The sequence below is a fragment of the Gopherus flavomarginatus genome, chromosome 5 (genome assembly GCF_025201925.1).
Source record: "Gopherus flavomarginatus isolate rGopFla2 chromosome 5, rGopFla2.mat.asm, whole genome shotgun sequence".
In the NCBI taxonomy this organism is placed as follows: domain Eukaryota; kingdom Metazoa; phylum Chordata; order Testudines; family Testudinidae; genus Gopherus; species Gopherus flavomarginatus.
The window spans coordinates 129,478,479-129,586,141 of record NC_066621.1 but is presented as its reverse complement, the minus strand read 5'-3'; the positions used below and the strand labels follow the sequence as shown (position 1 = coordinate 129,586,141).

Sequence of the window (107,663 nt, the reverse complement as noted above, 5' to 3'; positions counted from 1 at the left end):
GACCTGCTTGCTACAATATTGACCTCCCATGGTTCAGCAAATTTTCTGGTTTGGCTCTGGTCAGGTCCCGAGGGTACCAGGATAGAGAGGTTCAACCTGTTTAAATTAGTCAAGTTTGTTGTATTTGGCTATTAAAGGGCAGACACAAGAACAGACTTACCTAATTAGTGTTCTTACATCCAGTGGTTGGATGTGCTTGCTGTGTGATGCCCTGCATGTTACTGCAGCTTGCAGCATAATCCTGTCTGCACTATCCAAGTCTCAAGGTTATTGTTCTGAGCACTAAATGCACTCTTAAAACTGAAAAAATAAAACCTTTTGTGGGTGAGTAACTACCAGTAGTGGGTGAATAAATGTTCCTTCAAGATTCATAGCTAAAGTTCATTCTTCTTGAGAATCCTCACAAGTTTCTGGCATTTTGTTACTTTTATCTATTCAATAAAATCTAATATGTGGTTCACCTGTTTCTCCAGAAGGACTTGATCACTTTCACTTTAAATCTTGAGTATTGGAGCTTGAATATAATTTAGAGTGCAATATAAAATTAGGTGGGTTCATGGAGCCAGTAGAAGAAAAGCTGGATGCAACAACATAATTTAAAAAATAGGGAGAGAGAAAGAAGGCTGGGATTAGAACTAGCTGGGAATTTTTTAACAAAACATTTTTCATAGGAAAATCCAATCTGTCAAAACAAAAAACTTTTTGAGGAAACATATTCATTTCAACAAAACATTTGTCAAGAATAGAATTTCAATCGAGAGAGGCATGCACACATTCCACCTCCATAATATCCAATTGTTCAGTGATTAGGGGACACAGTTGGATTGTGCGAGATCTACGTTCAAGTTCCTGCTCTGCCTAATTCAGGGCGGGGACTTGGGCTGGGATCTCCCACACACTTGTTGAGTATCCTGATCACTGGGTTATAGTGACAATGTTCTCTCTTGCATGAATGCTCTCTCTCCCATTCCCTGCCCACTCTTTGTATTATTAATACAAAGTGGAACAACTCCAGTTGGTGAGAGATCAAGGCTATAACCCGGTGATTAGGGCACACTCTTGGGATGGTTATTGGATATTCTGGGATTGGTATCACCCCAGGTATGGTTATTGGCTCACCTGGCAAAAGACAACTCATCTGGAATAGTTATCAGCTATTCTGGGGTCTGTCATAGTTTTTTGTGAAATTTTTTTGAAAGGTCTCATTTTCATTCTGATGTGGAACAAACACAAATGTTGAAATCTTGAATTTTTTTTACAAAATGGAATTCTTTTTTACAAAATGGAATTTCCAGTCAGCCCTAGTTGGGATATGCACCACAAGGAAGTGGGAGATAAGAAAAGGGAACTAGAAGGAGCTGGTATGACAATACATGAAAGCGTTTAGAAGAGGGGAGAAGATAGTATATTTGGAGGTAATGAGGGAGGTCAGGGCATGTTAGGTTACAGTAGAGGTTTGGTTGAGGAGAGATTTCCTTAAATTAACCTAAAAGAAGACCATCAGTACTCAATATGTTAGCCTGTTGAGTTAGCTGGAGAATGACACAATGTGCTTCCTTGCTCAAAGAGCTGAGTGTAATGCTTAATATTATGGAAGTTCCATATATATATATATATATATATATATGGTAAATGATTTTACTTGGCAGGTTTCATATGTTTATCCAATTTTGGAAAAAAGTAAACCATGGGTCTGAAACAATCTTGCATGCTTTCCTCAAAGATTTTCCAAGTACTGTAGGCCAGTGCTGCACCTGGGTATGGTCAGAGGGACCAAAACAAGTTTGCGGCACACCAGAAAGAAGCCACGGAATGGCTCTTAACAGTTTTGGAGCACCAAGTGGACATGCTCTAAGAGATACTAGCTCTTCAACTGAGTAGCCTCACTCCCACCCTCTCATGCAGCAGCTGTAGCAATACCCTTTCCCACATGTTCCCTCCACACCACCAACACACTCTTATCAATCTCCTGGCTCCATTCTCTACCCACAGCATTCCACTCCTCCCTCCTCACCAGAGGTGGCTCTAGGTATTTTGCCACCCCAAGCATGGCAGGCAGGCTGCCTTCAGCGACTTGCCTGTGAGAGATCCCCGGTCCTGCAGATTTGGCGGCAGCCTGCAGGAGGTCCACTGAAGCCGCGGGACCAGCAGATCCTCTGCAGGCACACTGCCAAAGGCAACCTGCCTGCCGTCCTCGCAGCGACCAGCAGAGCAACCCCCTCCCCGTGGCTTGCCACCCCAGGCACACACTTGGCATGCTGGTGCCTGGAGCTGCTCCTGCTCCTCACAGTCCCGCAGTGCGGAATCCCACTACCCACTGCATTCAACACCCATCCCTCTGCTGCTTGGCCCTGCTGAAGTACAGCACCCACTGCATCATACTCCAAAGGAGAAGGCTGGGTATGATCCCTGGACATACACAAATTTGTACCTGTGCTGGGACCCCTCCTTCTCTTGAGACCTTCCATTCCCCCATTCCTTCTAGTTTCCCCCACACCCCTATGGCCCTCCCTGCTGATGAATTTTTTCATTTGACTCTCCTCTGGTTGTTATCTTCAGGGCCACTGAGAGTGGGCTCGGGCCCAGTGAAAAAAAATTTTCAGGCCCCCCCAGCAAGGGCAGACTGGCTAAACAGGGCCGACAAAGCTGGGCCCCGGGCCCCCTTCCGGACTGCCATGCCCTGGTAATTTGTACCGGCTTTCCCCACCTCTCGTCAGCCCTTATTCTTTCAATAAAATAATTGTGTTTATTTGAAAGCAATTTTTATTCTATTAAATGAAAGCAAAAAGAGCACTGCAAAGCAACATACATGCAGCTATGTTAAGGCCCCTTCTTGCATCGTGTGCACCAATCACCTCCTAGCATTACAAGCACTGCAATCCCAAGCACAGCAACAAATATTAGTGGCTTTCAGCTTCAAATTGCTGCGTCAAAGCCAGGGACGGATCCAGGGTTTTTGCCACCCCAAGCAGCGGGAAAAAAAAAAAAGCCACAAACACAATCAGCAGCACTTCAGCGACAGCTCCACCGTGCCGCTTTCTTCTTCGACGGCAGGTCCTTCCCTCTGAGAGGGACCGAGGGACCTGCCACCAGATTGCCACCGAAGAGCTGTGCATGCCGCCACTTCCTCTTGGCCACCCAAAGCACCTGCTTGCTGCGCTGGTGCCTGGATCTGGCCCTGTTCAAAGCATCCCTGATCCTTATGGTCCCGTGCTGTGCCCCTCTAATAGCCCTGGTCTTTGCCTGTTCAAACTTAGTCTCCAGGCTCTGAACTGCTGCAGTCCAGCCCTGAGTGAACCTTTCACCCTTCCCTTCACAAATATTATGGAGTGCACAGCACACATAGGAAGCATAAGCATAGGAACATTATCATCGGCAATGTTCCCATACAGGCATCACCAGTGGGCTTTTAAATGGCCAAATGCACACTCCACAATCATTTTGCACTTGCTCAGCCTGTTGTTGACCACTCCCTGCTGCTGTCAAGTTGCCCCGTGTATGACTTCATGACCTATGGCATTAAGGGGTAGGCAGGGTCTCCCAGAATCACAATGGACATTTCTATTTTCCCCCATTGTGATCTTCTGGTCCGGGAAGAAAGTCCTTGCTTGCAGCTTCTTGAATAAGCCAGAGTTTCTAAAGATGCATGTGTCATGCACCTTTCCAGACCAGCCTGCATTAATGGCTGTGAAAGGCCCATGGTGATCCGCAAGTTCCTGGAGAACCATTGAGAAATACCACTTGCAATTAATGTACTTGATGGCTAGGTGGTCTGGTGCCAGAATTGGAATGTGCGTGCCATCTATCGCCCCTCTACAGTTAGGGAAGCCCATTTGTGCAAAGCCATCTACAATCTCACGCACGTTGCCCAAAATCACGGTCTTTTGGCACAGGATACAATTAATGGCCCTGCACACTTGCATCAACACGAATCAAACGGTCAACTTTCCCACTCCGAACTGGTTAGCAACCGATCGGTAGCAGTCTAGAGTAGCCCGCTTCCACAGTGCAATCACCACGTGCTTCTCCAACGGCAGGGCAGCTCTCATTCTCTTGTCCTTGCGCTGTTGGGCTGGTGTGAGCTCATCACACAGTCCCATGAATGTGGCTTTCCTCATGCAAAAGTTCTGCAGCCACTGCTTGTCCCCACAGATGTGCATCACAATGTGATCCCACCACTCAGTGCTTGTTTCCCAAGCCCAAAAGTGGTATTCCACAATGGTCAGCACCTCCATGAATGTCACAAGAAATCTCATGTCATAGCTACTACGCATGGCAAGATCAATGTCGTACTCCTCTTGCCTTTGTAATTTAAGGAATAACTCTACTGCCACTCATGACACGTTGGTCAGTGCGAACAGCATTCTTGTCAACAGCTTGGGATCCATATTTGCAGCCAGAAAGAGGCAGGGCAGAGCATGCAGTACACAAACCATTGAAAGATAGCACTAAATGCAGATGGAAGCACAGGGATTGCTGGGATATGAAGAAATGTGTCATGGGGTATTGGGACAGGAACCAGGATGCCCCATGACCCCTTCCACCTTCTAACAAGTCTTAGCAGCAAAAGAGAAAGAGGTACTCTGTGGGATAGCTGCCCAGAGTGCACCACTCCGAATAGCGCTGCAAGTATGAACACGCTATTGCGCTGGCAGCTATCAGTGTGAACACACAACAGCGATGTTCCTTTGGCGCTCTCTGAGAGGTGCTGTAACTGACGGCACTGTAACTTTGTCGGTGTAGACGTCCTGACTTGCTGCGTGACCTTGAGCATGTCAAATAACCTATCTCTTCCTCAGTTTCCCCTGTAGCTTTTAAAATAGTGATAATTACCTACCAACCTCACAGGCTGTTTTGAGGCATAAATAGTTAATGTTTTATAGCATTTTGAGTGTGTAAATTGTGATGGGAACAAATTTAGGCCAACGCTGAGTGCTTCTAAAAGTTCTACTCCAAATTCAAAAATGAGACATTGTGAATGTGTATTTGCATAAAAGCATGGACTAACCTATCAAATAAGCGACTATACTATAAGAAAAAGTTAATCACTCATGGAAAGTTAGGCATTTTCAAATGTAGCTGCAACATTCCAAGACAATATAAATAAGTGATTCAAAGTTCTGTAAACAGAACTCATATGTGTAGTAACATTTTGAAAAAGTTTTATTTCTGAGAAAGATTTAACATTCTAATAAGCTTTTATTTTCATGATCCATGTAACCTCATTTACTAGCAATTTTCTAATATTTACATATTAACTTGACTTAAATGAATAGTATAAATAGTGAAACAATAATGGAGTTCTGTTAAAATCCATAAGGAACATCCATGTCAATCCCTGAAGTTACCAAAGAGCCAAATTCATCCCTTGTGTTCAAATGTCATGTGGGGACCCAGTTTGGAGAAGCAATGAATGTTTCTTGGAACAGCTAGTTCTGGAGCATACAAATAGTCTATTCTCTTGTTGTAGGGTAATTGACTGCCCAGGTGGCTGATTAGTAAATAAGCACCTGGATCTAATAATGGTTACCCAAGCTCATTTAGAGAAACTCCACAGGGAGACAAGAGGCTCCCATAGAGGGGAGCCCTCAAGAGGAACCTGAGCCAGAGGGCTGAATACCTAGAAGGTGAACTCTCTGGGGAACCTGTCAGGCTGGGGAGCCTGTAAGAGTAGCTCCTGGAGAGGGGAGCCTCTGAGGCAGAAGGCTTTACCATTCATGCCTCCAAGCTCAGCCTGGCAAGGATCACCTGCTGTCCCTGGAGAAGCATTGCAGTGGATAGACCTCCCTGGAACCCAGATTCCAGAGAAGAACATTACTCTAGTAGGGGCAAGAGACCTAACACCACAGGTAGAGTTTGGAACCAGGGAGGAAGAGCATGGGTAGAGGTGAATGTAACTCAGGTGAGGAACATGGACTAAAAATGACCTAGTCACCCCACTGGGATATTGGGGTGAAAGTTTTGTTTATGTTCTGCATTGTCTTTTTCACTAATAAATTAGACCCTCCACAACAAGGGCCTCTTTAGCACTTATCTGGCTGTTTGGACTTATTGATACCCTGACCAAGGGGAAAAATCAAGTAAGGGCTTGTCTGCAACATTGTGCCTGCAGGCAAGGGGCTGAGCTGAGTCAGACTGGAATGGTGACAAGTAGGTTTGCAAACACCAATGCTGGACAAAAAGGAAAGGTTTATGATGCCAGGGTTCTCAAGAGAGTGGAATTGTACTTGAGAAGGGAAGAAGAGACTTAATTCCCCAGAAACCACATAATTCTCTAAGGTATTTCTGTACCAGCAGTTAATTTGGGGAACCCTGTATACCAACTTCTAACTCGGCTAATGTAACAAAACCCCAACATCCCTGATCCAACAAAAAAGGAATTTGGTTACAGACTGAGTAGCTGTAGAATGGTCATAGAGTGTGCATTTGGGCAGCTGAAAACTCATTGACAACATCTGCATACCTGTCTGGATGCCATTGTGGCCAACACCCTTTGCATAATCGTGACATACTGTACCCCTCACAACATACATGAAGGGAAAGAGAAATAATTCAGGATGGAGTGGGCACAGGACCAGAAGTGCCAAAAGGGCCATGGCTTCCCCCTCCGCCCCACCTTTTCTGGCCATAAGGGTGAGCAATAGGGGGAGGCTGTGGAGAGAAGTGAGTGGTGGCTAAGGAAGAAGGGGTGGGGCAGGGCCTTCAGGGTCATGGCCATCATTCAGGTGCCTATGGTCCCCTCACTTTCAGGGTGCTTCCGCCATGCCATACCTGCACAGGACAGAACTAGTTTGCAAAGCTTATACTAACAACTAAATTCCATCCATGTGAACACTAGTCTTGGTTCCTGTTGGGCAAGTGAAATCCAGGATGCAATATATTCTCACATCCTGAAACAGCAGGAAGGGAGATAGTGTCCTCAGCAGAGGCAGAAGTCGCTATCTCCGGGAGCCACTTTTAAAGCACTAGAGAACACTTGCATAGAGTTGCAAGTCAATATACATTTTTTAGGTTTTGATCTCCTACAGCCAACATTCTGTACCTATTGACCATAGGCAATATTGTGAAGGCACCTCCTCAAGGTTAACACCTTTAGCCATGTGTTTGTGTGGTGGAGAGTGCTGACACAGTTCTATTAACAATACAAAACATTACACAATTATGGCAACACCTCTGTTAAGCAGTTCCTTATCAAGAGCAGTCAATTAGTTGTAAACTACTTTAAAAACAGTTCTGGAAGTGGTTGTGAGTGGCTTCAGAATATTTCTTTTCACCATTCACTGATAGCCTTGCCCATAACATTTGTTGGCTGTTATGCCTGACTACGCCCAATGTTTAAAGTGGTCAAGGTTTGTTGGAGCTTGGGGGAGGGAAGGGCCATTTAAGCATTGTTTAGTGTCTGATGTCTTTACTGTTAGTTTGTTTCCTTTTTCTGTATACTAAATTAATATATTAACCAAGCCACAAAGATATGTATGTAAACTTTTCCCATGTGTTTAATTCTGCTGCTAGTGAAAGTATCCAGTGCATTCTGATCACACTTTACTTTTTGTATTCTGACAGTGGGCTTTTTTAAATTATGATATTTAGGGCCCATGGAGTGGGCATGGAGGAGAAAGGGAATTCTTTGCAATGTTATGGCTGCAGTGGTTTATGGAAGTCGGTCACGTGCTGTGTATTTTTGGGGCAGATGCCAAATCTGGAGAAAATAGCCCACTGATCACACTAGAAAGGAGGGCCAATGCACAAGTCAAGGGAACAGTAACATTACAAGTGACAGATGGAACATAAAAGGCTGGGGTGGGGATCTTGACAGAACTGCAAATCCAAAAACAATGGATCAGGCTCCCTGAGCAACGTGCACACATTATTGTCGGTGAACCTGCCTCCTTGTCTTTTCCCTCCCCCTCCCCCTCCCCCTGGAAATGGCAGTGGAAAATTGTCCAGGCAGGGACATCTCCTGTGTGGAGTTAGAGGGGCAGACACAAGTTGGGTTTCAGGGAGTGCTACAGGCTCATTGTTCCCCTTCTGCATGGTCAGGGTGGTTCCCCTGTAAGGGTTTTCAGGTGCTGGTAGAGGTTGTTGTGCCAGGAGTCCTGAAGGATCCTTCCTGTCAGTCAGGAGGTTGTATCCTCCACCTCCACAGAGCCCTGGGGAACAGCTAAAGGAGAAGGAGTAGCAGGAGAAGGAGATGGCGCCAGCTCCCAGAGGGGCACAGTGGCCCTGGCTGATGGGGTCCCAAATTCATTTGGCTACCAGCTGAATGAGTGACTACATCAGGACTTGATCCCATTCCTTGAGGCATGCATCCTGCTTCAGGAACTGGTTCATCAGTGCCTTCTCCTGCTGAAGAGTCTCATACTCCTAAGCCTTGAGGAACTCAAACTGTTCCTGATTTCTCCTGTCCGTGCCACTGAGAAGGACCTCCAGGGTCCTCCTTCATCTGCCTCTGATGTCTCTGGGGTGCTGCTCCTGCCCTCCTTGCAAAAATGGTTTTCATTTGGCAATGGAAATTCCTGCCAGTTCAAAGGCAAGGGTAGCATTACATTTTTATGTCCTTTGAGGGAAGCTAATAAATCCTCCCCCGCAACATAGCTGTGTTGCCAAAGGCCTCAATATTGATACTTTTCAGCAGTTCAGGAATGTGACTGTTACACTCTCCTTCAGTCTCAGACTTCTGCAGTCCCCTAGGAAGGAGCAGAGGTTAATAATAGTAAGATACCTGTAGTAATGTGTAAGCAGGGTCTGAATGAGCTCTCCCATGCTGGAATCAGGGGCCCATGCCCTGCCCCCTGCCCCTTCACCACTTTTTAATAAAATAATCACATGCACTGTGGGGAAAAAACATGATCATACTGCTAAAGGCCAAGATGCATGTTGTACTCCTGGGAGAATTCAGCGCAACTGCGCAAGTGCAGAATTCATGCCCCTGCAGATTTACACACACTCAGAGAATAATAGATTCTGTTGGGGAGGCCCTGCAATTACATCTTTTGCTTACCCAGGGCTGCTGTGGCACCAGAAGAGAGGGCAATTGGCTCACCACTGGAGCAGCCAGCTGTGGAGAGAGAGACACAGAGAGGATGCTTTGGGCATGGCCCCTCCCCTTCCACTTCTACAAAGGTTCTGGCACCTTTGGCTCTCCCCTGAAATCTACGGATGAGCTGAAGGAAAAGATTTCAGGAACTCAGGTTGTTTGCATAGACACACCTACTCTGCCTAGGTGCACAGCATGATGGAGCTGTTTTGACCAAATGATCGCTTTTGGCTGTTGTTGGATTGCAAGTCACTTTGGCGCTGGGTGCAATGAAAGGTGGTTGTCCTTGTTGTGTGAGTGTGGGATGGCAGAACTGTGCTTAGCCTGCCCAGGTTGAGAGGGTTACCCTCAATTGAACTGCATTCACTAAGGAAGGGGTAGGGATGCTAAATCCCAGTGAAAAGGAAAATGGGTGGGGACAGATAAGTGTACCTGGTGGTGTGGTTTTTAGCTAAAGAGTCCTGGATACCATTTGACACTTTCCCTCTTCTGTGTTGAATGACAGAACTGATGAGACTCAATAGGAAGTCATTTGTTTTGTTACAGAATGTTAGAGCTGAAATCAGTGATAACCAGATCTAAGTGCTAGGCTTACGTCTTCTGTGGGCCAGCCTACTAGTGAGGCTTTTCCCCCCATCACTACCTCCCCAGTTGAAATCACTGTGTTAAGTGGTGAGACCTTGAGACACTGCAGAGGTTGGCAGTAGAACGATGCAGTGGTGAAATGAATGAGGATGTGGCAGCAGACATCAATGCAGACTGCACAGCACAGCAGCAGCAGCAGCAGTTGAGGCATGGCTTGACACCTCCCACACACACACTTCAGGGTGGAAGTTGAATGCACCTCTGGATCTTTGCTGACCAAGGACAAAAACTGTATGTGGGGTGCAGTGGAGGGAGCGAGGAGTGACATGTAAAAGGAATGTTTGTTTGACTTTCACATTGTAGGGTGAGAACCTGAGGCAAAAGTCACTGCCCAACATACTCTGGGGTGAGTGTTTTGCTCATGGTCATATGCTTCCAAGTCATGCTTGTGGCATTTTCCCAAACTAATGCCAGGTTCTATTCCACTTTTAATAAAAAGTTTTCTTTTCTATACTCAGACTCAGTGCTTGCAAGACAAGAAGTATTGTGTCTTGGAGGAACCCAAGGGTGGAATGTAATTTTCCCAGGTTACTGGGTCAGGGCTTGAGACAGTTCTGTGTTAGGCTGTAAAAGGAACCCCTAAATACTGAACCAGGCCATGTCACTGCCAACTACACCTGGCAGAAGGGTTACAATTTTTTTTTAAACTTAGTGTATCAAAGAGGGGAGGAGGTCAGTTCCTTCCAGGGACTGTTACCAGTTACCTATTTCTTCTTTAAAAGCTGGTCATCATTTGGAGAACATAGCAGTTTTCAAGGTATCAGAATGGAACAGTGAGGTGACTTTCCAGTCCTGTGGAAGAGATCCAGCCATCTACACAGTGAGATGTTTCTGCTACTGATCACCTCTCCACACATTGCTCAATGGAGGGTTTGGTCAGTTATGAAGGTGGACCAAACACATTTGCCACTAACCCTAAGAACGAGATGAAATTTCTGCTTCACCAGAAATTTGCTGATTTTGTTTTATAGGACTGGGAGGCAATTTGAGAGAAAATCGACTATATTCTAAGACTAGCAGATGGAGTGTCTATGGAAGCGAGGAAGCAAACCACTGAGAATGCCCAGCCACTCTCAACTGGCATTACCAGAAAATCTGGACCCTGTGTCCAGCAAACATCTTTGAAAGGGACAGGGAAAGAGATGCACTATAATTTTATTTGTTCCCTGAACTTTCTGATCAACACTGCAAGACACTAGCATCTCCACTGCTAAAAGATACCACATTGTATTTGTTCAGCCATCAGAGTGGATCAGCCCCCGTTTCTCCCAGCTTCTGCAGCGTGGGGTAGAGTGGGGAAAGGCCACACACCAGGTATGAGGAATGGTGAAAACATCTGTAATGGTCACAGAGAGAAAGGACTGCTGCGATTTTCCTTGGACAACCAAAGTTTCCTTCCCAGACTTAAATGACTCTGCACCTAACCCAGCCCCACCTCCTTCAATGCAGCTACCATTTGTAAGGGGACTGGAGGACCAGAGGGAAGTGGAGGAGTGGTTTTGTGCCTTTGGATAGCCATAAGTTTTCTACTACTGTCCTATCCCTGACTGGTCCCTTTCCAAACCTGTCTCCTCCCTCCCTTTCCTCCACTCTGCGTGGGGTTCTTACTTAGGGTGTCGCGAGCTGTCAGCCTCCACCCCAAACCTTGCTTTGCCTCCAGCATTTATAGTGGTGTTAAATATATAAAAAGTGTTTTTAATTTATAAGGGGGGGTCACACTCAGAGGCTTTCTATGTGAAAGGAGTCACCAGTACAAAAGTTTGAGAATCACTGCCCTAAACTATTGTACCTATTGTGCTGGCCTAGAAATGCACAGACATAGGGCACAATGACAGTTCATTAATAATTTGTTTTATAGCATTTGCTGAATGCATGATGTGGCCGATGGGAATTCAGTGAAATTCTTGATTTATAGCCATGTCTTGCTCAGGGACCGTTTTGGGGTGGAGCAGGGACTGGGGTTCAAGCATGAAGCACCAGGAGAAGATGGGATATGGGTGGGAGCCCATTGCAGCTTAGCAGCCTCAGGTTCTGGTTCCTGCTGCAGCTCATTGCTGGCAGGAGAGGAGAGCTCCATTGGGTAGAGATACAGAATGAAATGTTTCTTTTCCTCTGGGGCTTCCAGGGCTTCCTCCATGGTCCATCCTACCTCCACACCCTAGCCCCTACTGGCATCACATTGTATGATTAGGCAGTGGGGTTGAGGAAGTGGTCATGAGATACTGCAGGATACTCTGGGAGCTCTGGAGAACACCAGGTCTAGGTCATCGTAGTATGGGCCATGTATGAGAGTTCCTTTTGGAACGATTGTTGGAGTCCTCTACCCTCCAGTATTGGAGTCTCAGGTGTTTCTTTCATTCCTGCCATTGGACTGGAGTGCTGTGAATTCCTGCCTCCTCCAGCCTCCTTGAAATCTCCCAGCTCAGGTGAATGTTCCTGCTGCTCTGGGAGAAGTCCTGGAGGATGGTATAGTCTAACCGCACATTTCGATCTGGCCCAGGTATGCTTGGCAGACAATGCAGCTGCAATCAGAACATGATCCATGTTCACCAGAACAGTTTTCTGCTGCACTCTTTTGATGAGTACAGAAGTGGTCAGCCCAGTTTGCTACTACCACTGGCAACAGAGTTATGAGGCTTTTATATAGATGTGGTAAGGGTCAAGCAGAAAAGGGTTCACTGCATTGTGGGAATGGGTTTGGAGCAATACTGAAACTTGGGATCTGGTACATGCCTCTTGCCCTGTCCGCACACTAAATTCTACCATGGGTACAGGTCCATGCTATAGTGGAGGCACGTACATACCCATGCCCTCAGGCATGCTAGCTTCCTCGTCCTGTACTCGCCTCCAGACTCAGGCTTCAGGGATTTAGGGGTGCGTGTGTGTGTGTGTGAGAGCTATAGCACAACAACACACATGGAGACATGTACATTCACTGGTATTGTAGCCTAAGAGACACTGTTTTCCAGGATACAGTCCCCCATTCTGTTGGTATGACCTGCATTCTTTGTCCTAAATGTATGATGCTGCACTTGGCTGTAAAAAAAAATGCATTTTATTTATATGGTCCCAGATAAACAAGTGATCCACATTACTCTGTATAACTGCTCTGGCCTCGTCATTATTTACCATGCTGCCAATCTTTGTGACTGCCACAAATTTTATACACCAGGAGTTTACATTTACCTCCAGATCATTGATAAAAATGTTGAATAGCATTAGGCTTAGTAATGATCCCTGCAGAACCCCCCTAGAAACACCACATTTGATAATGATTCCCTATTGATAACTACTATTTGATATCTGTCAGTTAGCCAGTTCTTACCCCATTTGAGATTGCTCTGAGATTTGATGCCCTGGCAATGAGAGTAACCTGTCTCCTGGTCAAAACTAAAAACTTGGCATGCCTCTCTGACATCTCCTTGTGGATGTCTGACCATTAACTTAAAGCTCAGCAGAGCTAATATAGAGCTCTTAAATCTTTCCCTCAAAGCCTTCCTTCCACCTCTTTTCTTGATCACTCTGGACAACATCATCATCCTGTCTGTCACTCAGGCCTGTAACCTGGGCATTATCTTTGACTTGGACCTCTCTCTAGGTCCTTACATCCAGGCTATTTCTAAATCTTGCCAATTCTTTTGACATAACATCTCAACAATATTTCCTTTCCTATCTATTCACACAGCTAAAACTCTCATCCAAGTTTTCATAATCATGTATCTTGATCTCTGGCCTTGATGAATGCTCATGTTTATTCTGCGGAGATGAGTCTCTAGCTCATCTCTTTGACCATGTCACTCTTTCCCTCAAATCCTTCCACTGGCTCCCTCTTCTCTATTGCATTAAATGTAAGTAGCTTGTCTTCACTTTCAAGACCCACAACAGTCATTCTCCATGCTATCTATCATCTCTCACTGGCTATTGAGATGTCAATTCCTGCCTCCAATCATTTCATGATGCCAGCCTCCATTACCCATTTGTTAAATTTTCAAACAAGCACCTTTCTACTTTCTTTTAGGACCCCCTGATACTTCGGAGGATCTCCCTGTAAATATCCACAAAACTAACTCATTATCACCTTCAAATCCCTACTTAAACTCTCCTTTGGTGTGATGCCTACAAAAAATTTGACAATGGCTAGGCCATTGTTATGCTGAGCCCACTGCCTGTCATACTTGACCAACATTGCTCTGTTGTTTCCTTGTGCTCCCTCATCTGCATATCTGTATCTATCTAGTGTCTCTTGTCTTCTACTTAGATTGTAAACTCTCTCTAGAGTATTGACTGTCTTTGTCCTGTGTTTGTACAGGGCCAAGCACAATGGGGTCCTGGTCCATGACTGGGGCTCCTAGGTGCTATAGTAACACAAATAATAGCAACCTGCACCTTGTCCAAGTTAATTTTCTCACATCTTCTGCTACTTCCTTTTCTTCAAAACACCCTGCCTCTATGCTGTCTTTCCTAGTATCCAGCACCCCAGTCTCAGGAAATGGGGTAAACCTTTGGCTTATTTTCCTATCCTGCTCTGCTCCCTGGTTTAGTTGCACATTTCCACAGAGTATATCAGTTCCTATTTGTATGTTTGCTCTCCCAGATCTGAAATGGTCCAGTCCTACATAGCAATTGCCAATGCTGTCAGATACATTGCATATATGTCAACAGTGTAATGCTGTTGCCAAAAAAGCGAACATCATTCTGGGATGTATTAGCAGAGGTGTTGTAAGCAAGACATGAGAAGTAAATCTTCTGCTCTACTCCATGCTGATTAGGCCTCAACTGGAATATTGTGTGCAGTTCTGGGTGCTACATTTCAGGAAGGATGTGGACAAATTGGAGAAAGTCCAGAGAAGTGCAACAAAAATGATTAAAGGTCTAGAAAACATGACCTATGAGGGAAGATTGGGAAAAAATGGGTTTGTTTAGTTTGGGAAAGAGAAGACTGAGGGGGGACATAACAGTTTTCAAGTATGTAAAAGGTTGTTATAACAAGGAGGGAGGAAATTATTGCTCTTAATCTCTGAAGATAAGACAAGAAGCAATAGGCCTAAATTGCAGCAAGGGATATTTAAGTTGGACATTAGGACAAATTTCCTAACTGTTCAGAGTAGTTGAGCACTGGAACAAATTGCCTAGGGAGCTTGTGGAATCTCTATTATTGGAGATTTTTAAGGGCAGGTTAGACAAACACCTGTCAGGAATGGTTGATAATACTTAGTCCTGCCATGAGGCAAGGGAATGGACTAGAAGACCTCTCAAAGACCCTTCCAGTCCTATGATTCTATATGCCTTGCCTCTGGGCATGGCATGAGGGTGATCGTGTTTGGGAAGATCATGCCTATTACTCTGTGGTTTCTTTGTCTGTTGTGTCATTTGTTCTCACCTTATATGTACTTCTCAGTGTTCTGTATATTGCCTTACTATCTTTTTTTTTTCCTTCCTCCCTTCAAGCATCCTATATTAGGAGATGTAGTATGGGCTCATCTCTGCCAGGGGGACAGGCCACTGGTTCCTTCTATGGTGTCCAGCCAGTTTTCTCCATCCTGCCTCTCTACCTAGTTCCAGTGGAGCCACTTGTGAAGACAGGGGATGACTACCAGATGACCAAAAACTATAGGAAGGTAAATGTCCTTCCTCAAGGCTGTTTCAGATGGAACCTGGAGAAAGAGCCCACACTATGCTCTTTCATTGATGTACTAATTATAACTTATGTATATCAGCATGCTAGATGGCTTAAAGTGCTCCTCCAGAGATGCCTGAACATCCCACATACACCAGTTTCAGATATGTATCTTTTGGGGTGCGCGGTGGTTGTGCAGCATCCAGGGCCGGCGCTACCATTTAGGCAGCCTAGGCAATCGCCTAGGGCGCCAGAAAAATTGGTGGGTGCCGTTTTGCCGGAGGGGGCGGCAGGCGGCTCCGGTGGAGCTGCTGCAGTGGTGCCTGCGGAGGGTCCGCTGGTCCGCGGCTCCGGTGGACCGCCCGCAGGCATGACCGAGGGACCAGCGTGCGGGGTGGCGAAATTGCCGTGCTCCTAGGGCGCTCAAACCCCTAGCGCCGGTCCTGGCAGCATCCCATATCTGTCTATATTTTAACTTATATAATTAATCATCTTGGTTGAATTAGTTGTTTTTCAGACTGAACCACAGGAAACTGTTTTCTTTCCTTCTTTCTAACACAAAACAAAGTTTTAGTTTTGTATCAGCTCTGTGTCTTTACTTTACTTTACTTTACTATGGCACCAGTATTGCCAACCCCAAGCATTCAAAAATCATGAGACAGTACCCAAAATCATGAGATTGACCTAAACATCATGAGATACTTTGGGTGCTTTTTGGAACCTAAGAATGGCCATACTGGGTCAGACCAATGGTCCATCTAGCCCAGTATCCTGTCTTCTGACAGTGATCAATACTAGATGCTTCAGATGGAATGAAAAAACAGGTGATGGATCATGCAATAATTCCCCTGTTGTCCAGTCCCAGCATCTAGCAGTCTGAGACATAGGGACACCCAGAGCATGAGGTTGCATCCCTGAACATCTTGGATAATGGCCTTTGATGGACTTAACCACCATTAACTTATCTAATTCTTTTTTGAACCCAGTTATATTTTTGGTCTTCACACCATCCCCTGGCAATGAGTTCCACGGATTGACTGCATTGTGCGAAGAAGTACTTCCTTTGTTTGTTTTAAACCTGCTGCCTATTCATTTAATTTGGTGACCCCTGGTTCTCATGTTATGTGAAGAGGTAAATAACACTTTCTTCACACCATTCATGACTTTACAGATCTCTGTCATATCACTTCTTAGTCATCTCTTTTCTAAGATGAACAGGCCCAGTCTTTTTAATCTCTCCTCATATGGAAGCTGTTCCATACCCTTAATCATTTTTGTTGCCCTCCTCTGTATCTTTTCTATTTCTAATATAACTTTTTTGAGATGGGGCGACCAGAATTGCACACAGTATTCAAAGTGTGAACATCGGATTTATATAGGGGCATTATGATATTTTCTGTCTTATTATCTTTCCCTTTCCTAATGGTTCCTAACAGTTAGCTTTTTTGACTTCTGCTGCACATTGAGCAGATGTTTTCAGAGAACTACCACAATGAGTCCACAATCTCTTTGTTGAGTGCTAACACCTAATTTAGACCATATCATTTTGTAGGTACAATTGAGATTATTTTCCAGTGTGCATTGCTTTGCATTTATCAACATTAAATTTCATCTGCCATTGTGTTGCCCAGTCACCTAGTTTTGTTAGATCCCTTTGAAACTCTTAGTTAAGTCCAAAGTAGACTGCAATCTTGAGTAATTTTGTGTTGTCTGCAAATTTTGCCACCTCATTGTTTAACCCTATTTCAAGATCATTTATCTGAAAGTCTAAGTACACTATATCCACTGGATCACCCTGGCCCACATATTTGTTGACCCCCCTCAAAGAACTCTGATTGGTGAGGCATGATTTCCCTTTACAATAGCTGTGTTGACTAAACTCCAACGTACTGTGTTCATCTATGTGTCTGATCATTCTCTTCTTTACTATATTTCAACCAATTTGTCTGGTACTGAAGTTTGGTTTAGTGGCTTGTAATTGCCAGGATTGCCTCTGGAGCCTTTTAAAAAAAATGGCATCACATTAGCTAATCTCCAGTCATCTGGTACAGAAGCTGATTTAAGCTATATGTTACACACCATAGTTATGCAACTTCATATTTCAGTTCCTTCAGAATTATTGAGAGCACACTATCTGGTCCTGGAGACTTATTACTGTTTAATTTATCAAATTGTTCCAAAACCTCCTCAACTGACACCTCAGTCTGGTACAGTTTCTTAGATGTTTCACCTAAAAAAAAAGGAATGGCTCATGGGTAGGAATCCCCCTCACATCCTCTGCAGTGAAAACAGATGCAAAGAATTTGTTTAGCTTCTCCACAATGTCCTTATCTTCCTTGAGTGCTCCTTTAGCATCTCAGTTGTATAATGGCCCCACTAATCGTTTGGCAGGCTTCCTGCTTCTGATGCCCTTAAATTTTTTGCTGTTTAGGTTATGTGTCTTTTGCTAGTTGCTCTTCACATTCTTCTTTGGCCTGCCTAATTACAGTTTTACACTTGACTTGCCAGAAGTTCATGCTCCTTTCTATTTTCTACAGTAGGATTTTACTTCCAATTTTTAAAGGATACCTTTTTGGCTTTAATCACCTCGTTTATTCTGTGTTTAGCTATGGTGACTTTTAAATTTGGGTTAGACATTATATTTGAGCCTCTATTATGATGTATTTAAATAGTTTCCATGCAGCTTGCAGGCATTTCAATTTTGTTAGTTTCCATTTAACTAGCTTCCTCATTTTTGTGTAGTTCCCCTTTCTGAAGTTAAATGCTGGTGTGGTGGTGGTCTTTGGTATTCACACCCCATCAAGGATGTTAAATTTAACTACATTATGGTTGTCATTAGTGAACAGCTCAGCTACATTCACCTCTTATACCACATCCTGTGCTCCACTTAGAACTATATAGAGAATTGCCTCTCCCCTTGTAGGTTCCAGGACTAGTTGCTCCAAGAAGTAATCAATACAGATTTCTGGAAATCTGTAATTTCTGCATCCCATCCTGAGGTGACACATACCCAGTCAATATGGGGATAGTTGAAATCCCCCATTATCATAAGCATCAACTTCCCCTCTTTCCTATGGGTGCTCAACCCCCCTGTCCCTACCCTCACTCCCACTCCACCCCTTCCATGATGCCCCGCCTCTTCCCACCCCCATTCAAACTCCTTCCCCAAATCCCCATCCCGGCCCCACCTTCTCCCCTGAGTGTGCCACATTTCCACTCCTCCCCGCCCTTCCAGAGTGTGCTAATACTGCCAAACAGCTGTTTGGTGGCGGCCGGGCGGCAAACACTAGGCGGTAGGTGGAGGAGAAGGGACGTGGAGTGATCAGGAGAAGGGGAGGGGAAGGAGGCGAGGGAGAGGGGGAGGGGAGCTTGGCTGCCAGTGTGTGCAGAGCACCCACTAATTTTTTCCCATGGGTGCTCCAGCCCCAGAGCACCCACGAAGTCAGCGCCTATGCCATTATTATTGAGTTTTCTACTTTTATAGCCTCTCTAATCTCCCTGAGCATTTCACAATCGCCATCCTGGCCACATGGTTGGTAGTATATTCTTACTGCTATCTCATTATTTAAATGTGGAATTTCTATCCGGTGGTACAGTTTGATTCTTTGAAGATTTTTCCAATATCTGACTTTATGCTTGCTTTCACATATAATGCCACTCCCTCACCAGCATGACCTACTCTGTGATTGCTATGTATTTTGTACCCTGGTATTACTGTGTCCCACTGATTATCATCATTCCACCAAGTTTCTGTGGTGCCCACTATATCAATACTCTCATTTAATATCAAGCACTCAAGTTATTATTCAGTTAGTACTTAGACTTCTAGCATTTGTATACAAGCACTTATCAAATTTGTCAATATTTATTTGTCTGCCTTCATGTGATATAACTGAATGGGACTCTTTTTTTCATTTGATTTTCTTTTCAGTTCCTACCTGTACTTTATCAACTTCTATCCTCTCCTCTTTTCTAGGATATAGAAAATCCTCATTAATAGATCCTCCCCTAAGGGATGTCTCAAACTGTGTGCTCCTCCACACCTGTAGGCTTTCCCCCAGCCCTTAGTTTAAAAATTCTTCTATGATCTTTTTAATTTTACATGCCAGCAATCTGGCTCTATTTTGGTTTAGGTGGAGCCCATCCTTCCCGTACAGGCTCCTGCTTTCCCAAAAGATTCCCCTGGTTCCTAACCTAAACCCCCCCTCCCTACAGTTAGACTCTGCAATTCTGCCTGTCTAACTGGTCCTGTGCATTGAACTGGAAGCATTTCAGAGAATACTACCATGGAGGTCCTGGTCTTTAATTTCTTACCAAGATTTATATTTAGCCCGCAGGACCCCTCTCTTTAAATATCTTTCCCTATATCATTGGTATCTATATGTACCATGTCTATCAGCTCCTCCCCAGCACTGCACATAAGTTTGTCTAAATTACTCAAGAGTTCCACAACCTTTGCGCCCAGCAAGCAATTTACCATCTGGTTCTCCCAGTCATCACTAACCCAACTATCTGTATCTCTGATGATCAAATCCCCCATTACTATTACTGGTCTCTTCCTAATAACTGGGGTTCCCTCCCCTGGAGAGGTATCCTCAGCATGAGAGGATACCATGGCATCATTTGGTAGGAGGGTGCTAACTACGTGATCATTTCTCTCCACTCTAGCTTGATGTTCTCCTTCCCAAAGACTTTCATCCTCCTCAACAGCACAGAGGCTGTCAGACTACAGATGGGACCATTTCACTGTGTCCCAGAAAGTCTTGTCTATGTACCTCTCTGTTTCCCTTAGCTCCTCCACTTCAGTCACTCTGGTCTCAAGAGCCCATACTTCGTTCCTGAGGTCCATGAGCTGCTTGCACTGAGTGCACTCATACGCCACCTGTCCACAAGGCAGGTAATCATGCATGCTGTGTTCAGTGCAATAAGCTAGATAGCCCAGCGCTGGGCTTCTACTTGCATTATTTTTACTCCTGAAGCTTTTATTGGAGGAGGGTTTGTTTTGGTTTTTTTTTCTCAAGAGGGGTGAATATTGGCCCAAGTTTAAAGAACATCAGGTATAGCTGGCTCTCATGCTCCTTCTCTATACTCTTTCACAAAAATCCTGTTTGCTGCTTTTGTTCACTAGCTCCTTTGGTCACGTAGGAGCTAGCATTTTAACCCCCTGTTTTTCCTGAGTAGCCCCACTCCCTGGTTAACAGATCCTAAAGGGATTACAGATCAAAGCCTCATTAAGTAATTCTCAGCTTTGCCTAACAAGCCACTAGGCTCAGCCACGCCCTCCCCCCAAACAGACCACACTGTAGGCTTCAGGCAAGCAGCAAGAACTCAAACAACAAACTAAGAGACAACAAACTCACCCCAAGGATCAAGTAGTTGCTTCTCCTTCACCTGGAGAACTCCCCTTGCAAAACTCCCGTTTGTTAGCTCCTCTGCTGGTCTCCTTGCCTTCTGGTCTCTGAGCCTTTAGTCACATTTTTGAGCTTTTCTCTGCTATCATGAGGGCTAGAAACTTACTTATAAAATTGAGATTCTCATGTAATCATATGAATCTGGGAGCTGAGGCATCACAAAAAAACAAATATGAGAGTAGGTAATGCAGTGACACTGAGACTTAAGAAGGGTGATTTTTAAAAAAACCCAACAGAGTCTGCTATAAAGAAACTTAAGTCAAAGTTAAGAAAGTGAAGGTTATAGACTCCACATGGAGCCTGCTTGAGCATACCATTCTGTAATTGCCAAAAACTGAAAGAAACCACAATAAAAGAAACCAGGGTCCACATTTATTCCCATGTCCGCAAATGGGTGCAAATTGCAAATAACCACTGCTTTCCCTCAGATTTTCCATTGGCGGAAAGCGACTTCAGATTCCAGCCATGACTCTGTACAGAAGCCCTGTTGACAGAGGGTGCTTGGGACAGGTAATGAAGTAGCACATCTTTGGTTAGATTGGCCCCAGTGCCTCCCAGACCATCCCTGTATACTTGTGGCATTGTGTGGGCTTCAAACCTTCTATCAAAGTGGAGGTTATAGAACGTGGGTAGTCTGGGTGTAATTAAGGAAGCCCTGCCCTGCCCTGGGGATTGGCTATTTAAACAGGAAGCAGTAGGTGGTGATTTGTGTTTCAGGAGACTAGTCTGACCAGATTCTAATACTTCGTGTGAGAGCTCTGAACCAGGGTGAGGATGTTATGTATTGTTTCATGTAATTGTGCCTGTCCTGAAACCTTATTAAAAGGGGATATACTATTTTGTTAGTTTGTGTTGGCTTTTCCTTGCCCAGATCTTATTGATGCCTAATCAGGGAAAGTAAGGTGGAACTCACCTCCAGTGCCAGGCCTGGCTACACGAGTGCCTTCAGGGATGACCTCTGCATTTACAGGTAGTGTGCATTTCTGTGCACCTGCTCCAGGACTTCCCCTGGGCACAGATCCACAACATGTGGTTTTCAAAACACCAATAACATTTTATATTCTCTAGTCAAGAGAACTATGGTACAACTGTGTCTCTGGTACAGTTTCAGCCATAGTATAGATGCTTTTTTAACATTCTTGTCTTCATAGTGTAGACAGAGATATTGTCGCAGCCAGCTTTAATCCACAATTGGATCCCTGCTGAAACCTAGAGGTGGGCCCCAACTAAATGTCCACAACTGGACTTCAGAAGAGTTCACATATGGATATAAATTTTGTGGTTAGCTATAAAGGGCCAAACAAAAATGTATGACAGGGATGTGGAAATAGTGGATACCTCTTCCTGAGTAACTGTTAATTGGGGAGATAACCTGTTAGTCTGTGATTGTGGCACATTAGACCCAGCAAAATGCATTTTATTAATAAATACAAACATCCATTTAATAAAAAAAGTAAAATGCAATGAGCTCCCATATGTAGCTAGAATGTGTCTTGCAATAGACTCTCCCAGTACAGTGATGGGCCTAAAGGTCCCCACAGCGCTAGTGTTTTTGCATTTTTTTTTTCAATTTTGATGCAGCCTTCAAAAAAAAATCTGTCAGACATATGCTCTGATGTTGACAGCAGCAGAGAATCAACAGCGTCTGTTTGTTACTGCACTTGTTGGATTGCATCTCTGTCTGGTGAATCCAATAGCCGTTCTACCAGAAGCTTTTTAACTTTTTGTACCATTCAGGGAGCCTGCTGAAAAGATGCCTTTGCAGCAGGATCAGTCCAGCTTTGCTGGACAAAATGTAAGCAAACAGATGAGGAGAATGTGGGACTCCAGATCAGGGGAAAAAGAGAGGTTAGAAACTTCCTGGAACTCTCACTTCCTGTTCAACCAAAGACATCTGATCACCAGTTGTCAAGGTAGAATAAAGCCTGGCTTCATGCTGGGCTCCTCCCCACTGCTCCTGGACATGCATGTTGGGGCAAGGAATGATTTTCACTATCTTTGAATGGCCAGAAGACTCTGGATCTTGCCAGTGTGATGTATTTGTCACCTCTGGGTTAGACTTCATATTTGATATCCCTAAGGAAGCCAACAGCTACTGAACATATCATAAGCTGCAGCTCTTATACCATACAGCAGCCTGCTGTGAGACCAACAAAGGTGGGCAGGAGCTCATCACACCAGCACTCTCTCACCATTGTTGATCACTTCAGAATGAATTTAAGTCTTAAGGCTCAATGTGTTGTTACTCCTGAATCTGGACCCAAACAAAGGTAGTGAAACAAAGGTGACTTTACATCACTTTGGTAGTTCCTCTAATATAGGGCCAGACTGGGGGAGGGTAAAGTATTTCCCAGCACTATACTATTACAGTGTCATTATACACACTGAGCTTTGGGTTAATGGATGCCTCCTGCCCTGTGATGCCAGAAATGAAACACTGCAATATAAGTTAAATATTATTTGTTATGGTTATTTGGCCCTCCTGCATAGCCACTGTTATGTGGAGTGCTGCATGGGTGCCACCATTTGGCTCAAAGATAGGGTGCTGTGGGTAGGGCTACTGCTCTCACACCCCATGTTGAAATGAACTGTGAAGGGTGGAGGTGGTGCCCTAGTACTCAGGAGGGCTGCACCATAAAGAGTGGCGGTGGTGTGCAATGATATGTGGTGGTGCTGGGCAATGGGCTTCTGCCTTTTCAGCCTGAGGTGCTGTGGGGTACTGTTCTTTTACACCCTTAGGTGCTGTGTGGTGATCAGTGGGGTGCTGCACTGTAGGGCTGGGCCCTGGCATCCCAGGGTGCTGTGATTAGTGGGGGTGCTGTGTGGGTGAGGTGCTCCACGGGGGTTGATTTGTGGGTGGGGTGCCACAGTGATCGGGGAGTGGTGCATGGTCAGGGGTGCTACCCTTGCCCCTCAGGCTATGGCCTGCTGATGAGTGGGCTGCTGTGTGGTTCAAGGTAGGGTGCTACCTGGGGGGTGCACACAGCTGGTGACACAGGCAGGCGCTGCTCTCCCCCATAACAACCCCTTCCGCTCCCTGAGCCCATGGCTGCTGCTGGCCCTTTAAATGCTGGCGGGCGGCCCGTGCCGCCGCTGGCTGGGAGACCCCGCGCCTCCAGTGAGAGGTGAAACCAAGATGGCGGTCGCACAGTGACTGAGGCGGAGACAGAGGCAGTGGGAGACGGACGGGCCTCGCCGCGCCTTAGCCAGCCAGCCCGGCCGGGGAGGGGCTTTGCCTGCCGGGCGCCCGGAGCGGAGCCGGCCGGACTAGCGGAGCGGGCCGAGGAGCCGGGGCTGAGCCGCAGCAGTAGCGGGAGGAGGAGGAAGAAGAATATGGCGGCGGAGCCGGGCTGGGAGTGAATCTGCCGCGAGCCCATGGGGAAGACGGGGCGCTGAGCCCGGCCGCCTTCGCACCCCGCCCGGGACAGGCAGCGCCCGCTGGCCGCCCTCGAGCCGCGCCTCCTCTACCCCCCGCACTGACGAACTGCGAGCGAGGGGGCGTCGGGCCTGGGCAGCGCCCGCACAATAGAGCCGAGCGCTGGGCAGGGGGTGAACTGACCCCGCTCCCTCCCCCTTGCCGCCGATCTGCCAGCACCCCTTGTCCCCTCTGCTAATCTAGCTGCTCCCTGTCCCCTTCCCCGGCCAGCACACTGTCCTCCCGGCTCACCCCTCTCCTGGCACCCCTGCTCTGCAAGCCCCATCCCCTGCCACCTTTTCCCCCCACCCACTTCTAGCCTCCATAGCCATCTTTCCTCTCCTTCACTATCCCTCCTCTAATACCTCTGCTCCCTTCCCACGCTGCCCCTTCGGCCTGTCCCTTTACCCCTGGCAGCCCAACTGCTCTCTAGGCTTTCCCTCCCGACTAGCACCTCCCTGGTCCTCTAGCCCTCCTCCTAAATAGCTTTCCACCAACCACCCCTTCCCCAGCACTCTGCTGTGTCTCCAAATATTGGGGATGAGGAGGAGACTGCCCCAGCAGTGAAGGATAAGGAGAGATCTGAGGGTGTCTGTGTGGGACTGCTACCCTCTTTCCTGCTCCCCTCTGAGGGGGGCCTAGCCCCCCACCAACCTCCTGTTCCTTCAGGTGTCATAGGCCAGGGTGGTGGCTGTGGTGTGGCAGGCGGCAGGATGACAGACACCCGGCGGAGGGTGAAAGTTTACACGCTGAATGAAGACCGCCAGTGGGATGATCGGGGCACCGGACATGTGTCCTCTGGCTACGTGGAGAGGCTGAAGGGCATGTCCCTGCTTGTCAGGGCAGAGAGCGATGGTAAGTGTGTGAAAGCATGCAAAGTATTGGTAGTCGTCTCTTCCTAATCCACCTAAAAAAGAAAGCGGGGAACTGGTTTTGTATATCTGTTCCATGACACTATCGGCATACTTTGTATGCAACTCTGAAATGGGGGGTGGCAGCAACTACGGTTAACTCTTGTTAGGCCAAGGGCCAGGGTTGGACAATTAGGACAGAACTCTCCTACCCATCAGGTACACACTGTGCATATTGGACACACAGATGTAATAGTGCATACCAATACACGTAGTCCACATTGAACACACTGTATTGCACACCACTATCCTGCTTCTTGGCCCCTCAAAATTATCTTTGTCACAAATACTACTTGGGATCTCTTCTTCAAATAAATGATAATCCTCAGTTTAAGGAAACTACTCACAGTTTGGATTACATTTGTTGAACATAAAATATATTTTAAAATTCTTTCAATGTAGTGTCTACCCTATTCAGCTCTCAGTAGCTGGGTTTCAAATATCTTTTTCACTTTTTAAAAGTTTTAAAGGATGTTTAATACTAATATATATATATATCCACACTTTATAACATTGTTGCTTTCAAGACAGTACAAAGAACAAAACAATATTGTCAGGATATATTTTAAGCAGCTAGAGTATTCTGCACTCATGCTAAAACTGCTTTAGAATTACCCCTTAAATAATAAATTAAAACAAAGCGCATCACTTGTTTTCCTCACATTGCAAGCATGTTTCTCTACAGATCACTACATTATGGTAGGTTTTTTGTAAGAACTATACATTATTATTTGATCAGTTAGTTAATGGTTTATGTAGTTACTGTGGATTAAACTTTGAAGTATATCTGGCTTTATTTAACACGAGTAGTATGAATGAAATCTGTCGTATCTCATTTAACCTTATAGTTGCATATTTGGTGATGTTTTTCTGATGTTGGCTATTTCCAGGCTTTTTATCTTGCATCTGGTTAGGGTGGATTATTCTTGCAGATTGCTGTCTACAATTGACTGTAATCTCCCCTCTCCCTTATGTTATTTGGCTTTCCCTTTGCTGATACTGAATGATAGAAAACTTCATTGAGGTCACTTACTTAGTGGAATCGTTGTTGGAGAAATTTCTGAGAACGTGCGGTATAAGGAAATCCTCAATTGATATAGTAGGAATCGAATTTAGAAAATTGATTATCATAAACATGTTTAAATGCTAATTACATTTTTGAGTCTTTTAAATTGCCAGATTATTAATAAATTATGAAAACCAAATATGTAATTTTTCAGAAAGAAAATACCAAGACTGTTCTCCCCATTCTTTATGGCATGTTTTATTTCTTATGTAAGATGAACAACTCGAGATGGCAATGGACCTCTGCTATTGAATTTAAGGGTGAAAGGGAGCACAGTGCAGGGGGAGGGGAGAAGGGAGCGAATCACCTTTTGTAAACTTCCTTATTTTACAATGGTATAATTATAGCACTGACCATCACCAGGACAGCTTTCAAGAGCTGAACAAATGAGTAAAGTACAACTGAAACATCAAATGAAAGAGTGATATTAAAAAAACAAATGTGCCTAGAATTTTTGAGTATAAAATGCTGCAGGTTGTAATCAGGCTACACAGACTTCCACTGGTTTCAGTGGGATTTACATATGCAGATTGATTTTGGTAATTTATTCGCTGTAAATGAGCTTGTTTAAATCTATAAAAGAAAGTAGAAGTATGAAGTATTGTAAATGTTGCTTTAAGGTTTAGGAGTTATTGAATTTTAAAGATTAATTATCCATATTTTGAAAAATATTCAGCAAACTAATATTTTTAAAAATTAAATAACTGAAATTAACATAATTTATTTAGCATGTACAGTTTATAAGATTTAGATAATACTCTTCAGAAACTTACTTTTTCTGTCACTGAGGCTAATATATCAATCTTTTTAGGCAAACATGCCCTCTAGTAATTGTTTGTTGTCTTATTCTTGTCACTTTACCATATTAAATTAATATTCAGTTTTCTCTCTGTCAGAAGTGAGTGGCCAGGAAAGCTTTGAAGGCAAATTTGTATGCAATGAAATTAAAAATATCCTTCGTTCCTCCTCTTTTCAGTCACCCTTCAGCTTTTCTGTTAATTTTGATCCTTACATTTAACAAAGCAATTCAACAAGTACTGGACACCCTACTAGTGTTCCACATATCTTCGCATCCCTATATAGTTCTTTCATCTTCTTTCCTTGACAGTTCCTCCCCTTTCCATCAAGGTGTCTTCTTCCTTCCTCCCTTTGAACTGTTTCTTCCTAGAGTTTGGGGTCAGGACTCAACTTCCTCTTATTTGGTACCTTATTTAATGGCTTACACACAGAAGCTGATAGACCAATTTAGGTTTCAGAATTCTCTAAGGGAGAATGCAACCAATAGTCAGTTTTTATCCGTGGCCTGTTAGGACACTGTAACCACTTCCAGCAGATGGAACATAGGAATTATCATACCAGATCAGGCCAATGGTCCATGATGTGTCTAGTGTCCTGTTTTTGATGGTGGCCAGAAATGTCAAGTAAGGTCTGGTCTACACTGGGTGGGATCGATCTAAGATACGCAACTTCAGCTGCAAGAATAGCATAGCTGAAGTTGATGTATCTTAGATTGATTTAGAATGACTTATTCCATGTCCTCGCAGCGTGGGATGGACGGCCGCCGCTCCCCTGTCGACTCCGCTTCCGCCTCTCGCCCTGGTGGAGTTCTGGAGTTGACGGGGAGCGCGTTCAGGGATCGATGTATCGTGTCTAGATGATACGCGATACATTGATCCCTGATAGATCGATCACTACCTGCCAATCCCTTTTACTTTCACTGCATGACCCCTTTTATTTCTGTTAGACAATAAAGGAGTGCCTAATTTCCACTCTTTTTATCATTCATTTTTATAAATAACTGTATCCTATCCTTTCCTTGTCACTTCCATTACCTGTCCTATTCTTCATATGACAACCTTTCTATGCTCTTAAATAATTTTTATTGCTTGTTTCTGAACCTCTTTTATTTTTGTTGTTTTTCTCTTTTGAGGTAAGATGTCCAAAACTGAAAGCAATATTCCAGATGAGAGTATACCATTCACTTAATGATACAAATATTTTTCTATCTTAGGGATTGAGAAAATGATCAGGCACTTACTCGTATAAGGACTACGCTTATTTGCCTTGTCAGAATACACATTACCAAGCCATGCCTTCCCTTCTGTCTCTCACCTCCCTGCTGCTTGGGCCTGAAGACCCTAGCTTCCAGGTCGCTGAATCCTAATGAATTCTATGCCAGTCCTCCAACGAATACCGGTCTCTACCTATGTGCTAAACAACAGTGGCAGCAGACAGGTCTCATTTGTCCCTGTTACAGAGGCAGGAAGCTGCTCTACCCCAAAAGCAGTGGTGGCACTGCTGCTATCTCTCAGCACAATTAGGAAGACATCACTGGTTTGATTTATACTTCCTCACCATTTGGAAGGTTTTCTTTGTGATCACAATGGCTTGGAACTATTTATTTTTTTAAGTAAAGTTTAGGAGTCTGCTAAAGTTGATGGCACTTGCCCAGGAAAGTTCGGTACTCAGTCTGGAGGAGCTTTTTTTTTTTTTTTTGGTCTCCCCCTGCCCAATCCCATTCTCTATATGTCCTAATGCTGTTTTGATTGCCGCTAATCATTGAACTGATTAATCTGTAGACTGTGACTGAAGTGCATGGTAATGCCCGTTAGTGATGCTGTTCTACCTGCCCTGGTGTCTTAAAGGGTGATTTTATTAGCCACAGAGAGATCTTATATGGCTCTGTAAGGCAGGGGTTCTCAACCTTTTTTTTTCCTGAGGCCTCCCCCTCAACATGCTATAAAAACTCAAAGGCCCAGTGTGGTTGGGGAGGCTCGGGGCTCTGGGCTGGGGCCCTTGGGCATAGGCATAGTCTGACTTCTATTTTCTTTGGGGTGGGGGCAAGGGCCAGCTCTGCACAGTGGGGTCCAGAGAGAGTGCCACCTCCACCCCGACTCACCTCAGGAGGCCACCCAGCCTTTCTGGGTTGTGGGAGGGATGCAACCAAAAAATGTAACCTGAAGCGGGGACTCAGCTCAAAAAGTTTGAAAACCACAGAGGGGAAGCTAGGGCCTGAGCGCAGGCAGGGGTGTAGCGAAGGGTGCAAGGAGAGAGGGATAGTTAGGGGCTGTGTGCTAGGAGTGCTTCCCTTGTGGTGGCTGTTTTCCTAGGGCTCTGCTGCCCTGGAGTCAGGTCCCCCTGCCTGGGTAGCTCTTACATGCATGAGCAGTCAAAGGGTGCTGGGAGCTGAGGAGCAGCTGCAACCCCGAGCACCAGTAGCAGATGGGAATGCCACGGCTGCTGTCTCCATGGCACCACCAAGCAGAGGAGCAGCTGTCCCGCACTGCTTGGCTTGGCTTCCCACCCATAATCTGGCCAAAGTACAGAGCCTGAGGAGGACTGGCGGAAGTGCATGGGGAGCTGCCCCTGGGACAGCTCAACTCTGGGTAAGGCACTGCAGTTTAGGGGAGGCAACACCCTCCCCCACTCTGCACATGGACTCTGCTTCTGCCCATGGGGGGCACCAGGACTTGGGACTTCAGCCAGTCCTTTTGGGTAAAACTGGCAGTGATGGGTTGAAATTAAAAGAAACATTTAAGATGGAAAATGATGAGAAAAATGCTAACACCATCTATTAGACTATGAAATAGTCTCTCAAGAAAAGTAGTGTATATACACTGTAGTTTGTTCTCCTGTTGTTGTGCGTACCCTTTATAAGAAAGGTTTTAATAGACAAAGCTACATGAATTCTATAACAGCAGACTTTACTGCAGAATCCGACTTTTACGCACACTTTCCTCCAGCATTATGCTCCTAAATTGAAGTTCTAATTTAAAATATATATATATATATATATATATATATCCATCCCTCCATTGTTGTGAAGAAAACATTGCCACTTTTGCGTATGTTGATGATGAAGAATTTTCCCAAGTCTGCAGGCAGTCTGCACTAATAATTGAGTAGTGTGAATTGCATTAACTAATTTTCATTGCTGGTCACTGGTAGCTGAAGCATCCAGCTCATTTTTAGGGTTGTGGGAGAAGTACCCCAAGTGCCACCTCCCGCCTCCCTTTCAAAACACGAAGAAGGAGGCTGAGAACCACTGGCTTAACACATTTAAAATATGTTTCTTCCCTAAACAGTAACTCTCAATATGCCATTGTGGAGTTTTGTAGTCTTTCTTGCTTGCTTCCCTATCAGAATTGTTTTGTTTGTGAATCAAACCATTCCCACCAGACCGACTTCTGCAAAGCTGCCCTGAGCTGTCAGACTCAAGCTGGGTTCTTTCCATCTCACATACAACTCCCAGTACTAGAGGTTCTGTAGACTTAGGGTACGTCTACACTACGGGATTATTCCGATTTTACATAAACCGGTTTTGTAAAACAGATTGTATAAAGTTGAGTGCACGCGGCCACACTAGGCACATTAATTCGGCGGTATGCGTCCATGGTCCGAGGCTAGCGTCGATTTCTGGAGCGTTGCACTGTGGATAGCTATCCCGTAGCTATCCTATAGTTCCCGCAGTGTCCTCCGCCCCTTGGAATTCTGGGTTGAGATCCCAGTGCCTGATGGGGCAATAATCATTGTCGCGGGTGGTTCTGGTTACAGCCTCACCCCCCCTCCCTGAAAGCAGCAGACAACCATTTCGCTTCTTTTTTCCTGGGTGAACTGTGCAGACGCCATACCATGGCAAGCATGGACCCTGCTCAGATCAATACCGCAATCGTGGACGTTGTAAACACCTCGCGCATTCTTGTGCAGTCTATGCTGAACCGGGACCTGCAAAGCCAGGCGAGGAGGAGGCGGCGGCGGCTACGGCAGCGCGGTGACGAGAGTGATGAGGACATGAACACAGAATTCTCTCAAACTGCGGGCCACTGCACTTTGGAGATCCTGCTGGTAATGGGGCACGTTCTAGCTATTGAACACCGATTTTGGGCCCGGGAAATGAACACAGACTGGTGCAGGTGTGGGACGATTCGCAGTGGCTGCGAAACTTTCATATGCATAAGGGCACTTTCATGGAACTTTGTGACTTGCTTTCCCCTGCCCTGAAACACCATAATACCAAGATGAGAGCAGTCCTCACAGTTGAGAAGCGGGTGGCAATAACCCTCTGGAAGCTTGCAACCCCAGACAGCTACCTGTCAGTTGGGAATCAATTTGGAGTGGGCAAATCTACTGTGGGGGCTGCTGTGATGCAAGTAGCCAAAGCAATCATTAAGCTGCTGCTACAAAAGGTTGTGACTCTGGGAAACGTGCAGGTCATAGTGGATGGCTTTGCAGCAATGGGATTCCCTAACTGTGGTGGAGCGATAGATGGAACCCATATACCTATCTTGGCACCGGATCACCAGGGCACCCACTACATAAACCCCAAGGGGTACTTTTCAGTGGTGCTGCAAGCACTGGTGGATCACAAGGGATGTTTCACCAACATCCACGTGGGATGGCCAGCAAGGGTTCATGATGTTCGTGTCTTCAGGAACACTACTCTGTTTGAAAGTCTGCAGTAAGGGAATTACTTGCCAGACCAGAAACTAACGGTTGGCAATGTTGAAATGCCTGTAGTTATCCTGGGTGACCCAGCCTACCCCTTGATGCCATGGCTCAGGAAGCCATACACAGGCAGCCTGGACAGTAGTCAGGAGCTGGTCAACTACAGGCTGAGCAAGTGCAGAATGGTGGTAGAATGTTCATTTGACCGTTTAAAGGCGCACTGGCGCACATTACTGACTCGCTCAGACCTCAGCCAAACCAATGTCCCCTTTGTTATTGCTGCTTGCTGTGTGCTCCACAATCTCTGTGAGAGTAAGGGGGAGACCTTTATGGCAGGGTGGCAGGCTGAGGCCGCTGATTACGCACAGCCAGACACCAGGGAGATTAAAAGAGCACACCAGGAAGCGGTGCGCATCAGAGAAGCTTTGAAAACGAGTTTCATCACGGGCCAGGGTATGGTGTAATTGTTATGTTTGTTTCCCCTTAATGACCCTCCCCCCCCGATTGACTCATTCCCTGTAAGCAACCCACCCTCCCCCTTCGATTACAGTTTTCTTAAGGAAATAAAGTCACTATCGTTTAAAAATCATGTATTCTTTATTAAAAAGTCATTATAAAAAGATGGAGATAACTGACAAGGTATCCCGGGTGTGGTTTGAGAGGAGGATAGGAGGGAAGGAAAAGGCTACTGAAAACATTTCAATATAATGACAGCTTTTTGGTTGGACTATCCACGGGGGTGGAGTGGGCGGGTGCACGAAGCCTTCCCCCACGCGTTCTAACATGTCTGGGTGAGGAAGATATGGAACATGGTGAGTGGTGAGGGTGGTTACACAGGGGCTGCAGAGGCACTCTGTGACCCCGCTGCTCTTCCTGAAGCTGCACCAGACGTTGGAGGATATCGGTTTGATCACGCAGCAGCCCCAGCGTTGCATCCCGCCACCGCATATCTTCCTGCCTACACCTCTGATCTTCCTGGCAGCACCTCTCATCTCGAGCGTCCCTCCTGTCCTCACGTTCACTGGCATCTTTCCTATAATTTGATACCACGTCCTTCCACTCATTCAGATGAGCTCTTTCATTGTGGGTCACTTCCATGATTTCCGAGAACATTTCATCTCGCATCTTCTTTTTTTTCTGCCTTATCTGAGATATCCTTCGGGATAGAGTAGGAAGGCTTGAAAAATGTGCAGCTGCATGAAGGAGGGGAAAAAAGGGAGAGAAGTATTTAACCATTGTTCTGTAAAATGTATCTTTTTAGACTCTTTCACAGTGAACAACACTATTCACCTTACGTAGCACATGTGATTTCACTACAAGGTCACATTTTACATCTTAATATTGAGTGCCTGCGGCTCTGGTGTTACAGATCTCACAGATGCAGGCCCGGGCATCAGAATTCAGGTTGCATGCGGCCATGGTAAGCCATTGTCTTTCGGCTTCTGCAGCCTTCATATACACAATGCCCTCCTTTCCCAAAAACCAAGCAAATCCCATTCAGTGATACTTGTTTCCTATTAACATGTAGCAGCAGAAGCCACCCCCCCAATTCTGTGGGATGATCACTTTATCCCTCCCCCCACCACATGGCTGGTATCATGGAAGATCACTGCTAATCACCCCCCTTCTCCTCCCCCCCCAACCGCGTGGCTGGTAGCAGGGAAGAGCCTTGATAGCCAAACGCGAAAAAGCTCAGCGCTATTTCCCTCCCCCCTCTTGGCTACGTGCAAGGAAGGATTTCTTTTAAGCAACAGGCAAACAGCCCAGTAGGAATGGCCATCTCTGTCCCCTTACTTAAATTCCTGAATTTCAACCAGGTTACCATGAACGATATCACTCTCCGGAGGATAACACAGTGAGATAAAGAACGGATGTTTCTTGAATGCCAGCAATCGCCGAGACCATAAGCAGCTATGCTTTGTCATGCAATGATACCCGATTACTTGCTACATGCATGGCGTGGTAAAGTGTCCTACCATGGTGGACGGAACAAGGCTGCCTTGCCCAGAAACCTTCTGCAAAGGCTTTTGGAGTACCTCCAGGAGCGCTTCATGGAGATGTCCTTGGAGGATTTCCGCTCCATCCCCAGACATGTTAATAAACTTTTCCAGTGACTTTACTGGCCGTGAATGCATCCCAAGCCCTCATGGCAAATCAATCATTAAAAAACGCTTGCTTTTAAATCATGTTTTGTATTTACAAAGGTACACTCACCAGAGGTCGCTTCCATGGCTTCACTGTCTGAGCTAGTGGCTTGGGAGGGCTGGGAGGGTAATTCCGTCTGGGTGAGAAAAAGCACCTGGTGTTGGGGCTAACGGAGTGCTGTGTGCTCTCTGCAAGGTCGTCGTCCTCATCTTCCCTCTCTGCATAATCCTCAGCCATGGTTGAGATTACAACCCCCACCTCGGAATCCACGGACAGGGGTAGGGTAGTGGTGGCGCAGCCCACTAAAGTTGCATGCAGCTCAGCGTAGAAGCGGCATGTTTTTGGCCCTGACCCAGACCTTCCGTTTGCTGCTTTGGTTTTCTGGTAGGCTTGTCTGAGCTCCTTAACTTTCACTCTGCACTGCACTGAGTCCCTGGTGTGGCCTTTTTCCATCATAGCCTTGGAAATTTTTTCAAATGTTTTTTCATTTCGTCTTCTGGAACGGAGTTCTGTTAGCACTGAATCCTCTCCCCATATAGCGATCAGATCCAGTACCTCCCGTGCGGTCCATGCTGGAGCTCTTTTTCTGTTCTCAGGAGACTGCATTGCTAGCTGTGATGATGAGCTCTGCGTGGTCACCTGTGCTGATCAGAGCTCCACGCTGGCCAAACAGGAAATGAAATTCAGAAGTTTGCGGGTCTTTTCCTGTCTACCTGGCCAGTGCATCCGAGTTCAGATTGCTGTCCAGAGCGCTCACAGTGGTGCACTGTGGGATACCGCCCGGAGGCCAATACAGTCGATTTGCGGCCATACTAACCCTAATCCGATATGATAATACTGATTTTAGCGCTCCTCCTCTCGTCAGGGAGGAGTACAGAAACTGATCTAAAGAGCCCTTTATGTCGATACAAAGGGCCTCGTAGTGTGGACAGGTGCGGTGTTAAATCGGTTTAATGCTGCTAAAATCGGTTTAAACTCGTAGTCAGGCCTTAGTCTTACTCTCCTCTCCACAGGTAACTCTGCTATCTTCACTTTATTTCTTCAGTGATGCCCACATAAACTCATTAGCTTTAAATGGGTTTGTATAGATGTCACTTAGTGCATCATTTGGTCTGCAGAATTTTTTTCTTGTGGTTATGTAAAAAATGCAACTTGACTCTGAAGTTTTAAGATGAGTTTTCAGGGCAGGCAGTTTGAAAAAGTGTTTAGAAAAATGAGCAGACTTCATATGGAGTCATTAATGAACATGGAATCCTGCTGACATTTTTAAAAATTTGCTTTACAGGCTACAACCTTTTTCAAAAAGTAGTGTGGATAAAGTCTTGGAGAATATTCTAGAGGCTTGTCTACACGTACAACAAGGCCGTGCATCTCGTGAAGACACACTGTGCCGACAACAGAGAGCTCTCCTGTCAACATAATAAAACCACTTCTGCCTAGGCAATAGCTATGCTTCTCCCACTGACATAGCGCAGTCCACACCAGTGCTCATGTCAGAGTAACTTATGTCACTCAGGGGAGTGGTTTATTTGCACCTCTGAGCAGCATAAGTTACACTGACAAAAGCTGTAGGATATACATAGCCTAGGAGAGCACCAAGAAATGGAAGGTATATTTTACAAATTTATTAGTCGTGTTTAACGAGTTTTTTTAAAAATTGTTTTGTTTTGTTGGGTTTAATCAGTGTTTTTAAGTATACTATTGAAAAGACCAGGACTGGAATCCAGTATTTTGAGTGGAGAATGTATGTAGTTAAAAACAAGTGCGACAGACCCAGACCAGTGGGGTACAGGAGTCTGGTAGAGGGCAGATATACTGGTCACTGGATGAGTGGTTTTCTGTTTCCTGAGTGACCAGAGCAGGGGCTGCACCAGAGTAATCAGGAATCTGCTAGAACCAATTAAGGCAGATAGGCTGATTAGATCACCTGCAGCTAATCAAGGCAGGCTAATCAGGGCACCTGGGTTTAAAAAGGAGCTTACTCCAGTCAGGCCATAGGGAGCCGGAGGAAAGGAAGTGCGTGTGAGGAGCTGGGAGCAAGAGGCGCAAGGAGCTGAGAGTGAGACGGTGTGCTGCTGGAGGACTAAGGAGTACAAGTGTTATCAGACATCAAGAGGAAGGTCCTGTGGTGAGGATAAAGAAGGTGTTTGGAGGAGGCCATGGGGAAGTAGCCCAGGGAGTTGTAGCTGTCATGCAGCTGTTACAAGAGGCACTATAGACAGCTGCAGTCCACAGGGTCCTGGGCTGGAACCCGGAGTAGAGGACGGGCCTGGGTTCCCCCCAAACCTCCCAACTCCTGGTCAGGCATAGGAGGAGTTGATCCAGACTGTGGGGAAGATCACTGAGGTGAGAGAGTCTACCAATAAGCGTAGGACCCACCAAGGTAGAAGAGGAACTTTGTCACAACTGATGTAAGAAGTGGGATTTGGTGTGCACAGCGTGGCAGATGAAGGAGGGTGATTTTAACCACAACGGATGACTTAGTACAGGCATTGATACAAGCTACAGTGGCCCAGCAGGAGGCTACCCTTGTCCAGGCAGCTGCCCAACAGGAGGCAGTGCGGCTGCAGCAAGAGACTAATTGCCTGCTGATGGACCAGGCTTCTCAAGACTGAGCTATTTTTCAGGAACTGGTAAACCAGGCAAAGACCCTTACAGAGCTGAACCGCGGCCATGATGGGATGCAGATCATACGGGCCAGCCATTGGCTGCAGAAAATGACACGGGAGGATGATGCAGAGGCATACCTTCTGGCCTTTGAGAGGACAGCCCTACGGGAGGCCTGGCCTCGAGATCAGTGGTCTGGCATTCTTGCCCCATTCCTGTGTGGGGAGGCCCAGAAGGCTTACTATGATCTGCCTGAAGAGTCTGCAGCAGGCTACCCCGAGCTGAAAGCAGAGATTCTGACCAGATCTGGGGTAACGACCGCAGTGCACGCCCAACGGTATCGCAAGTGGAGGTACCAGGAAAACAAAACCCCGCGGTCCCAATTGTATGACCTCATCCATCTTGCACAAAAGTGGTTGCGAACAGAGTCCTGGAGTCTGGAAGAGATAGTAGAGGTTCTGGTCATCGGCTGATATGTGAGGTGACTACCGCCAAACCTTCATGCCTGGGTAAACCAGAACGAATCCTCCACCTATGATGAGGTTGTTGCAATGGTAGAGAGGCGAAGGACAGCGAGGGAGCTGACCCGTCCAGTTAAGGAATAGGCACCCCGGGTTAAACTAGCAGCACCAAGCCCTAGAGCTCAGGTGACTGGGCCACCAGGAGGCCCAGGTGGAAAAAGAGAGGGGCTGAAGGCCCACCAGAGGCCACAAAGAGTCAGAGCATGGAGGGAGAAGAGGATCATAATGTTAGATTGCCCAAACCAAGAGACCGGGGAATACCTAGGGCTCCATACAGATGTTATGCCTGCGGGGAGTGGGGACATATATCTGCACAGTGTCCCAATGCTGAGGAGCTGATGCAGTGTAACCTGGGGATCTGGACAGACCCATGCTCCCTAATCCAACTTGTGGGGGGTCTCACTAACCCCACATATGTACACCAGACCAGTGAAACTAAATGGGGTAGAGACCACGGCACTGGTTGATTCGGGGAGTGCTATCACGCTTGTCTCGGGGAAGCTCGTCAAGTGTAGTCAGCTGCTGTGGGCTAAGTGTACACGGATAACATGCGTCCATGGGACAGTTGGCTATTACCCCACCATCCCAGTAAAACTTGAGATTCAGGGAAACACTACTGAGGTAGCAACAGGTGTAGTCCCTAAACTCCCATACCCAGTGCTTATAGGGAGGGACTTTGCAAGGAAACTTACTCCCAGTAGGAGGATTGGAGGAAAAGGGGAATCCTGAAGTTAGTGAGGCATCCACAGTAGACTGTCAACCCCCAGTCTTCTCTGAAATCTCCCCAGATTTATTTTCCATTCCCAGACAGGGTAGAAAGTCAAAAAGGGAAAGGAGGGTAGCTAAGGCCTTGGGAACCCGAATACTGACTCAAAGCCAAAAGGTCGCTCTCGTAGATAGGCAAACCCGAGCAACTGAAGGAGGCCACCCAGGAGGGAGAAGCACCCGAGTCTGACCCCCACCCTAACACTTCTGAACCAGTAGAGGCAACAGAGACTGGGCCCCTAGATCGTGGGCAGATTAGCCCCGGGAGAGGAAATTTTGGATGGCACCAGGCTGAAGACCCAAGGTACGACAACATTAGGAAGGAGGTAACTGAAATAGATGGGGTCCCCGTGGAAGGGAAAACCCAGGGACCAGGACCCTACTTCATAATGAAGAAGAATCTCTTATACCGGGTTGCACCAGTACAGAGGCGGAAGGTACAGCAGATCCTAGTACCTCAAAAACACCAGAACGCTGTATTAAGACATGCTCTTAGTCATCTTTTTGGGGGGCATTTGGGGGTAGAGAAGACCCTGGCACAAGTCCTACGACGGTTCTTCTGGCCCAGAGTACATGAAGAATTGTGGAGGTACTATGCGTCCTGCCCGGAGTGTCAGCTGCACAGTTCCCATCCCCACCTGAGGGCACCGTTAGTAGCCCTTCCCATCATAGAAGTCTCCTTTGAGTGAATAGCCATGGACCTAGTGCGACCCCTGGAGAAGACGGCTCGGGGCCAACAATATATACTTGTTGTTTTGGACTATACTACTCGCTACCCAGAAGCCATCCCCCTGCGGAACACAGCCTCTAAAATGATAGCCAAAGAGCAGATGGGGATTTTTACCCGAGTGGGGCTACCAAAGGAGATATTAACAGACCAAGGAACCCCATTTATGTCAAAGCTAATGAAGGACCTCTGTACGCTGCTCCATATACATGCCCTGAGAACTTCAGTCTTCTATCTGCAGACTGATGGGTTGGTAGAAAGGTTTATCCGAACCCTCAAGGCTATGATACAGAAGGCGGTAAGTTGGGACGGGAAGGATTGGGACACCCTGCTACCCTATCTTATGTTTGCTATCCGGGAGGTACCTCAGGCCTCAATTAGGTTTTCCCCCTTCGAGTTATTATACGTTGTCACCCCAGTGGCATACTAGATATCGCCAAAGAGATCTGGGAAGAGGAACCCACTCAGGGGAGAAATATAATAGAACATGTATTACAGATGCAAGACTGGATAGCCCGGGTCACCCCTGTTGTACGGGAACATTTGGAAAAGGCACAGGAGGCCCAGAGAACCCATTACAATCGCCAGGCAAAAGTCTGACAGTATCAACCAGGGGATCGGGTGATGGTGTTGGTACCCATGGCAGAAAGCAAGCTTCTGGCCCAATGGCAGGGACCCTATGAGGTGGTTGAACCCGTGGGGGAAGTAACCTACAAGGTGCGGCAGCCAGGACGCGGAAAACAAGAACAGATTTATCACATCAACCTTCTGAAACCCTGGCATGCACATGAGGTGTGCATAACTATCCACAAAGACCTAACCCAGGAAAACAAGCCTTCCAAACAGGTGAGAGTGTCTCCTGATTTAACACCAGACCAGAAGAATGAGGTGTCTGAGATGATCTTCCGGAACCAAGATGTGTTCTTGACAAAACCGGGTCGAACAGCCAAGACATATCATCACGAACCCTGGGGCCAGAATAACAATGAGGTCCTATCCGGTGCCAGCGTCCAAAAGGGAGGAAATAAAAGCAGAAGTAAAAAAAAAAAAAAAATGCTGGAGGTTGGAGATCATCGAAGAATCCCACAGTCAGTGGTCCAGCCCAGTCATGCTGCTGCCCAAACCTGATGGCACCACAAGGTTTTTCAGCGACTTCCGGCGACAAACTAGGATACTTTCGTTTAGACGCATACCCCATACCTCGTATAGATGAGCTAGTGGACCATCTGGGTAATGCCCAGTATTTGACTATTCTAGACTTGACAAAGGGGTACTGGCAGATTCCCCTTGTGGAGGATGCAAAGGAAAAGACTGCGTTCTCTACACCAGAGGGTCTTTTTCAATATACTGTCCTCCCTTTTGGACTATATGGGGCCCCAGCTACTTTCCAGCATCTCATGGACAAGCTATTATGCCCGCAAGACAGTTATGCTGCTGCCTACTTGGACGATGTGGTCATTTATACCCCAGACTGGGAAACCCACCTAGAGAAGGTGGAGGCAGTCCTTGATACTTCAGGCCAGCTGGCCTTACAGCAAACCCTGCCAAGTGCGCTGTAGGATTTACAGAGGCCCAGTATCTTGGCTGCATTGTGGGAAAAGGTCTGGTAAAACCCCAAGTGAACAAGTTGGAGGCCATCCAAAGTTGGCCCCGACCACGTCGCAAGAAACAAGTCCGGGCATTCCTAGGTGTAGTGGGGTATTACCGACGATTTATCCCCCACTTTGACACAAGGGCAAGCCCCCTGACAGACCTAGTGAAAGCCTGTGGACCTGATCTGGTGAGATGGTCTGACGCAGCAGAGGAAGCATTCACGGACCTACGGACTGCCCTCTCCAGTAACCCCGTATTGATAGCCCCTGATTTCACCAAGGAATTTATCCTGCAGACAGATGCATCGGAAGTAGGGTTGGGGGCTGTTCTATCACAGATGGTCGGGGAGGAGGAACACCCAATTCTCTACCTCAGTAGGAAACGCCTTCCTAGGGAACAAAAATATGCAGTGGTGAGGAGAGAATGCCTCGCCGTAAAATGGGCCATGGAAACATAGCGCTACTACTTGCTCGGGCGCAGATTTGTCCTCGTGACCGACCATGCCCCTGTTCAATGGATGCAGCGGAACAAGGAGAAGAACACAAGGGTGACCATGTGGTTCTTATCCCTCCAACCTTTCCAGTTCCGTGTGCAACACAGAGCAGGGAGCTGTCACGGCAATGCCGGTGGCTTGTCACATGTGCACTGTCTGGCTTCCCAAGGTGTCCAACCCCTTGGTGTTGAGCAGTGGGGTGGGATATGTGACAGACCCAGACCAGTAGGGTACAGGAGTCTGGTAGAGGACAAATATACTGGTCACTGGATGAGTAGTTTTCTGTTCCCTGAGTGACCAGAGCAGGGGCTGCACTAGAGTAATCAGGAACCTGCTAGAACCAATTAAGGCAGACAGGCTGATTAGATCACCTGCAGCTAATCAAGCCAGGCTAATCTGGGCACCTGAGTTTAAAAAGGAGCTCACTCCAGTCAGGTGGAGGGGAGCCAGAGGAGAGGAAGTGCATGTGAGGAGCTGGGAGCAAGAGGCACGAGGAGCTGGGAGCAAGAGGCACAAGGTGCTGAGAGTGAGAGGGTGTGCTGCTGGAGCACGAAGGAGTACAAGCGTTATCAGACACCAGGAGGAAGGCCCTGTGGTAAGGACGAAGAAGTGTTTGGAGGAGGCCATGGGGTAGTAGCCCAGGGAGTTGCAGCTGTTACAAGAGGCACTATAGACAGCTGCAATCCACAGGGCCCTCGGCTGGAACCCAGAGTAGAGAGCGGGCCTGGGTTCCCCCCAAACCTCCCAACTCCTGATCAGACACAGGAGGAGTTGATCCAAACTGTGGAGAAGATCACTGAGATGAGAAACTCTGCCAGTAAGCGCAGGACCCACCAAAGTAGAGGAGGAACTTTGTCACACAAGAAATTTTATTAGCTGCAGTCTGACCTATTAAATGAAGCAGCAAAGAATCCTGTGGCACCTTATAGACTAACAGACGTTTTGGAGCATGAGCTTTCGTGGGTGAATACCCACTTCTTCAGATGCATGTGGTGGAAATTTCCAGGGGCAGGTATATATATGCTAGCAAGCAAGCTAGAGATAACGAGGTCAGTTCAATCAGGGAGGATGAGGCCCTGTTCTAGCAGTTGAGGTGTGAAAGCCATTGGCTTGCCAACTACAGAACCAGTTTCTCCTCTCTTGGTTTTCACACCTCAACTGCTAGAACAGGGCCTCATCCTCCCTGATTGAACTGACCTCGTTATTTCTAGCTTGCTTGCTAGCATATATATACCTGCCCCTGGAAATTTCCACCACATGCATCTGAAGAAGTGGGTATTCACCCACGAAAGCTCATGCTCCAAAACGTCTGTTAGTCTATAAGGTGCCACAGGATTCTTTGCTGCTTTTACAGATCCAGACTAACACGGCTACCCCTCTGATATTAAATGAAGGTTGACATTGTTAATGTTTCTATTATCACTACCATACTTAACTATTATTTACTATTTTTACTATCCACAAATGTGCTTCAGGTTTCTGCCTCCAAAGAGTTTACTGTCTGGGAGCCTTATCCTGCAAAAGCTTATGTATATAAGTAGTGTTTTTTTTCAGGAGTAGTCTTACTGACTTAACTACTAGAGTAGTTATTAACTTGAGTAACTATCTGGAATGTCAGGCCTGTTACAATATCCTCACAAGTCCATCATATTTCCTAGGTGGAGTGGAGTTGAGGGAAGTCATGGGTTAGAGAGAACTCATTTATTCATTCTTACAACAAAACGTGGTGGTTTAAATGTTTTGAGTCTCTAAAAAGTGTGAAAACGCATGCTTTTGTTAGGTGATACTGCATAAATGGGTAGGAGGAGTTGAATCGTGAGTTTGGAGCCTTGACGAATAGATTTTAGAAGGCTGTTGCAGTCATCAGGTACAGAATGTTAGAACGCAAGATTTGTGATAACAGTAGAAAAGGGGTATAAAGACTGATCTTTTTGATAGTCTGGAAGGATGAGCCTGGAAGGAGATTATGTAAGACATAGGCAAAGACTTTATTGTCTTAAGTATTTGTTTTGAATTATTTTTTCCACATTCTATATACTGTCTTGTCAGTCATAGAATTAATCACATGCACGAGGGCATCTCGCATATTCCCTTGACTTTTTTCAGAAATCCAGTATTTGTAGAATTTGTCCAAAAGGCGTTCGTTAGACGTTGATCATTTCTAGTGACTTTTAGTTCCACCATCCCTTTTGGAAGTTGTTTCCAAGTCTGACTGTGCCACTCTAAAATCTAGTATGTCTGTTTAATCAGTGTGAAGTGATAGAAGCTGCTACAAGCTCATGAGAGCTCTTTTTGTTTAAACTGTCACCAGGTTCAATCATCATTGGGATTTGTGGTCCATTACTGTCAAATTTGTAAGTTTGCACCCATTTTGACTTTACAAATTACGCTGGCAGAAAGCATGGGCTTTCAGTTACAGTAAGGCATGTATTTATGCCATGCCAAGACCTTTGTGATATCAGAGGTAACTCAACCAGTTACCACCCTTACCAATTACCACCCTTACTCTAAAGCTAATTTGCATGCAACAGTTCAATTGGTTGTATGATGGAGGCTGCACAGATGGTGGGTTACTTGGCCCAGCTGCTATCCTTGCAGCATCCTTACAGCTTTCACCTAGTACAAATTAACTTATATTGAACACATTCCCAGCCATTGCTTTATATGGTAGCATTGCTTAAGGGAATAAAAACCAACTCAGACAATGTTTCCCACTCCGTATTGTAAAAGAGATTTATTTTCTTTTGATAATGCTGAATTGTAGCCTTTTCACAAGGATGACAGTTAAAGGGGCACTGCACAACTGGGTTCCCAAATGCAAAATGAGTTGTATAGAAATAATCTCCTATCTCAAGTTGATATTTATGACATCTATCCATCTAAATGGGACACGTGTTCTAGTTCTTAACATTTCTGGTTCAGTTGTTCATTGTAGAAGTTAGCTAAGCTAATCATGGGGAAAACATACATTTGCATGTAATGTATTTAACCATTTTTTTTAAAAAGGACTTAAAATTAATGTCTACCACACAAGTAAATTACATAGCATTACCGCAAAATTCTGTTCTGCTCCCTTGTGCTATTTGTGTTCTTTCCTGTTGTTGCTACTTATCAAGGTGAGTGTTTGAACAGAAACTCTCTTCTTTATAGTGAGATTCCTCCTCCTCCTCCTCCTAGGTTCCTTTACAAATATAAAAACATTGAGGAGATCTCTATAGTAGTGATCCATATCAAAATCTTGAATTAATATCAAATAGCTGGATTAGAGTTCTTTTAAGTCTTGTCTGCCCATGAAGATATTCAGGAACAGCTGTTCTTGAATAATTCCATGTGTGGACATTTCAAGAATAAGCGTGCCCTGTTGAACAGGATTTGAGTGTACACCCATGGAGTTATTCCAGAATAGGTCCATGTGTAGACAAGCCTTTAGTCTTTCTACATACACTTTTATAATCAAAAAGGATTTGTCAGTTCAGTGGTATATTTTTGTTTTGTTTTTTTTTTAAGTCAGTGTGTGACAGGAACTTTACAGATAGCTTAAGGCTGTTTACAGCTTCCTTAGAAAAAGAAAGATTTGGGCTAGCAGATATGATTAGCTGACAAAAGAATACTGCAAAACTTCTGAGAGGAAAAGATAGTTCAGGTCTACAGAATGTACTGTGTGAACTTTAATTTGCAAATAGCTTTACTTTTTAAAACACATGAAAATCTGTTTCTCCTCTTCTTTACCTGTCAGCATCTGAGTTGAGGATTCTGTTATGCAACAATTGATGATATATGAACAACCATCTCTCTTTGGAATCATCAACAGTTCATGAGAGGGTTTAGGTGGTTGCAAGGCAAACAAAATCCTGAACTTGGGACTTAGGCTTTGTGTACATTACATAGTTTTGTTGGCAAAAGCCAGCTTTTGCCGAAAAAACAGTGGAGATGTATAGGCTACAAACCTACTTTTGGCAGCAGAACTCTGTTGTTTTGCCAACAAAATAAAACCACCTCAACAAGAGGCGCAGAACTTTTTGTGGCAAAGTTAAGGTGATAAAACATCAGTGTAGATGCTGCTGTTCATTATGTTGACATAACTTGCCTTCCCCAGTATCCCACAACACCCAACATGAGCGCTCTGCTCACTCCTTTGAACTCTGCTGCTCTGCATCTAGCTACACAGGCATGCGTCCCTTGCCTTTCAGAGCTCTGGGAAGCTTTGACATTCCTCAGCGTTTGTGAAGAGCTTACAGAGCTGCTGAGGATACTGTTGTCAGAGGTGTTGTCAGATGCTACCGGTGTGGTGCTCTGCTCTCTCCTTGTTGGTATCGCTCGGAACACATGCGCGCTGTGTGCTGCCCCAGCTCTGTGCAGATAGCTGACACAGCAGACCCAAATAACATTGGTATTTGAGAAACATTCTTATTGAAGTCACTGGAAATTCTTCAGATAAAGTCTGTATGTCTAAACCCAGGGTTTGTGACTGACAGTGAGAGAAACAAGTGTAAGATTCTTTCAGTAATTCTCTCCATATTGTTAACATAAGTTTTTAGAGTATGGATTTATAATTAATGAACTGTTCAGGTATTGAACATTAATTTCCGGTGATCAGTTCAGAAAGTTGGCTCCTACCATGAGATTCAGAAATGACCATTTTAATTACAATTATCCTTTTCAAATTCTCGTTATTCATGGAGAATTGCTTCTCACCTTTTAGAAATTTCAGAGGTTTGCACTAAGAAAAATGAGTTTAAGTATTTTAATTTCTCCTGAATTCTTGGACAGTAAGGTTCAGTGACGGTTAAGCATGCATACCAGTAAAGTATGGGTAAGGAAGACTAAATAACAATAGTGATGTTGTTGTAATTATACTAAAAACCCAGGAAATTCAGAGTTAACCTAAAAAGTCCAAACAGGTCAAGGTATGGAAACGCACAGTTAAGGCACCCCATATAACTTTAACTCTTCCTGTTGTCACAAGGTTGTATGGGTTCCTTAACTGTGCATTTCCATACCTTTACCTGTTTGGATTTCTTTTAAGGTTACTCTTAATTCCAGGTTTTATAATGTGATTGTGTGGACTACTTCCCACTGGTGATAGAAAACATTCTTGTGGCAACTACAGTAACTTCTTCCATGGAAAAAGTAGTATCAAGAAGTTGACATGGATCATGAACTTTTTAGTGAGATTTAGCAGATGGAAACAAGGAGAACCATCATCATGTGACTAGTGTCTGTAGACCACCAGTAAGTGCTTTGTGGACCACATCTTAGGAACCGTTTATTTTTCTAGTTTGATCATCTCAACCATAAATGCTGTTTGGGGGAGGCAATAATGAAGTCAAAATAGATTATGGAGATTAAGGCCCAAATCCTGCGAATACTTACGCGTGTTCTTAATGTTGTTGGTGAGGAGTCTTGGTGACTTCAGCGAAACTACTCGTGAGTAAAATAAAGCATGTGCATACCTGTTTGCAGGATTGGGGATAAAGTTCTGAACATAGTCTTAGGTTGTATGCATTTTTAATGTGTATTTAATATATCAGTGATTAAAAAGAGAATTTTCAATCCCCATTATTGAATTCGCAATGCAACTGTAGAAGTAAATCAGAATTTTCTTCTTTTTTTAATTCCTTCAGGTTCTCTTCTTTTGGAGTCCAAAATTAATCCAAACACTGCATACCAGAAGCAACAGGTAAACTTTAATTATTTTACCTTTTCTTTCTTTTTAAAGGGAGACTGTTATTTCTTTAATATGAATGTTCTGTGAGTTTACTACTCTTTATTACAAGTAACTCTACCTGTTACTATAACAGAAAGATGAGAAAATACTTTTCAGTGTTTTTGTATATGATCGTACAACCAATCAATTGTATTTTGTGTAATGTACTGTGTGTACTTTACACAGCAACAAAACATATATGGAAAAACAGCAGTCTGATTGTAAAATTATAAATTAGCAGGGGGTCCTTGAGACCATATAGTACCTGAAGCTACTTGTAATCCCTTTTTGAAACAGACATATTTTCAAATAACTTGATTGTCCCTTAGCTTAAAAAATGTGTGTTATATATTCTTCTTCTTTTTACTCAGACATGTATATGTAAATATCTGTATGTTGATTGCTTAGAAAGATGATGATCAAAGTTTTAAGGCATACAGATTAACTCTGTCCAAAATATGCCACCTCTTTCCAAACAAATAGATGAAATATTGATGCCTACCTGCTTTTTTGCAACCCTAGGTTTGACTTTTTTGTCAATAAGACTTCCACATCTTAAGCTAGTTAGTTGTGTGCATTGCTAGCCTGGAGAGTCTTTTTGCTTGAAGAATTAAAATGAAATTTGATGGGTGTATCCTACTGAAAAGCACAATATTCTTTCAGTATTAGAAACTATACTAGAAAGGGACAAATGCTGCTATCTTGATTATTGTTATATTAAACTTAGTTTATGCAAATTAAGCCTATTTTCTAATCAGTTTTATACTGTGTTGCAGATAGAGACTGGCCTCAGTAATGCAGTTCATGGTATCTAGGAAAAAAGTGTAAAATTGTCTTTGGCATTTTTGGCCTTTAGTTGTCCTAAACACTTTTTGTCCCCAGCAAATAAGAGTCTAGAGTACTTGTAAGTCTGGAACTTATTGCTTGATTAGGAATTTAAGTAGATTCCCTTCGACAACTGCAAAATTACTCTTCCTTTCTGTGAAATGAGAGATGGAATTCCAAACTTTTAGAAGGACAGGCTTATTTATTTTCTTTTGGCTGCAGTTATGATGATCCGATACCCTTTTTTGAACTGGATCAGTAGCCAAAAATATCGTTTAACATTACAATTTTTCTGTTTTTTCTCGTCATTCTCTCCCTCTCCTCCACTCTTTTTTGTCTCAGCTTTTTTTAGGTTTTCACCTGTCCAGTACACTCTGTGCACACCCTTCTAAAGGAACTATTTCCATCACTACCCTTCTTCCTTCTCCAAAGTCTCACCTCACAGTGATGACTCACTCCAGCTGCAGAGGGTTATATCCTATCAACAATAACTTTTTCTTTCATCCAGGGATATCTTATACCAATGATATTTGCCATGTTAGCCACTCTGATCTCTTTAGCAAGTCTGTAACACTTCTCTTGTCCACACAGAAGTGCTCCAGCTGATGTGCATGATTGACAACCATTGCTTGGATTAAATTTGCTTCCAGAAATGCTTTGTTGTTGTCTCAACTGCATTAGTTTTGTCTGTGAACAGAGATCACTAACATAACACTAGTAGTACAAATATTGCTATTCAAGAATAAATCTGTTTACACTTCAGTGACAGCTTTCACAGCTCAGAACTCTATTGTCACTTGTCAAGTTGGTTGTATGCAGACCCAAAACCAACTTTTGCTGGTTTTGCGCTCTCTGGTCCCCGAGCATCAGTGAAGGACACAAAGATGATAAAACTTTATTATACCAGATTTATCAGATCTTTGTTTTTTTCCTGGAAAGCCAAAACCAAAAGTTAGCTTTTATTTTAGATTGCATTCTCTTATACATACAGAGAAATACCACAACATAATTATTTTAATTGGGGGCTGACTCAGCTTTTTAACCTGTGTTAGGTCAGTTTTCCACATCCTGGAGCTCTGAAAAACAAAACAGAATGGGGAAATTGGTTAGCCTGTTCCATATGCCTCCTCTTGCCTTCAAGCCAGGATGGATTTGATTTAAATCATAATTTAAATCACTAGTCAGGAAGACTTGATTTAATCATGGATATCTACATAAAAATGCATTCTTGTTGGTTGTTATAACCTTAATATATATTCTTTATGACTCAGAGATAGATGTAGGTTTCATTTTTAGAAGGTACACACTATACATTTTTAAAGTGATGTTCCTTATCATCAATGCAGCTTCCTCATGAGAAGGGAACTTCTCATGATGTTGTTTCATTTGGGCAATAAGACCTTGCATTTCTTTGTTGCACTATTTGCATTTTGTGTGCATGCCTGTCTTACCCACGGGTAGAGGAACTTCATTAAAATATTCCCAAACTGAGTCTCTTTTACAGCCTGCTGCCATTGTAGGTTTTGCCTTCTAGTGAGAGAATGGTATGGTAGATCTCAAATCAATGAAGGCTACACTCAGACCTCAAGACTTCTGGAATATGCTGCTCAAACTATTTCACTTTTGTTTCTACTGCTTGTCCCTCCCTTCTCGCATTCATTTCCAGACTTCTTCTCCTTGTCCAGATCTAATCCGCCTCCAACAATCTTCTATTCATTGAACTTTTTGAAACTTTGCACTTTTAGAGAGAGGTAAGGGATTGACTCTGTGTACACAAATTTGCAGAGGGACAATAGGGTTGAGGTCTGTTATTTCTCACCTCTAGGTATCATTTATTTAAAAACATTTTTTGCTGTTAAGAAGCATGTTATGTCTGGAGACACAAATCCACAGTTTGAGAACTGCAAAAGTAAGCATCTCTGATGGTATCTTCTGGACCAGTGGTCCCGAAAGTCCTTAATGCGCCCGCGTCCTGGCCCCCAGGAGAGCACCCGCCGAAATGCTGTAGCAGGGACACCTCTTGATGACTACGCTTGTTGCCGACAAGCGACATCATTGAGAGGCGTTGCCCCCGAATTTCAGTGGGGACGCCTCTCGCTGATACCACTTACCATCGATAAGTGACGTCATTGAGAGGCATTGCCGCTGTGGCATATCGGCTGGTACTCCACGGCCGCTGTGGTCCTTCGGCTGGCGCCCGCCAGCCAAAAAGGTTGTGGACCACTGTTCTAGACTGAGCACTGAATCCCATTTGAGTAGGAAGATTAACATAAATAATCTATATAGAAGCCCCTGGAGCCCCATAAGATTGGGTCCCTAATTCATGAACTATTGGAACTCATTTAGAAAACTTTTCTTAAACATTACATGAAAAATATTGTCTGATACTATAGAATTAGAATTTATAATCCCTATTCCATGATGAGATACATTATAGCTCAAAGATATCTTAATTAAAACTATCTTTAGATAGTTTTTCTCAAAAATGCGATTATTTTTAATTAAAAAAAAATCACTGATTTTTACCCACCCTGCTTCAAGTACAGCAGTATATCTCTCGATGTTGCTTCCAGAGCTATGCTTCCATGCTGTCCACTCCCCCTCATTTGGCTGGAGGACCACTATATCCTTGGGGGCTTCACTGAAGTAGGTGGGTGATTAGGAGGTGAGAGTGGAAATTGGCTGGAGTGGTGGTATCACCACCACCAAACCTGGGCTTTGATATTACTTGTTTCTGAATCATATAGGGAAACATGAACAATTTTTAAAAAACAACAACAAAAACTGTAGCAATAATTGAATCAAGCGCCTTAACTTGAGTGTTGTCAGATGCTGGACCTCCAGTCCCAGAGTTGGCCTGACATAGGGAACTCCTGACTCTTGGCTGTGACACCTGTACAACGTGTGATGGTATTCCTATGCCTCTCACAATCTGTGTGTTCTTGTGCAGGAAGTAGATAAAGGAATAAAACAGAAATGAGAGTGAACAGGTGCATGTATGTGCTATGTACTGTAGGGATTATACACCTGCTGGAAGAGCTCTGTGGGAGCAGTGGGATAGGTATGCAAAGAGCCGTAGAGTTGCTGTGACATAGCAGAGCACTTATGTGGTCATTAAGCCAAACCCTAAAGGATCTGCACCCACAACAGCATGCAGTATGTCCACAAAAGTCATTGTTGATGCTTACACAACGCAGTCCCACCGTTCGGTTACAGTTCAGTAATGTGTATTCCAGAGTCCATCTCCAAAGAGCAATGTGAGCTATTTTTTTTCATAGCCCTTTTTCTGTCACCAAAACATTAAGTACTGCAAATACAGAGCCTACTGGCCTAGAACAAGGCACCACTTGCTGGTGAGCCATCTGCTCATCACCATTACAGTGCAGCTCCCCCATTTGGTTTGTATGCATTTTCACCCTTCTGGTCTCTTTCTGCTTTTCTTTTCCTCCAATCATTCTGTACACAGCACTCCTGGAAAATGTCTGTGCTGCTGTTCCTGCACCCATTGCTTTTCCAGGGGTACTGACAAGAATGTGAGTGATCATAGAATATCAGGGTTGGAATGAACTTCAGGAGGTCATCTAATCCAACCCCCTGCTCAAAGCAGGACCAATCTCCAACTAAATCATCCCAGCCAGGGCTTTGTCAAGCATGACCTTAAAAACCTCTAAGGAAGGAGATTTCCACCAGCTCCCTAGGTAACCCATTGCCGTGCTTCACCACACTCCTAGTGAAAAAGTTTTTCCTAATATCCAACCTAAACCTCCCCCACTGCAACTTGAGACCATTACTCTTTGTTCCTGTCATCTGGTACCACTGAGAACAATCTAGATCTATCCTCTTTGGAACCCCCTTCAGGTAGTTGAATGAGGATGGATTTGATAGCTGCTTTCTTCTCTTCTGTAGACTAAACAATCCCAGTTCCCTCAGCCTCTCCTCATAAGTCATGTGCTCCAGCCCCCTAATAATTTTTGTTGCCCTCTACTGGACTCTTTTTTTTTTTTTTTTTTTTTTTTCTAATTTTTCCACATCCTCCTTGTATCGTGGGGCCCAAAACTGGATACAGGACTCCAAATGAGGTCTCACCAATGTCGAATAGAGGGGAGTGTTCAGGTCCCTCGATCTGCTGGCAATGCCCCTACTTATTCAGCCCAAAATGCCATTAGCCTTGTTGGCAACAAGGGCACACTGTTGACTCATATCCAGCTTCTCATCCACTGTAACCCATAGGTTCTTTTCTGCAGAACTGTTGCCTAGCCATTCAGTCCCTTGTCTGTAGCAGTGCATGGGATTCTTTTGTGCCCAATCCTTTAGTTTGTCTAGGTCCCTCTGTATGCTATCCCTATCCTCCAGCATGTCTACCACTCCTCCCACTTTAGTGTCATCTGCAAACTTGCTGAAAGTGCAGTCCACATCATCCTCCAGATCATTAATGAAGATATTGAACAAAACTGGCCCCAGGACCGACCCTTGGGGCACTCTGCTTGATCCCAGCTGCAAACTAGACATAGAACCATTGATCATTACCTGTTGAGCCCAACGATCTAGCCAGCTTTCTAGCCACCTTATGGTCCATTCATCTAGCCCATACTACTTTAACTTGTCGGCAAGAATATTGTGGGAGACCGTATCAAAAGCTTTGCTAAAGTCAAGGAATAACACATCCACTTTTTTTCCCCTCGTCCACAGAGCCAGTTATCACCTCATAGAAGGCAATTAGGTTATTCAAGCATGACTTGCCCTTGGTGAATCTATGCTGACTGTTTCTGATCAGTTTCCTCTCCTCGAAGTGCTTCAAAATTGATTCCTTGAGGACCTGCTCCATGATTTTTTCCAGGGACTGAGGTGAGGCTGACCAGTCTGTAATTCCCTGGATCCTCTTCCCCTTTTTTAAAGATGGGCACTACATTAGCTTTTTTCCAGTCATCCAGGACCTCCCCAGATCGCCCTGAGTTTTCAAAGATTATTGCCAATGGCTCTGCTATCACATCTGCCAACTGCTTTAGCACCCTTAGATGCAGTGCATCCAGCCCCATGGACTTGTGCACGTCCAGCTTTTCTAAATAGTCCTGAACCAGTTCTTTCTCCATAGAGGGCTAGTCACCTCCTTCCCATACTGTGGTGCCCAGTGCAGTAGTCTAGGTCAGAACTGACCTTGTTCATGAAGACAGAGGCAAAAGAAACATGGAGTACATTAGCTTTTTCCTCATCCTCTGTCACTGTGTTGCCTCCCTCATTCAGTAAGGGGCCCACGCTTTCCTTGACTTTCTTCTTGTTGCTAACATACCTGAAGAAACTCTTCTTGTTACTCTTAACATCCCTTGCTAGCTGCAACTCCCAAGTGTGACTTGGGCTTCCTGATTTCACTCCTGCATGCCTGAACAATATTTTTATACTCCTCCCTGGTCAGTTGTCCAATCTTCCACTTCTTGAAAGCTTCTTTTTTGTGTTTAAGCAAGGATTTCAATGTTAAGCCAAGCTGGTTGCCTTCCATATTTACTGTTCTTTCTACACATCAGGATGATTTGTTCCTGCAACCTCAATAAGGAGTCTTTAAAATACAGCCAGCTCTCCTGGACTCCTTTCCCCCTCATGTTGTTATCCCAGGGGATCCTGCCTATCAGTTCCTTGAGGGAGTCAGAGTCTGCTTTTCTGAAGTCCAAGGTCCATATTCTGCTGCTCTCCTTTCTTCCTTGTGTCATATGTGATATTGATCCACTCTTATTAGGCGTTGTTCTAGCTTGTCCAGATTAGTCTTTTCCTCAAAAAAGTGTGCTGAAATGGGAGAATTAAGTCAAAAATTCAGTTTAAACTTGCGGTGATTTTCACATCTCTTCTCATGAGGAAGTAGTGCTGGTACAGTGGACGTGTAATGTGGTATCTCATTGATGTAGAGTCCACAGATCTACAGAAAATGTTTGTTTGTAGATCCCTGGGTATTCACACATGGGCTTCATGTCACTTGTATTACCTTCCAGCTGCATCTTTCCCTAGCAAAATAGCCCATTTGTAGTTCAGCTACCATTGTCTCCCTTTCTGTGCTTGAGTTCTATGCTCACCCGTTCTTACAGTTAGATCCTTGTACCCTGTAAGCAAGGGGTTACCCACCCCCGATTGTTAAGGGAACCAGAAAGCTTCAGCAGCAGGGATTTCCCCTGAAGTGGAAGGAATCCTTGACTGATTGTATCAAACCTCCTTGCTGTTCCAGGCACAGGATTGTTGCTGGACTGCTCTTGCAGCTCCAGCAATCCTTGGCTGGCCTCTTGGGAATTGTTACCATCCAGCCCAACTTAGAGTAGCCTCAGGGATGCTCCAGCATGTTCTCAGGGCTGACCTGGTTCCTAGTCCGTTCCAGGCTTGGCATGCCATACAAAACATGCCATAAAAATCATGCTCTGAAAGCTTAGCAATCCTCACTAAAGGGTTTTTCTGCCATACATTTATGTGTAAAGTTCGAGAATTGTCGGTCACAGCCAAAGTCTTTTAAGGGTTCCACTTCAAGCGTATTGACAGAAGTTCTTCCTGGGAATGTGAGAGTAGCAAGCATTGGAGTGTTGCTGTTTGCTTTTAGTTCAAGATGTTTATGATTAAAGTACATGATAGCAGGAAGAACATAATCCATTGCTTAACTATACTTTCATTAGCTGGAAACTTCCAAATACTCTGCATTTAAAAAAAAAAAAAAAAAAAAGCCTAAGAAGGCATACTTGATGTAGTAATACTATGTAATATGTACAATTTTGTATTGAACTGTATGGAAAGATTTATTTAGATTTTGGATCTTTAGACCCCCTATCCAGTGGCACATCTCCTGGTATTCCTTCTTCCTTTAGGAGTGTTTTAAATATAGAAAATGAGGTTTCTATTAGAGGCAGAAATAGCTAGGAAAAGAAACGGAACTCCTTGAATTCCTTTTTCTGAGGTATAGGAGAGAAATCCAAAACTATCAAAAAACAGAAAAATTGCTACCTTCTGCTCCTGGCAGTTCCTCTGCTGTGGCAAGAGATGTCCCATAGTCACGTGACTCACTTCCCAATAAAAAAGACTTTTTTTTTTTTTTTTTTTTTTTTTTTTGAGGGGGAGGGATAGCTCAGTGATTTGAGCATTGGCCTGCTAAATCCAGAGTTGAGTTCAATCCTTGAGGGGGTCATTTAGAGAACTGAGGTAATAATCTGCCTGGGGATTGGTACTGCTTTGAGCAGGGGATTGGACTAGATGACCTCCTGAGATCCTTCCAACCCTAATATTCTATGATTATTTAATTCATTGAAGAAGACACGGTCCATTCACTAAAGAGTTATATTCAAATATAGACAGGCACTGCAGTTAGCTATGTAATACAATATGTTTAATCTATAGATTGTAATGTCTATTTTTAATATTATACTGTTAATGAATGGAGTTCATTTTTTAGATTATTTTAAACCAATTATCAAAGCAATTGTAAAAATAAAAGAAGATTAGGGTTACAAACAGAAAAGGCAGATGGAAATGGTTAGTCCACTAAATGAAGAAGGTACACTCAGAGGTTGATTGGAATATCCCAGTGAGGATGGACATTAAACAGATTAATTTTGCATACTTTAAGTAATATCCTTTTTTCTTAAACTCATTCCTAGTTCATGCTTTTTATTTATTTACTTTATTGTAGCAATTTCTTGGGTGCTGTCCACACATACAGGAACAAACAGTGCCTTCCCCCAAAGAGTTCACAATGTAGACGTGGCTATTTCTTAAGGAAGAGACGCTCCCTTCTATCCACTCCAAATGAACAAACCTAAAAATAAAGCCTCTTCTTTGAGAGATAGTAAAGCATGCAGTCATGCAGACTTTTGCAGATACTTTTATTCAAAGATAATTATGACAGTGGTCCTACCAGTGATATGGCAGTAAAATCTGTAGTTCAGATATCTTTTTAATTTAATTTCAGATGTACCTGAAGATACACACTACATTTCAGCTAGTATACGATCTACTAATGAAGTAGTTCAGAGGCAATTATGGCTTTAATGTTAAAAAGCAGCCATATCAAACTATCGCTAACATGACCTAATTTGGGGGAGCTACAAAAAGAGAGACTTGTGAGGAGATGATGACAAAATGTGCAGAAAAGAAGAAACTTGTAGAATGGGACAAACTTGAAATAATTGAGACAGTAGGAAATAAAACTTTTGGCCCTACAACTAAAAACAACTTAGAATATGGACTCGGAAGTTGTTGGAACAGAGGAAGTAGAGCAAGAAAAGATAGTGGATGCCTCCTTTTTAATAGGAGAGCAACAGGATGCCAAATTGGTTCCTTCAGTCTAACGTAAGACTTGACAAACAAATTGCTTTTTCACTATTGATGGACAAAGCTGATTAAATAGATAAATCATAAAGGGAGTACCGCAAGGCCATATTATGGAATCAATAAACTGAAATATATTATTCTATCCCATGTTCTTGAAATATACTGCAACTAAAAACAGAAGTTCAGCTATTGAACATAGGAGCTAATAAACCAAATGCTAGAAAAAAGATCACGTGTAGATATTTACTTGATATTTTTTTGCAGTTTTCAGGAGACCCAAAGTGATTTTACAGAGCCAAGTACCTCCAGGTTGAGCAAATAATAGGATCCAAATTCAGAATGAAAGTATTAGTGTCAGTCATACTAGCAATATCACCAGAAGATTACTTCAGTAGGTATCAGCTGAAACTGTCTATTCATTCCTATCTGTTTTAGGGAACGTGGTGTTCTGGCTTGACATAGCTGATGCCTCAGAGAATATTTTGAAACTTGGTTTACCAGCAGGTCAGGCTACAGCATGTCATCAGAACCTCATGTCACGGCATCCATTAGATGGTAGATTATATGACTGAATAATATTAAGGTGTCTTTTCTGTTACATCCTCAGAACTGACTATAGATGCCTGAAAAGATGGCTGATGATCCTTTAAACATGTTAGTACCAGTGCAGGAAAGAACTGTAGGACACCATCAGTTTTCTAGAGTTAAGATCAGCATCTCTTGCTATAAGATTCATCTCACTACAGAATTGTTTCCAGGGCAGCAACTCTTAAGAAATGACTCATCCTTTTAAAGCCCCAACTCTTCCACAAGCATAATTAATAACTATTTCACTAACATTCAACTGAAACCACTCTAAATCTGCTGAAAAATAGTATGATGTGGGTTTTTTGGGTAGAGTTATGGGGAGAAGAAAGCGGGAATGTGATAACATGGAGCCAACACTGGTCCCACTTAAAAAACAAAAATAAAAAACCATTTTTATTTAAAATAACTTTTTTTAAAAAATGAGTAGAAATTAATTAAGACATGTCAGGGGTGAGTAAATTCTGGATGGTAGCCCTGCTTACTCGTGGCAAAGCAGCAATCACCAGCTGATTTGATCTACAGTGGTGGGATTCCTAAAACATAATGTCTCCAGAAAGATATGTCAGGTTGAGGCTTAAGAAAGAGATCTCAAGCGTAGCCATGACCTATAACAGGAGTCAGTAACTTTTGCCATGCAGCTCACCAGGGTAAGCACCCTGGTGGGCTGGGCCAGTTTGTTTACCTACTGCGTCCGCAGGTTTGACAGATCGCGGCTCCCACTGGTTGCCGTCCGCCACTCCAGGCCAATGGGGGCAGCGGAAGGCAGCGTGGGCCAAGGGATGTGCTGTCCGCTGCCCCCATTGGCCTGAAGCGGCGAATGGCGACCAGTAGGAGCCGCGATCCATCGAACCTGCGAACGCGGCAGGTAAATAAACTGGCTCGGCCTGCTAGGGTGCTCTACCTTGGCGAGCCGTGTGCCAAATGTTGCCGACCCTGGCCTATAATGTTAGGGCTTTAAAAACAGTCATCTGTCACTTTGGCTGCTTAAAGTTTTACATACGATGGACATAATATAGTGGGTGATGTCAAACCAGCAACTAATTATTGTGCTGCATTCTGAATGAAATTCAAGAGATAGCACTAACCTGTTGAAAGTGTGACAATAAATCAATCCTTATGTTGATAAGTGCAGAACCAGGTGCAGCCGCTGCAAATAGTGAATCTGAAAATACTTAAATTCCATGTTCAATACATAGCTTTCTTTAAAAGGGACAAGGTCAGAATTCCTGGTTGGGATTCTTAATTTTACTACCTCTGACCAAGTATTACCAATATGAGGATATGAAAAGGAGAGATCACTATTGACTACCTTTGCCAAACAGCAAAACTTCTCTCTTCCCAGAACAAGGCAGTGTTAACTCCATCCACCCATCACAAAATATTTCTTCAAAGCAGCAGGCAGACATGCATGATTCTCAGAGTTGAGAGAGAGAGAGTTAGTCAGCAGTAGCTTGCTGATAATCTTCTCTCATGCGTTTAGATAAGTTCTTGTTAAAAAGTGTCTGCTATCACCTTCATCAATCGGTCCTTCAGCCCTCATATAGCTTGTGCCGATCTCAGAGTCGTCCATTCTTCTCTTATCCTGGGCTTCCTTCTCCACATGCGGCCGTGCCTTTTCACGATAAAATTATCCTATATCTTTGGAGATCGGCTGAGTGGTCATTTCAATTCCCATGGGTACCACTTGGTGATAGCTGCAGTCCATCTGTTGTCAGTGAGCCTAGCTATATTCCCTGCCCATTGCACTTTATTGTACCTGCTTTCAGCGACAACATCCTGCACTCCACTCTGCTGTCTGATCACTTCACTGGGGACTCAGTCACGGACTGAAATCCCATAAATTCTTCTTTCCACCCCTCTCTCCATAATAGACAATTGTTGCTCCTCTATCTGCGTTAGAACCTTTGTTTCGCTGCCATGCATTGCCAGCAGTACTGTTGAGTAGAAGAGGTTGGCAAGTATTGCCTTGTTGATTTTTATTAATTTTTTTTTTTCTTGGAGGACATCCTTGATAGAACTGAACGTGCACCAACCAGCTTGCTCTCTTTGTGAGTTTGTCTTCCTGATCATGGTGCATATTAATTTTTTGGCCCAATAAACTTATTTCTCAGCTTCTTCTATTTGTTCTCTCTTGACTATTATTTGGATTTTTGGCAAGGCATCAGACCGCATACATTTTGTTCTCTGTAGTTTGATAGTGTTTTCGGTAATCAACACAATATTGTCCGTGAATCTGAGGTGGTTTAACTGCTCTCCATTGATGCTGATTCCACCCTTCCAATTCATCCACCTCATTACCATTTTGAGACATGCTGTGAAGAGTTTTGGTGAAACAGTGTCTCCTTGCTTCACACCTCTTTTGACTGGGATGTGAAGGGGAATGTCGAACAGAGTTATACCTGTAGTGCAGTCAAAGTTTACTTCCTTTAATGGTCTGTAGTTTGTGTCGATGCCCTACTCTGCAAGAGTTTTCAGGAGTCCATTGATCTCCACGCTGTCAAACACTTTTTCATAGTTGATGAAGGCAATGCATAAAGGGAATTTGTATTCTCTTGAGCACTCCAATAGCTGGTTTATGGTGAAGATATGGTCCGTTATGCTGAAATTCCTTCAAAAGCCTGCCTACTCTCTCAGTTGCTGCTTGTCCAGATTCTGCAAGGGTCGGTTTGTTGTTATTTTGGTGAACAGCTTGTAGACATGTGAGAACAGGCATATTGGATGATAGTTTTTTAGATCTTTGCGATCACCCTTCTTGTACAGCAAAATGGTGTTGGACACCTTCTAATTGTAAGGTGATCATCTGCATTTCCAAGTAATGGCTAAATCTCTGAGCACAGGTTTGTGCTTTGACAGAGAGAGGAAACATCTTTGTAGGATGCTCCATATAAAATCCCCTAGCCATGAGACACTTGTCCATTTCATTAGGTGACAGCAGCATCTTGTGCTGTCAATCTACTACCAAAGAATTTGCTCTGTAATCTGTCTTGCATGAGGATACATCATTCATTGCAGCTTTTTCCCTTTTGTATTTTGGAGGTGGCTTGCTAAATCTCTTCCTTCTGTCCGCCGCCTCTTCCCCAACCCTTCGGAAAAAGAAAAGGTAAACTGCCATTTGAAAGATAAACCCAGTGGTATATTTGAAGCTGTATAGCTGCTCTGGTAATGGCAAAAGGATATTATTTTCTTGATTGACTTGCTCACAGTGGAGCAGGATAGTAGTGCTGTGCTATTTGACTAGTTTTTTTTTTTTTTAGAGTGTTTGGGATTGTGTAATGGGTAGACAGAGACAAAATGAAGATTATTTTTCTGGCAAGTGCACTTTAAAATAAAAATGCTCACTTTCCCTTTATGGTTATTATCCATTTAAGGCTTGTTGAAGTAAACAAAAACCCAATTGACATATGAAATGTTTAATTATGTAAGTCTCTTGTAACTTCTCACTATGATAAATTTAAAATGAACTCTTTTAAAAATGAGAATAGTAAACTAAACAAGGTTACGCATAACGTAGCAAAGGTATTCTGTTCTATAGCATGCTTCAGATTTAAATGTTGAAATTGATCAGAAAAGAGTTTGATGTTTTTAATTTTTTATATATCCAATGAATGAGTGTTTATTTTTGCATTTGACTACAAAAGGGGTAAAATGTTATATCCTTTCAGATTTAAAATAAAGGCAGGGAGGGCGTACAGTTGAGTATAGTGGTAGAAAAAGACATTCATGCAGCCACTAAATTAGCTCCATGCTTATCAATAAATTTGAAACTATGACACTGCATCAGCATAGTGCTTTCTGCGGCATAACAGATCTGGAAGCTGACTGTGACCCTGATCCTGCACATGACATGCATATGTTTAATTTTATGCACTGTCATTAGTCCCATGAAAGTCAATTTATTTTAACTGGTGTATTGTACTTGTTAGCATGTTTTATTAGGGAGAGAAGGAGAATAATTACATCCTGAAGCTAAAGAACGATATTTACATTATTCAAATCTAATTTTTAGTTATGTAAAGTAAGATTAAAACAGTTTTCAGTATTCTTTGACTTTGTTTATTTTGGTTTGTATAAAATGTGACTATTTCAAGATCCTAGAAGCTTCAAACATAATTTTAAAATATGATAATTGAATAGGTATTGTTATACTGTCCTTTTGGTTTTTGGTTTCACATTTGCCTTGTTAAATTAACTGATAGATCACTCTTTAAACATTTTTAAAGCTTGTTATAGCTAAAATATAGCTCGCCTGAAAGATACTTCTTCATCTCTTTCAAGGACACTTTGATTGTGTGGTCTGAAGCTGAAAATTATGACTTGGCACTTAGCTTTCAAGAAAAAGCTGGATGTGATGAAATATGGGAAAAAATATGTCAGGTATGTTTGAAAAATAGATGATTTTCTGGATGTTGTAATGTTATGTCTTTGATTTTTAAGGTCTGTTTTTAGCAATGAGATTAAGCATACTACTTGTAAGTAAAAAATACAGAGGAGAAAATTACATATTTGGTAATTGAGAAACTGTTTTCCCCATAAAAGTCTGGTGCTAAGTTTAACAGTTATATTTGAAAGCTGTCCCCAAAACTGTGTTTAAAAGTATCTTTTTGAGATTCACCCACACTTTCCCTAAGGAAAGTTTGCATAAAGTACAAGTTTGTGAAACACGTTAGACAAACACGTCAGGAAAGTTCTAGTTTTACTTAGTTCTGCCTTGAGTGCAGGGGGCTAGAGTAGATGACTCTCAAGGTCCTTTCCAGTTGTACACTTCTATGATTCTATGAGGTTTTATAACAATGATTTCATTAGTTACTAATTACTTCATTTTTTTAAGGTGGGAGATACTTCAACATTAAAATGCATTTTGAAGCTGATTATAGAACCGTAGAATAGAGGTTGTATTTGTTTTTATCTACCTGTTGTCTTTTCCATTTTGTAGGTTTCTTAATGCTAGTCTGTTTTGTCTCCTAATTCCCTGTTCTTCATATACATTTTTCTTCTTATCTGTGCATTTCTCTTCCTTCTCTTTCATACCCTCCTGTTTGTTGCCTTTCTCCTGTAACAGAGAGAGGGGAACTTGGTTAATTTACTTGAGTGGATTGTTCTTCTGCATGTGTGTGATGGAGTCCCTGTGGTGACTGGCAGGGGTTGAAAGATTTATTTGACATCTTTTAGGTTGGGAGTCAGATCTGTACCTCTATATTCTCCCCCAAAAGTCCTGATCTTTTCAATTTAAAGCAGTTAAACTGTTCATTGTACACTGCATTTTATTTGTGACATGTCAATCAACTTTCTAGTTAATACAATTTTTAATGCATTTTACTAGGGCTGATTGAATAGCAGAAAATATATTCACTGCATGTATCTGCTGTATTCCACCAATGTTAATAGTATTTGACCAGCTATGTAGATGTTTGAATACCACCCAAAGGATTAATCAAATAAATTCATTGAATATTATTAATAATGTCTCATTTGCTTGATGTTACTTTTTCTGCTTCCTAGCTTCACTCCGTTCTTTTTCTTTTCTGTAATAAACCATGGTGTATGTCTGTCTGCTTCCCTTTTCTTTCCCTCTCTGCCCCTTATCTCTCCCACTGCCCCTTTATCTGTCTCTTCCTTTCTCTCCTCCTCTCTTCTCTTTGTTCTGTGTTTTCTCCTGTATATTTCGTCTTACTCCTTCTTCCACTTCTCCTGTCCAGAGATCAGTATGTCTTCATACATCTCTTTATACGCACATACATATCGTACTCATTTTCTATTTTAGCCTATTGCTCTTTCCTACCCATGAACCCACAATCGGAAATACTGCCAGAGGTTTAAAACTGTTAGCTAAAGTTTTAAAGATTCAAAAGATGGGATGGCACCCACTGTTCCTGGGGAATACCCAGGTGAAAAGCTAATCATCCCCAGCTTTGGGAAAATTGAATGTGCTAGTGTTTTTGCCAGGTTGTTTTCCTTGGACTGTGTTTTGAGGTCCCACCTTTTATATACACCTGTGGCTGGAGGGCATCCAAATTTGAAGCCTTGGGGTCTTTCTCGGCCTTCTTTGGCTGCTATAGGAATAGCGAAGTGTTCTCACTATTCTTCCATCCTCTTCCACAACCTTCTAGCTGCTGCAAGAATGAGGTGTTTATTGCTATATATCTCCACTAACCTCCTGGCTGCATCAGTGTCAACCTCTTCCATTCCCTTAGTTTTTTGGCAACTGCAGATATATTGAACAAAGGCAGAGTATTGGAAACAACCTTCATTTTTTGGGTCCTCTTTCTCAGTGAATAGCACCAGTGCTTGTCTCTGCTGATGTTCAGTTTTCCCAAACTGTAGCAGAACAAAACTTGACTTGATTCTAGTAATTTTCACTACCACCCACAGGTGTAAGAAATAGCAATAAACGCTGACAAGACTCTGGTCAGTTCATTCTGGTGTAGCTCTTGGAAAGCTCTGATCAGCAGCAGAGGTAGTTGAACAAGTTGTATATAGACTTAAGAAGATTGTGCTGCATCAGTTTAATATCTGTTTGTGTTAGAACCTTCTATTCAAAACCATAAGTATTCAAAAAAGTTTATTTGTAATTGAAAGTTTAGATTCTGCAGCTGATGTGTTGTTCACCTGGGAACACTTCTTATTCACCTTGGGCAAGGGGACCTTTCAGGCTCTAGTGACGAACACCAGAGAAGTGCTAATAATAATGTCTTCCTTTTTCCTGAAGTATTCAGAAAATTATGCTATTTCTATATGTCCAGTTTCCTGACATTAAAGTATGCAGCTTTATGCGAACTAATACAATTAAATATCTAGTCCAGAAAATTACTGTTTCAAAATCATATATTAATGAAGATGTACAGTGTCCTAGAGTGTGCCTTTTATGCCAGCATTCAAAAGCACATCAGAACCTGAACTGCACTGTATTTAAATGGCAAACTCTTATTCATGTATTTATTTTTGGCTCCAGGAAGTAGAATCATTGATATTCCAGATCATGCTTTTAATAAAAATACAATCAGAAGTCTTTCTACCATCAAGGAGTGTAATGTGGCTTTTGGCTTTTTTCCTTCACCCTCTGTCCCTTACCCGAAATGCACATTTTTAGAAATATTAAAAAAATGCTTGTAGAAATTTTAAAAAATTTATTTACAAAAAATGTCTCATTGTAATAGGTTCAAGGAAAAGATCCTTCAGTGGATATTACTCAGGACCTTGTAGATGAATCTGAGGAGGAACGTTTTGATGATATGTCATCACCAGGTCTAGAATTGCCATCTTGTGAATTAAATCGGCTAGAGGAAATTGCGGAACTTGTGGCATCTTCACTGCCTTCCCCATTGCGTCGTGAAAAACTCGCACTAGCACTGGAAAATGAGGGCTATATTAAAAAGCTCTTAGAAATTTTTCATGTGTGTGAGGACTTGGAGAACCTTGAAGGACTACACCACTTATATGAAATTATCAAGGGAATCTTCCTTCTGAACAGAACTGCACTTTTCGAAGTAATGTTTTCTGAGGAATGTATAATGGACATAATTGGATGCCTAGAATATGATCCTTCGTTATCGCCGTCACGGAAACACAGGGAATTTCTGACAAAAACAGCAAAATTTAAAGAGGTGATTCCTATATCTGATCCAGAGTTGAAGCAAAAAATTCATCAAACTTACAGAGTACAGTATATCCAAGATATGGTTCTACCCACTCCCTCAGTGTTTGAAGAAAATATGCTGTCAACACTTCACTCCTTCATCTTTTTTAATAAAGTGGAAATAGTTGGTATGTTACAGGTAAGTCGGAAGTTCTTACTTTGTAACATGGAAAGTTGACTTGAAACTGGCTTTCAGCATCTTAAGATTTTTTATATATATATATATATATATATATATATATATATATATATATATATATATATATATATATATAAAATATGTGTGTGTGTGTGTATATGTAAAAGATTAACAGAGTTTGGAAGACTGAGCTATAAAGTTCATATTCTGCAATTAAAATGTGAACTTTAGACTTATTACTGTAGAACTTATAATGTAAATGTAACAAACTGCATTAATAGCTAATTGAGCACAGTTGAATTGAAGTTATCAAGGTGTACTGAGTATTCTTACCCAGTTGTTAAGCCTTTACTTGTTAAGACTCCAGCCTCTGTAACTAAGAATGAATCTGCCCTAAATCTTTTCACCTAAAATTCACATATATGATTTTATGCCAGGGTAGAATTTTTCTGAAGGTTGAGGCAGCTCAGAAAAGTTGTGTGGAAGATACAAATTTTTAAAAAATAGTGGTGACTTAGTTTCTTAAACATGTTCCTAATTATTTTGGCTCATAATTGCAAAATAGTTTTGCCAAGAAACTACCTATCTGTTCTAATGTGTGTCTTGTTTTGAATTTGTGCATTTGTTGAAAAGCTTTAATGGAGAAATTTAGATATTAAAAACAAGTTATGCATGGTGGTCTTACCCACATACATTGCTTAGGTATTCACACCAAACTCTATGAACTGGGCAGAAGTAAGTATCAACTTTTGTGTAGCACAGTGAGCGCTATAAGGTTTTCATCAGAGCCAGATAGCATTGGTAAGGCACACAGATGTATATTTTATTAATATGCAGTCAGTGGATGCTAGCTTCTTAAACCAAACAAAAGCAAGAAGGATGGAGATAATGATTGTGTTTTCCTGGTAACTATGTAGTCTGAAGAAGTGAGCACAGTGCTCAATGTTTCTGCAGACTTGCTATGACCGGGGTCCTAGTGGGGGCCAGCTATGGTCACTCAATTAGGATGAACTGCAAAAAATGGGGCAACCAAACCCCAAAAAGCTGGTGTATTGGAATGTCCAAGATTTACCAAGCCAGCATAAAACAGCTTCTTTATTACCTTACTGGTTACTCAGAAGTCCAGACAACAACTTCCCTTAAAGTGATCCAGCCTCAAGCCTGCATCCAGGTACCCACATCAAATAAGATGAAAATTTCTGTAAATCTTATTTCATCATATAAAAGAAAAAGTTTTACCAATCCCAAAGGATCAGACACATTACTTCTCAGGTTAATGAATATTTCAGATCTTACCCAAATACACGCTACAGCAATTCTTATTAACTAAACTAAAATTTATTTTAAAAAAGAGAGAGAGTGGTTAAAAGATCAATGTACATTCAGACATGAGTTCAATTAATTTAGGTGCAGATTTGTAGCAGAGATGGTGAGCTTTGTAGATGCAAAGAGTTCTTTCAGAAATAGTTAATAGTTTATAGTCCAATGTCCAAATATCATATTCAGGGCGTACCGGCATAACTGGGACCTCAGTCTTGTAAGTCAAACTTCCCCTGATGAATCCCTAAGCAGATCTGAGATGACAGATTCAGGATCCAAGGATCTTTTGTACAATTTCCTGTCTTTTGACAAGTTGAAGTACAAAAGGTAATTAGGATGACTTTGAAGGAGGTCCATAACCAGTACTTAGCTATACGAATTAACATAAGGATATTTGCTTGTTCCTCCATCATTCACAGTACATTTCAAAGAGAGACGAAAACCAAGATATCGTGTTTTTACAATTTATTTAAATACTAGGATCTTCTTTTGACCTCTGAATTGTCAGAATACAGCACAGACAGGGACTGTTGATCACATTGTCGACCCTACTCATATGTATGTAATTACACAAAAACAAACATCATCTCCCCACGTGTCTTTTGAGGGTTATTTATTTTGCAGGATATCTAACCCTTTCTAGCAATGCATCACACTTGCCTTAACATTTTAAGCTTAGTTTATTTAGATGAGCCTCAAAACACCCTGTTGAATATTGTTATCCCCATAACAGATGGGGAAAACTGTGGCTGAAAGATTAAAATTATTTGCCCATAGTTACATGGGCAAGTCAATCCCAGCTCTCTTGATTTCCAGTCGATCTAACTCACTAGACTACTATGCTCCCCAACTGAATCACTTGATCTTTGAATGTGTTTTCCTGTAGAATGGGGAGAATGCACATATGGCCTAAATTTTCAAAAGTTGACTAATAACCTTGGGTGGCCAGCAAGCACTTTAAAGGCCTGATCTTCAGAAAGTGCTCAGCACCCACCCTTTGAAACATGCTCAGTTAGTGCCTTATGTTAGGCATCCAGGCTCATAAGTCACTTTTGAAAATCTTGGCCTCTTTGTCCACCTCACAGATCCTTACCCTCCCCTACCGATTTACCATCTTATTACAAAACTGGAACACTGTTTGCTGATGGTGTCATTTACTGACCCAACAAACATCAACCACTGATTCCAAGCTACGTGAATTGGATAAGCTTTGGAGAGGAAATTTGGGGAAGAGGAGTTAGTACTGCAACAGTCTCAAGCAGCAAGTCATGCATCACATGTGCAGCTGTCAGAAAGAGGAGTAGTATCTGTTGTACAGGATGAAGAAGTTGATAGAATAATAGCAGACCAGTTTCTTCTCTACTGTTGGTTTTTGGTTTTAGCCAGTGGTGATAGTGTATTGCATGTGGACTATAGTTGAGGAACTTGTATGCAAGGGGTACAGTGAGGCTGGAGACTTTTGGTTCTGACATTGACTTGCTATATGACCTTCTATAAGTCACTTAAACCACTCCCTACTTCTGTTTCTGTTGTCTGTAAATGAGAATAATGCCTATCAACCTCACAGTGGAGCTGTGAGGATTAATGATTTACTTTAAACCTAAAAACTTGTGTCATATTAATTGGCCTCTGCAGCTTTGAAAAGCAGAAAGCAGCACTACACAGAGCAGAATAAACATCTTTAACTGTATCCTAGCTTTTCTGACTTCACAAAGTACCAAGAGAGAGGGAAAATTCTCAGGTATATAAATTGGGAAGGATTAGAAAATGGTATATGTTTGGCAGAAACATCTCATTCTGCTTCTTTCTGGAGAAAATAAAAGAAGGAAAGCAGAATAGTAATGAATGTTTTACACTGTGCTAGAGGGAATGGTTTATTGGTATATTTTTAAAAAGCTTGAAAAATGTACGAAACATTACTAGCCCAAAGTTTAAACCTAGTAACCTGGCCGAAATACAGCTGTGCCTCAAGACATGCCCCTCCCAAACTGCGTTATCTGAGATTGTAAAGCAACAAAAGGCTTTTGAACAGTTAAACTTATCAGGGTAGCAGTTTACCCCCAATAAATTAATTTATGCTGCCCTTTCCTCTTCTTCCCAGGCATAGTAAATATTACGGTTTGGCACAGTGTTCTTTCTTAATTTATTTTTTCTTTGTGTGAGATCAAAGACTCCGAGATGAAATTTTAAAACCAAGCTGTCTTTTCACTCTCATCTCTTGTATCTCCTCTATAGATCAATTTACATCTTTATTGATTGACTCTCATTCATTCCACTGCTCCACACTCTTTCTTGCTTCCCTTCCCTACTCTGGGAGAGGAGAAGAGGCAGTGGTGGAGCTAAATATGAGGTATAGTTTATAGTGGAGATAAATATGGGATCTGGCTTGAATGAAGGAAAATATTCTTATTCACTAGCCACTTGGAGCAGCTGTAGGATAGATGGGAGAGGGCTGCTCTTCCATCTATCCTACAACTGCTCCAAGTGGCCGGTGAATAGGAATATTTAAAGCCCTCCTTCCCAGCACAGCTGCTGTGGCTTATAGTCTGAAGGCTAGCCTTTCTTCTCCCTTTCTCTTTCATTCTCTCTGTAAAATAAGTGACTACCTTAGCTCAAGTTTAAAAAACATACATGAATATAGTCTCTCCCACTTGAATTTCTCTTCCACTAATGTACCCCCCTCCTTTCTTTTCTAACCTGATTTTTATAAGGGAACGTACTTCCTCAGGTTGCTCACCTCTGGGATTCTTGACTCTTTCTGTCCCATCCAGTTAAAGTAGCAGTGGTGCTTAGACTGCTATTCTCCTTTCCTCTTCTCCTGAGAGAGAACATACAGCTCCATGGTTCCACTCACCAGGCAAAATTACTGCTCAGCCTGGGTGAGTAAGTTTAGTATGCCTTATAAAAATCAGGTTAGAAATATTTACCTGGAGATACAGTCTGGTTAGGGTTGCATTAGCAAGGTTAAAATAAATGAGTTCCTTGAAGTTTACTTGGAATTTTTTTAGACAGGACTTTAAAACTGAAGTTCTGTCTGCTCTATGTGAATATAGTGCCCATTCTATTTTTTGTTAGAATAAAGGCTTGTCACAATGTAACTGAACAAAATGTTCCTTTCTGACTATTGTTAATCCTATGTATTAGTTGGTGGTTGCTGTCCACTGTAGAAGCCATTGTAGTTAGTGGAGTGCCTGGTTCTCTCTCTCCTTTCCATCTCACCACTTCCTGCTGGAGACTGGTGCTGCTGGGGACTGGGGTCTTTATAAGCTACCTTTTAACTGAAGAGACCCCTGGACTTGATGTTTGGAGTGCTTCACAATAGTCCAGTGGGAGCCAAGGATGAGGGATGCTGTGTGTGTGGCTGTCTTCTGTGGACCATGCTAGTGCATGTGGTGGTGATACTGCTGCTGTTGATTGTAGGTCAGCCTTGGACAACTCTGGGCCCAATGAAGGTGGGCTATACAGGAACAAAATGGTTCTGCTTTAAGTTTAAATCAGGAGTGGGCAAACTACGGCTTATGGACTGGATTCGGCCTGTAGAATTGGCACCCCTGTGGCGCTGTGGGCCCCATGCCGCCGCTGGAAGCGGCTGGCACCACATCACTGTGGCCCCTGGGGGGAGAGGGGACAGAGGGCTCCATGCACTGCCCTCGCCTGCAAGTAACCTCCCCCCTCCTGCAGCTCCCATTGGCCAGGAATGGGAAACTGTGGCCAATGGGAGCTTCAGGGGAGGGCAGTGTGCAGAGCCCTCTGCCTCTCCCCCGCCAAAAGGCCGCAGAGACATGGTGCTGGCCACTTCCGGGAGCAGCGTGAGGCCAGGGCGGGCAGGGAGCCTGGCTTAGCCCTACTATATGCTGCTTTCATCCCAGAGCTGCTCCAGGTAAGCGGCGCCAGGCTGGAACCCACACCCCGAACACTTCCTGCACTCTGCACCGCAACCCCCTGCCCTGAGCCCCTTGCTGCACCTCTCCTGCACCCCAGCCTCCTTCCCGGAGCCCCCTTCTGCACTCCGCACCCCCTCCTGTACCGTAACCCCCTTCCCTGATTCCCCTCATATACCCTGCCCTGAGGCCCTTTCTGCACACCGCACCCCCTCCTACACACCGCAGTTCCTCCTGCACCCCAGTCCCCTGCCCCAGCCCTACATTCATGGCCCTGCATACAATTTTCCCACCCAGATGTGGCCTTCGGACCAAAAAGTTTGCCCACCCCTGGTTTAAATACATGAAGTTATTTAGAATGTAAGGCATTATACACTCCATGCACAACATCTGTGCCTCTTCTCTTGCCACCTGTGCCTTTCTTCCCTGACATAACCCTGCCATTCGCATGAGATTAGGACTGACTGAGATGAGGAGCCTGGAGTGGGTGGGAAGAGACAAGACTGGGCCCGGCTGGAGTGGGCAGAGGTAGAAGGGAATAAGGCTTAGGGGGAACAGGAGCCCAAGAGTCCACTAGAGCAGTGGTTGTCAAAATTTTTTTTTCTCATGACCCAGTTGAAGAAAATTGTTGATGCCCATGACTCAGTGGAGCTGCGGATGAGGGCTTTGGGATGTGGGAGAGGCTCAGGGGTGAGGGCTGTGGAGTGGGGCCAGAAATGAGGATTCAGGGTGTGGGAGGGGGCTCTGGGCTGGGGCAGGGGGTTGGGTTGCAGGAGGGGTTCGGGCTGGGGGTGCAGGCTCTGGGGTGGGCCTGGGGATGAGGGGTTTGAGGTGCAGGAGGGGGCTTCGGGTTTGCGGCAGGTTCAGGGCTGGGGTAGGAAGTTGGGGTGCAGGAGAGGCTATGGGCTGAGGATGCAGGCTCAGGGGTGGGGCCGTGGAGGAGGGGTTTGGGTGCAGGAAGGGACTCAGGGCTGGGGCAGGGGATTGAGGCATGGGGTTGGGGTGCAGGCTTACCTTGGATGGCTCCTGGTCAGTGGCAGAGCGGGGGTACTAAGGCTGGCTTGTTGCCTGTCCTGGCACTGTGGACCATGCTGCGTCCCAGAAGCAGCCAGCAGCGCAGCAGGTCTGGCTCCTAGGCAGAGGCGTGCAAGCGGCTCCACACAGCTCTCACCCACAGGCACTATCCCTCTTTCCTTCAGCTCACATTGGCCAGTTCCCAGCCAATGGGAGTGTGGAACCGGTGCTCAGGTTGTGGGCAGCGCATGGAGGCCCATGGATCCCACCTAGGAGCCAGACCTGCTGTTGGCTGCTTCCGGAGCGCAGCATGGTGACAGAACAGGTAGCAACTAGCCTTAGCTGGGAGGCACCGCCGATGGGACTTCTAACAGCCCAGAGCCACTGCGACCAAATACCTTACATTACATGACCCAGTACTGGGTCACGACCTGCAGTTTAGAAACCACTGGACAGTGCATGCTACCTCACAGAATATGGAATGGAACCCTAGATTCTTGAGTCTTGGTATTCCTCTGCTGTCAGAAAATATTTGTGGAACCAAGTGGCAAATTATGTCTCATCCCCCTCTAGTGGCTGGTCTATACAGAGAATGATAACTTACTGCTACTGTCAATTACTCCATTAGCTCATGTGGTCCTGCAGATGACCTGTGTCAGTATCAGTATTATGCAGCCAGATAAAATTTTGTGTTTTTTCAGTTTTTCTTTTTTAAAAACCTTAGACATTGTGCGCATAAAAATATTAGGGCTCTCAGACAATTTTAAAAAATAATCGGGAGATAAAAAAAAAGTTGCAGTTAATCACAGTTTTAATCGGATTATTAATAATAGAATACCAATTTAAATGTATTATAAATATTTTGCATGTATTTCTACATTTTCAAAGTATATTGATTTCAATTACAATACAATACAAAGTGTACAGTGCTTACTTTATTTTTATTACAAATATTTGCACTGTAAAAAGTTGAATAGTATTTTTTCATTTCGCTTCATACAAGTAATGTTGTGCAGTCTCTTTATTGTGAAAGTGCTACTTACAAATGTAGGATTATTTTTTACATCACTGCACTCAAAAACAAAACAATGTAAAACTTTAGAGCCAAAAGTCCACGGAGTCCTCTTTTTTTGTTCAGCTAGTTGACAAGACAAACAAGGTTGTTTACATTTACAAGTGATAATGCTGCCCACTTCTTATTTACAATGTTACCTGAAGGTGAGAACAAGCATTTGCATTGCACTGTTGTAATATAAAGTGAGGACTGTACACTTTGTATTGTGTTGTAATATAAATTAATATATTCTGAAAATAAGAAAAATGTCCAAATATTAATAAATGGAAATTGGTATTCTATTATTATTTAACAGTGCAATTAAAACTGATCGATAGCAACTTTTTAAAATCTAGTTAATTTGTTTTGTGTTAATCTGTTGATTTAACGGTGATTGACAGCCCTAATTGCAAAGTCAAGCGCTCAAAAGTGAAAAAAAACCAGAATTAAGATTGCCCCCCCTGTGCAAATACATTATAATACAGTATTTATTTACATGATGAGGCCTCAGCTGATGAAAAATGTGGACAGATTGGAGAGAGTCTATAGGAGAGCAACAAAAATAGTAAAAGGTTTAGAAACTCTTACCTAGGATGAAAGATTATAAAAGCTGGTCACATTTAGTCTTCAGAAAAGACGACTGAGGGGGACTTGATAACACTCTTCAAATATGTTAAAGGCTGATAAAAAGAGGACTGTGATCAATTATTCTCTATGTCCACTGAAGAGGTAATGGGTTTAATCTGAAGCAAAGGAGATGTAGGTCAGATAATAAGAAAAACTTGCTAACTATAAGGGTAGTTAAATGGGGAATAGGCTTCCAAGGAAGGTTGTGGAATCACCATCACTGGAGGGGTTTTTTAAGAATAGATTAGATAAACACCCATGAAGAGTTTACTTCATCATGCATCAGCAGAGGAGGCTGGACTTGTTGACTTCTTGAGGTCCCTTCCAGCCCTGCATTTCTATGATTCTGTAGTATTTTGTTCCACAGGACCCTGCTTTCAATGAATTGGATAGATCTGTGTGTAGTGAAAGAGGCTGTAGTCTGTAGGACTGCTTCCTCATTTGTTGCACAAATTGGAAGGTGTGTAGTGAATAAGGTAGGGTGTTAGCAAGTCTGTGGCAGAAAGAGATGTGATTTTGGGCAAGTCATTCAAACCAAACTTTTTTTTTTTTTAAACAGGTGAGCATTAGTTGTATTCTTTGTTTTCTGGATGGTTTAGCTGGGGTCTGATGTGCAAAATTGCTTAGCACTCACAACTGAAGCTGAAGTCAATGTGCTTTGAACATAAGTCATATAAAGCTAAGTACTCTCAAAAATAGATTGTTGGGGTGTCAAACTGAACTCTGAAAATTAGTGGACCCTTTTGACTTTTATCTCTCTGTTCTTCAGTTTCCCCATCTGTAAAACTCTGATAACGTCACCTCATCTCATTGGTGTGAGAATAAATTCATTCATGCTTGTGAAGCAGTCTGCTACTACTGTGATGAATGCCATTATAAATGGATACATCTATTTTTGTAGTGCACCTTCAAGCCAACTGTGGCTCTGCTGAGGCATGACTCAGTTTCTCTTTAAATCAAGCTCCCTTTTAATAAAAAGTCCACATAGGCCAGATGTTGCAAACATTCGTCCTTTTGGGGTCCAATTTGGTACATCCAGTGCAAAGTCTTTCAAAAAAAAATTTAGACCTTCAAAGACTTCATCCCAGTTTCAGCTGAACCCATCCCCCCTTCTCTAAGGGCCTGTTGTCTCTGTAACAATTAGTTCTTCCACCCCAATCCCAAATTGGGTGCAGCCCCTCCTCACTGAGGGCCTGTCTTCCTGCTCTCCAAGCACCTCTTGCTTAAAGTTTGGTCTTCTCCACAGGCCTTTCTGGTTGCTGCCTTTCCCCTGTTGACTCAGGGCCATGCAGAAACATCCTTTCTCCCTCCAGTGTCTGCAAGCATCCCTCAGCACCTGCAGCTGACTCCCCTTTTATAAGGCCCAGGTGCCTTCCTTATAACCAGTTGGGCATCAGCTAATCTGTTCAGGTACACTGGACCCTGCTCTCTTTCTTGAAGGGAGCAGTCATCCTGTCACAGCCATAAAAAAGCCACTGAGGAAATTAATACTGTCTTCCAAGCAGGGTTTGAATGGTTTGCCTGGGACCACAAGCTGAACAATGAGAATAAAACAACATATTAAACAGCAGCTCAATCAGTGAGTATAGTGAATCCTGGGCACTGAATGAGGCAGGTATTCTGTGGAAAATATGGTATGTGATCATGTAATTAATGACCATATCATATGTGCAAGGGAGCTGGATTAAGGTTGCATGGGCAACTTTAATTATGGTATTTCCTTCCTCACTTTTGAGTACTTGACTTTGCAACCTTAACACTCTTTTAACATAGTTTTCTGCATGTGTGTTTATACGTATAAATATACAAAAATTATGCAGTTCTAGTTTTTTTAGTGTAAGAAGATGCCAACAGCGTAGAAAGGGTACTTGTTGAATTGTGTACATATTTTATAAACATATTTTTAAAAAAAACCACGCGTGTGTGTAAGTAAAAATAGATTTGGTACTCTTTATTGAGAGAAAAAATTGATGCAATATTTATTTATATTTATGTAACCATAAGTCTCAAACTGGTCCTGAGCAACCAGGCACCCCCATTATATAAGTAAAGTGACAAAAGAGGCTGTTTTTTTTGTCATCTCCATGTTTCAATCCACAATCTTGTATTTCTTTCCAAATAAATTTTGACAGCTATGCAAAAATTGTCCCATTATGCCAGCCCAGAGAGTGGGTAGTTGGACTGTGCCATTGTAGAAAGTAGTTATAAGACTACCTTTCTTCATTATGGGCCTGCATAGAGGAATATTGGTAGAAACAAGATGAACAGGTAAGGTATTAGCACAGGGGTAGGCAACCTATGGCACGCGTGCCAAAGGCTGCACACGAGCTGATTTTCAGTAGCACTCACACTCCCCGGGTCCTGGCCACCGGGTCCAGGGGACTCTACATTTTAATTTAATTTTAAAAGAAGTTTCTTAAAAATTTTAAAAACCTTATTTACTTTACATACAACAATAGTTTAGTGTTATATTATAGACTTATAGAAAGAGATCTTCTAAAAATGTTCATGTATTACCAGCACGCAAAACCTTAAAGTAAAGTAAGTAAATGAAGACTCGGCACAGCACTTCTGAAAGGTTGCCGACCCCTGTATTAGTATTTGAATGGCTGCAAAATTTGCCAAGATAATAATACAGGACTGGTGGCATGATGGGACCTTGGCTGTACAGTAACTCCACACTTAACATCCTCTCGCTTAACATTGTTTTGATCTTCTGTCCCTGCTCAATTACAGAACATGCTCCATTTAAAGTTGTGCAATGCTTCACTATAATGTCGCTTGGCTGCCTGCTTTGTCCACAGCTGGCAGCTCCCCTTCTACACCCCCTCCACACACACATAGCGCCTCCCGCCTGCCGGCAGACCCCACAGATCACCGTCTTCCCCCATCTCCTGCCCGTGGCAATCAGCTGGCTTGCGGCATTCAGGAGGGAGGGGGGAGGAGTGAGGACTTGGCACGCAGGCTCCCCCTTCTTCCCCTGCCTCCAGAATGCTGCAAACCAGCTGATTGCCACGAGTAGGAGGGAGGGGGGAGCCTGCGCGCCGAGTCCTCGCTCCTCCTCTCTCTCTCCTGCCCCCTGAACAGTGCAAGTCAGCTGATTGCCCCGGGCTGGAGGGAGGAGCGAGGACGTGGCGCACCTCCCCCCTCCTTCACCAGCTGATTGCCATGAGCAGGAGGCAGGAGGGGGGAGGAGCAAGGACATGTTATGCGGAATAAAGAGGTGGGGAAGAAGAGGCAGGTTAAGGGTGGGGGCTTGAGGGAAGGGGTGGAGTGGATGGGCTGAGGACTGAGCTTCCCCTGCCCCTGGTGCCTGCAGGGAAGGGGAAGCTGCCGCTGCTGCTGCACAACATGCTTCTCCTAGTCTACAGCACCTTCAGCCTCCTTGTCTGCCTCATTGTCTCCAGTGCCAGTGCGCTGTGCCTGTGTGGGGTAAGGAGGGGGCACCTCCCAACTATAGTATTGTACTGTATGGCAAAAATAAATTTCCCTGGAACCTAACCCCTCTATTTACATTCATTCTTTATGGGGAAATTGGATTCACTTAACATTGTGTCACTTAGTCACATTTTTCAGGAACATAACTACAATCTTAAGTGAGGCGTTATCGTATTATTTATGCGTTGATACAACAATATTATTTGGCAGTTATGTAGTGTAGTGGGGCAATGCCAGCCCCATGCACGGGGAGGGGTGGGGGCAGAGCAGGGTTCCAGCATGCGGGGAACAGTCAGGGCTCGGGTGAGCAGGGACACCAGTCTCATGCGGTGGGTAGGCAGGACTACATCTATGATTGGAGGATTAGATTTTTATCAGTAAGTGTTGGTTTCACCATACAAACTGATGAAAAAATATTTCTGTAGATGATGACCAAAATGTACAGATACACAAAGTAAGAAGAATGCTCCTTGGATTTAAGGCTATTTACTTTGTGTATTTTGACAAATTGTCAAAACACAATTTGTCAATGGCTGTAAAACTTACTTTTTGAATCTCAGTATCGACTGTCATTACATAATTACCAGACTCGCCTGTAACTTCTCACAATCAAGAAAATTAGAATCAATAAAAATAAATCTTAAAACCCATAATTTTGCACAACTGTAAGAGAGCCATTCAGCACATAATTTAATTTAAATTCATTCTGTTTTTTTTTTTTCCCTCATTTTCTTTTTCATCCCCTCCTAACTGCCAACACAACTTGGTGTGCCAGCATGCCCTATTCTAGTGATACTACAACTACCAAAAAAACCCTGACTGGAACCTGGAGCTGACTAATTTTGAGAATGGGGGGAAGACAGGTAAGTGATGTTTCTTACTTTGTGACGCTCTTTTGCAACTAAAAACATTATTTTATACATTTCTTCTCACATTGGAGGCCATCAGTCCTGTCCCTCTGTATTAAAATTTAAAAAATAAAACTTGCAAAACTGCGCCATAGAGTGAGTAAACACCATTTACTTGACCCCTATTATTGGCTGGTTCTGTGTGCCAGCAAGCTCCTCTGATGTTCATAATGTTGCCTGAACAAAGCATGCTGTTGGGCTCACTTGGAGTCTATGATTTGTGTTTTCTAGGGATCTGCAGAATTTAGTAAGAGGAGGAGGAGCAGATAGTTTAAAATAATGTATGTACTTATTGCTGTCTTGGCCCTTGCTACACCTCTACCCCGATATAACACAACTCGATATAAAATGAATTCGGATATAACATGGTAAAGCAGTGCTCTGGAGGGCGGGGCTGCACACTCTGGTGGATCAAAGCAAGTTCAATATAATGCGGTAAGATTTTTTGACTCCCAACAGCAGCATTATATTGAGGTAGAGGTGTATTTGGGATGTTTAGTGCATGGCCTTACTATATTATAATTTTCCTTTATTATATTCATCAGTTTTCAAACAAAGCAATCAATTTTGTTTAAGCCAGTCTTTTTAAAAGGGTGGAATAAATACAGGATTGTGTACATATGTTTATTCTCAGATTGCATCATCCTGCTACCAGATCCACATGTAGTAATAGCAATATTTTGCTCTTTATTTTGAAAGTGCTTTACAGATATTAATTTATTTTGCAGCACCGTTTAATGTAAGTATATATTATCTGTAGGTGATTTGGGGGAACTGAGTTAGAGAAGTTTAGCGATTTTGACCAGATACTAAAGGGAGTGCATCAGGCTGAAATTAGACTGTCTCAGAAGGATGCATGCTGTCAGCAGTATGCTCAGAAATGCCAGGTTTAATTTATTTGCACTTTCAAATGTATTTTACAGAGTAGTTTACCATGCAAATTATCTGCTGCACTAAAGTAAATAAGGGCAGTTTTCCAGTGGGAAGTAGCTCAGTGAAATGATGCATGCAAGTGTTGTATATTAGTGGTATCAGAGCTTAGTTTCTTCTTTCTTCCATGCTAAAAAAATAGTCTGAATGTGTATGCCATCTTGAAAATATGATGGGTTCCTGTTACTGCCAAAGCTATGCCTAAACAATAATGGAAAAGTGTCTCAAGGGGGAAATTACTTATCAATAGTTTATTAAAGGACCTGTGTGAAGCAAGATAGCTCAAGATCAAGGGGATGAGGGCACTTTAATCTATATCACAAATTAATCACTGGTGTATGAGTGGGGGAGGGATAGCTCAGTGGTTTGAGCATTGGACTGCTTAACCCAGGGTTGTGAATTCAGTCCTTAAGCGGGCCATTTAGGGATCTGGGGCAAAAATCTGTCTAGGGATTGGTCTTGCTTTGAGCCGGGGGTTGGACTAGATGACCTCCTTTGGTCTCTCCAACCCTGACGTTCTATGTGGGAGGGAAGAATTATATAAAGCCGTGGCTGAGAGCTTTTGAAAAAATCTCATCCATAGAAAACACTGTGTTTACTGGACCTTTGAGGGGGAAATTGTATATTATATTTGCAATACAGTTTCATAAAGTTTCAGAACAGAAGGTACCATTATTAGATCTACTTTGGCCATTTGTATATAGTACGTAATTACATTTTGCTCAGTTACCTTCATTTTGAACCCAGTTACTTGGGTTAGAGTAAAGCATGCTAGTATTCATGAGACTACACTGTGTGCCACAAGCAGAGAATAGAAGAGATTGAGATGCCACCAATGCCTAAGGCCTCTGCAGTGGCAAGCAGTTGACTCGGTGAGATATGCCCAGATGATCCTGGCTGCTAGAAAGTAGATATATGTGATCACAGAATGCTGTATTGCAGGAGTCGGCAACCTACGGCATGTGTGTCAAAGGTGGCACACGAGCCGATTTTTAATGGCACACTGCTGCCAGCTGAGGTCCTGACCGCCAGCCCCGCTCAGTCCGCTGCCGGCCTGGGTGAAAGAAACCCCAAGCTGAGCGTGGCCAGTGGCCAGGACACCAGAGCGGCGGCGGGCTGAGTGGGGCCGGCAGCTGGGACCCCAGAGTGGCAGTGGGCTGAGCGGCTCAGCCTGCTTCCAGTCTGGGGTCCCAGCTGACAGCCCCACTCAGCCTGCTGCTGTCCGACAGGGAGTTCCTCCAGGAAGGGCAGGCAGTCACCAGCCAGGCATTCTTCCCCGCGAGGCAATGGAATGGCGCCTCGGTGATCTTGGTCTTGAGTTCCGAAGCCCCTGCCCGCAGGGCTCGGGGAGCACTGGGGGAACTAGGCTCTGGGAAGCAGCTGCATTAGGGCTCCCAGATGCTGCATGAGCTGTTTGTAGACTCTCTCCTGGCCCCTGGACTTTAAAGGGGGAGCCTGGACTCGTGCAAGGCGTGAGTCTCAACTGGCCCCCCTCTTTGCATGGCCCCGCTGCTGCCTCATGCTCCCATTCTCATCTCCCCTTCTCTAGCATTGCATCAGCCCAGGAGGGGGCCATGCCCCCAGCGCCTCTGAGCCAGCCAGGCAGCGGTGGGGTTGAACGGGTTTTGCAGCCTCTGGAAAGAGCAGATGGAGTCAGGGAGGCTCTTGCTGTTTCTGTGCATGCTAACACAGTGGCACTTCAGCTCAGGCAAGAGTGGCCACCAGGGGAGTTCAGGTTTTAAATGCGCAAACTGCAGAGTGATCTGGGTAGGTCTTGCATCGCAGGGGATCTGCATCTCAAAGGGAGAAGGCAGTGAGGAGCTCAGTGGTCCCTAGAAGCAGCCATATGAGGTTTTTTTGGGCAGCAGGGACCTGGGTATTAAGGGCCACTTCTGAGAAATCCAGTCCCTGCTGTGTCAGTTTCATGTCAGGAGTTGTAGCTGAGCTGCTTCTCTGAGCCACTGGCATCACCGAGAGAAGCTGAAACTCCCCTGGGCACTGTGTCAGTAAGAGTATTTGGTGCACAGGTTCATTTGAAAGAACTTCCTAATGCTCCTTTATGTGGTAGCAATGCCCCCTTTCCTCCCCTTCTCTCCCCCTCCCCCCCCCCCCCCCGTTGCTGGTACAGCCGCTGCTTTTCTTCTTCAGTGCACATGCTGCCATCTTCTGAACTTGAAAAGTATCTGGGGTGTTTTGTGTGGATCAATATTGCAGGGAGAGATGAGAGCCAGAAAGGGCAACATATGTATGGACCGTCCATTTAGATCAGCGGTAGGCAACCTATGGCATGCGTGCCAAAGGCAGCACGCGATCTGATTTTCAGTGTCACTTGCACTGCCTGGGTCCTGGCCACCCCATCCGACAAAGTGAGTATTCACCCACGAAAGCTCATGCTCCAAAACGTCTGTTAGTCTATAAGGTGCCACAGAATTCTTTGCTGCTTTTACAGATCCAGACTAACACAGCTACCCCTCTGATTCTAAACTATTGTTGTATGTATAGACGTATAGAAAGAGACCTTCTAAAAAGTTAATGTATTATTGGCACATGAAAACTTTAAACTAGAGTGAATAAATGAAGACTCGGCACACCACTTCTGAAAGGTTGCCGACCCCTGCTTTATTGTAATACATACAGAGAGGGTTATAGAGTTACGGTTGCATATGCAACTTTTAGCACTTAAAGAAAAATTTTCAAAATGCCTCTCTGATTTAGGCCCAAATCTCATTTTCAAAAGTGATTTAGGAGCCTAAATCTCATTAAATTTCAGTGAAAATGGTACTAAGCTAAAGTCACTTAGGCACTTTTGACAGTTGTACTCTTCCTGACTTTTGAGTGCTTTTAACTCTACAATTTTAATGTTGTACTAATTTAGCTTTTTATACACACTTCCAGGGATTATAATTGAGATGAAAAAGATGTGGTGTAGGCCATCCACTCATTCCCATTCCTAGTAAAGGAGAAAAAATATGTTCCTTGTGAGGTCATCTAGATGCCAGTTATGATATCTTGCTATCATGGCAGGGATGAGCATGGATCTTGTTACAGGTTTCGTTGATAATAGATGGACCAGATTACTACTTTCTTCCAGTTTGAGGTGGTGGTATTAATACTGTACAGTTGAATGTACCATCCAGATCTACTTAGTCTCCTCTTACTTTGACTGTTGTTCAAGAATGGTAACTTAAATTTTGTTTCAAGAAAATCTTTTTATGTTTGGAGTAAATAACTGAACTGCTGTGGTGTTCAGGTAAATAAGAGTACATCGGTCTCTCTACAATCTGTCATAAATTTAATAGTTTCTGTAATTACTTCATGATAGACTAAGGATTTGAACAAAACATTTAGAAATTCAAATGGTAGACAAGTGCCAGATAACCACACCTGTGTTCTCTCATTAAAAAAACTATTGAATTGTAGACCCCCATACTTGAGTTTCTTGGGTATGACCTCAGTTGGAATCTGGAATATCTGCTCCAGGCTGTTAGTAAGGGTTTTTTTTTGTTGATTTGTTTGTTTTTGTCTACTCAGCTGTAACTCAGTTTGGAAGATCACTAAGCTTCAAGTGAGGCTTCTTAGATCTCCTTTTGTTGTGAGTAGGTGGTTGGCATTGCTCATTCTGATCTGCGCCAAATAATTGCAAGATTGGCGAATGGCCTCCTTTACGTATATAGGACTCTTCCAAAAAGAATTTGGGGTTCAGTCACTGTTTTGTTTAGGATTTCTTGGCCACTTATTCAATTAATAATGTATTAAGTATATTTCAACTTAGTGTTGAGTAGATTTTTTTCAAACACTACTTATATGTGGCATGTAGAAAGCATTTGCCTGGAAAAGCTATCGGTTACTGTTTGGGGGCGGGGAATTGTTTTGTTTTGAAGAATTTTTAGCTCTTAGACTTAACCTTCCAAACATAAACCAAGTATAACTGATATAGTGCTGTCTTAAGTCTGCAGACAGATGGCTCCAGTGTGTTTGCCGCTGCTCAGCTTTGCTAAGCTTCAGCAGCATGAATGTTAATCAATTTTGACTGCTGCCATTAATAACCTTGTGAGCAGCAGTGGAATTGATAAGAATCTAATCATTTTCATTTGGTTTTCAGCACTCACCCCTTTCCCAACATCTTGGTGTTGGAATCTTCCTTTCCTCTCATATCATTTTTAAGCTACTGAATATAGTTATGTTAAGGTCTCTGGTAAAATTTCCAGGCCCTGTTTATGAGTGGATGATATGGATAAGAGAGAGTGATTTGATTAGGGTACTTAAAAAAAAAAAGTGATAATGAGACAGAGTCAGATAGAGAATGATATTTTGGGGAAGGGGAGACACCAACTAGAGGGGTGATAATCAGACAATATAATGTAGGGATATTTGCAAATTGAGAGAGACAAGGAAAAGAGAAGACTGACAGATGACAGCATAAGATGTACCACAATTGGAAAGAAAATGGAATGAACCTAGGAAAGGAAATTGCATATAACATATAACAGCATACAACAGCAAGGAAAGGACACATAGTCAGTTACATGTCACCTTGATTGCTCGGTCCTTCAGCCTCATATAGATTGCGCCAGTCATGACACATCTTCCATCAGTTACATGTATTAAGTGGAAAGTTGATTGACACTGTTACAATTAAGTATCCTACACAACTGTATTTTCCCTTTAAAATTATTTCTTGGGGGAATTCTGTGCCAAAAAATGAAAAATTCTGTGCACAATATTTTAAAATTCTGCAGATCTATGCATAAATAATACAATATAATCACACTAGTTTCAATTATTTTGGTAATACTTTCTGATAGATATTTTGAAATGAATGTCTGTAATAATACAGACAAAATTAGATTTACTGAGTATTTGGGTGTGTTTTTGTTTTTTGTTTTTTTTTTTACAAATTCCTTACTAGGCAAATTAATAGAGAATTTTGAGTAATCTAGCTAAACTACAATACAGAAACTTATTTCCCACCCCTCTCAGAAGCAGTGCAACAGCTTGGGGCAGAGTGCTGCGCTGAACACAGCGGGCTGCTGGTCAGCCACAGCTATCTGTTTTGGCACCACAGTGACCTCTGGTGGGAGAAAGGTGGAACTGCAGCACTTCTCAGGCAGAGTGTTGTTTTCTGCACAGAAAATACAAAATTCTATGCCAGACATAAATTCTGTGCATGCACAGTGGTATAAAATGTAGGAGGCATGGCTTTGGGGAGTTAATATTATGAAGGTTAGCTTCAATATTGTCAAATAAACACATGGCATTATCTTACTTTTGTAGGAAGATGAAAAATTTCTGACAGAATTGTTTGCACAATTAACAGATGAAGCCACAGATGAGGAGAAAAGACAAGAATTGGTAAGCATTTGTAAAATATTCATGAAGTGACTGTTCATTGTCTGAATGTTTTTAATCACTAGCATGTTGTTTTCTACATTTCAGGTAAACTTTCTCAAAGAGTTCTGTGCATTTTCTCAAACATTACAACCTCAAAACAGAGATGCTTTTTTCAAAACATTGTCTAATATGGGTATACTGCCAGCACTAGAAGTCATCCTAGTAAGTTAATGCAATATGTATTTTTCTGAGATGACTTTTTGTAAATATTTGTTGTAACAGTTATATTTTTTTCATTTCAAAAAAGATAATTATTTAAAAAGTAGTTACAGCAGCACTGCCGTGTCATGGCTTTCTGAAGTACTTTAGTGATTTGTTTTGTCTGGAAAGGGATACTGTCATCTTGAAATTCAGTCCACTTGAAAGGTTTTTGTTTTGTTTTGTTCTGTTTTTGGTTTGTTTTTAAAGTAGTTTTAGGTATTAGATCACTAAGTTCCGCTAGCAGTTTTTGTGAATTTGCAATTTTTTTCCCAATCTTTATTTCTTTTTCTGGTCTTTCTGGGTTCAGACTAAAACAGGGCTATGACCAATAAACCAGAGAAACTGTTAAACTGATTACATACTAAGCTATCAATTAAACCAGAAAAAAACAGTGGGGGGGAGGAGCCCTCAACTCTTATTTATGGTGACTTTCTTGTAACAGTAATAGTTAATAATAATAAAAAATTCAGACAAAACTATAATTTCTGAAATTGCTTCTGCTCATTTAAAAAACTACTATTATGCCTTTCAAGTACAATGATTTTTGTTCTTTAAAGTACTTAAACAGTTTTAATTGACTTTCTAGGGTATGGATGATGCACAAGTGCGAAGTGCAGCTACTGATATATTCTCATATTTGGTTGAGTACAATCCATCCATGGTACGAGAGTTTGTTATGCAGGAAGCTCAACAAAATGATGATGTAAGTAGGAGGTCCTCTGAAGCTTTTTTAGAAGGTTCATATTTATGTCTCTATTATTAGTGACTAAATCCTGCTTTGAGTTTTCATTTGACAAATGTGCATTTGAAATAGTTTTCTAGAACCTTTCCTTTAAGAAAAATAAACTAACTATGGTTGGAAGGTTCTCTCTCGTATCCATCACGGTAGTATTTACAATAATATTATTAATCACAACACAATTATATCAACTACAGCTTACCCTATTTTATGTATTAATCTTTTACATATTTGGTGACCATATCTCCTGATTTGCATAGCCTTTTTGGACCCCTGTCCTGCAAACACGTAGTCATGTTCCTTAACTTTAAGTATATGAGCTGTCCAATGAGGCCTGAGCATGTTCTTAAGTACTTACCGGATTAGGGTGTTTAAACAAAAGGTAACTTTTCTGCCCTGCCAGGTTTCTTATTGGAGTGCACCAATTGATGTCTAAATTTTAGGGCTGACAAGTGATTTAAAAAATTAATCACAATCGCACTGTTAAACAACAATAGAATACCATTTATTTAAATATTTTTGGATTTTTTTACATTTTCAAATATATTGATTTCAATTACAACACAGAATAATAAAGTGTACTGTAAAAAAACAAAAGAAATAGTATTTTTCAGTTCACCTAATACGAGTATTGTAGTGCAATCTCTTTATCGTGAAAGTTGAACTTACAAATGTAGAATTATGTACAAAAAAACCTGCATTCAAAAATAAAACAACATAAAATTTTAGAGCCTGCAAGTCCACTCAGTCCTACTTGTTCAGCCAGGCGCTCAGACAAACAAGTTTATTTACATTTGCAGGAGGTAATGCTACCTGCTTCTTGTTTACAATGTCACCCATAAGAGAGAACAGGCATTCTCCTGGCACTGTTGTAACCGGTCTCGCAAGATATTTACATGCCAGATGCGCTAAAGCTTCATGTGTCCCTTCATGCTTCCACCACCCTTCCAGAGGACATGCCTGCATGTTGATGACAAATGTTCTGCTCGATAACAATCCAAAGCCGTGCAGACGGATGCATGTTCATTTTCATTATCTGAATCAGATGCCACCAGCAGAAGGCTAATTTTCTTTTTTTGGTGGTTCAGGTTCTGTAGTTTCCGCATCAGAGTGTTGCTCTTTTAAGACTTCTGAAAGCATGCTACACAGCTTGTCCTGCTCAGATTTTGGAAGGCACTTCAGATTCTTAAGCTTTGGGTTGAGTGCTGTAGCTATTTTTAGAAATCTCACATTGGTACCTTTTTTGTGTGTTGTCTAACCTGCAGTGAAAGTGTTCTTAAAATGAACAACATGTGCTGCATCATCATCCGAGACTGTTATAACATGAAATATATGGCAGAATTTGGGTAAAACATAGCAAGGAACATACAGTTCTCCCCCAAGGAGTTCAGTCACAAATTTAATTAACACACTTTTTTTTTAAGGAGCATCATCAGCATGGAAGCATGTTCTTTGGACTGGTGGCCGAAGCATGAAGTGGCATACAAATGTTTAGCATATCCCGCATGTAAATACCTTGCATTGCCAGCTACACAAGTGCCATGCAAATGCCTCTTCTCACTTTCTGGTGACATTGTAAATAAGAAGAGGGCAGCATTATTTCCTGTAAATGTAAACAAACTAGTTTGTCTTAGAAATTGGCTGAACAAGAAGTAGGACTGAGTGGACTTGTAGATTCTGCAGTTTTACATTGTTTTGTTTTTGAGTGCACTTACAGAGCACACACAAAAATCCACATTTTGTAAGTTACACTTTCACAATAGAGATTGCACTACAGTACTTGTATGAGGTGAATTGAGGAATACTATTTCTTTTGTTTAGCATTTTTACAGTGCAAATATTTGTAATAAAAAGAATATACAGTTTGGTTTCAGTTACAACACAGAATACAATAGATATGAAAATGTAGAAAAACATCCAAAATATTTAATAAATTTCAAATGGTATTCTATTGTTTAACAGTGCAATTAATCGCGATTTATTTTTTGAGTTAGTCACGTGAGTTAAGTGCGATTAATCAACAGCCCTAGTAAATTTTAAGCTTTTTGTTTACTTTCTTCATTTTTGTAATAAACCTCTTGCAACAGCTGTCGTTTTTAATATGCATCCAGAGATTTTTTTATTTTTTTTTACTTGAAAAAATACATTAAAGAAACTTGGTGTTTGTAATGTATTTAGCAAGCCAAGTTCTCTAAAATACTTTGGATTATAGGATCAGAAATTTAGGGATGCAGGAGATGTCAATTTCCAGAATTGTTAAGATATGTGAAACAGTTCAGTGTTTAATAGCACTTAAATGAATCCTTGAATGATATGTTGGGAATTTACTTGTACAGTATAATAAACAGAAGCTCTTTAATTTAAGTAAGATAGTGTATTAGTGAACAGATACAGAATCGAGGCTGGACTAAAGTAACTGTAAAGAGCAAAGAAGGAAACTGAAAGCCATAGAAAGATGGAATTTTGAATAAAAAATGAACCCATAGCTGTTTAAAAATGTATTCTGGATCTAAAGTACTTGGTATATATTTTTAGCTGCTTTATATACCTGTCTCCCATAATCTCTTTTGTGTTACTTTAAAATACAGTTAGCTAAACAAACAAACAAATTATACTACCCTTTATTTCCATGGTAATTTTAAGATGATTCTGATCATAGCTCTATTTAATTTCTGTATTGGTGGCTTAAGACCATAATTAAATAGTGGGATAACTAAAATATTTTTAGTTCATATTTGGTCAGTTTAGTAGAAATATCCAGTGTTTCAAGTTAGTTTTAAAACTTGCTTTGTTTCAGGAAATAGTTTACTTTCATATTGTACAGCTAATCTTGTTTCTATATGGAAAACCTCCTACAAATATGGAAGACAAGTTATAAACTAAGGCCCTGCTCCTGCTTACATAAATTTGCTTAATTTTACTTGTGAGTTGACCTATTGTCTTCATTTGACTACTCAGGTGTGTAAAAGTAAAGCATGTACATAAGTGTATGCAGAATCAGGGCCTTAACCTGATGTCTCAATTTCCAGATGGCCCTGCTGTTGCTGGTAATAGGACATGCAAGCACTAAGGGATTATATAAGAATGGAATTTTTACTCTTGAACTCCTATTCTGCAAACATTTATGCATTTGAGTAACTTTACACATGTGAGTAATCCCATTTAGTTCAGGAGTTCCATGTGTTCGCAGAAGTAGGGCCTTGCACTGTATTTTAAAAGGACACTCAGGTTAAAACTCCTAATTTCAAAAAAACAAATTCCATAATACACATCATAAATTCAACTTAAGAATTTTAAGCATGTACCTTCTCACCATTTATGCTGTTTACCTTTTTTTGTATTTTCAGTTTAGACTAGTCTGGTTTTTTTTATCCAAGTTTTTTATTTATCTGCCATTTGTAGTTGCTCTGAAAGATTCTCATGGATGAGTATAGTGCATCAGTATTAGGGATGCAAATAGAGTAGGTTTTCACGGGCATTTTTAAAAATACATTTCAAGGATCTATTTCTGTTAGTCCTAAATTTTGTGCTAAAATCTTTTATTTTACAAAATCTTAGTTTTGGGCCAAATTTGACCTGACAGTGTCCCTTTTTAATTTTAGTTTTTTTCTTAGTCATAACTAATCTCTTCATTTTTATATCTTCTCTATTAGGATATTTTACTCATTAACCTCATCATAGAACACATGATTTGTGATACAGATCCCGAACTTGGAGGGGCAGTCCAACTCATGGGTCTCCTTCGTACTTTAGTTGATCCAGAAAACATGCTGGCCACAGCCAATGTAAGTGCATTCCCAAATTCAAGTATGGTTGGGTTTTCTCGTGTTTTAAAATTTTTTTGGTAATTTAAGTTACTTTCATATTAAAATATTGATATATTTTTTATCCTTTAGAAAACTGAAAAGACAGAATTCCTGGGTTTCTTCTATAAACATTGTATGCATGTTCTCACAGCTCCCTTACTGGCTAATACAACAGAGGAGAAGCCTAGCAAAGGTGAGACTTCTGTGAATGTTGGCAGTCATGTCCAAGGCTATTGAATTGTAATACGTAGAATAGAATAACTGTTAAAGGATATCTGAAACGCTGCATGATCAGAATAAGAGTATTTCAAAAGATTTATGTCTGATTTGAACCAGAAAGGTGACTCAGAGCCAGGTGAAAACTTTGGAAGTATGCTTTTCAGTTACTCCTTTTGAAATACATATATTCAACAAAGAAAACTAAAATATAATTTCGAAATTTTCTGGAAGCGGGTTCGAAATTATATTTATTTTTCTTTGGGTCTCATATGTGCATTTATAAGAGCCTATAACTCAACTACTTTTCAAATCAACTTGTTTTATGTTTTTTTAGATGAAGAAATCTGAGTTTAAATTTTCCATTTTTCTCTCTTGTTCTTTAACTTATCATTCTAATCGGTCCGTCAATAATTTCATCTTCGCTCTAGTGCTAGGTTGTAGTCTAGAAATCTTTTCAAAAAACAAAAAAAAACCCTAACTTTTAAAATCTCTTACATGACTTTTAACAAATTTCCTTGGGCTGGGTCCACATTAGAAACTTTTGCTGGTATAGTAATGTCAGTTAGGGATGACTTCTTGGTGCAACATTTCTATACTGGCAAAAACCTTAGTATAGATGCAGTTATGCGGGGCATAGCAGGGCTTTTACTAGTTTAGCTTATTTTGCTCACCAAACTAGTATAAGCTTTACTGTCAAAAGCACCTTTTTGCAGATACAATCTGTGTCTATAGTATAGGAGTGTTTGCTTGTGTAACAATCCTGGCAAACCTTTTCAGGTGTAAACTTGGGCTTCTGGTTAAAATACCAAATCCAGGGATTCTATATTTGTTTTGTAAAGGTCTAAGCGTGGCTTCCAGTTATTTACCTAAACTAGGTGCAGGAGAGCACGATGGCATTTAAGCATCTAGTTATCTGATTGCATCTGCAAATTTGGAGTCACTTTCTGAAAAGTAGGCCCTAAATATTTTTAAATTCATGTTCTTGTTAACATTTTGGTTTTTTGTTTATAGATGATTTTCAGACAGCCCAGCTCTTGGCATTAATATTGGAATTGCTAACGTTCTGTGTAGAACATCATACGTATCACATAAAGAACTATATTATTAACAAGGATATCCTGCGGAGAGTACTAGTTCTGATGGCCTCAAAGCATGCTTTCTTGGCATTATGTAAGTTTGAATTATAGAGAATAAATAATTAGCTGTGTGAAGATTAATATTTGATTGTATTTTACTGGAAGAAAAACACATTTACAGAAGCATGACAGTTACCAGTTTAGCACAAATATGCTACCTTTACAACTAGGTCTATATTTCTCATAGCAATTTGTTGATCTGTTATTCCTCAATGATGAGGCAAGATGAAATTGAAAGAGGCTGTATTAATTAAAACTAGCTAGGGGAATTGTCCATAGGTTTTAAATAGTACTTGCTTTAGAAAAAAATTCAAAAGCATTTTTAATTGGACATCTGGATCTCTATCTATAATAAATGTAACATTTTAAAATACTGAGGATCTTCACTGTTGATGCATGTTCAGATGCTTCTCCTGAGCTAGTATTTAGAATCTAGTAACAGTACATTGGTCAAGGTCAGCACTTCTTGGGTTTATTGATAAGGGCATTAGTCCGCACCAGAGATGTGTAAATTCTAGTGTGTTGCACATTAACTGGCCTGTTTTGACCCTGCTGGCACATACTAAAAGTTCCTTGGCATGCATTAACGTAGTCTCATTTAAAGCAGAATTATGTTAACACACATGAGAACTTCTAATGTGCATCAGCATGGTTCACGTTGGCTGGTTAATATGTCACAGCCTAGTGCACACTAGAATTAACACCTCTAGTGTGGAATAATGCACCGTACAGACAAGAACTTTGTTGTGCTAATGATAGTACTTCATTCTGGAGAGAAACACTTCTGGTGGTAAATGTCAGTGAGCTTTGCACAGCCTGTAAAGAAAATTCATTTCATTGGGTATGGCTACACTTGAAATTTCAAAGCGCTGCCGCGTCAGCACAGTGCTTTGAAGTGTGAGTGTGGTCGGAGCGCCAGCGCTGGGAGAGAGCTCTCCCAGCGCTGCATGTAAACCACATCCCTTACGAGTGTAGCTTGCAGCGCTGGGAGCCGTGCTCCCAGCGCTGCAGCACTGATTACACTGAGGCTTTACAGCGCTGTATCTTGCAGCGCTCAGGGGGGTGTTTTTTCACACCCCGAGCGCGAAAGTTGCAGAGCTGTGAAGTGCCAGTGTAGCCAAGCCCTAGAGGTGGGAAGACCCTGAAAAACAACTCCAAAAAGTTAAGTGACTAATTGAGCAGTTGTTAATACTTTGCAAAAAGTCACTTGTAGATGTGAATAAAGAGTAGGAAAGAAAGTTGAAAATTTGCAGGGACATAAGTAGCTTGGATTGAGGAGAGCTTTTTGAGTGCTCCATTGAAAATCATTTTGGAAGAATCAAAGCCCTTCAATAATGACATTTCATACATGCATAGTTGATCCATTTTCATCGCTTTTCACAAAACAATGGAGGGAAGGTTACCTGTATTAGCCTTGGTCTACAGTACAAACTTATGTCAGTATAACTACGTTGCTCAAACATGTAGAAAATCTCCATCCCTGAGCAATGCAGTTATACTGACCTAACTCCTAGTGTAGACAGCACTGCGCTGAGTTATAGTTACTGCCTCTCAGGGAGGTGGAGTGCCTGTGCTGACAGGAGAAGCTCTCCTGTTGGCATAAGTAGCATAGCTGCACTCCAGCAGCGCTGTAAGTGCAGAGAAGCAAGCCCTCAGTTATGCACAGAAAGGTGCTGTGAGACCTCAAATGCTAAGGTAGTGCTGGAGTTCCTCAGAAGGGAGAGCCTTGAAGATGTAAATAGATCAAAGCTCCACTGTGCGTTTTTGAAAGAGAGAAAATGCCATTTCTCATTTAAAAATAAAAGGTTTACATTTCAAAAATTAATACAAAAATAATGAAATAGATTCAAAACTTTCATTGGAAAATAGAAATTATGATCAAAATTCTGATTGGAGGAAAATATGTTGAGAATTTGGTCATGAAAGTGTAGATGGCACAGGGAATACCAGTAGTTTATCTTTGACTTGTGATCACAAGTTAAATAATTAAGTAATCTCTGTCTAAATTCCAGTGGGCTTCTAAATCTTAAAAGCATAGCACAATAAGGTTGACAGTGTCTGCTCCAAAGAGGGCTGGGACTGGATTTTAAGGTTTAATGATAAATGCTGGGAAGATTCAGCTAATCACCCAATACAGTACCTGATTACAGTCTGTACTACTTATTTCTTATTTTTGTTAATGGCAAATTTATCTCTATTTTTTTAAAAAATGATTACATCATAATCCAACCATGAATATGGTCAATGATTCCTACATTGTTAAATGATTTTTCTTTTAAACTTGAACTGTTGTTTCAGTTACACACTTTCATTATTACACTGCTATGTGCCTAATTTACAGCATTCTATTTTGTTAAAGCATGTTCACTGACAGGAGATGACCTGTGTATTTAGGATTACTCTGGAGGATTTTTTCCTCCTGGTAATGTAAAATGTCATTACATTTGAGTTCTAGTTTCAAGAGCTACTGTAGATTTAATCCACAGAGTACTGGATATTTGAGTACATAATCCATTACCAACACTGTAAAACTCTGTGAGAGTTGGGATTGGGAGTATCCTTCTTGTAGTCAACTTGGAACAATTGCTGGGTTTTTTGCTTTTAAATGTAAAATATTAAAAATTCATGGCTTTTTAACAACCATTTCTCTGTTTCAGGTGCCCTTCGTTTTAAGAGAAAGATAATTGGGTTGAAGGATGAATTCTATAACCGCTATATAATGAAAAGCTTTTTGTTTGAACCTGTGGTCAAAGCATTTCTCAACAATGGATCCCGCTATAATCTGATGAACTCTGCTATAATAGAGATGTTTGAATTTATTAGGGTGGTGAGTACTGTCTTGAATTGACTGTTTAATTTTTATAATACATCATGTGTACTTCGAGTTAAATAGACTTTTATTTATGATACAATTATGGATGCCCAGTTACTTCTGATGGTGTTCAAATGAAAGCATCATAATAGTGTGACCACTAGAAATTCATAATTTAAGTGAAGTTTTGTATGTACCACGGTTTGAAAACACTGCCTTTGTTGTCAAGTTCTACATTCAGTGGATGTATAGTGTTGAAGTTGCTCTCCATTGTGCCCAGACTTAAAAATGTAACCGTTGTATAAACTAACTCTGGATTTGATTAATTTTTTCTGGAAAGTATTAAAGAATAGATGTAACTTGAAATTTCACACATGGACACGCTAATTGTGTGCTCTGGTGCGACTATAGAAATACTAAAGACTATGGAGACGTGTGCTAATCTGACTGATATAAATATTGGTCCCCAAGATTTCTGGCTGGGCAATAAGGGACTAGTCAGTTCCCTCCAGAGAACTGTTCCCTCACCTGTCACCTTCAGCCAGACCCTGGCAAGATGCTGTCTGGTTTAAAGATCCACAAAGGGGAAGGGCAGCCTGATGTTAGGTTGGGGTGGGGGTCTGGAGGACACTAATCATTCCCCGCTAGTCCTATAGGAATTACTTGAGAAATGTAACATATCCGGGAGCTTTAGTAACTCTCTGTGATGGGGATCATCCCCCTTACATGGGGGGGCCCCAGGGTAATCAAGGCCTGGTATAGTCATTGTTGGTAGCACAACTTCAGTGGAGTCCAACTTCTGGAAGTGAAGAGAGTGGTATTTGTGTTGAAGCTCCAGAGCCGGAGGACCCTGGCTTCCTACTGGTCTCTTAAAGTTCTGTAGGATTGAGAGCTATCCCCACAGCTCATTCTGTGGAGAAATAAACCTCTCTTTTCCCCTTGTCTTCCCTCTAACATAAAAATATAATTATTTGTTTTTCTTTTTTTGTTGAATAGTGATTGTTGTTTATTCTAGAGAGGGAGAGAGGAAAATAAAAGTATTGACTTCCTTGTTTAGTTATTACAACAAATATAAGGAGACTGATGTAAAAATGTGTAAATTACCATACAGAGTTCTTAATTTTTTTTTTAGAGTTGCTTTCATTGTTTTTATACTGGCTTTGTAGATAGTTTTTTACCACCCCCCCCCCTTTTTTTTTTAAGTTTAGAAGAATTTATAAATACAAAACTGTTGTTGTTCTCATTAATAATTTGATAAAAAAGAGAAGTTAAGTATCAGATTTCAGCTACATTGGTATATACAATGTTTTTTTAATTAAATAAATTAGTATGCCTTACTTCGAAGGCATTTTATGAATATTGCATCTTTTCCATATCTTTCAGTTATATTCTGCTGTATTTTTATTACAGTAACAAAAGATAGATAAATTGTCTTGAAGAATTAAAAGGTCACTGTTTTGATTTTACTTTTCTTATAGGAAGATATAAAATCATTAACCGCTCATGTAATTGAGAATTACTGGAAAGCACTGGAAGATGTAGATTATGTGCAGACATTCAAAGGATTGAAACTACGATTTGAACAACAAAGGGAAAGACAAGATAATCCCAAACTTGACAGGTAATATACATTGAAATGTATTAATACTTCCATGCTAAATTGTATTTGAGGATATAGGCATTTGGATTTTTGTGCACTAGGAGGGCAGCCATAAATAATTCAGACCTTTTGCTGTTTGCAGCTCAGGTCTTGCTGAACAGATCTGATTAATAGTGTGATTTCCAGATCTGTGTTGCTCAAACACGTGGTCGGTGTTCAATTGATGTTTTTGAATTATTTATATTGTGGTTTGAACACATTGAGAACATATTTGAATGAAATTATGCATGTTACCCATTGTAGAAGTTTAAATTTCAGATAGAGTTGCCAACTTGGTAATATATAAAAACTGGACACTTCAGCAGGAGTACCAGAAACTCCCCTATCCTCCCTCTTCCCCCTGAGGTCCTGCCCCACCTCTTCCTCCTGAGGCCCCCCCACACACACTTGCTCCTCTTTCCCCCTCCCCCTGTTGCACACTGCTCTTCCACTCTGCATGGGTCAGGAAGGACTTGCCTGCTGAGCCGGGACTGTCAGCTGCAACTACCTGATGCACGTAGGAGGCAGCCACGGCTGAGTAGGGGCTGGCGCGGGTGATGGCTCAGCACCTTCCAGTCTCTCTCACCTGCAGTAATTGAACTTTCGGTGTCCAGTCAATAGATCTGACCGGACACTGTGAGGTCCCCTTTTCAACCGGCATCCAGCCACCCTAATTTCAGAACATGCTGTGTTATTTTAATGTATATTTGACTTCATTCTGAGAGATTTCTTAACTTTGATATTTCAGTTTGAGCGTCTGAAAATTTAAGCAAAGGAGCAGGATTACAGCGGATTTGTTTTAAATGCCAGAAATGTTTTTAATTGAACTACCATGTTTTAGAGTGTGCTTCAAATATACAGTATTTTGTGCTAATATGTTGTGTTAAATATTATTACTCTGAATTATTAGTATCTAATGCCTGGTAAACTGAGCATTTCAATATACGTAAAACTCAAAACCTAGAGCTTTTATATTAGCATGCGTGTGGGAGGGAGGAACAAACATTGAGCCGTATCATAGATTTCACATCTGAGGAAGCTGTTTGACAGTTATTCCCACATTTTAAGGCACCACATTATCTCTACTTAATTTATTGATTTGTCAGCATATCTGATATAGAGGTGCATTGCCCTTAATTAAAAAACTAAACAATATTCTCTCTTTGCCCCTTTATGGCATTAGCCCAACACAGAAGAAATCCCTCTCTCCTATTCATTTAGAAAAAAACAAAACACTAAGAGCTAAATTGTTCTTTGCGTTTAGCCCAGGCTAAGGGATAGCTCATAGTTGTGCTGCCTCAGAGCAGTCCAAGGGAAGAATTATGGCTCTGAGAGGCACAGTTGGCCTAACTTTCCTCCTCCTATGCCTATAGTGGATATGGGGGCAGTCCTATTCGGAGGCAGCATGGGAGGGGAGTGTCTTGCTGTCATTTACATTCCTTTGTGGTCTCATAAGCCAGGCCACTAGCTGGCCCTAAGTGAAGCATGCAAAAATAGCAAAGATTCGATTATGTGGTTTAGTGCAAGAAGTACTTTGGTTAAGACAGGTCCACAACTTGGGAGAGCGTGAGCTCCAGAATACTCACAAAGGTGTAGGACTTAGTTTGATTTAAGATGAAGACTTCTAAACTTATCAGAATTCTAAATTCAACAAAATTAAAAGTGGTACTGTACATACAGACACAGCAAGACCGCAGTATTGCCAGTCGCAAGTATTAAAATATCATGAGTCAGGCCACAAAAAACATGAGAGGTTGAAAACAAACTGTTTTGGATTCTTTTTATTTGCCTCCCGATTTTTGAGTGTAGAGGGCTCATGTTTTTAAGATTTTTCTCTGCACTCAGAAGCGGTAGAAACTTACTTTTTTTTTAGTGAAAGATTAATGTAATTTCCTGACTCCAGGAGCTGGACTTCAAAAATATATGCTAACCGTCAGATTCACAATAAAATTGTGAGAGTTGACAATACTGACACCTCGTTCATGACATCTGTTGTTATAACATTTGTATTTACTGATAAATGAAAATTCAATAAAGTAAGTATAATTTGCACTGTAGGACAACGATAATACATTAAAAATATCCTTTGTTTATTTTGGCAATTGTAGATCAGTATTATGAAAATACTCCACAATTTACTTGTACTAGACTATTCTTAGTAATTTAAAGACTTAAAGCACCTTTTGAAGAGAGTGATGATGTATGTGTGAATGTGCTTATTAGTGAGGTTTTACTGTGCTATATACTACAAAAATTTCTCTTGTTGGATTTCTTTATGTAGTCCACGTGAAGTAAATAAATGTACTGGTTTCAGGATGATTTTTTTAAAAAATAAAATATTGATAGTTCTTTTATCACATTATTTTTGTCTATAAGCTCAAATTGTGTAAACCTATGCTGTGCTGATTTATTCCAATATTTATGTAAATTTAAAGTGATACTTGAGTGTCAAAATCCTTAAAACCTACTTGTTCCACAGCATGCGCTCCATCTTGAGAAATCATAGATACCGCAGAGATGCGAGAACCCTAGAGGATGAGGAGGAAATGTGGTTTAATAGTGATGAAGATGATATGGAAGATGGCGAAGCAGTGGTGCCCCCCTCTGACAAAACTAAAAATGAAGACGACATTATGGACCCTATTAGTAAATTCATGGAAAGGAAAAAATGTAAGTGACTGGAAGGAGAATGGCAGTGTATCTAGTTTAAATGAAAGCCTGGGCTTGTTTTTAAGGAAGTATTATTTCTACTATAGTCAAGGGTTTGCCTGTATTGTCGTATAAAGCCTTATTTTTAGTTTTAGAACTTGCTACATGCAACTAAACTCAAACCATTTTAGGTTTTATTCATATCTGTTTAAAGGCATAAAAGTGAAAAAATAATGTTCTCTGAATGAATTGGCCTGTTTTTCTTAAAAGGACTGAAATGAAGAAAATCCCAGCTGAATAATTAAGTTGTCCATATGCTGTTTGCTTAATTTATATCTAGTCAGCTTCTTTGTACATTCAACAAATAATATCACTAACACAATGGGGTCCTGGTCTGTGACAAGGGCTGCTAGGCATTATAATAATACAAGTTACTATAAAAATATAGTCATTTATCTCCTTCCACCAAGATACAAGTGAAGTTAGACAGATGTAACTTTTGTAGCAAAATTATTAAACATTTCATAACTCACATTTATTTACAAAAGTCACTGGGGTATCACTCAAAAGTATATTTCTTTTCTACAGTGAAAGAGAGTGAAGAAAAGGAGGTCCTTCTGAAAACTAATCTTACAGGTCGTCAGAGCCCAAGTTTCAAACTTTCCTTCTCTAGTGGTACAAAAACTAACCTTACCAGCCAGTCGTCTGCAAGTAACTTGTCTGGTTCTCCAGGATCGCCAGGATCGCCAGGATCACCGGGATCAGTTTCTAAAAGCACATCTCAGATGGCAGCTATTACTACCAAGGTATCTTTCAGCTGCTGTTGGTCAAATTTTTATTGTAGCAAATTTAGAGCCCATCTAATCACCTACATAAATTTGAGTTATTTCCTTTTGTACATTTTCCTGGTCTCTGGCACTTTTGAAGAGCCTTGACCTAATATAAACAAAAGGAGTATTTAAATAAATTTTTGTGCACAAGTTGGTGCACCACTTAAAAAAAAAAAATCTTAAGTATGAAGTATTTTTTTTAATGTATTCTCCATTTTTGTTTACTTTTATTGTGGACTATAAAAAGCAATCTACATTCATTGGGTTGCATAGGAATACTAGGAGGGAGGAGGCAGAAATAGTTTGCTGTTGAAAGAGTTAATGGAAATATAACCGAATTTTGCTGCATACCAATATACGTCCCTAGCAGCAATTCTTACAGCAGTGTCGAGACTCCTACAGCTATTTTATTAGCTGTGGCCGTATATTCTTGGAGACAGTTGCTGTATGCCACAACACATGTGTGATTATTAAAATTTTTTTTCGAAAGAAATTTCAGCTTTTTTTTCAATTGACTCAGTTTTCAGAGGCAGCACACTAAACTAATTAAAAAAAATCATTAAAAAGGATTATTAGTAGTTGTATGAAATATCCAGAAGAAGCATATTAAAACACCAACACTACTATATTTGTAAATGCAGTTAAATATAATTTTAGGAAAAAAATGTAGTTAACATTTGTGTATTATCAAGATCGGTTTTCACAGTGGGAAAAGAATATATGGAGAGCAGAATTTCATGGTAATAGAAACCAACTAAGAAAACCAGTACCGACTAGTACTGAATTCTTCGTTTTCTGAAAAGTTGCTTGGATCTTTCTCTAGTCATGTGTTCTCCCGGAAACCTGGAAATGAGGCCATTTCATCAGTTTTTAAAAGTCTGGATGCTTGTTCTTCACCTCCAATCTCATTTTTGTTCTGTCTTACTAAAAAAAAAAAAAAAAAAAAAATTTCTACCAGTCATAGTATACCTGCAGCGGGGAATCCTGATTGGAAAGAGAACTAATGTGAGATTCCCTTAAGAATGTGTCCTCTGAGTTATTTTGTAGGTAAGAGGGGTGGCAGATTTTTCCCACCCATGGAAGAAGCAGTAGATCAAGTATTCATGGAATTTAACTCTGTCTCCAACAGATTCCCTATCCATGTGGAGGCTTTTGTTCCCTCACTAGCCTCTGGTAGCCCTGCTGCACTCCCTAGCAGCAGAGCAGAGTTAAAACTTGGATACCTTTAGGATGTTCCTTACATTAGTTGCTCTTGAATGCTCGTGAATACAGGGACTGCACATCTGCCTACCCCTCTGCATGCATGGGTCGCTGAGTATTTGGAGGAACATGGGAGAGTAGGATAGTGCCACAAAGGAAACTAATGGTTCTGTTCTGGAATAACAGTATCTACATGGAGAAAACTCCCCTTTATGTACAGATATTAGGGGAATGATACTGCCCTTGTTTTTTAGTATTCTATAAATTAGTTTTTGTTTTATAACTCACTCACAAGCTGAAAAGCCAGATCAAAAGTGAACTTTAACTACAATACTTAGATTGTTGACAGTTCTTCTTCGAGTGATTGCTCATATCCATTCCAGTTGGGTGTGCGCGCTGTGCATGCACGTTCGTCGGAAGACTTTTACCCTAGCAACTCCAGTGGGCTGGCAGGTCGCCCTCTAGAGTGGCGCCGCCATGGCGCTCGATATATACCCCTGCCGGCCCACCCGCTCCTCAGTTCCTTCTTACCGCCGTGTCGGTCGTTGGAACTGTGGAGCGCGGCATAGCTGTCCTCCACGTCCCTAGCTCTCCTTCGTTTCACTGTTCTCATAGTTGTAGATAGTTGTAAATTGTAGTTAGTTATTGTTAATTGTAGTATAGCTGTATATACTTATTAGCGGGTTTGGGCTGTAGCCCTTCCCTGCGCCCGGCACCGGGCCCATGCCTGGTTCGCCGGGGTTCAAACAGTGCTCCGCCTGCAAAAAGCCGATGCTGACCAGCGATCCCCACGACGCCTGTCTGAAGTGCCTGGGGGAATCGCACATTTCAGACAAGTGCCGCATCTGTAAGGCTTTTAAGCCTCAGACAAAAAAGGAGAGGGACCAGAGGTTAAGGACTCTCCTGATGGAAGTGGCACTTAACCCTGTGGCCTCGACGCAGAGCGCCGGCTCCGCTGCGGCACCGGAAAGACGCCCCGGCACCGACCTTCCCCGGCACCAGGACCCGACGCAAGACCCTCGAAGTCTGCGACTCCATCCTCGCAGGCTCGAGCGGAGCACCCGGCACCTACCTCTGCCGCAGCACCACCAGCAGGGATTCCGTCGACTCTGGGCCCCGGAGGTCCGTCGAGTCCGGTCCCTCCTAGCTCCCCTATAAGATCTGAGGTTGAGCTGTTGGTCCCTTCGACGCCAGAGACATTCACTTCGGCGCGGGACCTAATTGCTTTCACGGAGCCTACCCAGCCTCAACCCCTGGTACCCCCGGTGCGGGTTATATCTAGAGGCAAGCCTGCAACAGTGCGAGCGCCGTCTCCGGACTCGCCCAGCCGGCACCGATCCCCTTCGAGGTCCCGGCACCGTGGACGTTCTCGCTCCAGGCGCCACTCGCAGTCCCGGCACCGCTCCCCTCGGCGGTACCGGTCGCACTCGCGGCGCCAGTCATCTTCCAGACAGTCTCGCTACTCCTGGCACTGGTCTGGATCGAGTCGCCGCTACTGGCACCGAAAGTCCAGGAGCCGTTCCCGTAGGCGGTCAGCACCATGGTTGACCTCCCAGCACCGAGCTGGTGGCAGGTCCCGGTCCCAGTCGACCTCCCGGCACCACACCGGCGGCAGGTCCCATTCGACCTCCCGGCACCGCGCTGGTGGCAGGTCCCGATCCCAATCCCGGCACCAGTACGATTCCCGGTACCAGTCCCCGGCACAGAGAAGATTGTCGACGTCGAGACTGAGGGAGCCCTACCAGCCACATTCGGCCCCACCATGGCCCTCCCGGCAGCCATCTGTCTCATCACAGACATACAGCATGTACACCCTAGACGCAGACAGACCCGCGGCCCTCTTCCATGACCCTCCTCCGCAGGAACAGGGACCGCAGCAGTGGGGTTTCTGGACAGCCTGGGTGTACCATCAAGCCTAGGGCCCTCAACACATTCCACCTCAATCTGTGGCGTCTGAGCGCAGGGCTCCGGAAGCCTTGTTGTCTCGCTCTCCCCCCTCTCCGGCGGGGGAAGACCGATCTAACCAGCAGGACCCTGAGCTCCCTCCAGAATCAGAGGCGCTGGTACAGACTGAGCCCCCCGTGGACCCGCTCCTACTGGGGGTCTCCTCATCATCCTCCCCCGATGAGGCAGTGTCGGGAACGTCATCCTCCAGTCCTCCCCACTCGACCTCAGGGCGCACTAGGACCTCCTCAGGCGTGTAGCGCAAAACTTGAACTTGCAGGCTGAGGAGGTTTTGGAAATCGAAGATCCTGTGGTGAGCATTCTCTCAGAGGATGCTCCCACCAGAGTTGCCCTTCCCTTCATCAGGACTATTCAAGCCAATGCTAATACCAGCTGGCAATCACCGGCCTCCATCCCTCCTGCTGCACGCGGGTTGGAGCACAAGTATATGGCACTCTCCAAAGGATATGAGTACCTGCGTGTACACCCAACCCCGTGCTCCCTCGTCATGCGGTCTGTGAACGAGAGGGAGCGCCACGGGCAGGAGGCCCCAGCACCGAAGTCCAAGGAGGCGAGGTGCGTGGACCTGCTAGGCCGGAAGGTCTACTCAGCAGGCTCCCTCCAACTCAGGGTCTCTAACCAACAGGCCCTCCTTAGTCGCTATGCCTGTAACTCCTGGGTAGCAGTGGATAAGTTCAAGGAGTTGTTGCCTCAGGATGCGCGTCAAGAATTCGCTGCAATTCTTGATGAAGGCAAGAAGGTCGCAAGAACTTCATTGCAGGCATCCTTGGACGCAGCAGACTCGGCCGCCAGAACTCTGGCTTCAGGGGTTACAATGCGCTGCATCTCCTGGCTACAGGTTTCTGGCCTTCCTCCGGAGCTCCAACACACCATCCAGGACCTCCCATTTGAAGGTCAGGGCCTGTTTTCAGAGAAGACTGACCCCAGGCTGAAAAGCCTGAAAGACAATAAGGTCATCATGCGCTCTCTAGGGCTGCACACGCCCGGGACGCAGCGCAGACCCTTCCGGCCGCAACAGCAGCGCCGGCCATATCCCCAGTACCACCAGCGGCAAGACTTTAGTAGACGCCGAAGCAGGAATGGCCGGCACAGACAATCGGGCAACCAAGGGGGGCAGAATCAGGGCTCCTCTAAAGCCCCACCTGGCCCAAAACCTTCGTTTTGAAGGCGTGCCCGAGGACGCTGTACCAGTTTCCCCCACGGATCCGTCCCCCCCGTTTTCCAACCGCCTTTCGTTCTTCCTCCCGGCGTGGACCCAAATAACTTCCGACCGTTGGGTCTTACGCATTGTGCAAACGGGATACCGTCTGCAATTTATTTCACACCCTCCCTCCTGCCCCCCACCCTCGTCACTCTTCAGGGACCCCTCTCACGAGCAATTCCTCCTTCAGGAGGTGCGGACGCTCCTCAACAAAGGAGCCATAGAGGCGGTTCTGGAGAACGAGAAGGGCAAGGGGTTTTATTCCCGCTACTTTCTGATCCCCAAGGCCAAGGGAGGCCTCAGACCCATCCTCGACCTGCGGGAACTCAACAAACATATGGTGAAGTTGAAGTTCCGCATGGTATCTCTGGGGACCATTATCCCATCTCTGGAGACTGGTATGTCGCCCTCGACATGCAGGACGCTTATTTTCATATAGCCATTTTTCCGCAACACAGACACTTCCTTCGGTTCGTGGTCAACCACCACCATTATCAATTTGCGGTCCTCCTGTTTGGCCTCTCCACGGCCCCGAGGGTATTCACGAAATGCATGGCGGTCATCATCGCATATCTTCGACGCAGTCGCATACACATATTCCCCTACCTCGACAACTGGCTGATTCGAGGCACATCAGAGTCGCAGGTCCGCAACCACGTCCGCAAGATCAGCAGACTCTTTGGAGCTTTGGGCCTCATTATCAACGTGGACAAGTCCACTCTGCTCCCCACGCAGAGGATAGAGTTCATCGGGGCCATTCTGGACTCCACCTTGGCCAGGGCCGTTCTGCCGCTGTCCAGGTTCCAGACGCCATCGGCCATCATTCGGCGTCTACAGATGGCTTCCTTGACCTCTATAAGGACGTGCCTAACCCTCTTAAGCCACATGGCGGCCTGCACCTTTGTTACGGGTTATGCGCGGCTTTGCATGAGGCCCCTCTAGTCCTGGCTTATCACACAATACCGTCCGGCCAGGCATCTGCTGGACGCGGTTATCACCATCCCCCTGGAGGTATTGGATTCCCTCCGGTGGTGGCTAGACCAGTCCGTAGTGTGTGCGGGGCTCCCGTTTCATCCGCCCCAACCCTCGGTATCCCTAACAACGGATGCCTCAGACCTGGGCTGGGGGGCCCACCTCGGAAACCTGAGGACGCAGGGCCAGTGGTCTCCTCAGGAAGTGGCCCTCCACATCAACATACGGGAGTTGAGAGCGGTCCGCCTTGCTTGCCAAGCGTTCTCCCATCAGCTTCAAGGTTGCTGTGTCTCGGTATTCACCGACAACACGACGACCATGTACTATATCAACAAGCAGGGCGGCACGAGATCCTCTCCCCTATGTCAGGAGGCAGTGCGGCTCTGGGACTTTTGTATAGCCCACTCCATTCACCTCATGGCTTCCTTTCTCCCCGGAGTACGGAACACGCTGGCAGACCGTCTGAGCAGATCCTTCCTTTCGCACGAATGGTCCCTTCGCCCGGACGTCGCCCTCTCACTTCCAGAGGTGGGGTTGTCCCTGGCTGGACCTCTTCGCGTCCAGAGGGAACAGGAAATGCCAGATGTTCTGCTCTTTTCAAGGGCGGGAACCAGGGTCGGTAGCGGATGCCTTCCTTATCCCGTGGACGACGCACCTGCTCTATGCGTTCCCTCCGTTCCTGCTTATCCGCAAGGTCCTTCTGAAGGTGCGCAGGGACAGGGCCCGCTTGATTATGATAGGTCTAGCGTGTCCCAGACAACATTGGTATCCGATGTTGCTGGACCTGTCTCTGGCCGACCCAGTCCCCCTGCCCCTTTACCTGGACCTGATCACCCAGGACCACGGCAAGCTCCGTCACCCGGACCTCCAGTCTCTACACCTCACGGCGTGGCTCCTGAGAGGCTGACCAGGTCGGAACTACGGTGCTCTACCCCTGTACGTCAAGTACTACTGGGCAGCAGGAAACCTTCCACTAGAGCTACGTACTCGGCCAAGTGGAAGCGTTTCTCCTGTTGGCGCATGGAGAGGGGTTCCCTCCCTATGGAGGTTTCTATCGCCAGTATTCTCGATTACATCTGGTCCGTCAAGCAGCAGGGCCTGGCGATATCGTCCCTTTGGGTTCACCTGGTGGCTATCTCCACCTTTCATCCGGGGGGAGATGGCCGTTCGGTTTTCTCTCACCTTACGGTAACCAGATTCCTGAAAGGACTAGAACGTCTCTACCCCCAGGTTCGACCCCCTGCCCCTACCTGGGATCTCAACCTGGTTCTGACTCGGCTTATGGGCCCTCCATTTGAGCTGTTAGACACTTGCTCCCTGCTCTATCTCTCCTGGAAGACTGCCTTCCTGGTGGCCATCACCTCAGCCAGACAGGTGTTGGAACTCCGGGCCCTCACGGTAGATCCCCCGTATACAGTCTTCCATAAGGACAAGGTGCAGCTGAGGCCACACCCTGCCTTTCTCCCCAAGGTGGTCTCAGCCTTTCATGTCAACCAGGAGATCTTTCTCCCCGTCTTTTTCCCGAAGCCCCATTCGTCCCGCAGGGAGCAACAACTCCACTCGCTTGATGTCCGCCGGGCACTCGCTTTTTATGTGGAGAGGACCAAACCGTTCCGCAAATCCCCCAGCTCTTCGTGGCAGTAGCGGACCGAATCAAAGGACTTCCCATTTCCTCACAGAGGATCTCCTCGTGAGTGACGTCCTGTATCAGGACCTGTTATGACTTGGCTCACACCCCTACGGGCCATGTGACTGCGCACTCCACCAGGGCACAAGCATCATCGATGGCTTTCCTCGCCCGCATGCCCATCCAGGAGATTTGTAGGGCGGCGACCTGGTCCTCCGTCCACACCTTCGCTTCCCATTATGCCCTGGTCCAGCAGTCCAGAGATGACGCGGCCTTCGGCTCTGCAGTGCTTCATGCCGCGACTTCTCACTCCGACCCCACCGCCTAGGTAAGGCTTGGGATTCACCTAACTGGAATGGATATGAGCAATCACTCGAAGAAGAAAAGACAGTTTCTCACCTTTGTAACTGTTGTTCTTCAAGATGTGTTGCTCATATCCATTCCACACCCGCCCTCCTTCCCCACTGTCGGAGTAGCCGGCAAGAAGGAACTGAGGAGCGGGTGGGCCGGCAGGGGTATATATCGAGCGCCATGGCGGTGCCACTCTAGGGGGCGACCTGCTGGCCCACTGGAGTTGCTAGGGTAAAAGTCTTCCGACGAACGTGCACGCACAGCGTGCACACCTAACTGGAATGGATATGAGCAACACATCTCGAAGAACAACAGTTACAAAGGTGAGTAACTGTCTTTTTCCTGATCCTGACAACCCCTCTTTCTCGATCCCATCCCCTAAGCTATAAATCTAGCTGTAGATATGGTCTTGCATTTGAATTCTTATTGTTTTAAATGTAAAATGGTCCACAGTACTATGAAAAGATTATTCTTTACACTACTATTGTGCAATTTGTTGGGTTTTCTGTTAATACAGCGCAACAATGATCTTTCTGTATAAGAGATCTTTCTCTTAATTTAATACAATAGCATGTCTGTGGATTCTGAACATTTTTCTCTAAAAATGCTATTATCACTATATTCTTATATACACCCATTAGAAATAACATTGGAATTAGGTTTTTCAGTAACAGTTATTTGCTCACATTATTTTATATAGATATATATACATAGTGTAATATTGTATAAAATACAACTGTATATTGTGTGTGTATATTGTATACAATATACTTGTTGCATTTATGCCTCGGTATGCAATGGCCAAAATTTTCTAACTTGGATGTCTAAAGTTAGGCACCTAAGAAAGGGACTTGATCTTCAGAGATGCTTGGTGCTCACAATTCTTTGTAGTCATGTGTTGACTAAATTCCAGAAATTGGAAAATACTGTAGTAAGTGGGAGTTGTGGGTGCTTACCACCTGGTAAGATCAAGTCACATATTTAGGTGCCTAAATATAGATGTAGGTGCCTAACCATAGACATCTGAATTAAAATGTTTTGGTCCGTATGTTCAATGTAGATGAGTTCATGTTACCAGAGATACTTCTAATTTTGAATTTCCTAAAATTGTTTACATTTTGTAACCTTCACATCATATTAATAAAGCTACTTTGCATATAATAAACATATATTTACAATTACTATTACTACTTTTAAGTTAGTGTTAGTGAAAAGAGACCACATTATAAAATTATCCTAATTGATAATTCAATTTGAAGGATGTTCCAAATTGTCTCTGAAGTTCTGCCAGATCGCTCATTGCTGCAGTCCAGTCAACTATCCTAGGTAAAGGAAATTTCCATCTTTGTACAGATTGAGCTGCAATGACAATTTTTTGCTAAGTAGTTTGCATTTTCTTTAATTTCTGCCCAAATTATTCCCATAGGTAGGATTGTTTGGAGGGGTAGAACATTTTTTTTTTTTGACATATTGTAATCAGCACTTCCAAAAGACATTGTTTTTGTGCATATTGGAGTTGGGTCTTTTTACAAAACTTCAGACTTATCAATGTTCTTGTTGTAATAACATTTTCTAGTATCTTTGGGATTGAGCAATATTTGGTTCATGTTTGTGTACATCTTAATTATTTGTATTTCTTCACAGGGAGGTCTAGTGGGGCTTGTAGATTATCCTGATGATGATGAAGAGGATGATGAAGATGAAGATAAGGAAGAAACTGTACCTTTGTCAAAGAAAGCAAAACTTGAGTCGTCATAATGGCAACCGTCTAATATCAATTTCTGTTGAGGAAGGAAAAAAAAACTACTAATTTTTCAAATTAAAAATAATAATACACAACAAAGCAGCAATCTTTTGTGAATTACTGTGTGTGACACAGATCAACCTATACAAATGGATTTCTGCTAATCAAGTGCCAATTCAAAGGAGCAGAAGAAGGGGAAAATATTACATTTAGGGGGAAGACTTATGCCTTTGAGCTCTCCAGCTTGGACCACACATTGCCCTTTTCTCAGGGAAGGAAATGGAAAAACTAAAAAGCCAACAGGGCAGGAGTTGTGTTCATGGAACTCTGGATTGGCTGGTCAGTTACTACAATCAGAATATGCTTTCTTGGACAATGTATGAGACTTTTGAAGAAAAGGCTGTCTTGCCATAATTCTTCACTAAGAATGCCAGCAGTTTCTTTGTATAAAGAGACCTGCCTTTGAAATCGTACATTCTGAACATTTTAGTCAAGCTGCAACAGGTTTTAAAAACCTCTATGCGGGAGGGCCTGAATATAAAGTTTCCTCTTTTTTTATCTGTTCCCTTTTGCCCTTTAAACTGCAGATTTTTTTTGGAGGTGGGGGATTTGTCTGTCCCTTCTTGATTAAAGATCGAGTGGAATTCTAGATGTGGTCACTTTTTGTGTCATAATTTTATTTTATTTTATTTTATTTTGCCCCCTGAGTGTATGCTTAGTTGTTGAGTATATATTTGGGACCATTAAAAAATTTTTGATGTAATATAATCTCACTGTTGTGCTGGTACCTGTTTCACCCTGTGTAATTTTGTTCTGCATCACAAATCTTGATATGTGTAGGATTTTATGGAAGATGGTATAGTTTTTATTGAAAAAAATGATTCTTGCCACAATGTGCATACAAAAGCAATACTATTTTGTGACTAAATATTTTATATTAAACTTTACATCAGCAACTGTCTTGAGAAACGATTCAGGGAAATAGGGTGGAATTTAAAAAAAAAAAAGTTGAAGAAACTGATAAAGATGAAATTAGTATTCCAAAGAGATTTTGAAATATCATAACTGGGAACAGTGATGGTATACTTACGAATCAAAATGGATGATGGATGATTTAGGCGCACCAGTATATTGACACATTTGACTTATGAAAATAAAAAAAGAAATAATTAAAGGTGAAGGAAAATCTGTATTAGTGGTATTTTTTTAAACATCTGACTCCCTTTGGAATACCAGTTTTAGTATTGTTATAAAGATGTTTCCAGGATTATTCATTTACCAGAATATACATCTGTTGAGATCTGTTCTGATGCCTGGCTGGAAAACAGTAATGAAACTCAGTAACCATATCTGTTTTCCAAAACCTGATGAATCTCAATTCTTAAGTAGAGGGATGTACTTTCAATAAGTAGCAAAATAATAAGAGTATCTTGTTAGTTAGAAATTAGTTTCATTCTTTTCCAATCAAAAGATACCTGCTTAATGAGAAGTTGATTGCCCTCTGCTCATTCACGTCACCAGACTGTCACAAGTACAAATATGCCATTTTATAGTGGAATAATGATCAGTGGGGATCCAAGATTTAACCATAGATAGCAGCTTAGCTTATAGTGTCTGTAGGTGGAATGTTGCATAGAAACTGACACATTGCCTGTAAGGTGCCTACAAAAAATACTTTTCGGATTGTGTGCCATTTGTCATTGTCAAAGCATTTGAGCTTCATCTTTATTAATACATATGTAATTGCACGGTAATTCCAGATGTAAATGAGAAAACACAGGGTGCGGGGGACAGGAGGGGAAAGTGAAGTTGTTACTCTAGAATACAACGTGAGTTAATCTTCCTTTGCATTAACTACCTTTTCCTCAACAATTTACTTCTTCCGTCAGTATTTCAGGTCCATTGTTACTTTATAAATTATATTCATAGGGTATGGTTGTGACATACGAGGGTACAATCCAGACTAATGAGCAGCTGTGTGACCCCTGTCATGCAACCTTGGGTGCATTACAATTCCTTGCTGAAGTAGCTCCCATCTGGGCCACAAACAGCATGCAAGCCACATCCTGAATGTCTGTATATAACTGCAGCCTGCAAGCCACACTTGGGTTACACTTTGGCTATCACTAGCCTTGGTTATACTGCAGAATGACTAAAACAGTCCTAGATTTACCCCCAGAACTGTGTCCTGTGCTGCCTAGCTCTCTCCTGGACAGTATATGTATTTTAAAGAAACATACCAGCTTATTGTTTCAAATAGTTATTCAGACACTTCAGTTTAAACACATTTTTATCTAATCCAGTGTAAAACATAAATATGAGCACCAGCAAAACAATTGCAAACCTGGAATTGGCCAGATTGGAGAAAGAAGCAAAGGACAAAGAACATGAATACTAAGACTGGCACCCGAGATGAGAATGAAGGAG

The 107,663-nt window shown here is 42.9% G+C and overlaps 1 protein-coding gene across 2 annotated transcripts; it reads left to right on the top strand.

The window, feature by feature from the left end:
• The first annotated feature begins 23,818 nt into the window (after positions 1-23,818).
• PPP4R3A (protein phosphatase 4 regulatory subunit 3A) lies at positions 23,819-106,192 on the top strand. 2 transcript variants are annotated; one of them, XM_050953244.1, is made up of 16 exons: positions 23,819-24,980; positions 46,023-46,078; positions 60,086-60,184; positions 62,965-63,582; positions 82,029-82,106; positions 82,191-82,307; positions 82,933-83,049; positions 86,739-86,870; positions 86,982-87,084; positions 88,122-88,280; positions 90,904-91,073; positions 92,537-92,679; positions 95,177-95,367; positions 95,935-96,152; positions 104,752-104,818; positions 105,137-105,235. In XM_050953244.1, the coding sequence occupies exons 1-15, from the start codon at positions 24,839-24,841 to the stop codon at positions 104,770-104,772; spliced, it is 2,364 nt and encodes a 787-aa protein (XP_050809201.1). In that variant the 5' UTR covers positions 23,819-24,838; the 3' UTR covers positions 104,773-104,818; positions 105,137-105,235. The 2 variants fall into 2 exon arrangements, with proteins under 2 accessions (XP_050809201.1, XP_050809200.1); XM_050953243.1 differs by lacking the exon at positions 104,752-104,818 and having other exon boundaries at positions 105,137-106,192.
• The last annotated feature ends 1,471 nt before the right edge of the window (positions 106,193-107,663 follow it).

Bases quoted from the DNA above. Each gene is read 5' to 3' on its own strand.
- PPP4R3A (XM_050953243.1), top strand. From the start codon at position 24,839: ATGACAGACACCCGGCGGAGGGTGAAAGTTTACACGCTGAATGAAGAC. The intron at 83,050-86,738 runs GTAAGTAGGAGG...CTTCTCTATTAG, and splicing joins AAGCTCAACAAAATGATGAT to GATATTTTACTCATTAACCT. The intron at 86,871-86,981 runs GTAAGTGCATTC...TTTATCCTTTAG, and splicing joins ACATGCTGGCCACAGCCAAT to AAAACTGAAAAGACAGAATT.